At 32.9% G+C, this 144,179-nt stretch overlaps 8 protein-coding genes and 1 long non-coding RNA gene across 11 annotated transcripts in view; 4 read left to right on the top strand and 5 right to left on the bottom strand.

The window, feature by feature from the left end:
- The window catches only part of LOC122593602, a 9,022-nt gene extending 7,385 nt beyond the window's left edge, over positions 1–1,637 (bottom strand). The window contains exon 1 of the long non-coding RNA XR_006322848.1: positions 1,403–1,637. This is a non-coding gene — a long non-coding RNA (uncharacterized LOC122593602). The remainder of the gene's footprint in view (positions 1–1,402) is intronic.
- Positions 1,638–6,496: 4,859 nt separating this feature from the next.
- Positions 6,497–9,392, top strand: LOC122592946 (auxin efflux carrier component 2). Its single transcript, XM_043765280.1, has 6 exons — positions 6,497–7,863; positions 7,949–8,204; positions 8,296–8,381; positions 8,522–8,679; positions 8,770–8,846; positions 9,091–9,392. Exons 1-6 carry the CDS (start codon positions 6,597–6,599, stop codon positions 9,155–9,157), a joined length of 1,911 nt encoding a protein of 636 aa, XP_043621215.1. The 5' UTR covers positions 6,497–6,596; the 3' UTR covers positions 9,158–9,392.
- A 21,223-nt stretch (positions 9,393–30,615) lies between these two features.
- Positions 30,616–36,056, bottom strand: LOC122592674 (nucleotide-sugar uncharacterized transporter 1). The gene is made up of 7 exons (XM_043764958.1): positions 35,763–36,056; positions 33,559–33,692; positions 33,243–33,451; positions 33,058–33,151; positions 32,323–32,489; positions 31,744–31,914; positions 30,616–31,659 (listed from the first exon to the last, which is right to left on the bottom strand). The coding sequence occupies exons 1-7, from the start codon at positions 35,851–35,853 to the stop codon at positions 31,380–31,382; spliced, it is 1,146 nt and encodes a 381-aa protein (XP_043620893.1). The 5' UTR covers positions 35,854–36,056; the 3' UTR covers positions 30,616–31,379.
- A 28,126-nt stretch (positions 36,057–64,182) lies between these two features.
- LOC122591353 (lipoyl synthase, chloroplastic) lies at positions 64,183–69,234 on the top strand. 2 transcript variants are annotated; one of them, XM_043763618.1, is made up of 7 exons: positions 64,183–64,299; positions 64,932–65,428; positions 67,522–67,685; positions 67,866–67,956; positions 68,035–68,192; positions 68,627–68,798; positions 68,893–69,234. In XM_043763618.1, exons 2-7 carry the CDS (start codon positions 65,018–65,020, stop codon positions 69,076–69,078), a joined length of 1,182 nt encoding a protein of 393 aa, XP_043619553.1. In that variant the 5' UTR covers positions 64,183–64,299; positions 64,932–65,017; the 3' UTR covers positions 69,079–69,234. The 2 variants fall into 2 exon arrangements, with proteins under 2 accessions (XP_043619553.1, XP_043619552.1); XM_043763617.1 differs by having other exon boundaries at positions 64,925–65,428.
- A 7,680-nt stretch (positions 69,235–76,914) lies between these two features.
- Positions 76,915–77,549, top strand: LOC122591404. Its single transcript, XM_043763676.1, has 2 exons — positions 76,915–77,478; positions 77,541–77,549. Exons 1-2 carry the CDS (start codon positions 76,915–76,917, stop codon positions 77,547–77,549), a joined length of 573 nt encoding a protein of 190 aa, XP_043619611.1.
- A 4,835-nt stretch (positions 77,550–82,384) lies between these two features.
- On the bottom strand, positions 82,385–85,541 carry LOC122594133 (plant intracellular Ras-group-related LRR protein 6-like). Its single transcript, XM_043766606.1, has 3 exons — positions 85,257–85,541; positions 84,764–84,933; positions 82,385–83,376 (listed from the first exon to the last, which is right to left on the bottom strand). The coding sequence occupies exons 1-3, from the start codon at positions 85,518–85,520 to the stop codon at positions 82,689–82,691; spliced, it is 1,122 nt and encodes a 373-aa protein (XP_043622541.1). The 5' UTR covers positions 85,521–85,541; the 3' UTR covers positions 82,385–82,688.
- A 4,371-nt stretch (positions 85,542–89,912) lies between these two features.
- LOC122592425 (proteasome subunit alpha type-5) lies at positions 89,913–96,014 on the bottom strand. Its single transcript, XM_043764643.1, has 9 exons — positions 95,878–96,014; positions 95,693–95,774; positions 95,216–95,296; positions 94,594–94,707; positions 94,414–94,515; positions 93,961–94,019; positions 91,649–91,751; positions 91,490–91,555; positions 89,913–90,184 (listed from the first exon to the last, which is right to left on the bottom strand). Exons 1-9 carry the CDS (start codon positions 95,889–95,891, stop codon positions 90,092–90,094), a joined length of 714 nt encoding a protein of 237 aa, XP_043620578.1. The 5' UTR covers positions 95,892–96,014; the 3' UTR covers positions 89,913–90,091.
- A 2,479-nt stretch (positions 96,015–98,493) lies between these two features.
- On the top strand, positions 98,494–101,396 carry LOC122591352 (choline monooxygenase, chloroplastic). Its single transcript, XM_043763616.1, has 10 exons — positions 98,494–98,912; positions 99,280–99,325; positions 99,407–99,542; positions 99,635–99,709; positions 99,819–100,028; positions 100,312–100,407; positions 100,528–100,649; positions 100,734–100,827; positions 100,889–100,939; positions 101,026–101,396. The coding sequence occupies exons 1-10, from the start codon at positions 98,567–98,569 to the stop codon at positions 101,161–101,163; spliced, it is 1,314 nt and encodes a 437-aa protein (XP_043619551.1). The 5' UTR covers positions 98,494–98,566; the 3' UTR covers positions 101,164–101,396.
- A 303-nt stretch (positions 101,397–101,699) lies between these two features.
- Positions 101,700–110,727, bottom strand: LOC122591351 (calcium-transporting ATPase 8, plasma membrane-type-like). Of its 2 annotated transcripts, none has more exons than XM_043763614.1 (35): positions 110,634–110,727; positions 110,043–110,264; positions 108,906–109,022; positions 108,783–108,822; positions 108,573–108,688; positions 108,325–108,456; positions 108,144–108,233; positions 107,961–108,030; positions 107,803–107,873; positions 107,639–107,722; positions 107,465–107,542; positions 107,310–107,381; positions 107,086–107,169; positions 106,876–106,958; positions 106,680–106,788; positions 106,520–106,575; positions 106,384–106,426; positions 106,216–106,299; positions 105,965–106,102; positions 105,817–105,882; positions 105,636–105,734; positions 105,308–105,418; positions 104,996–105,166; positions 104,857–104,916; positions 104,529–104,693; positions 103,791–103,907; positions 103,541–103,639; positions 103,312–103,449; positions 103,130–103,230; positions 102,951–102,996; positions 102,733–102,867; positions 102,537–102,644; positions 102,364–102,455; positions 102,150–102,253; positions 101,700–102,050 (listed from the first exon to the last, which is right to left on the bottom strand). In XM_043763614.1, the coding sequence occupies exons 2-35, from the start codon at positions 110,199–110,201 to the stop codon at positions 102,019–102,021; spliced, it is 3,270 nt and encodes a 1,089-aa protein (XP_043619549.1). In that variant the 5' UTR covers positions 110,202–110,264; positions 110,634–110,727; the 3' UTR covers positions 101,700–102,018. The 2 variants fall into 2 exon arrangements, with proteins under 2 accessions (XP_043619549.1, XP_043619550.1); XM_043763615.1 differs by lacking the exon at positions 110,634–110,727 and adding an exon at positions 110,500–110,514.
- Between the last annotated feature and the right edge of the window lie 33,452 nt (positions 110,728–144,179).

The raw sequence follows: 144,179 nt of genomic DNA, 5'->3' as shown, positions 1-144,179 counted from the left end.
TTATTGGTAGTTGTTATATTTGAGAAAAATGAGATTGGTTAGAGAAAGAGAACCCATGGAATTTGTTGCATATTAGCTAGAAAGAAAGTATGTTGCAGATAAAGTGAATTTTGGGGGAGAGAAGGAAAAAAACACAAATATTGATGATTAATCAACATAATAAAATTTTAATATATCTTAATATATTGACATATTGACCAAAAAATGAAAAGAACCAGGAGAGAAAAGATTTAATAGGTTGAATGTAATGTAAGGTATTGTTTTTACAGATGTTTAAAAGTAGGTAAAATGATGTGAAGGGAGATACAAATTATATATACTATACTATTTCAATAGGATGTGAATAGTAACTCAGTTGCGTGGTGAGTTACTATTCGTCCATGTTAGAACCCGTATCATTATTCGGATTTTTACAAATCGCATCTCATTCGGGTTTTTAATACGAGTTACTTATTGGTTTTTTCCATACGTTTTTTATTTTCGGGTTGGATGTGAATAGTAACTCACCATAACTCGCCCGCATGGCGAGTTACTATTCGTTCATGTTACAACCCGCACCATTATTCGGATTATGCCAAATCGCATCCCGTTTGGGTTTTTTAATACAAGTTATTTCTTGGTTTCTTCCGTAAATTTTTCTTTTCGGGTTTTCAAATAATTATATTGAAAATATTTATTGTTTTTTGTAATAATATTTAGATTTTACAACATTGAATCCTTTTTAGGTTTATAATTATGGGTTACTGCTTAGTTTTTTACTTTTTTTTTTCTCTTTTGGGTTTTCAGATACTATATGAAAACTTTTTTTTTGTGGTATTGTTTTTGAATAAAGATCTATTTCATATGTCAAAGTTTTTAACAAGCACATATAGCGACACATCATCAATAAAAAAACATAATCGTTTTCATATTTCCAAACAATATATTAAAAATTGTATTAACTTTTTTGTGGTATTGTCTTTCAATAAGTATATATTTTATAAACATAAATCATCAAAAACAAAAAGTTATCAAACTAATTGAAACCGCGCAATGCGTAGACGGAAACTATTGTGGTTCCCCCTCATATGAAATGTATATTTGATATGATATTTTTTAACAAACATATCCATGACAAAAGTTGTGGCACATATTCCCCGGATTCGAACCAAAACTGAATTTTGACACAAATTGAACATTCTAGGAGCCAAATCAAGTTACCAAACTATAACACAACATATTTCTAACATAACTAAGCAGAAAAATCAATTCCTTTTCATAACCCACTTCCAAAATCACCAAATCCTCTTTTGAAACCAATAACTCAATTAAAACCAAATCAATCTAACATAGGAACTCTAGATTTAGTTTAGAAACACATATAAAAACATAAATCAAACCTTTAGATGGTAAATTCACTTACCACAACTTCGTTGAATGCTAAATCTGAATTTTGAGTTAAAGGAGAAAGTTTCTTACACTTGAAGATCCAAATTTTTGATATGGTATTAAAAAATGATGATAATGATGTTGATTTTTACGTAAATATAGCTTGAAACCACCATTAATGATGTAAGAATCTAGAGAGAGAGAGAGAGGGGGAGGGGGGGAGATGAGAGGGTGTGTATTTACTCTTGAATTTAGTGAGAGAGATAGAGATAGATAAGAGATAAGAGTGAAAGAATGGATGGATGAGATGAGAGAAAGATTGGGAGGGGATAGGGTTGGGTAAATAGATATGGATCATGGGTATAAGTCAACTTATGGACAACCCAATGATAAATCCAGGGGCGGATCTACATTGATCTAAGGGGTAGCCCGGGTTACGGGTCCGCTAAATTCATATAGTTTAAATTTTTTTAAAAATGATGTATTTTTTATTGGTGCTAAATTCATGTAGTTAAAATTTTTCAAAATATGGGATACCGGTCTTGTAACCAACTTTAAACTTTTGAAACATTTTTTTATCAATAAAACTTATAAAGATGTATCTGTAAATCTAAATAATAAAGAAAAACTACTAAAAATGCCAAAAATTCTTAACATACATTAAAAATAGCCAAAAATTTGTTAAAAATGCTAAAAATCGTAACAATTTAGTTGTTATCGTTACTTTATGCCTATACAAGTTTAGTGGAAAAAAATTGTGCAATATCGTCTAACATAGTACAATTAAACATAGTGAATCGGCCTCGTCTAGGATATTGAACACAAAATTAACCACAATTGAACTTGTATATATATTACAAATTAAAATGGTTAGTCAAATTGTACGTATAGTTAACGGGTCAAAACGTTACAAACGACTTCGATTGGATTACCTTGAATCTGGTTTGGATATTGGGTGAAATCGTGGACTACTAATTAGTTGTTAGGAAAACAAAATATATAATCCAAATCAAATAACTCTGTTAACCCAAAACCTGACACTTATACATGTCTTGCATTTGACATTTCAACATGCTAAAGATATATAATAATCATAACTCGTTTCATTTAATTTTTCGCATCTATATAGATCGACTTAACCGGCTCTAATAATGCCATTTGCTTTAAAATAATATCAATGATTATAGAACCAAATCGCTTTACGTTTCTTGAGCTTATTTCAGGCTCTTCTTAATTAACGATCTATTATATCAAACTAAAACACTAAATTTCTTGTGCAAGTAGTTCCCCACATGGATTAGGGGTGTGTGGCGATGTCTGCTCCAGTGGATACACTGTTTCTTTTTTAATCTCCAAATTGTTTATCTCGTGTGATCCTGTCCTTAATGATAACGTTAACTTGGTTTATATATAACTTGTAATAATTAATATTTTTATAATATAATATTATAGTGGGTTTTGTTAATGACACTTATTTTTAATACTGACGTGTTAGTTGGTTAATGATTATTAAAATTGTAAAGTTTGTACTGATAAGAAAAACATGAGAGGGTTTGGTGTTTATACAAATTTTGTCTTAAATTTTATAAAACTATGAAAACCGGTGAACCCAACTCTGGGCTTGTCCACCTTACTGAAAGTTGATGTCTTCAACATCGGTCATAGCCAAAATATTGATTCAACAATTATTCATACACTCTCAGAATTTGAACACATGCATTTAGACCGGTGTTGTAGACACCGACCTTCAATGCAAACTGCAGCCACGTATTGAAGACCGGTGTTATAGACGTCAGACTTCGATGATTTGGACAAGCCCAATACCTACAACACGTATCGGTTTTCGTAGTTTTACAAGTTTTTTTTTTTTAAGATGTACAAAAACCATATACGTACCTTCAAAATATTTGTACCAGTATAAATATTTTATTAAAATTTATAACTTTGTTATGCGAAAACTCAGGGGTAGTTTTTCATATATAAAATATTATTTCTTATGCAGGTATAAATCTAGTAATGATAATTTTTATAATTGTCATTATTATTTTCCTTTCATATATATATATATATATATATATAATTTCTTTTTCTATGTGAAACTTAAAGTTAAAGGAATATATATACATTTTTAAACTATTATATATGTGAATGGTATGATTAGCTCAATGATTAAGAAAATCATCCTATATTTAAAAGTTTTTTTATTCAAGCTTTAGGATAAACATTGGATGTCTTTATTGAGGGCTTGGTTTGAATATTCTTAAGTTCAAGTATGAGGATCATGGTTTATCCCTGTTAATCGTCTTGTTTTCGGACGAATTAATAAGGGGTTTTCCTTTATTGAGTATTTGAAATATAAAATTCTATTTCGAAATAGCTCTATAGCACGAACCCAGTTAAGACAATGTATATTAGACTTTTCAAAAACATTTAACTTTAATTGTAAAAAAACAAAAAAAAATTAAATAATTTAATGGTTAAAATGTAAAACACTAAAATGTTAAGAAGATAGGATATGATAGGTTATGATGGTATTAAAAATAATTTAGATAATTATAATTATAATTATATGGGGGACAATCAAATAAGAACGGTGAGAACACCTTAAAAACATCATTTTGATGCATTAAAAGTCTATAAAACTAACATAGTGCAGAACTAATTATCTTTATTTAAGTGTTTAACAACAATTTGAATTATCAAAATCGAAAAAATCACGTTTTTTGTTGGATGCATCATTTTGATGATTATACATCCAAGATGGATGCACAAAACAAAAAACATGATTATTTCGATTTTGACGGATGAATGTGTTGTTAAACACTTAAATAAAGATAATTAGTTCTGCACTATGTTAGTTTTATGGACTTTCAATGCATCAAAATGATGTTTTTAAGATGTTCTTACCGTTCTTATTTTAAAACTGTTTTCACTGGAGTGTTACCTATAATTATATTATCATTACTTATAGTTATATTTTAATATAGATTCCAGTAAGATTATTTATGTATTCAACGTTCTTTTTGTCAGCGCAAACGCGTATAACATGCAGTTTCTGCATGGCTGTCCACATGACCAATTTGCTATCCATTTTCTTATCACACACTAATATACGAACACTAGATAATCAATCAAATATATATAAAGTATATATATATAAATATATATATAGGGTAATACTCCGGTAAGAACAGTTTTAAATTAAGAACGGTGAGAATACTTAAAAAACATCATTTTGATGCATTAAAAGTCCATAAAACTAACATAGTGCATAACTAATTATCATTATCTAAGTGTTTAATAACACATTGATCCGTCAAAATCGAAAAAATCACATTTTTTGGTGGATGCATTATTTTGAAGAATATGCATCCAAGATGGATGCACAAAACAAAAAACATGATTTTCTTGATTTTAACGAATCAATGTGTTGTTATACACTTAAATAATGATAATTAGTTATGCACTATGTTAGTTTTATGGACTTTTAATGCATCAAAATGATGTTTTTTAAGTGTTCTCATCGTTCTTATTTTAAAACTGTTCTTATTTGATTGTCCCCTATATATATCATATATATATATATATAGATATATCTTTGTGAATTGTGAACGTATATATACTTACCTTAGAACATTTAGATTTAGACTTGCAAACATGTATAAGGCTGTAGGGGGCCGTTTTTTTTTTAATTATTAAGTGCTAAATGTATTAAGTAATTGAATGTATAAATAATGTCTGAATGTATTAAGTAAAAAATAGGTAATTGACGGTTATTTTTGTGTATTAAATCCAAAAAAGAACATGAAATTTGACTGAATGCATTAGGTTCTTAATTATTAAGTATATTAAGTAAAAAAAGAACGGGACCTAGATCTGGATTAAAATTTATAGATATTTATAGTTATATTTATAATAACTATATCCGGATTAAAATTCGATGAAATGACTTAGTTGTTAGTTGTTTCATAATCATCTGAAAAATGAACAATTTGCATAAGAGTTTTACACTTTTTCTCTTTCACCCAAATGGATGAAGAATTATAAGAAGGCAAATGAATGTTAGTGTACTATACTTAGCAATAGAATGTTGATAACCATTTTCATATCAACGTATAAGATCTCAAGTGTGTCTATAAATAAAGGTTCACGCACAGTTGGTGAAGACTAAAACTTCATGTCAATTCATCTAATTAGTGTTCGATTTCTTGAGCTAGCCATTACAATAGATAAATAAAGTCGATCATAAGCAACAGTTAAAGTTCGTTCTTCATTCGTGTTACCTATCAGTATATATATTGTAATAGTTAGAATCTTAGTCAATGAAGATTCCCTTAACAGGCTACTCTTGTCATAACATAAAGAATTGTAATAATAGAGTTAGTTACTAACTCACAAAAGTGTAACTTTAACGATTTTTTTCAACAGACATATAGACAAATTTATGCTTTAGTATATTTGTGTTAATTTACTTTCTCATTAGCTAATCATTCCGGGTACTAACTAAAATTTTAAAATAAATAAAAGTAAAAATAAGTATTCGTAATTTTTGTAATTGATATATTATAACTTAGTTTGGAGATAATATATTGGCTAACATAATTTATATGTATGAGTATTAATTGCATTAGTAAAACATTAAAAAAAAATTACAATCAAAAAGTAGGAATTAAAAATAAGTATTTAGTATTTTATCTTTAAAAATATTATAATATTAAATATGACATATAACATCATAAATAAAATAAAACCTTTTTGATAAAAACTATAGACATATCACATAATATTTTTTCTAAAAATAGTTTTAAAAAAAAATTCTTCTTTATACTATATAATAAAGATTACATTTAAACATAACTTGTGCAAGTTATTGGAGCTACAAATAACAACAACAATTAATAATAAATATAAATAATACTAATAATAATAACGCCTTCAATTCATCCTGTTTATGAATTATATTTTTAATTATCAAATCTTTCAATTATAAATAATAAATAATGGTGATAGAAGATTCCCATCGGCAAGCTTCATTAATTACTCTTTTTCATTCATAAGTTCCAATACATAAGGATCTATATCCAACCATCCCTTTTTAATGCATTCTCTTCTCTTTGTAGCTTCCTTTTCAATTCCCTTCTCTTCCCACCAATATTAATCTCTTAATTTGTGTGTTGCTAGCTGTGGCTGTGTGACTCTTTCGTGTACATGTTGCACAAACATCGATCATGATCACCGGAAAGGACATTTACGATGTTCTAGCAGCCATTGTGCCTCTATATGTGGCCATGATGCTAGCTTATGGTTCGGTCCGGTGGTGGAAAATCTTCACCCCGGACCAATGCTCTGGCATTAACCGTTTTGTTGCGGTTTTTGCCGTTCCACTTCTTTCTTTCCATTTCATTTCTTCTAATAATCCTTATGAGATGAACTATCATTTTATTGCAGCGGATTCTCTTCAAAAAGTTGTTATATTGTTCACTTTGTTCATATGGCAATGGCTTAGTAAGAATGGAAGTCTTGAGTGGATGATCACTTTGTTTTCACTTTCTACGCTCCCAAATACTTTGGTTATGGGCATTCCATTGCTCAAGGCCATGTATGGAGATTTCTCTGGAAATCTTATGGTGCAAATCGTGGTGTTGCAGAGCGTGATCTGGTACACGCTCATGCTATTCATGTTTGAGTATAGAGGAGCAAAGCTCCTCATAACCGAGCAGTTTCCTGAAACTGCTGGTTCCATCACATCTTTCCATGTGGAGTCTGATGTCGTCTCCTTAAACGGTCGTGAGCCTTTACAAACTGACGCCGAGATAGGAGACGACGGGAAGCTACATGTCGTGGTGAGGAGGTCTTCAACCGCCTCATCACGATCTGTTGTTTCTTCTTACAACAAGTCTCATAATATTACTGGCATGACTCCCAGGGCCTCAAACCTGACCGGAGTAGAGATCTACTCCGTTCAGTCTTCCAGAGGCCCTACACCTAGAGCTTCCAGCTTTAACCAATCAGATTTTTATGCCATGTTTAGTAAAGCTGGAAGCCCTAAACACGGGTACACTAGTAGTTTTGGAGGTGGAGATGTTTTCTCGATGCAATCATCAAAGGGGCCAACACCAAGGACATCGAATTTCGAAGAAGAGATGTTGAAGATAGGAAAGAAAAGAACAGGAGGGAGGAGTATGAGTGGGGAGTTATTCAATAATAACAACAATACTAATAACAATAATGGTCTGGTTTGTTCTTACCCACCTCCAATTCCAAACCCAACCTTTTCTTTGGGCTCAACTAGTGGCGCCAATAGCGTCGGCCCTAAAAAGAAAGATGGTGGTGGTAGCGGCGGTGCACCGCCACCCAGCAATAATAAAGAGCTTCACATGTTTGTATGGAGCTCAAGTGCATCTCCTGTTTCTGAAGGGAACATGAAACATGCGGTTAATAAGGCTGCTGCTGAGTTTGGTGCAATTGATCCTTCTAGAGCTATTCCCACACCAGGTTAATAATAAATTTCAACTTTTTAACAAATTTTTTTCATGTAATTAAGATTATACATATATAAATCCTAGGACTACGTTGACAGAAAATTTGAGCCCAATGACAAAAACATACGGAGAACAAAAGGAAATCGACATTGACGAACCAAAGCTACAAATAAACGGATCACCATTCAAGAAAGTACTAGGAAACGAAGAATCATCCGAAAACAAAAACCATCGAATGCCACCGGCTAGTGTCATGACAAGGCTCATTCTAATAATGGTTTGGCGAAAACTTATTCGAAACCCCAACACGTATTCGAGCCTTTTGGGTCTCATTTGGTCTCTAGTTTCATTCAGGTTCGATCCCAACTAGTTAATTTCATCATCAATAATAAGTTTGTATTATATATGTATCAATAATTGTTTTGTGTTTTCTCTGCATATACAGGTGGGACATTAAGATGCCAACTATAGTAAGTGGATCAATATCAATTTTATCAGACGCAGGACTAGGAATGGCCATGTTCAGTCTAGGTAATAATAATAGTTTAAAGTTGCATATATTATTTTATAGCTTGTACATATAATTAATGAGTCATAAGAGTTATAAATAATAATTGTTCCTTGTTCATTGAATAATAATAATGTTGTCTATATATGTATAATGTATACAGGGTTATTCATGGCGTTACAACCAAAAATAATAGCATGTGGACAACGTGTAGCAACATTTTCAATGGCAGTTAGGTTCTTAACTGGCCCTGCTGTCATGGCTGCTACTTCCATCGCTATCGGTCTTCGTGGTGTTCTCCTTCATGTCGCTATCGTTCAGGTATGTATAAATATGTCACTGGATCGATGATTAGAACCATCGCGATTAAAACAGCTGCAAACGTTACTAATTATTAGTTTTGAAACGCAGGCGGCTTTGCCTCAAGGGATAGTACCATTTGTGTTTGCAAAGGAGTACAATGTTCATGCAGATATCCTAAGTACCGCGTAAGTTATCTACTTTATATATAACTTTTTATGCATTTCGTTCAGTATAAATATGTTCACAATAAAAAAATTATTTCGTTAGAAGACATTTTTATCATTCTAGACACAAAATTTGCACAATATAACAAAAATTAAGCAAAAATTTGTGTTCAAATGGATATTGAGCATATTGTAGATGAGAGGAATTTGATTTTATGTTTAGAATTACATACTTACCTTGAGATATATCTTAAATATTTTGCAGGGTTATTTTTGGAATGTTGATAGCATTACCTATAACAATTGGTTACTATGTGCTGCTTGGAGTGTAAGAATATTGAAAGTCAACGATTGGTTGTAAATCCAAGATTAGATCGGTCAACGATGTATGATTCAACGTACGACCTACATACAACCACATGCAGCTTACGTGCCACGAAATTAATTATAGTATTTTTTATTTTTCTTTCTTTTTTTCCCAGTTTAGATTATTTTATTTTTCTTTTTTTTATGAAGGAAATAGTATATGTAGATCTTAATATAAAACAAATGATAATTTTAGAGTTATATTTCAAGTTAATTTTCAGTTTCGTAGATTTAGCTTTTATTAAGTTTCACTAAAGATATCTTCAGATTTTTGTTTGTAGCAGAGATATCTCTACATATGACTCAGACTCTTTTCGATCAATATAATAGTAACGAGATCATTTACTCGTCACTTCGTCAGTTTTATTATATCAGCATCACAACAGCAATTGACAAGCAAATTAACATACGCCTAAGTAGGTCTAATTGTCTAAGTCTTATATATAAATTGGAATTGTAATTCAAATTAAAAGAAAAGGGCAAAAGTTATGTACACTGCACATATTCATGGACTAATGGGCAACTGTTTTCACAAGATTGACCAAGGTATTTGAAAAAATGTGGAATGTGGGAAACTGAAGTGTGATATATATACACTTCTAGTTTATACAAGTAATGAATCATGTAATTAACTTACCCGTCTAATTAGAACATCTCTAACTATGGCTTGATGAAAGATTTTTTATGTCAAAAAGTCATTAAAAACCTTTTTACCATTACAACCAATAAAGTTTCTTTTCAAATAATTTGACAAATTAAGATGACTTATTGTATAAAATATGCATTTTAAAATCATCTCAAATATACTTTCCATCCATCTTTTCATTTTATTACATTATAATAGATTATTTTAGGTGTATTATTTGAAGAAATTTAATATAAATACAAATATATTGATAGAAGCTTAAGAGTGAGATTATTAATAAAGAATAATATGTCAATTGGGAAGATGTTGGGTCCTTGAGCATTAGCTCAATGGTTGAAAGACCATCCTTCCATACATGAGGTCTTGTGTTCAAGCTTTGGGAGGACATAAGGAAGTCCCTTTATGAGGGTTTGGCTTGGGTTTACTCAGGTTCAAGTCTGAAGGGGCAGGGTTTACTCCTATTAATCGTCGTGCTTTCGGGCGGATTAGTAGGGGGTTTTCCCCCATCGGGTATATTTGAAATAGGCATTTCTACTTCAAGAGAGCTCTTTAGCGCGAATCCGATTAAGACAACGTATACTAGACCTCTCATTGTCGAATCACGACACAAAGTTTTCAGCGAAATTCACGTTTAAAAAAAAAATTGGAAAGATGCTAACAAACTAGTCGATCACATTAACTACACTTAATTATAGCGGGTAAACTATATAGTAATAATTAGAGAAGTAGTTCTTGTACGAACGTTAAAAAAAAAAAAAAAAAAAAGGAAATAAAAAAAGGGGGGTTCTTGTACGTAATATCTTTCAGTATTTATTCCCGATCAGGTAATTTAATGCAACAATTTTGAATCACGGATGAGAATAATACCTGTAAACATGCTACTACCTCAGATGAATAAAGAAGAATTTTGTTATACAAAGTGCGACTTTAATTGCCTAAGGGTTGTTACTACACGTTAATTAAATGTTTAATTAACCTTCCAATATTCAATGTATCCTTTCAAATTTTTTTTATCTTTTTATTTTTCAAATAAATTTATTCAAATATATATAGTAGTTTAATTTACATAGAAAGGGCTACAAGTTTGGGCGTCACTCATTTTTATATAGCAAAACTAAAACATTTAAAAACTACATTCACCGATCGTGACGTCATAGCATTACTATGCATGATCCTTGGACCCTTTCAAGTAGTTCGACGGCCCTAGGTGCAAGAAACCTAGAGGTATCAAATGTGAAGGGTATAAACACGTGTTGGTTGTCAAGGCATGCCTTCTCGTATTTCGCCACTTTGTATGAAGCAGCTTTTAAACCAGCAAGACCGGCAGTGAAGCTGCACCCCAAGTCCACAAGAGGAGAGGCTTTTGTTAAATCCACACATGAATGTTTTCTTCCGGTCCAACCATAGACCGAAATATCAGTGGGTCTGAGAGTAAATCTCCATTCAAACGAGTCTTGTTTATATCTTGAAATGAGTATCCACTAAAGTGACACGTGGAATATCAAAGAAATTATGAGATAATTTCAAGAGGATGAAATGGAGGTAGCAAGTTTTACCTATCTAGAGGTCCCTAATTTAATATTCTCTCCGTCCCAATTTAAATTTCCAAATTTTGACTGTCAAAGTCTTTTTCTCGCAACTTTGACCATTAATATTATTGCTTGTGTTTTATTATATTTGGCGAAAATTATATCATTATAAAATATTGAAGCTTAATCGATTCATATATATTACATCAAATATTACATAATATAAATAGAATTCCTAGACGGTCAAAGTTAACCATGAAAGGCCAAAAATGTCAAACAATGATATTTAAATTGGGACGGAGAGAGTGTGATTCAAACATTAACGTTTAATTACAATCAATAGTTAACCTAAAATAACTAACTATTGCCTAATTTAAAAAATAAATAAAAAATAACTAAATATGAACAACTTATGTTGCCTCGTGCAAAAGATAATTAACATAGTCATCAAAGAATAGTTTATGGAACATCATTCTATATATACGTACGATTGTACGAGACGTTGAAGCCTATCTGACATATTCATCAATTAGGGGTTGATATTGTATGGGGAGTAAATTATACTTTTCGTCCCTGAAGTTGACATGTTTTTCACTTTTGATTCTTAAACTTTAAAAATTATAATTTTGACCCTAAAGTTGGTCAATTTTTTTAATAATCGTCCTTTGGCCTTACGGCGTTAAAAAATGGCCGTTAACGTACGCACGTGCTAGACACGTGAGGGCACTAATGTCATTTCACCTTACACCGATGGACGAAAAGTGAAAAAATAGCTACTTGAAGGACGAAAAGTGAAAAAATAGCTACTTGAATGACGAAAAGTAAAAAAATAGCTACTTGAGGGACGAAAAATGAAAATCATATAAATAAATTTATTCTTCCATTCTTTCTTTTCTGATCATCTTTTCCGATGAAATTTTTCGACTAGACATTTATTTTCCCTTAACCCCCAAGCCTCTCCAATCACCACCACCTAATAACCACCACCAACAGCCTCGCTACCAGCCATCGCCGTCTGTAACCAGCACCAGCCACCGCCGTCTATAACCACCACGAGTAATTGCCACCCATAGCCACCGCCGCCTATAATTACCACCAGCCACCGCCACTACAATCAACACCAGCCACCACCGCCTACAATCTCCACCAGCCTCCACCGCCTACAATCACCACCAGTCACCACCGCTTACAATTACCACCAAACACCGCCATCTACAGTTACCTCCAACCACTGCCGTCTACATTCACCACCAACCAACCGCCGCCACCTAGAATCACCACCATCCACAGTCTTCCTTTCAATTAAAATCAAAATTTAGATAAGGAAAAAAAAAATGACTGACATGTTTGAACTATAATTTATTTGATTGGTTGTGTTTTGAATGTCATGAATTTGAGTAAATGATTTTGTTTGTGCTATAGATTTGGATTCAAATTCGGAAAATTCCATCGGTAAAAATGATCGGAAAAGAAAGAATGGAAGAATAAGTTTATTTGTATGATTTTCATTTTTCGTCCCTTAAGTTGCTATTTTTTCACTTTTCGTCCCTCAAGTAACTATTTTTTCACTTTTCGTCCCTCGGTGTAAGGTGAAATGACATTAGTGCCCTCACGTGTCTAGCACGTGCGTACGTTAACGGTTATTTTTTAACGCTGTAAGGCCAAAGGACGGTTATTGAAAAAATTGGCCAACTTTAGGGTCAAAATTGTAATTTTTAAAGTTTAGGGATCAAAAGTGAAAAACGTGCCAACTTTAGGGACGAAAAGTGTAATTTACTCTTGTATGGGTGGTAGGTAAGTGGTGATTGTTCATTACTCAGTGAAATATCGTCTGCATCACTTTTCACGTATTGAGGTGGTGAGTAATTGAGTGGTTCTATATTTACTCCAACCACGAGTGGTAGTTAAGTCTTCTCTTTTTTTTACTTTCATCTTTTTTATCTTTTTATTTTTGTCTTTTTGATTGTCTTATCTTGTAAGGGATAGTGTGGTGTAATAGTGGGTTATCAATAAAATTTGACTGAGTGGTGAATGAATGGTAGAATTGAGGTGACATAACAAGATTGATTAGAGGTAAGTAGTGAGTGAGAAGTTGAGAAATAGGATGTCAACACACTTTATATTCTATGGATGGATTGTTTACTGCACAAACTACCTTCCATCATATATTTTTATTGGAAATGATTAATTCTTCTAACCAAATAGTCTAATAATCCTTTTAATTATGAGATGATGACATGTGGAAAAATCAGGTGGCAAGATTAGGAAAGAAAATTAGCAGATACCACATGGTACCTTCTTAATGTTTTAAAAAAATTATTAGGTTATTTGGTTATGAGAATTTATTATTTTACATTTTTATATCCAAAAGGATTCTAAATATATATAACTAGACCCAGATCCTAGATCCCTATTTTTAGTTTTGCTTTCATTGAGATCTTCAATTTCAGGTTTTGTCTACATGACATGAAAGTCAAAAGCAGACAAATTTGACTTGACAACATTACAAAAATCTTCTTTTTCTAGTTCTCATTGAATAATCAAGTAAGGGTAATTGTGTCGAGAAATAACTACATATAGAGAGTGATCAAAAATGAAACATTAGGGGGAGGGAGCGTAGGGTTCAACCTTTATATATCTCTTTAAATACCCAATCAAATTACTCCACTTTATTTTAATCTTTCAATCTTTTATTTAGCTTTTTTTTAGTGGCAACCGAAACTCCCAACTTTTTCATTACATTTTAATAATTTATCCTTAACATTATAAATTTTACATAACTAACCCCTTTTTAATTTATATCTTTTATTAATAACAAAATACATTACATAACACTTAAAACACATTACATATTAAAAGTAAAATATTATATAGTTAAAAAAAAAGTTTATATTATGCCAAAAATAAAAGTTGAAAAAAAAAAAATTATGCTAAAATTTCACTTTTTTACAAAATTAAGAAGCTAAAAGGTTGGGGAAAAAAAAACAAAAAAAATGTGCACAGCTAAGGAAAAAAAAAGAGCAGTTTTCTAGACTTGTCACTTTACATCCTTGGAGCATGTAAATTTACACTGCAGGTCCCCAATGGTCATATGACCATTTGAAATATTTTCACTTAGGCCCCTATCTCCTTCATCTCCCTGCGAGTTGAAAGCTCGCCCATATAAGCTCGCGCCCATCTCGCTCACATGGCAGCCGAAGCTCGCTTTTCTCGCCCAACCCTTCCCCATCTCGCGAGCCAGCTTGCCGTCGACTCCCTCCCCCCTTATCTGTTATCAGTTTATCACGTAATTTTATTTTTCTTCTAACACCCACTAGTTTTTCAATACGATCGGCCTAAACTCATTTTAGTCAGTGTCAATAAAAAAGTTTAAAATTTTATCCTACTTGGTTATAAATTGTGCAAAATCGAACCAAATTGTGCATTTTGTATTAAGAATTAAGACTTAGCAAACCAAGTTGTATTGTAGAGCTCCGAAAACTAAATGGGTATGTGTAAAACTAACCATAATTTATTTGAGGAATGATAAATTTACAACAAGTTTTTTCATTCTAAAACAATACACGTTTTATACAATTGTATACTGTGTAGTATAATATATACAATTTTTTGTACGTATATGGCAAAAATTTGGTCTTGGTAGGTATATCATTACCCATTTTATTTGGTCTTGGTAGGACAACGTTGGTCAAGAGGATTCCAACTATATGAGACAGGCTGGAAAAATAAGTATAGTTTCCAACACGTTCAAATATATGAACAAAACATTTTATAAATAACGACTATAGTTCAAAAAAAGTATTTTTTATTTATAAATAACGATTAAAAACAAAGATTTTGCATCAGTGCCGTAAATAGAAAGGGATCCGGGAGAGGGGTCAGGTTCGCACATGGGTGGAGCTAGTAGGGGGACTGGGTGAAGCATAACCACTCCCAATATATAAATGTATGATTTCTAGCCATAACAGTTTTAAGTAAAACTTTTACATTTGGTTTATAAAAGTAAATCGTCACAATAAAATTCTATTTACTACTATTTTATTAAATGATTATGTCTTTCACATTATATTGTATACAACGATCGGGAAAGAAATACGGTTGAACTCCCTCAACGTGAAATCCTGACTCCGCCTCTGGGTTCGCATCTCCTTGACGGCTCATGTGGTCATGAGTCATGTGCTATGCTATCTTCACATTAAGCATTCATCCTTTCACATATAGTATTCTTTGATTATATTACAATTATTACATTACATTACAATCTCATGGAGCTAATAAACAATTAATGTCACCATTTACATGGTACCGTCCTATTGGTTCATTTTATATCATACAACACTATTTGCATTTGGTCATATCAGATTTCGTTTAGATTTTTTCTTTCGGTTTTTAGTTTGTTACACAGTTTTGTAATTTTGTGTTCTCAATTAATATATTGACAACTTTTATTCAACATGTTCTATATCCTTTCTTTTTAATTTTTGGTTTTTTTGCATAAACTAAATGTATATATTTAAAATTGTAAACTTTTCGATTGGTTTATCCTATGACCCACATTACTATTTCGATTTTGTCATATTAAATTTCGTTTTAGTTTTTTACAGTTTTATACTTTTATTGCCTTTTTTTCTCAGATAATATATTCAAAATTTTTATTCAACATTTTATTTTTTCTTCGTTTTTGATCTTTGATTTACTTGGATAAATTATGTGTATGTGTTTGACATTGCACATTTTTTGACGTGATTGTGGTGCTCCTTAAATATATATCTATTTCACATACCAAAATATTTATGTTCATCTCATTAAACCCGCATCATTATGCGGATTAGGCTATATTGTATCTTATTCGGGTTATTTGATAGTTTCTTGCACATTTTTTTTGTTCATTTAAGTCTTAGCTAATATATCGAATATTTTTATTCAGTTCTTTAACTAGATTTTAGGCCCGTGTCTAATACACGGGACTTACGACGTTATCAATATTGGATGTTAATTTATTATCGTTTAACATTAAATATACGATTTTGAGTGATAAAAAATTGATCTATATATCAACACTTTGAACTTTCTATTGAAATATTTTTAAAAAATATGTTTATCGAATTTGTTTAATTTTAAAATTTTAAGATATTTACATTAAATTTTATTTATTTTTAATTAATTAATTATATGTCTATATAATACTAGATATATATTAATTATTATTTTATTGGATAAATATTAGTAAAATTTTATTGGATTTATATTAAACTATTATTATTTATTTAATATATTAAAATTTTTGGGTAAAAAGTGTAAATTTGTGATGGAAAATAAAAAAATGTAAATTAAAGTCAACATTGAAACAAAGGTCAACTTTAAGCAATCAAGAGCTGTTTATTAGAGCAACTATGCTTTAGTATAATAAAAAATGTTTTATTTTATTTTTTATTTTTATTCTCATATATTTTGGTTAATTAATTTATATACATGTACATATTATGTATATTTTCGACTTTTTTTTTATATGTAAAAGTGTACGTGGCTGGCCATTATAATCTTGCTTTTGGATACTTGGATTGATTGATGGTTACACTTCACAATCTTTGACTTGCATTTTTACTCGCAGCTGAACTGTGGGACAATGCATTTAATATTCACATATTGAAAGGGTCGCTATTTATAAACAAGTTTGTCCTTGTAAAACAAAACACGAGTATTACTGATGTCTAAGTTAATAGCTTCAGAAAAATAAAAATAAAAAGAATTATATATATGTCAATATGTGTGATTATAATAGTAGAATGACCAAAATATAATTTTTTTTTAGTAGCAAAAATGCAAAATCATATGTGTTACCCTCGAAATTGATAATGTATGACACTAATTATAAAATTCGACAAAATCAACCTTGTCTCTTTCAAATTGGATATTTCACGTTGGTAGATGTATTTAAATCTAACTAAAGACACGTGAACTAAATATATAACTCTAGTTATTCCATTTCATGCATATGCAAGTGATGACATATTTGTCTCTTTCACGTGTGAATCTATCTTCGTAACTGTAAAATTAAAAGTTACAAATAGACACTAGAGTATGACATTTTCTATATATTCTAAGTTCAATTTATTTTTCTTATCAGCTACTATACATACGAACTTCATTGCCCTTCCGATTTTACGAAGTTCCAACATGTACGTAGGTAGTATCGTGATTTCTTTTTTCCCCTTTTAATTCTCGATCGGTGCAATTATCAATCAATATTCGACCATGCAAAATTATTAATATCATAAATAATAATAATAATAATAATAATAATGATAATAATAATAATATATAAATAAATAGATAAAGGGCCAATGAACATGCATATGTTCCTTAGAACTGACTTTAATTTCCACATGGACAGCTAGCTAAGAATTAGTAGAAAACCAACAATATGATACTAACAAATAAAGTTTACTAAAAGAATACTGTAATCTATATTTATATCTTTACTTCTCTATTACATTATAAAGTATTTGTTCCTTTCAAATTTTTTCAGCTTTTCAACAATGTACACTTATTATGCATATATCTATTTACATCTCAACCATCGATGCGTGTATTTTTGTGCATATTTTATTGAATTGTTTTGCTCGTAAAAATCACCCAAACTTTAAATTTATAAAACAAGGATATACTAATAATTATAGTACACACACGAGCAGTGTACCCCGTCGCGTATAGTATAGATAGTAGTAAGTCCAGGATCGTCCAAGAGAAGTAGTTTAGTAGTTAATAACAATATTAAATCTAGTCTAAAAAGAAAGTGTAAAACTAGGGGGTTTGTGACCGAGTTGTCACATTGCTTATCAAACTAAAAGTGATCTTTTGAAAGATTTTAATTGACTGAAAAGTAAATTTTTGATGTAAGATGAGCGAAAGATAAATCTTAAGGTCATTACAACCTAAAAATAGTTTTTAACTATTTTTGTCGAAAAGAGTTTTTTGATTTTTGTAACCAGAAATGCTTTCAACCCCCAGTTTATAATCACACTGTCACTATCCGATTGATAAACTAATAAGTTAAAGTGAGATTCTAACCTTGAAATGGTAAATTAAGGACAATTAACTTCTACTCAAAATGAGATCCCAGCGGCTTCTCCACGTAACCTTTGTGATCTACCCAATTAATTTGAAAGTAATTCCAACAACTAAAACTAAATCTTCGTGAATTTTAACTAAATTGATGAGACTTTTCGCACAATAATGAAACCAAATTTATTATTAACTTCTAAAAGTAACTTCAACGAACAATCTTCTCACAATTATAACTGAATGAACTAAACTGTAACTTGAGAATAACTACAGAGTTCAACGTAGCCAACTTGATTTTACAAACTACAACTAATGAATTATAGTAACAATAACATTTGGTGATGTTGTTGTGCTCAAGATACAACTAAATGGTGTGGAGAACCTTCTCCTGAGCACACCTCAAATGATCTTCTTGCAAGTGTTATTTATAGCCTAAATCGTCAAATGTTTGCAATGAATTCTCTGGCGTTTGGTCTAGGACTACAGTAGTGAATAGTGAAGCTCTGCACCAAATAGTATCAGGAACGTGTTTATTGAAATGTGAAATTTTCAATTCATAGCTGTATATATTAATTCAATGGGGCCGAGGTGATTAATGTCGATTTCATGTTTTATCTTTATGCTTCAAACTTCCAAAAGGTGATCATGGTGGCTAATTCATCGAAAATGATCAACATGAACCTTGTAGATAATAATCTTCTGAATCCGTGGAAAGTTGAATCGTCTTGATCGGAGTCTGAATGAATAAACTATGGCCAAAACAATGCAACGACATTTTTATTCTCTTTTTAGTGCATTTCCCCATCAATTTCCAATGCAACCTACAAAAACACTTATACAAGTAATAAGTAACTAAAATACATTAATTTACATTCAAATGGGTCATATTTATACGTTAAATGACACAAAAACGCTCAATTAAATATGTATAATTTGAGCGTTATCAACCATTCATTTTTCTCTCTCCTCAAATCTCAACCACTATTTTTTCTCTCTCCTCCATAAATCATTTTATTACTTTAATTCATTCAAAATCTTTTATCTCAAAAACCGTATATCGATAAATTATAAAAATTATATGGGTGTTCTTAAAATTTCATAATCTTTCATTAGAGATGTAATTTGATATACTTTTGACGAATTTTTAAATCCAAGGTCGCAGTCCGTACGGCTAAGGCATTTGACTATCACACTCTATGACCTATCACTTCCTATGACCTATCACCTCCATCATCTTACCGCTGCAACGCGCGACTAATTTCTCTCGTTATATTATAAAGCAAATCCACTTTTGAACTTTCAACTTTTCAACATTCAACATTAATACTAAATCTCAACCACTCATTATTTTCTCTCGCCTCAAATCTCAACCACTCAATTTTTTTTCTCATCCATAAATCATTTTATTCCTCTAATTCATTCAAAATCTTTTATCTCAAAAACCATATATCGATAGATTATAAAAATTATATGGGTGTTCTTAAAATTTTATGCTCTTTCATTAGATATGTCATTCGATATACTTTCGATGAATTTTTAAAGCGGAGCCTGGACGGCTAAGGCATTTGGCTATCACACCCTATGACATATCATTTCCTATTATCTATTATACTCTAAGACCTATCTACCCCACCATCTAACTGTGACAATGCACGGATACTTTTTATCGTTTGAAATTAAAACATAATCTAGTCTAAATGTTTAAAAAAAAACATAATCTAGTCTAGACATATACTACTCGAAAGAAACTACACGTTTGTATGTCTGCATATAAATATGAGTAATTGATTTTAGGGTTTTATTAGTGACAGCTCTTAGGTTGTCAGTAAAAACTAATTGGGTGTATTAAAATTTGTACCTTGCTGTTAGAAAAATCAGGAGGCGGTTTTTAATATATAATATACAAGTTTGTCATTATCATTTTCCATATTATAATCTCATATAAAAAAAAACATAATCTAGTCTAGACATTTACTGCATGTACTTTTCTGTGTAATTGATTTTATAATCTCATTTGGAAATGAGAAAATTTTGTATTTATCTTTCATATTGTCAGATGTTGTATTGTAAATTATTTTTCTTAAATTCAAGTAGATTTTGTATTAGATATTATCAAACAAATGAAATATTTATTATTTGAGATGCCAATTTTAAGGATATATATGAAATTAATTTACACATCTTTATAATAAATAAAAAAACATAAAGTCATTATTTTATAGAAATAGCTTCTTTGTAAACTTCAAGTTTTTCCTTACAAATTATTTTTTTTCATTTAGTTAATTGATAAAGTCATATATTTCAACTATTCAAAAACTAGCCATAGATAATGTAAATTTGTTAAATCCATCATTTGAGTTTTTCATTATTTGATATTTTCTAGTTTACCTACTATGGTAAAATGAATATGATCCTCACCAAACAAACTTAAGGCTTTAGTTCATCCGAAAGTGATCGCTAAAGGGTGCACCATAGACACATGCAGTTCATAGTAATCAAGTGACCCTAATAACCAAGGGGACAAAGGAAACCTAAGATTACCACCGGAAAAAGGAGCGGTGTACATATCGAAAAGCCAGGGGGTGCATCAAGAATTGATTCCAATCGGCCCGGAACCTTAATTTCAGGATAATCAGGGCGGCATAAACACTGACGAAACCAGGCGAGATAGCCCTCCGTCGTGTCAGAATAAATGGTGTTGATGATACCAAAATGGTTGGGATCCATAAAATGCTGCTAAGAAAAAAGAGGGAGAGAAGAAAACGATGCTTGATCAAAGAGGAGAGCGAGAAACGAGGAAGGGAATAGTGAAAGACGATAACCCTTGGTAAAAAAAATAATAAAATAAATAGGGGATAAGACGGATGGTTTGAAAAAACGGCGCACAAATAACCCTAGTTGTCGATTAAGTCTCCCCCTGGGATATGCGCGTCCGTATTAAACCATCGAAGGGACAGTTACGCGGCAAGGTGTAATGACAATATCACCCTCCGATATAAGGACTCGGAAGGAACAATTTATAGAACTAACAAATTCAGGAGTCCTCGACGAAGCCTCGAAGGTATGATTGTAGAATTCATTTTCTTTTTTGAAGTCTAATGCGATGTTTTACAGATAAAACCTCCCATCAGACTGGGGGGCTTGATGATATACCCATACGGAGCTCTAGCTCCGTATCCGGAACACAAGCAGAAGCCAAAGTTATCTTCGTACAGGTAAAGCCATAACGGAGCTCTGCCTCCGCTCAACAGAGTTACCCCGGAGCTCTAAAAGGTAACAAATACCCAGCTCCGAAGAAATACGCAACAAAACATCTCTCCCGGAATTAACCTATAAAATATATCGAGGCTCCGATATACTCGGACATAATTAGGTAACAAGATTACCACAAATCTCTTCAAGAAGGAAACAAGATATTCACAAAGGAGAAAGAGATTTACCCTAATTCTCTTTCCCTACTCTCCAAGTTATTTACCCTCTATATAAATAGAGGAGGAAGCCTTACGGCACAATCATCATATTTACTCATAATACATCGAATCCCTAAATCTTAAAGTCGAACCTAAGTCGACTTATAAACCCTCACAACCTATTCGACCTCCGAATAAACCCTAAGTCGAACGAATCGACTTGGACACAAAACCACCCGGCGTAAAGCGGTCTCTCCGACCCTCTGACCGTAAGGGAATCGCCGATAAACACCCACAACCCAACTCACACCTCCGGTTGAGTCATAGTGCGATTATTTGATCAAACAATTTGGCGCCATCCGTGGGACCCTTTGTCCTCAAAACCGAACCTAGCCACGATCAAAATAAAAGCATTATGTCGAACCCAGATTCTCTGTCGACAAAACACAGGTCGAAGATCGCTCACGGTGAAGATGGTGATCAGGATCTCGCCGTTGAGATCGCAAGTCCCTCTGGCGACCAGGGGGATGACGAAGAAAGAGACCAACACCCGCCCCCGAGGAGAAAAGGACACCAATAAAAGGAACATGGTCCCAAGAGTAGGAGAAGGCACTGCAAAAACCCCTGATTATACAGATCAGGATAGTCCTCTACCTTGGGCACAGGAACTTTCAAAAGAAAACAGGACCCGAGACCCGACTCGAAGGACCGACTCAGCAAATAGGTCCCAAGGCCAGCGGTCCCCCACAAAGGTCCCGGGGGAAAAGACCAAGTCTCAAGACAGATACGGAGATAGCTCCGAAGCAGCAAAACGAACGAGAGTAGTATACCCGACCTAAATAGCTCACCCGCCACACCAAGGGACCCTGATGGGTACTATGGCCATTAGTGCGACACATCCATATCAATCGACATACCCATCGTACTATCACGGAGGGTGCTTCTACCCAAACGAGGCAACGCAAGCCCAGCTCCCGGGAATGCTACCCTTAGCTGGAGGTTGCCCGATGCAAATACAAGGATCATGGTACTACCCGTATGTGTTTGCGGCACCACAGTATCCCCAGGTAGACCCCTCGGTTGAAACCAAGAAGGGTGAGGCCACTCCAGCAAAGTCAGGGCCTAAGTACAAGGGGTCGTGCGCGCAGTTTGCGAAAAAGCTACGCCAGCATGTGCCGCCAGTAAGGTTATTGGATGCCCACAAGCTTCCCTGGTACGATGGCACTTCCGAGGTCAATACCTTCCTCTAGAAAATTGATGACATAGCTCAGCTCGAAGGATGGAATGATGCAGAAGTTTGCCATGTTATACTTCACCTTCTATGTGGAAAAGTCAGGGAATGGCTGGAGAAGCTACTGGAGGAAAGTATAAACGATGCTGAAAGCTTTAAAACATAGCTGATGCAAGAATTTAGTTCCCACCTTCGGGCACACGAAATACAACAAGAGGAGGATGAAGAGATAGAAGATTTTCTACAACGGTATAGAGATAAGACACAAAACCTAGTGCGTCTATCCGAGCAGGGGAGGATATCTGGGGCCATACATGGGCTCCGGTCGAAAGGGCTGATACGACATCTGTGCCTCAGCAAACCAGCCAGCTATTCAGACTTAGTCAGCAAATGTCATGACTGGAAAAGCGCAGAAGATATAGCAGCAAAGGCTATGGTTAAATGGAAAACCATCACGAAGAAAAATACAAAGAAGACAGAGGTTGGTGAGGATGCACAGGTGGAAGAATCATCCCCCGTTTACAGAATCAATGGCTATAAAAGAACAATCGCCAACCTCCGCAAAACTTCGTCGGAAACCCTATCTACGGAGGAGATAGCAAAGACGTTCGTAAGGCCGATACCGCTATCAGGAAAAGGAGCAAGAAATCTCGACAAATTCTGTTGCTTCCATAACGGATATGGTCATAGCACAGATTATTGTAGAAAATTATTAAGACAGATAGAAGACGCCGCCGGAGAAAATAGGCTGTCGCATCTGGTCAAAAGAACTAGGCCGAGCTTCGATGAACCGGAGCCAGAAGAACACCGAAGAAGGATATTGTCTAGCACATTGATCAAAGAAGGGCTGAAGCACTACCACTTCGGTGATCTGGATGGACAAGGCTCGGTGGACCCGGTACTAATAAGGGTCAATATAGGCATTGTGTGCCTAAAAAATACACAGGTAGATACAGGAAGTGGACGCGACATAATCCACGAAAGAAGCTTCCTCCGACTGCCAAAGAGGCTGCGAGAAACTATACTACTGCTAAAGGACGATGTGGTAGGATTCGCCAGTGAACGAACTCGCCCATTGGGACAGATATGGTTGGATGCTACCATCGGAGGATTCCCATGGCGCAGGACTGCGAGAATCTTGGCAGTTGTACTAAGAGCAAATTTACCCTACGACATGCTATTAGGCAGGGAAGGGTTGAGGAAGTTCGAAATGATAGTGTCCACAATACACGGGTGCGTACAATACAAATTCCGCGGAGGGATGCAGATGATAATTTCCCTACTTACCAACAACACAAAGGGAAAAACCTCCGTACCCCTGTATAAACGCACCCGAAGAGTTATCAAGAAAGGCCCAAGGGGACGAATGGGGCCCGCCACAGACGAAGGATCCTTCGAGGCGGAAAGCACAGAAAGCTCCGGAGAAACGGAGGACGAAGACAATGTCAGGCAAAAGACTTCGGGAGGCATCAAAACCGGTTGGAGCACGATCTCCTCCCGGGATAAGCCAAATTAAACGAAGCAAACAGGAAGCATAAAAGTAGTAGCTAGGAAAATACAAATTTGTTTTTTGTAACAATCCTCCTGCCATGTAGTTACAAGCTCCCGAATAAATAAAAACGATCGCAATATTATTCTAAATGCGCATAAAGTTTTAATCTTTGAATTTTTAAGGGGACGCCTATAAGACTTTTCAAAACCCTCATGAGGTAATAACCCATGAGACTAATGCATAAGTTACTCATTCCTTATGATTGAAGTACATAAGCGTTAGTGTGTGAGACATTCCCATAAAAAAGGAATGCAAGTATGAGGAAAATCATTCCCATATTAGACGGAGCAATGCGGAGAAGAAGAAAAATGAAGGTCCTTCAAAATATATATATTGAAGTTTACATTCCTTGGGGCCTAATGCTATACAAATCAGAAATAGAGGCATCGGGATTGGAAGCTATCTGCTGAATATAAGGGTAAGTCATATTCCTTAGCGCATCTTCAGCATTTATGATCCTTGCCTCTCTGCCAGCGAACCTCTCTCTATCACCTCCGAGCGTGATTATCCCATTGCGCTCTAGACGAAGAGCGAAAGCAGCTTGAGCATCAGCCCGATTAGCCTCCACCAACTCGTCAAGGCTCTGATCAAACTCAGGACTCCCCATCAGCATTCGGAAAACATGAGGAATGACGCCAGAAATCATTTGCCGGTTAGCATTTTTGGCATCCTCGAGCTCCGATTCCAACCTGCTGATCATGGAAGCAGGACCTTCGGAAACCAGAGAGGCGATGCGAGCATGAGCAGCATCAAGGTTCTGAGTAGCCTGGGACAATGCATCCTGCGACTCAGAAAGTTCCCTACGCAGGGACGCATCTGATGTCGAAGCACCAGCAGAAGATCGAGCAGCCCTCAGGGAAATCAACTCCGACCTACTTCTCTCCAAGCTCTCCTCCAGATAGCGCATCCTGGCAGCAGCAGCAGCAGAACTTACCATGCCAGCAGTTAACAAAGCATGATCAACAACCCCAACAAACCGTTGAGCAGGCATAGTATCCAACATAGCCCTCAGATGGCTAGGAACCATCATATTCAGACTTTGTCGGCAAAGTTGAGGGTCAGGCAAGTCATTAAGAAGGGAGATACCTACGAAACAACAACAAAGGAATTAAAATGCAGACAGAAAGCAGTAACCACAAAACACCTTATAAAAAGGAGTACCTGCTGCAGAAGGTGCCTGAACAACAGTTGTAGTTGCACCAGTCTCATCAACAACGGTTGCACCAACAACAGTTGTAGTTGCACCAGTCTCATCAACTGGTTCCTTCCCAGGTCTCCGTCCAGGGTTAGAAGTCTCAGCTATACACACATAAAGGCAACATGTCAAAAAGAAGAAATAAGATAAATGAGGAAGAAGAAAGGCTAGAGTTACATACCTTCATCACCACCAACAGACAGGGGAACGATGGTTGCGTCAGTCTCATCCCTTACAGGTGAATCTAAGATGATCACGGGGGTCTCACCACCTACAACACCTCTTACAGCAGAAGGTCCCTCACTAATCCTTCGCCTTTTTGGAGATGGCAACTACACACCCCCAAACGAAGGTCCCTCATCATCAGAAGTAGCTAAGGGCCTCCTGCCAACCACCATCCCTCGGGGATTCATGATAACAACATCCCTAAGGGTCAACTCTGCAAATAGTATAAAGCCATTAGAAATAACAAAAAGACGAAAGTAGAGAAAACAAAAACGACAGAGACAGTACCTTCGCAGCACCAGATCAGGACAGGCATATCAGGAGAACCTTCCCATGATAATGTAATCCCGGAGAGATACAAGTTTACATCGGGGTACGCAATCAATGTGAAGGGGAGACAAGCACTTGGCGGATCAAATCATTGTCTAAAGAACGCCGGGCCAGATCATTATCTCCAAAAGACACCCTCGACACTAACCTACTTCTATCCAATATACCCCTAAACATTGGATGAACATACTCCTCACTAAAAAACAAAAACCTAGGCCTCCAATTCAGCATGTCAGAATCCCCTATATAAAAAAATAGCATACCGGGTCTCTCCTCTACCATAACCCACCTGTCACGAATACCAAACTTGAAGAAATACCCAAACAAACTTATTCGAGGCTCTAGATCGAACGCTCAACAAACAAAAATAAATGACACTATCACAGTGATCGCTAAAGGGTGCACCATAGACACATGCTGTTCATAGTAATCAAGTAACCTTAATAACCAAGGGGATAAAGGAAACCTAAGATTACCACCAGAAAAGAGAGCGGTGTACATACCTAAGATTACCAGAGACACTATCACAGTCCTAGACTGCGTCGCAGTCAATCCTTTGACTTCTGCTGACTTTGACTGGTCTTTTGGCTGTACACGGTCCAATTGCGTCGCAGTCTTAGGCTACTGCGAAGCAGTTTTTTCCTCGGCAAGAATAACTGCGTCACAGCCTTCTAATGCGTCGCAGTATGCGTTGACTTTCGTTGACCAACTTTGACTTGCTTCTAACCTTTACTTACGTGCCTCGTAAAACGTCCGTAAGCACTCATTTTACTCTAGAAACCCCGTTTTCTTCAAATTAACGCTTAGGTACCTGTTAACACCCTGAAACACTAACAAACACCATAAATGTACCAAATATATACGAAAAACGATTCTTAAACCATATGGAAACAACTAATTAAGCCGTGGGAAATGGGTATAATATATGGCATATCACATCGTATGACTCATACGGGGCAATTCGATGGGTATCCAATTGTGTTACCGGGGCTAGAATTCTTTCCATTACCATTTTTTATATATAATATGTCATTAGATAAATTATACTTATATTAATTTTTTTTTTGTTAAGTGAATTTTACCTCAGACGCGTATGATGTGTGCTAATCGCACAATGAAAGGGTCCCGCACTAAGCGGATCTTAAATAGTCTTTCTCACCATACCACCTCCTTTATTGGAAAATACCGTCGAGGAGAACCTACCAAGGCTCGAACTCAAGACCTTGGAGTAAACTCCCCGAGGCCCCGCATAGCAGGTTTAGTGAAACACCCATGGCCACTTGGGTTTAACCGAGTGGTTATACTTATATTAATTAATTTAAAAAGGAAAGAAAGACATAGTGTTAGTCAAGAGGAGGCAAGCAGCATCTCATCATTGAATATAACAATGAGATGAGTTGAGGTTATGTCTCCGAGTCTCTCTTTTCATAAGTTCCAATAGACCAATATGTAAGTAGGGGGTTTAAATACAATAAATGCGATACATGAAAACCATACTTTAGTTTATTATATATGAAATTTGTGTGTGAAACAAGCATACATTTGCAATCATGCATCCATACAAATTAACGACGACGTACAATTTAATTGGATCTCCGATCTCTAGCTAAGGCAATCTCACAGAGCTAGATTATATCCAAATACCAAAAAAGTTACAATATCCAAACATCTAATTCAACATATACCAAATCATTCACTTTATATCAACTCTTCTTTCAGTTTGGCTCTTGTGACCCTTCAATTTCTTACATGTAACCTCTTTTGGGAGTTTTTTCTCATACATTGAAAGTATATATTAAAGTTAATCCTATGTTTTGACCGGCTATTATTAATTTTGCTCTTACTTTTAAAGTACCCCAAATATATATTCTTAAAACATCAATGTTATGGATTGAATCTTGAACATATCCATCTTTAAACAGCAAAAACTTTTACCATGCATTCAGCTATAGCTGAAATGGAGGGCTAAATTTGCTCTTACTACTAAACTACTCCTAATATATTCTCAGAAACATCAATGTCATGGATTGAACTCTGAACTTTATTAAAATAAAAAAAAAGGCAAAAGTTTTTACCGTTTCAGCTTCTCACATTATGTATATGCGTATTTGATATTTTGATGACATCTTTATAAAGTAATTGGTATATTGTGTTATAAAGTAATTGGTATATTGTGCTAACAATCATATAACTTGTCATGTGATATATACTACAAATAACTCACCCCTATGTATATATATATACGGAATAATTATAATTATATCGATGTCACATCACCATGTATATGGAGTCGAATAAATGCAACAGGAATCTCTATACTAAATAAAAGACAATTGTTTTTTAAAAATATTTTTAGAAAAATTGTGATGTGACAAGTCTACATTTTTTTTAAAAGTCTTTATTTTAATTATGATGTCATAAATATATTACAATATTTTTAATTAAAAATATCTCACTAAATACTTATTTAAAGTTCCTAATCTTTTATTACAAACAAAGAAATTTTTTTAATAATTATTATGTTATTCAATTCATCATCTCCATATCCATATCGATTTATAATATATTAATGACAAAAACTACATGCATATTTTATAGTTTTATAATTTTAATTTAAACGTCCGGGTTGAACCCGGGTAAATTCGCTAGTAACTTAATAAACTTAAATAAAATACTTAAAATATGATACATATACCAGTATACTACAAATATTTGATTACACTTTATACTTGGAATAACTTGGTGAACCTTTTTCAACAAAAAGAATGTGAACAAAATGCAAGTTTATTTAATAATAAAGTTCAAATATGACTTTTTGATTTTATCTTTCTTTGTGTCCACATGTAAAGCCATAAAGGTATGGTAAGTTATTGGATTAAATTGATACATAAATATGATACAAATTTTTTTTAAAAAAAAATCAGTTTTGTTTATGAAATATACATTTTCAAGCCAGTTGTTACATCCTCTGACTCATTCAGAAGATGCCAAGAGAGTATCATAAATATAATCAGTGTGCATGAACACATTGGAACTATACATCCTGTGTATGTTCATGAATACGAATATCTTACATTTGTGCTTACATTATATAATAGTAATAATACTTAATCTTTACTATATAATAGACGATCTTTTAATACATGGTTAACCTAGAATGTTAAAGGTGGAAGGTTTTGCCTCAGTCTGAAGGTATCAATTAAAATCTAGGTATTAGTGTTTATCTACTAACTTGATAAGAACTAACTACCGTTAATAAATTAACATTTGTCGTTTATTAAGAAAACTGCCTAGTTGATATTTTAGAAAACAAAATTAATTCATTTTACTCGAACCTATAGTGTTGTCAGCAGTCTTATAGCAACATCATTATCGACAGAGTATGGAGAAGATAAAATATACCCTTATTCAATAATAGAACGTGTTTTCAGAATGACCTACTAAATGTATACCACGACAATATATGTTTGCTTGTGATGAAAAGGTTTGAAAATCAATTAACATTTTTCTAAAACTTCTTTGCCCTATTAAACGTGGCTTTCTTGACTACAAGTCTTATCAATGACAAAAAAAAAAAAAAAGTACAAGATAAGGAACACTATTCTTTTTTCTCTATAGCATTCAATCATTAATTGGTTTCATGTTCTTTTACTCACAAGTGAATGCTTCTTTCTGTATAAGTAAATGTGGACAACTTTGTATTGTGCATACTCCGACATGTCAAGTACATTTGTACGTATGGTTGACATGTCAAGTACATTTGCATGTTCACTGTGTTTTTTAAGTTAAATTTGGACACAACGACACATCTTTTCATATACAAACTCCAAACTCAAAAGAAATTTATCATGAAAAACCTTGTGTCTTTATTTTTGGAAGCATTTTACTAACATAAAGATTTGAACTCAAGACCTCAAGGTCTCAGGTTTCACCATATACCAACCTATCTGTTGATGGTTCGTGTATACTCAAGATGCTAAACCAGATATAAAACTATCAAGTCAGGTCTCAAGTCTCAACTGACAAGTGACAATTACATTTGAGGTTTTGAACTGTATTTATCAGACCGGACATTGCTCAAAAGAACCAAGCCCAATCTGTTCTGAATTCAAAAAGAGAGCCCAGCCCAATAAAAAGTAGAAGTTGTCTAGACTCTATTCTGTAGATAACTAAACTGAATTAAAATGCAAAATTCACAATTTGAAAAACATAACTAATTAAGTAATTATCAGCGATGCATATTGGATAAAAAACCGCTCACAACCATTGCCTATAGTTTGTTTAATAACAAATATAACTATTCTTGTCTTTAATATAAACACAATGTATAAAAAAATCAGTGAAAAAAAAAAACAAAAACAAAAACTCAGACAGTGAGCCTTGAGCCAGGGTTAATCAAAGTTTTGGCCAAGTCACACCTTAACGGATCCTGGTATGGATAATGTCAGGCGTTAGTACCTTGCATACGCAATTTTGGCTGTTGTGGGTCCAAAGTGCACTTGAACTCATACCGACTCAACTATAAGTATAACAAGTATACACTTGCGCCTTATCTTGACCCGCGCTTCTACAACTTGTATGCACTTGTGACTTGTGTATGTTTTGAACTACATAGTTCAAATAACGACACAATCAACGAATCAAAAACTCTAGAAATCTAAGACTTCCAAGAGACAAAGACCAGGTGGTTAAAACCACATATATTAACACCAAGTGACTCGTTTGCCAAAGTATTTGACAAGCTAGTTCGTTCCGTAAACTACCCATGGGCTTTCCACCACTTAACTCATTTGCGCTGAAGGGTTACCCCGGTAAGACGCCAGAGTTCAAGCCAAACAACTGGTGATGCGCAACAACTAATTAGCGATACCTAAGCAAGTTATCCTAAAACCATCTAAAACACCTGGAAGAAGTTGAAAAAGCTACCAAATAGCCCCCCTTTAAACGAATGAAATCAAACAATTAAGGGTATTAATTATCTTTATGTGTATGTTGTGTGGGATCGTTAGACAGCTTCGTCTCCATTGTTGCCATTATCATGGGTGTCACCATTTTCTTTGCCAAGCTTAGACTTTGGTAAAGATGATTGTCTGGATGATGTTTTTGTCAGCTGCAGTTGTGGCTTTAAGTTTAGGTGAGTGTAGAAAGACATGCCTGCAAGAGCCACGACTGCACCACAGATGCTAGTTGATCCTGGGTTTGAACCGAACATGATGAAACCTCCAAGAAGAATCACACAAGTCTTGAACTGTCCAAGAACAACATGAGTTGTTGCTGATGTCTCCCTGTTGAACATATATAGGCCTTAAACACATTTTCTTACAAGTAATAGAACTATGGAAGTGTTAAATGACAGGTCTGCTACTTACCCAAGAGCCAGAGCACCAGACCACTGAAGCAAGAAACCTAGGACAGCAGAGGCCCCGATGATTGAAGAATTATAAAAGCTCCAATCAAAGGAAAGAACACCAGGTGGATCAAGTGAGGGCATCATCGTCACTAGGAAAAAAACAGTGATAGGTGTGGTTTTCCACATTAATCTGCACACAATCGTCGAAATTTACAAACTATACTCTTATAAGTGAAAAATAAAATCTCATGATCACATGAATATGAAAATTTATTCGTAAATTTCACAAGGGTGTACAGGTAAATCTTCCATTGAATTCCAACTGACATTTTCATATTAAATTAATCAATTTCCAACTTTAGAACCCACTTTTTTGACTCCAGATAAAACTTTCATTGAAAAATTGAATTTGAGTAAAAGAAAAATTGAAAGAAATTGGAATTGATTTTGTGGTTATACTCATGTCAATTTTGAACTTGGCAGTAGAAAGTTTGACATTTAAAGTTAACAGAAATGACTAAATAGGATCTAACCAGGGTAAAACCCTTGTACCCAAAAGGAATGGCTAAATAGAAGGAAATGAAATTAAGCAACATACGCCAATGCATTCCAGCTCTCCTGCTGTTGAAGGTTTGACCACAGTATCTTATTGGTTGCACTGGGTATTATCCATGCCACTGCTATACATGCACCAAAGAAATGGAACTGCAAGTCGGTCACAGTAGCAACCGCAACACCAATGGACACTACAGTAAGTGCAAGCACCTGAAGTATTTGAGTATAATGGGTTACAAGAAATTCATCTGAATGAAATTATATCTCACATTCAAAAAGAAAGATAAACTTTTGACTTTCTACATTTAAAGAAAATATATATTTCTATTGATAGTTTAGAAGGTGTTTAGCATTGTGGATTAAGAGTGATTATGCCAATATAGAACTATCAGAATAAGATAATCAGCTGTTACAAAAGGTGGCAGAAGACAGCGTTGCGTTTGCTTTGGCCGTTTGAAGTTTAACTTTTAATTGGTTGTTGAGTATCTGACAAAATCTGATTTTAATAGACAATCAAAAAATTCGAATAAATTTTCTTGCGTTTACTCCAAAACTAATTATTTAACCACTAAATAATAGAATCATTTTCACAATACCACACACTAAAAAGTTCTTATCAGTGATTTGAATAGGCAAAAATTAGATAATCACTTTAAAGACGGAATCCTAAACACCATCGTAATAGAAGTTGTTACCAAAACACCCTTTTAATAATCGTATCAAATTTAATAATATAAAGTAGTTCATTCACAGCAATATTTCATACAAGACTTGTTACCTTTCGGAAGGATATTTTTTTGCGGTAGAGCATGAATTCTGCTAAAACAATTGCCGGGGTCACTGCAATCTTAGCCATCTGATAGAAACCAACACTAGAAGAATATTTCTTTAATTAAAATATTAATAGATAAGACAAAAGACCAATGGACTTTTATTACAAGGTTTAAAAGCAATTTCACTGACCTATTGAACTTTAAACTGACATTAGCCAGACCAGTAGAGAGGGACATAACTATACCAAGACCAAGCAATGATGAAAACTTGGTTGTCTTTGAAGAAGGGGGTGGAGGAAGGAGAGATAAAGCTTTTAAGAGGGCCATAAATAACCAGCTAAAAATGTAGTGGATAAAAGTGAGAAAGATCGGATAATTGAATCCAACTTTGACAAGTACCTGAAACGGGAAGGGTTATAAATGTAAGTAAACAAAAGTGTTATCATCAAACATGACATATGACACTAATATGGCATATGAAAAAGAGAAAAATGATGTAAACTCACCAATTTATTCATCAAGATAATACTAACGGACGCAACAAAGTTGAATGTAAGAGCAAGAGTAGGTCCCAACAAAGATTGGTGTTGACGTCGTAACTTGCTAAATAAAGAAGCCCGTAGTTCCTCCATCGCTCTTCCTGGGTAATTAAAAGAAAGTCAATAAAAGCTGTTTTGCTCTATTAGCTAAATTGGAATTTATTACTAACTCAAACTTTCATGTCCATCCAACGAGTTTGACTAAGTACGAACTTTGGGAAAGTTGAAGAAACCATAAATGTTTGGAACTTTGGATTGAGCATGCAGTTCAGTAGTTTAAGTCAAAATACTATGGTCATACTTTAAAGCATATGTAGGTCACCAACTATAAAGCCTTTAATTCTTTATTATCCACATGTGTATGTGTGTCTGCAAGAGTTTATATACAGGTTTAGTCTAATTGCAGGTGCTCAGCAAACATATAGGCAAAAGAAACTATGCACACACACTCTTAATTCTATTGCAAAATAATATATAATACTCAGACTACCGAAACTAGATTCAGCTATGAATATGATCAACATCTCCTTTACATTTTATAGCACCAAAATATGTAAGCTGTAAAGATACATGTGGCAACCGAATTTTAAAAAGGTAAAAACTTGCACCGAAGATTTTGTTCTTTATCTATGAAAAATGACACTATTATGATGTAAGAATAGCCAATTTCAGTTTATCCTATTCTAGCAATGTTTAAAGCCAAAATTACTACTTGCCCACTATTATCGCTGTACGATATCGATCTTTTCCAAGGATATCCTTATTTTGTAATCACTAAGAGTGATTTAGCCATCATAGGAAAAGTCCTAGTATTATATCGACATGTGTGTCCCGTCAACAGATTAGGTACAAAATATTAGCCACATAACCATCATTTACATGGTATTTTTAAATCCAATTTACTTGTATAATTTAGCTGCAACAATTCACAAGCCATAAATAAACAATAAAGCATCACCAATCCTTCGTTTTTTCATATTGGTAATGATATAGCCATCTAATTTTTCGCAAATATCATGAATAAACAACCATCAACGACTGCATAAAAGACCTAGATTAGCTTCTTGACACACATTGACTGATCAATAGATGCCACCGATACTAAACACAAGAAGCAATGAAAATATTCAGTTGTGCTAGCATCAAGGGAACAAGAATAATGTAGACAGTCTCGAAAAACTTTTAGTCTAACAAATGTACGTAAGCAATTATCCAAGCATCATACTAATCCAAACGCCCACTTACGTTAGCTGTTTGTTCTCTTGTTCATATTCATATTCATAACAGAAACAAGCAATGATTATGTTACTATTGAACATTCAAAGAACCTTTGCACAAGAGCAAAATCGAATCAACTTCATCAACACAAAAAATATTCCAAATTTAAATAACGTATTCACGTCAAAAATAAACTCCATATTATTTAATGCGTTACAAACAACTCATACCATTAAAAACATGTGTTGTCGTTTAAGTAACACAAAAAAAGCATATTTCTTTATACAACTCAATATCCAATATCCAAAACTAGAAACAAATACTAGCTTTACACAAACTTCATTCCCTTTACAAACCCTATTAATTACTCCACAAACATCAAAAGAAATTTCGCATAGCACGTCCATTCAACACTAATTAAAGTAAAATAACTACCACCAAGATGGCCTGATAGCCAAACGTGCTGATGTCCTCGCAAGAGGTCTCATTTTCGTATCTCCAAAGATAAAAAATTTCAGGGTAGCCAGGGAAATAGTTCGAAAATAGTTACAGGGGCGCCCTGGTTAGGCCGCGTACATCAAAACTCGCCTTCCCCATTAACCTAAAACAAAAAACCTACTCCACGTACTCGTTTTATTCAATAAAATGTCACATTATTGAACCTAAAACTTCATATTACTCCATTAAGTATTCATAAACCTACTTAAGTAGAATGTATGTAATATTATTGAAGCAAATAAATTGGATTAAACTTAAAAACTTTCACATTACTCCATTAATTAGATCATCACCCATATAAAGAAACTTTATAATTAGCCTAAAAAACTAACACTATTCCATTAATTACTCAAAACCCACTTGAAGAAAAAACTACACAAATATATATATATATATATATGGACATACAAATAAATTATAGAAATAAAAAAAAAAAGTGTAAAAGGGAATTAAACCTCGTTCACCAGCATCACTATCTTTGCGTTTGAGAATTTTTCTGACATCTTTTCTTGTGAGGAAACTCAACATTGCTTTACTGCCCAGCATTCTTTTCTTTTTACTAATAAAAATATATAATTGATTAATTTAAATATATATAAATTAGGAATGATTGGTTGGGCAGTGAAAGAAGAATGGTGAATTCATGTGAAAAAAGTGGTGCATTGTTGATCTTATGATGACACACATATGACAAAGAAAATAATAATAATTAATAGAATTAGGGAGTAATTAAGTGTGTGTGTGTGTGTTTGATTTAAACTTTTAATAAAAATAATTATAAAAGAAAAGAATTGAAGAAGAAGAAGAAGAAGAAAAGGAAAGAGAGTGATTGAGTGAAGTTGAAAGGCGGAGGAAATCACGCGAAAACCACCGACAGAAACGCAAATTGAAATTTAGGAATTTTCACCGGTTGAGAGAAACATTTTTTTTTTTTTTAATATACTATGCTATGTGTGTGTGATTGTCACTCTATGTGTCTTTTTGTGCACATCTACTATATCTATATCTATTATTTCGGCATGCTGATTATAGTATGGATGGCTGTCAACCAAATGATGGGATACTTGTTACTCGATACAGATTGTGTAGGTAAATTATTTATTTTCTTTGTTAAACGAGGGGCTGCATATAGCCATATAGAAAATGATTAATACTCCTAATAAAATAGTCTAAAAATTCTTCTAACACTAATATGTGATATCTATTAATTTTCTTTTATAATCTTGTCCCTTGATTTTTTTACATGTCATCATCTAACGGTTAAGAAGATTTTTAGACGATTTTGTTAGTAGGATTAATCATTCTCTAGCCATATATATTGTTTGATCATCCTTAATTTTTTGATGAAAATCATGGTTTAAGATTTAAACTTGATATATTAATATTAATTTCCGATTTTGATCTAAGGGCAGGGATGGAGTCAAAATGTTTTTTGTGAGGGGGCAAATTTAAAAGTCGCTTATTATATTTTTTTAGAGCCATCTCTGCGGAATATTTTTTTAAACAAATGGGCCCTAACCCGAGAATAGAAAAAATAGACCCCTAAAAGAATCTCGTTAATGTCAGGTCTAGTCAAATTATCAACAATCTGTGTTGAGAAGGCCTAGTTTAACATAGGTGAGTGCCGCTATGGGAACGTTCATCTTTAACATGTATATTGGTCTTTGCAATTTCAAAACATGTGATGACGAAGGAGTTGCGTTATATTAAACAACATAAAATAAGTTCATCGAAATTAACGATATACAATCTAGCATATACATATTTTTCTACATGACTATTGTGATTACTATTATATAATAATTTTAAAAGAAAATAACAACTTCACATACAGCCATAATCAATGTATAATAAATTTACCCAAAGAAAGAAAACACTTTCTTGGACATCTCTTTTTATAATTTATTGAAAATCAAAATAACTCAAGATTTTTATTTTAACTATAACGGATTTATCTCAAAACTAATGTTTCCAACATAAATGGCGTACTTCCAAGAAAGAGGCTTATGACAACGACAGTGACATTCGTATGCATTTTCTATTAATTTATAATTTTTAGAAACAAAATTACAAATATATCTTTAGAAAAATTACATTATACCAAAATTGGAATGGGGGCAGTTGCCCACACTGCCCCCATTGTAGAACCGTCCCTGTCTAAGGGTTAAAATCACAGCAATTTTACTTATAAAGTTGCTCTTAACTTTAATAATGGTTTATGCATAAGCCATCAAGTCCCTCCGGATAATGATAAAAACCTAATTTACATGCCTAAAATTTACCTAACTATAAGATGATGACATGTAAAAAATCAAGCAATAAGATTGGGAAAGAGACTTAGTTAAATTTATGTGTCAAATTTTTAAGGTTTTAGGTTGAAATTTAGACATATGAGTTACGTTGATTAATCATTTTTCGATTCCTAATAAACATAGAAATAACCTAGCATGGTACCGTGCAATGCTGCGGTATTCGTGGTGTTGAAATTGTATAAAAGGTTAAATAGGTGAGACCGTTAATCACGAGTAGATACTAGAGGAAAGTCACGACCCATAAGTAAATAGTTTAGGCTCACCTAAATAACAGCCAGGCCATTTTGATTAGTATTTGTTTTTTTACAGCCATTAGCGGTATATATGTAACTCTACAATAATATATAATGTTAGAAAATTCTAATAACTAAAACCATAAGAGAAGTAGCAAAGAGATTAAGAAGACAAATTTGAGATCATAAGTTTTGTTGTCGTCATTACAATTTCGCCCAAATTTAGTAGTCACTGAAGTAACCAAAAAAAAAAAGCAACTAGTGTTATATATAAAAATATATATCCAAGTGTATACCGATGTACCCTTGTACTTACTACTTAGTCTATATATAGGAGGCCAGAAGGGTATTAACCCTAATTCTTGTAACCTACATTCTTTACTCTAATATATTTCTCTCTTCCCCTTCTCTTGCCTCCAACCTCTATTCTCTTGATCTATCTATTATATTATATGTTGATTATTGTAGGAATGGTTATCGATCCAAAATCAATATTTATAACTAGTGAGTATATCTATTGTTAAAAATGTCCTAACTACGTACTCTAGCTCCAAGCATAAAATTGGTGGAGAAAAGTTAGGGTATTATATATATAATCTTTAGTTATAGCTATAATTATCTATCTACTGTGGCGATCTAATCAAGTTTTTGGCAACGATGAGTATGTCTCGTGTAATTTTTAAATTGTAGGTATGACCAGTGTAGTTTTGAACAAACCTCAGCTATGAATTTTTGTAATTTACCCATAAAATAATAATAACTTTGATTAGGGGTGAAGATCTAATAGGTGGGGAACGTATAGTTTTGAGAATTGACGAATAGGAACAACCATTGAGATTGAGGTACTACTTTGATTTTTGATTTTTTTTTTCTTTGTTGATTTTGCATGAAGATTATCAATTAACCATAAAAAAAATTTTTAAAAAAAATACGTTTTGAATTAATTATATATATATATATATGGCTACCACTACAAAGAGAAAAAAAATAAAAATTGTTTCTAATCCAAACCATTAAAAATAAACCAACAAATGAATCTCCACCATTAAAATTAATAGTCAACTTTGATATTTAATTATGGTAAATTTTTTTAATTAACTAGCTAATACCTATTTAAAAGTCAACATATTAGTCTAACTTCATGTTCAACTTAGTTTTACAGTATTTGGGTATAGTTTTCAAGTTCCCACGTTAAATTAAATTACATGTATATCTTCATTTAGTTTAGTGTAGTGGGCATAATTAGTCTTAAGGAGTTTGTATTTCCCTTATATTGTACGTAGTAATGGAGTTTATGTCTTTATGAAATGGCCGTAAACTAACTTTGTCTACTCTCATTCGATACGAATATATGCTATAAATGCCGTTGATTTTAGATACATATAATACAGATATTTGGTTTATGTATTAACTTTGGACCACAAATGCACAATTGAATTTATATAATATTGCTCTAGAAGCTAAAAGAAAAAAAATAAGCTACACGTGTCAAATTAGTCAATTCAGCACACTTTATTTTACATAGTTTTGAAAAGTGTCAAATTTGTTGAATCATTCACACTTAAAAATGTGTGCAAATAAGCTACACGAAAAAGTACGAAAAAAATTTAAAAGTTTCATATGAAGAAAAATGTTAACATTAATGAGCGTGGAGTGTTATATATGCAAATATATTGAGTAGATTAGTTCTCGCCTCTTTTACTCCTCAATCACTTGTGAATATATTTGGAAATCATTGTACTATATTGAGGGTCGTCACATGCATACATATATGGATATATATACACGATAAATTATTCCCCCTATGTATCTTTTTTAATATTTTTCTATACATTATTCATCTATTATTGATTGTGGATGGTTGATTGTTGTATTGTTGATCTAAAGATCAAAGTTAATAACATGTACAAATTTTATACTTTATGCACTTATAAGTAAAGATCATTTCTCCGTGAGACTTGTGTAGAAATCATTCGTAAAGAAATGATTTTTCAGTACGTATAAATAATTTTAATATTCAAGTATTCAAACATGACCTAACTTATTATGATGGGTTTGTTTCTGGGTCATTTGAGTTGACATCAAATGGGTTTGTTTTAAGTCAAACGGGTTGTTTTTGGGTCAAGTGACTTGACGAGTCAACATATCAAATGGGTTGGTTTTGGGTCAATTAAGTCAATAAGGTTGATGAGGTTGGTTTTGGTTTGGGTCAGGTCAATCAATTACTTGACCTAAAACCATCAATTGTGTTGGCGGATTGATTTGGGGTCAAGATCACTTATTATTAACTTTAAAAAGTTATTCGGGATGTCGGGTTGAAAACTCAACCCAAACTCGATGCGAAAAAAACTAAGTTAATGGGTAGAAAGTTTTAGACGGTTTGGCTTTCAGGGTCGATCGGGTTTCAGTGTGTGATACATATATATTTTTAAACTAAAAGTAAATACAGGGTAGCAGTGCAATGCGACATTGGTGATTGTTGGCAGCGGTGGCATAGTGACAGATGGTGGCAGTGACAATAGCGGCGTTAGTCATGAGCAGGGGTTAAAACCCGGCCTAAGTCGTGCAAACCCGACGCCCGACAATGCAATAAAATTCAATCCATCGTTTTCTTATCGGATATATGTATTTGTTTAAAATAACTGTTATTAACCTAATATTAATAACATACGTGCCCATCAAGTTTCGATATTTTTTTATAATTTTATTTGTCTTTTATTCATATAGGGGTGTTAATAAATTCGGGTTCAGATTGACGAGTTAAAAATATCCAGCTTGATAAATTTTAGGTCGGAAAACTAACTTGAACCTATTAACAAGATAATCCAAAACTAACTCACCAACCTAAAATAATCAGGTTGGCAAGTTGGTGGACGAGTTTAGGGTTGATAGGTTAAACGGGTGCTGGGTTGGGAGGTTAACGGATTAATTTTAAGTTTTGATATTTTTTATAATATTTTTTTATGTCTTTTATTTGTATAGGGGTATTAATAAGGTCGGGTTCAGGTTGACAAGTTGAAAATATCTAGCCTGATAAATTTTGGGTCAAAAACCTGATCCGAACCTCTAACCAGATAACCCAAACTAACTCATCAATCTGAAATAATCAAGTTGACGGGTTGGTGGATGGATTTAGGGTTGATAGGGTTAGCGTTTTATGTTACACGTTAATAATAAAAGTTGGATATTTGCACTTTTGTCAATTTATTTTATCTTTGTATATAAAGTTCAACATGTTTCGTAAATGATGACCTTGGCTTGTACCAAGTCTAAAACCAATTGGATTTATTTCTAACCCGGTCAACGACCGGGTATAGATCTAGTTATGTTTAGTAAAGTTACAAAAGTTGTTACCAATAAAAATAACATTAAAGTGATCTTAAAACAAAATCAATCTAATATAATTTACCAATTTTATCGTAATTGTTAAAGCATAAAATTTAAATCTTGATCATATATCGTTGTTTGAACTATTATTTATATGTATGTTGTTTGATCGATCGTAAGTATTTACTAATGCGCCGTGTAGTTCTTTTTATTAATAAGTTGTCTTTAAATACGACTTTTTTATTCCTACAACGACTGTGTATATGACTAAAGTAATCCGCCAAGGCACAATATTTTTAGATACGACAAGGCTTATACACAATAGGGAAAAGAACTTTTATTTTCGTTGTAGGAGTATTAATTTTTATGAAAACTTGAAAACAGGATTGATCGATAATGCAAACTTGTACTTCTCATGGCATGATTTTGATCATGACATTATTAATGGAAGTTATTAGTATTTTACGATATTTTTGTTTAGTATTATAAGAGTTATCTTCGAAATTCGATAGACATATATTAACCTTTGTTATGTTGTCATCATTATCATTATATCAAGAAAGGTTATATATTTACCTTGTAAATATAATATATTACTCTTATTTAATAAGATACCGATCTTGCTCGTTAAATTGAAATATGTATCTATCATATATATTTCAAACGCAGTATATATTCTACTATTTGTGCATGTTGTACTTGTTTTAAAAGTTTCTTACCGTTTAGATGAAGATTATATGTTTCATATTTGTTGCACGCATAACATTATATATTGCGATACAATAATCATTAAAAAAATTTCTCTAAAAAAAATAATCTAGCTATTTGACTAAACTAAATATCTTATAGCAATATAGCAGATCATTACTTTCACAAGGTAATTAAAGGTCTATTTGCATCACAACTAATAGAAAATTTATATGAGTAAAATTAGAATGTATAACTTCCCGATTCGGGTTTTACAGTTACACCGCAAGAACGGAACTTCGAATAACATTGATTGTCCATTGACAATAGAAAATAACGTTAGCTTATATGAGTAAAGTTTATATATCAGAATTTTTCTACAACATGTCGATCATAAGCTTGATGATATATATACTCCTATATATCACAACAAAATGGTTTATTAATTAACCCTATAAACTTGGATATGATTTTTAGCTTGATATATTTAATTAGATGATTGTCTTGTATGTTTGCGAGTTAGTATTACTCATACAGATCAATTCTTTGTCTAATACTATATAGTTGTACTGTATGATATCTACCCCTTGTATAATTTGACTTGATAATCTCGACATAATAAAAAGGTTCTTTTTTTCATTTAGACTTTAATCGCTAAATCACTTATTATATCTCTGTTGTAAGAAATAAAGTAACTCCCAATGCCGTCTTCTACGGGTTTTGGGTCCCAATACCGTCTTCGACGGTGTATGGGGGATGTTGATATGTAGACAGCCTTACCCCTACCAAAGGTAGAGAGACTGCTTCCAGGTTCTACCATAGGTAGAAAAGGATCTCCAGCCTTACTGGGCATGAGGATCAAACCCATGACCTATGTTTCCAGATGCATGAGCTCCAACCACTGATCCAACCCAATTGGTTATTATATCTCTGTTATAGCATATGATAAAATATACCTTGGGATTTATAATTGTGCCCTCTTTTTGAGTAAATGAACTAAGCTATGTAGCTTTGTCAATTTATATGGAGATAAAACAAGACGATTAAAGATAGATATTTGACGATATTTGAGAACTTCTGCAACATAAATAATGCTTTTATTGCATTGGAATAAATTAGATATAGTGAAGATTGATTAGATATTTTATATGCATTTGATTGATTGTGAAATTGCAAAAATTATCTTTGTCGGCCGATTTATTTTGGTAAAAGGTTTCCTTGCTTGATTTTATATCATCTTAAAAGAACAAGCATTATATCGAGACATTTGTTATATTAAGGGCTCTACGAGAGATAATATAAACTTAAATTGATGTTTTGGTTGCGGCCAAGAAAATAACGAGCTTTTAGTGAAATATAATTAAGTTCGTCTGAAGTGAATATAGTGTGTTAATGCGAAAGATTTTAGTGCCACGTAGTCTAGGTGAGTTTTATGGTGTTTTTTTTTATATGACATGTCAATAAAGAAAAATGCACGTAACAAAAGATTGCAAAGCATGTCATATATGTTTAAGTTATTCATGTGATTTATTTCTCTTGCAATGAGATATCATATTATTTTTGGACAATACATTTTAAGAGTGTTTTGAGACACTAAATTTTTTGATATTATGGTTTATACATAGACACATATATATATGTTCATACATTATATTTTATGGACCTTGATTATTTGATTAATGACATGATTAAAATGATAAGACAAGATGTTACTAGCTATGAATGGCAATATGCAAAAGATAAATGTGTCATTAAAAGAGATACCTTTTGGTCATTAAATGTTGAATTATGAATAAAATAACGATATATGTGAAGGTCGCTAAAATATGCGGGGTACATGAAATATAAAAGATATATCTTAGTTGACTTGGATTTTTGAGTTCCACATATATGTGTATGTTATGTTTGTACGTAATTTTGTCATTTTGTTGTTACAAACATTTTTCTTTTGTTTAATATAGCTAGAGGCTGATATCAATATTACATTGAATTGTGTGAAAACTCAAAAAAGTTTATATCATTTGAAGGAGAATTAAAACTTCACAGTACCGATGTACTATATTCTCATATATGATATAAAATGTCAAGTGCAATTAAAGCACATGTGGTCATAAACTAGAGGTTTATGAATCAAGATTACATGATTGATTGACATGACTGGAAGGACCATCCCGAGTCAATGATTGATGCGAAATGAACGGAAAAATCAAGAGATTCTTAAAGTGATTATTTGAATTGAGATCATTTGCTCTATAAGAAACTATATGTTAAGAACGATAAGGATTGATTCCTTTTATTTTGATGGAACATATGCAAAAGAGATGTAAGTATATAATACATCATCCAAAAGACCATTTAGTGTTTAAATCGATGCATCGTCTAAATGGGTCATTAAAGTCGCAACATAAAGTTTGCGTGATTGATTGCTCATCTTATAAGATTGCAAGCAGGTTCCATATCTGGCTATTATTGACAATAATGATTAATATTATAATGATCATTGGATTTTTGTTTTGTTGAACTACTTATTAAGTATCTTACCACTGACATTTGAGAGCAAATGAATGACATATAATTTGGGGCCATGTTATTTAACATGCAATAGTATGAACTCGCATCATGCCAATAGTGTTCATCCCCATTGAAATTGGTTTATGGTCAGAAACCATGTATGTCTCATATAAGAGTTTTTGTTTTGTTGTGTGATATATAACAAAGTTGCTCCACCACAACGCACAAATATGAGACCTCAAAAAATGTTGGAAATAATGTTGGGAAAATAGACGTGCCTTGGAAGTGTGTAGGCTTATGCTTTGATTCAGTTCGAAATGTCTAATAAAACTAGACATTAGTATGGCTGTTTTGGGTATGAGTTGGAACATGAAAGAGGTGTACGTATTCAATAAAGTCATCATTGGAATATTTGTTTATGGCTTAAGTTTTTCATTGACATGATTTAGTTTTCCCAACATTAGGGGGAGATGTTCCCAACATTAGGGAAAGATGGAAAATAGTTGTTGAAATGAGTAAGAATAAATTATCAAAGATCCTCACATCAATTAAAATAAACTTAAAGTTTGTGGGATATTTCATTTACATGATTTAGTAAATGCCAGCAATATAAACTAGAAAAAAAAAAGTTGTTTATGCTCCTATTGGTATAAGTTTATGAATATTTGAAAGTAGTAGAAAAGTTAATTCCAAATAATAAGCCTCGAAAAAAAAGGAGCATAAATTTAAGATGGTCATATTTCGAGGTAGAAAGACATGGAGGTTTTGATAAACCCCGGATACCTGGAAATAAAGAGAACTCAATGAGTTGTGACATGTCTAGAGAATTGTGGAATCGAAAAATAGATAAAAACGACATCGAGATTGATTGAGTATGATATCACTAAGAGTATGTATAATGGTGAGGATCTTGAAAGCATGCATGCACATAAGTGATAAGATATGGATGATTGACCAAAGATGAAAAGACGCAGGACATGAAGTCCAAGCACTTGAAAGTGCGTAAATTATATGATGATGATCTATGTTCGGATATTGAATAAGAAAATTGAAAATATGGCACATAGATTGTTGAACAGATCTTGCATTGATTATGGACAAAGAATGTCATATGGTGGAAGCAACTATTGATCTATTGAAAGTCTGGCAGAATAAGATATTTGATTTGCGTTTAAAGAATACGAAAAGAGCTCATTTGGCATCAAGATTTAATAAGAGATATAAAATGCATGAAACATGTTTCGTGATTTGAAAAGCTTAAAAACCTATGTAAAATTGGTATGTGATAGAATCGCCTTAGTGCGTATTTATTGAAATGTGCCATAGAAATTACTATGTTTGCTCATGAAACTCTATAAATAAATTTGGATTTAAATATGATATGAGTTTCAATGGAACTCCGAGAGAGTGTCCAATACAAATTGAATTATTAGAAAATGAATATGAGATAAAAGACAAAGACTATCTTGATTACGAATTGAGTATGTTAAGAACAATATCATTGAGCATCATAATAGCTAAAAGAGGAAGCTATATTTTGTGGACAAGTGATACTCATGGCTATGATGTTGAAAGAACCCCTCAGTTTTCAAAGATAATGATCATAATGAATTGGTTCAAAAGTTTCGATAAAACATTGATAGTTATCAATTGCTCATGTATGAAATCATGCATCATTTAAATTTAAGTTTTTGATAGAGTTAGCTTATGAAGTATGCGTATGTACTTACATAAAATGTACGATGCATGTTGAAATCCTAGATTGGATATGTGAACCATATTTGAAAAAATCAACATATATCAAGTTGGTTCATGAGATAATCAAATTTGTTTGGCGAAACACTTAGTATGATAAAACTGATGTTGGTTTGGGATATTGATTTTGTCAATCAACTAATTTAAGTGATGTGATCATGAGGGGGAGAAAATACGCATTGCACTTCTTTTCCCTTGCCATGGTTTTATCCCAAGTGATTTTCCAGGTAAGGTTTTTAATGAGGGAATATCCCTGAGCGTATCCAAGGAATTATGCACTCTTTTTCCTTCATTAGATCTTTGTCCCATTGGGTTTTATCTAATAAGGTTTTAACGAGGCATAATTTTTCAAATGGACATTCAAAAGGGAATGTCATTCAACATATGCGATGAATATGGTGTATTTCTTCATGGAACGAAGCTTTGACAATTTTGTATGAAGATAATGCGGTTTGTATTGCTCAACTTAAAGGATACATTAAAGATTTGTTTACTAAGCACTTCCAGCTTCATCGTTCAAGAAGTTAATTCATGGTATCGGATTGCAACAACTCAAGGATCTCAAGTGATGTGGTCATCAGGGGAAGACAATACGTGTTGCACTCTTTTTTTCTTCGTTATGGTTTTGTCCCACTGAGTTTTCCTGACAAGGTTTTTAATGAGGCAACAAATCAAAACGTATTGTTTAATAAAACATCCAAGAGGAAGTGTTGTAAATATAATATTATTGTATGGATGTTTTGAAGATTTCATTTCCTAATTTACCATGTCTTGGAGCCTACTACAAGATTATTGTACATATATTCCTTCTATGTTAATGAATAAAGACAAGCATAAACTATGAGAGAGAAACTATGTTTGTTTTTTTATTCACACTAGAATAAGTTTCTTTCATTATTTTTCAATCTCATCCATTATTCTACTTTTTGTGAGGGATATAAAGTGGGGAAAGAGAATGCTAAAATGGGCCATTTATTCCATTCTTCTCATGCAACAAACAAGGGAAATATAAAGTGGTGGATTTCTTTTAATAAACTTTTTATATACCTAAAATATAACTAAACAAAAAATATTAACTAATGAGACTTTTCTATTAGTTAATAAATGGTTAGATTAGTTTCTTTTAATATATATAAAGAAGAGAAAATAGTTATAATAATGATAAATATATCTAAATTTTCAACTTATAACTTAATATTACTTATTATTTAGTTATTTGTTTATTTAGTAACTTAACTAAAATTGGTTGAAGATTTTAAATGGACACAAATTATATATGTATATATTGCTGGTAGAGCAGAGAGAAAAAAATAAAGTTGAACTTTTGATCTGGACCATTGAAATTAGTTTTACAAATCAATCTGAGCTCTTGAAATTAAAAATCTAGATATGGTAACTAATTAATTATACTAAATGTGTAGTTTATATATATATATATGATAACATGTTTAAGATTTATTTCGTCTTTTTCCTATCTCATTTGGCAACGTTTTAATGATTTTTTTTCTTCTCATTTTTAACCCATTTTCAAACATGTCGCTTTTTATAATAATAAAAACTAGCTTAATATTCGATGAGTGACCAGGTTAAACGAATAATTATGTAACTTACAATATACGAAAGTTGCATTGGGGTTAATTTATCATTATGAGTTAGAAAATATAATTTAAAATATTAAATTCAACAAAAAAATAAAAACATTTTTAAATTGGTTGGAATAAAAATGTCGTTATTTCCAACCATTTTTAAAACGGGTTGTCAATGTCATTACACAACCATTCATTTCTATTCAGTTTTCACGTACTCTTTATTTTCATTCATTTACTCTCAACCATATGATGGTTGTTCTCGACGGGAAGGTCTCGTCAGAGATGGTGGCTGACGGGATGGGAAGGTTGATGTAGATCTTGATAATTAGAAAAAGTTGAGAATGCCACATCTTAGCTATAAAATACCATCATGAGCATAATGATATCAAAAGTGTATTTGTCTTTTTGTTTGTTTAGGTGAAAAAAAAAAAGAGGATGGTGAATCTAACTATGATTAGTGGTAATATTTTGTTATTCAAATGGAAGAGGTAAAACGTATAAATGTAATACAAATTATTAAGAGTTTATATTTGAACAACAAGAAAAACTAAAAAAATGATTTTCTAATTAATTAAAAAATCATAAAGTGATTTATTTAGGGGGGGGGGATATATTATTACTTCAATTTTTAATTAATGTATATAATACGTAAAAGTGTTTTTCTTAAGAAAAGTGAACAAGATAGCCGTGAAACCTAAATTTTAAAAGATTTTTAGAGGTTATCAAGATAACTCACCCTACGATATATAATAATGTTTTAAATCATGTGGCCTATATATATTTTTCTTTTATTTAGATAAAATACAATGTAACGTTTATAAGTATACTTAACCTGATGTTTTAGTCATCTATAATGTACTTTAAAAGTTTATAGCAAGTTATTATATAATTTAAAATTTTGTATGAAAGAGTAAATAACTTTATATAGAACAACAATTAAAATAAATATAAGTATAATTATCTCTGGTTCGAGTTAATGGGTTCGGAATGTCGGTATATAATTATAATTATAATTTAAAATTTCTCAACCAAAACCTGTAACTCTGTCAGTTCGTTAACAGAAACCCAAACACCAACCAACAAAACTAAAGTTTACGAGTTAAATGGTTTGGTGGGTTAATTTCAGGTGATATGGTTGGTGGTTGGCAGATTGATTTCAAGTAAATGGGTTGTGAGTTGTCTGATCAAATGAGTTGATGAGTCGATTTATTTTAATTTTTTATATAATTTAAAAATATTTTTGGGTTGACGGGTTGATCTATTAATCCAAAAGGTCAACCCGACCACGACCCAAAAACTCAAGTTGACAGATTACTGGGTCGAGATTTCACAACCCTAACCCAGTTTTTCCAGGTTAGTTTCAAGTCGAATTTCATGTAAGGTCGTGTACATATATAATCGACTTCATATATGTTATACCCAAAAAAATACAAGATTTTTTATCTTAACATATGTCCGTTTTCATAATAAACTTCAATATAATATACTATAAGACATATATTTTTCGCAATGTGTGATATATTACTAATAAATTTAGTTGGTAACCCGATCACTGACCAGGTATTAAATTTACTATCTTAACCGTAAATTAAGGTGATATAATTACAAATTGCAAAATTTTTATCACACAAAATTCTTTTATTAACATATTAATGTTGGATAGATCAAATATGTAGCTGAACATGTTAAAATGTTATTTTTTTTTCTTCACAAAAAATTATCAATTATATGTTATAATCAATTTTAATATATATATATATATATATATATATCGGGAAGCCTTATTTTGAGAACCCATTTTTTTGTAAGAACCTTGAGAACTCTTAAATTATATATAAGATCACATGTTTTTTTTGTTCATTCACATGTGAAACGTTATAAAAATACATGTTGTAGAAGAAAGTTTTTTTCAAAACCTCATATATACCCATTTGTTAACATGTGAACGAAAATGTGAACATATTCATTCACAAGTTCACAAAATGCTATTTTGAAGGATTTTTAAAAAAGTTTCTTCTACAATATACTTTTTTATATCATTTCACATGTGAATGAACAAAAAAAACATGTGAACAAATATATCATTTAAGAGTTTTCATGGTTCTTACAAAAAAATGGTTCTCAAAAAAAGGAAACTCTCTCTCTCTCTCTCTCTCTATATATATATATATATATATATAGGGGATGAAAATATAAGATTGTCGGTTATCTAAACTTAAATGTGGAACACTCACATATTGTTTTTTTAATCCATAAAAATCATGGGGGCCTATGCATTTATTCATTTAACAAGAAATAATAAAATATTAGTATGTGAAAGGTTCCACACCGAAGCTTAGGTGCCAGACATCCTTATATTCCCTTTCCCATATATATATATATATATATATATATATGATGGTTTTTTAGTGAGAACACCGTTAAAATGTAAACAGCGTGAGAATATTCAAACTCTACATTTTGATGCATTATAAGTCCATAAAACTAACAAAGTGAATAACTAATTATCATTATTTTGATCCGTCAAAACTGACAAAATTACCTTTTTAATTAGATCAAGTGGCCACCTGGGTCTCTCTTTGGGGGTTCTAGGAGAGGGGATGTTGGCTTGGATTACAAGGATCGAATCTTAATTCTCCATGGTTTCGGATATTTACCGCTTTAGACGCATGCAGGTCGTGTTATCACACCCTTGGTCTCCAGGGGGGCCTTTGGGTTCCAAAGTCTAACATACTGTCCGCTTTGATGTCATTCCTAGAGTTCGAACCATTAACCAACTAACACATTGTTTAAAAATAAAGAAATAAAAAATTATGCATCCAAGCTGGATGCACAAAACAAAAAACGTGAATTCTCGATTTTGATGAATCAATGTGTTGTTAAACACGTTGATAATGATAACTAGTTATTACGACTTTTAATGCATCAAAATGAAGTTTTTAAGTGTTCACACCATGTTCTTATTTTAATGCAGGATGTGTGGGATTGACACCCTATATAGGTTTTGGTTAAAATAAAGTAAAACAAATAAAATAATATGTTTCTCTCAACTGAAAATCACTGTGGATCGTAAAATTTATCGTGCATACGTGCATCAATTTTATCATGATCCAATAATCAAGATATTGTCTTATTTTTTCATTTTAATACTTGTTAGTTTTACACAACCAATTAGATAACATGTTTTTATAGTCATTCACACATAAAATGTTATAAGAATGTATGTTGTAAAAGAAATAATTTCTCAAAAACTTCAAAATAATATTTTGTGAACTTATGAACAAATTTGTTCACGTTTTCAATCACGTGTGAATAAACGACTATACATAAGGTTTTGAAAGAATTTTGTTTTCTACAATACATATATTTATAATGTTTTACATCTAAATGAACTTTTAAAACATGTGATCCAATAAGAGTTTCCATAATTCTTGAAAAAAAAAAAAGTTTTTTCAAAAAAAGTACTTTCTTCTTAATTTCAATTTAACTATTCTTAAAAGTAGACAATAAGCTTAAGATAAATTAAGGTGATATTAAATTATTTTTGAATAAACAAAAAGTAACATACATGAAACAGGTGATCATAAATCTTGTATTTTACTTGTCGAAAGATATCCAAAGAGTAAATAAAGATAAAGCCATAAAGGAGTTCAACAAATGTAATGGTCACGGAAAAAATTTGTTGGCAATATATATAAGTTTGACCTGCAAATGACACTTGGAATATTGTCAGTTTCCATTCAACGAACAGAATATGTTTTTTGGCTTTGGTCACATTTCAATGCACTAATTAAAACCAATATTCTTATTTTTATTGTTTAAAAATTATTGGACATTTTTCTGAAAGAATTTCTTTACCTTAAACTGTTTATGTATATTTTTTTCTAAATAAACAAGAGTGGATATGGTTTTTACTATATTGTTTAAAATTGTTACTGTGTATTTTTGAGACATTTTGTCAACTATATTAAAGAAAATGATCTGTACATCATTAAATTTTAATTGCACATCACTAAAATCAAAGGCGGATGTATGTAGGGGGTAGGGTTGGTCAAGGCCCACCCCCACTCCCCCATATTATACTTAGTCTTGCATAATGTTTGTGGCTTGTGTGAACTTGTAAAGGTTTGTTAAGAAAAAGTTACAGAAGGAAGATAAGGTTTTTATGAGGAAGATGATGTAGATTTTCTATTTTTATAATATTGGTCCCTTATTAGTATTGCTATACACATTTTAACCCTTGATGTATAGTATATTCATAATTTAACCCCTTAAATATTTTGCCATAGGCTTATTTTACAAGAAAGTAAGTATCGTATAAATGTATAATACTATTATTCTGTCGGTGTAGATTTTAAATGTGAAGTTTTGAGCTTTATATATTTTATTTTTTCTTGTAACTCCATTTTGGATTTATTTTATATATATGTTTCCTTACATTATATAATGACTAGAATATTTTCCCTAAGATGATAAAAATAAAGATATTTTAATTAAATATATTAAAAAAAATCTTTTAATCAATTAATATAAAGCTTCAACTTTAACTAAAACATCTTATAACTTAACCAAACAATTTATGACTAATTATAAGTTACTCTTTCTCAATAATATATATAGATAAACGAATATAACATAAAAAGATAATTGAAGTGTTGGCTTCAATACATGAATTTTGGCCCGTAAAATTTATCGTTATTAATTTGGTCACCCCTCTTGTAGATTCCTGACTTCGCCACTGACTAAAATACTCCAAAAATGTTGTACAGTACAATTATATTATGCGTATTTGGTGGTTTATTGTTAAAAATCAGTATTTTGAATCACCGTTCATATATATAGATTTAAGAATAAGTTGCGAGAAGATGAAATTATAATCTAGTCATTACTTACACGTTTTCAAATAAATAGTAGCTTTTTATTATGTTTTTGGGGTGATAAGTGTATTGGTTCTCTAAACAGGTGTTGATAACATATTTTTACTATTAAAATGTAACCATGTGAGTGTTTATCTATAGAATTACTTGTGCATTAGTTCATCGTCCAAGAATGCATGGTACTTTATGAAATGTTCATCCGATACTGGACGGATTTGTGTGCAATTTCAAGGTTGGTCCTAAGGGATTTTGGATTTAGAACGTGCTTGAAGAAAAGTCCACAAACAAAGAACAATGAATTCGACTTGAAGACTTATAACCAAAATATGCTTCTACCTAACGTTTTAATCACTCAATCAGGAATATAATAATTAAATATTAAAAGTATAGACACTATATAAAATATAATTTTTACATATATGTATATATAAAAGTTAAAAATTGGGTCCTTGAAAAATTGAACTCGTGCGGTCGTCCACTTGTCCTAAGTCTAATGACCCCATGGCATCGTTCATCGTTCATATGTGAAAGAGTTCATCGTGTAGGGTTTTAGGTAACCAAGTGTATTAGTGTTGAAGGGTACTAGAGGTGAGCTCGATTGGAGAGAATATCGGACATCTATTGTACGAATATAATATGATTAAGAACATATGCCTATGTTTATTAGCGTTCCCTTGATAGACAGTTCCTAGAGTCAATGTATTCCACCCATTGCTGGGATTGAATTATGTGCATGTACCAAGTATTTATATATGAGTAATTGAGTATGAGTATTATGTGTTTGTTCATTTTCATTTGAAAATCTTTGTGTAATACTCATGTGCATTTGTTCATCGTGTACCTCTTCATACTTTCGCAATAGGTGGAGTGTGACAACATTTGATGACCAACTTAATATATATACTTTTTTTCTATAACTTACTAAGATTATGTCTTTTACTTTTAGTTACGACTATTAAAATCTGATTTATTTAATGATTAAAGTTCTTGATTTTGTTTTAAATTACTCGCGAATATTAAGAGATCCAACATATATCGTTTTCACATCGTCCGTGGTAGAGACATAGTTAAACTCATTGAAAAGAAAAACCTCCTAGCCAAAACTTGAACTCAATATTTTTAACTTTTTAAGAATCAAGTAGAATCTCTCCTTGACTCGCCCTAAGATACAGTGGTACACCAACATCCAACCCATTTAGTCATTTAATTGTTTATAACTTACTCTACTCGCGTGTGTTGAATAACTAATTTTTCGATTACTTTCAAAGGCAAAACATTAATTTGTCAATTGAGATTTATAACCCACATTTCTTTTAGTCTTTTCCACCATCCCCGATAATAATATGCGACGGAGGACGGACGGACCAATATCAACCATTAGATAATGTTTAACATCTTGAAAATTATAAGAATTATTTAACTTAGTGGATATTATGTAGAGATATCTCTATCTCTATCTTTTCTATATGTAATAAAACAAGATTGTCTCTTATAAATATTCTTAGAAAGTTTTTGATGTGACAAATACATATTTCATCTTAAAAATCTTTTTATTTAATTATGATGTCATATATAAATAAGATATAAATAGCTCTTTACATGTTTAATATAAATATTAATCATTAATTTAAAGAATAAAAATTATCTCTTATATAATATTACAATTTTTTTTAGACCGTGTGTTAGTTTGTTAGTTGCTCGAACCCTAGTTGTAACATCCAAGCGGGCAGTATGCTAGCGGTTGGAACCCGAAGGCACCCCTAAAGACCAAAAGTGCGATAACACGACCCGCACACGTCAAATAGAATGTCTTTTTCTATTTAGTTGATTTAGTAACTATATAATTATTGTGTTAGCTGAATTATTAGATTTATTTCAAGTTATAATGTTTTAAGAACAAACATTAAATAACTTTTTAAATATATTTTACGGTATAATTTTAAAATTTTAATTAACATGCCCAGGTTGAACCCGAGTTGATTAACTTGTATGTATACGAGAGTAAGTACCCGCGCGTCGCAGCGGTGAGATGGTGGGGGTGATAAGTCATAGAGTGTGATATCCAAATGCCTTAACAGTATGGGTTCCGTTTTCGAATTTAAAAATTCATCAAAAGTATATCGAATGACATTTCTAATGAAAGAGCATGAAATTTTAAGAACACCCATATAATTTTTATAATTTATCGATGTACGGTTTTTGAGATAAAAGATTTTGAATGAATAAATGATTTATGGAGGAAAAGGAAAAAAAATATTGGTTGAGATTTTAGGAGAGAGAAAGGGTAATATAGTTATTTTAGGTAAATATAGAATTGATAGAGGGACATTTTGGGAATGTAAATGTTGAAACTTAAAATTTAGACAAAGACTTTTTGCTTTATAATATAGTATAGATATTAGGGACTATACTTGTAATTAATTTATAATTTGTATTTACCCAAGTATATAAATATGGTGCTTGTATTAATTTTATATCTCAGATCAATGAATATAACCCTAACTTTTTATATGCGCCTTCGATTCTATATGACCTTTGTACTCTATATGGACTTTCTATACGTAGGGTTGTTCTCTCTTTTCTTTCAAATCCGCAATGGTTTTTAATCCTTTCTCGATCAGATCCATGACACTTCGGATCCTTTCTCAATTAGATCCGTGACGGTGACTGATTCGTTTTCATTAGTATTCATTGTTATTCACCACCCCTGTTCTTGGTGATTTTCACGCCATTGTTCAGTCCACGAAATTGACAAGTTTGTTTTCATTGTTATTCACCACCCTTGTTCTTGGTGATTTTCACGCCATTGTTTTCGGTGTTTCATCATTCTTGTTCATCAATTTTTTGGTGATTTCTACACTATTATTTTCGGTGTTTCATTGTTCTTGATCACGTGTTTTTGGTCATGTTCGTTTATTTGATCTATTCTCAGTCAATTTCATCACCCTTTCTTTATATTTTCCGTTTCAGTTTGCTCAATTGTTCTATTGAGTGGAGAAATACTAGAAATTAAGTTTCCCGAAGTCTCAAATCCATATTAGAAAATATAGAAAATATTTTCTAATGAGTGGCTCTTTATATGATGTTGTAGAATCCCATATTAGAAAATATATAAAAGATGATGTGGTGGTGTAACTTAAGTTACAACGTGCTGAGGTGGCTCATGAGTGATGGGAAAATCCCTTGGCTCGAATGGTGCTCTGTTGTATTCAGGCCATCCCATAGTTTCTCTCTCCAGAATTGAAGGGACTTCAGTTTGATCATCGGGATTAACACAAGGGTCAATCACAGTTGGTGAGTCAGGAGGTGATTCCTCATCATCTAGGGGTTGTTCTAGATCGCTAAGGCCCAAACCATAATCATTATCATTCATTTCCATGTCAGGAACCATTTGGTCGACGCTATCGTCTGAAATCCACCCATTGTGATTTAGCTCTAGATTTATTCTCTCACTGGATTCCGAAATCCATCCATTGTTATTGGCCATTTCTGTATTAACAAAATACTAAGGCATGAAAAATCTAAGGCATGATTGAACTAAGGCTTTTATAAACTAAGGCATGAAAATGTATATTCTAAGCATGTATGAGCACATTGTCACAAAACAGTTATAGACTAAGTTCATTAATGCAACCTAATAGTTCATATATGAGGCCCACTAATGCAACCTAGTTTACTATAACCTGTGGCTCTGATACCAATCTGTCACACCCTCAAAATATTTTATTTTGCGGAAACGGAAGGTGTGAACAAATAGGAAATCACAATACAAATTATAATAAACGACCTCTATAATGAGACGTTTTTAGAAAATTTCATATATAATAGCCATAGGTTCTAACAAAAGATGAGTACACATCAAGTACAATTGAGATTCTTTAAAAACATGAGAATATTAACAAACTAAAGACATCTCGAAATGTTTTCTCCTAATATAAGTTGTGACTCCAAAAGCATGCATCACGTTTATGCATCAAATATCTCATGTACCTGAGAATACACGTTTAAATTACGTCAACATAAAGTTGGTGAGTTCACAGTTTTTATAATAAGAATTTATCTTTGGATCACAAGATTTATATAAGATGTCTCATGCATTACGAATATCAATAAAACATGGTTATTCAAACCAAAAATATTTATTACATGCTTATACCTTGGAAACTGAATACTTTAACAGCATACGATTCACTTATATATAATAATAATACCCCTCTTGTGAGGCTAAAATGCTCAACACAATCACGATATATTTCGAATATTAATTATCCATTACAAGTGTTAGTGCGACTAACCTGGATAGGGGTGTCAACCCAATAGTACTATTTATAATATTCGCGTTGTAAATTTTAATCGGTCCAAGTTCCATATAGGGGATTTCGAGCCAGAGCATTATAACAAAAATATAAGCATGGATCATTTTAAACAATTGTGATCATAAAAACAAAACAGTTGTGTATTCTCAGTCCCAAAAATAGTAAATAGGGATCCATGAAACTCACCTTAGATCGGTGATTGATTAGTGATGTAATAAGGTTGTAGATAACGATGATGGCGACGAGCAAATTATCCTAATAGAAAATACGATTTGATTTATAGTCTAGGTTTAAACTTAGGAATGTTATTTATCAATACGCTTGTCAACGTAAGAAACTTTGGGTTCTTTTAAAAATATTTATTTTTGAAATATTTATAAATGATTTCTCATTTTATTTTTATAAAAATCTTTCATAAGCTTTTGTTAAAAATACAATTTATATACATATAACAGAGAGATACTTTAAATAGTAGGACTATAATTAATATAAAAATGTATTAATTATAGGATGAAGAGATACCTTAAATGACAAGAAAAACCAATATTATATTTCAAGTTGTGTTAGGGTTGAAGTGGGTCGTGTAGTATCCCGACGGTGAACCAAGTTGCGTTTAGAATGCGAATAGCAAACCGTTTGCGAACTACAATCCGCTTCGTTGGTATACCCCAGAGATGCCCAAGGCCAATGGCAATCACGTTTAGAAATATAGTATGGTTAAAAAGGCTATCAAGGATATATTCTATCCATAAATCCGACAATTCGAGAAAACGAAAACAATTCACAGATGGTGAATAGCGATTATATGAATATTCATTTTGATTATACTTGATTGGAAGTATAAAAGAGATTTATTTAAAAGTATAAAGGCCATGCATTTCTATAAAATTTCCAACAATTCAATATGCGTATAAAATAAGTTGACAAGCATTTCAATATATAACATGTAGGTATATAATCAAGTAAATATTTAAAGAGTGTATTGAACAAGGTTTAGGGAAAACTTACAATGATAGAAGGCTTTATAAATATTAAGATCAAAATAAGGACGTAACGAAGAACACTAATGATTATCGATGAAGATGGCAAGAACTTGGATATGCAAACTTGATAATAACCTTAATAGCCCGATTTTTAATTCGCCATTATAACAACCCAAAACATGAAGATCATAAGCGAATTCCCGATAACAACCTTACTAGTCGATTCCTTTGCAAACTACCCTTACTTTCCTAAGAACTACTATGAATTCAAGAGACTTATTATTAGTAAAAGCGAGAGGGATGATTATAGAGTTGTGGAATACTAAAATGAGGGAGAAAGAATTATGGGAGGTGTGATTTAGAATGAAGGCTTAAGGTTGCTATTTATAGTAAAAGTTTTGAAATTGAAATGGTTGATGTGGTGGTGATGGCCATGGGTTTTGGGGGAGAAAGAAGGGAAGATCAAACTTGATCACCAAGGTTGGTGATGTGTAAGAATGTGGTGGTGGTGAAGGAAGGAGGTGATGTGGTAAAACTTGGAGGTTAAGTTTGTAATAGTAAAAGGAGATGTGGCTAGTTACTAGCCATGGTAACTTTTATGAAAGACTTTGATTTATATAAATTGTATGAATTTTATATATATAATACATATTTACAAGCTATTTTTATAAAGTATTAGGAGATTTATTTAGTTAGAAATAATAGTGTAAGTGATGATATAAAGTCTTGATAAAAACTAGTTAGTTTTCTATCTTTATAACCTCTAATATTATTTACTATAATTATTTATATTTTTCTGAATTTTTTCGAGAGTGATAAATTATAAGTTAAAAATCATAATTGAGTGGAGAAATACTAGAAATTAAGTTTCCCGAAGTCTCAAGTCCATACGAGAAAAGCTTATACTAAAAGTAGACGTTTTATGAATTTTCGGTAATTTTGAACTTTTTATTTACTAATCGCCCATCATCAAGATTTTTAAACTTGTCAAGATAGTTCGTTTAATATAGTTCGTTTAGTATTTTGATTAATCACATAATCAATAAGAAAGCTTAGCACATACTCATACACCTAATCATGCCTTATCTTAGCCTAAAATGTCATAATTAATATAATCGAACCCTAATTGCATATAACTAGGTTAAATTAATAAATTGAAAATTTGACGGATGTCACATATAATATTTCTGTTCTTGACAATTATTATTCTCAACGGTTTATTTTCTTCTTTCTTGATTACCCGTTTTTTGGATTATTTCATACTTTGTTGCTCACTATCCAGTTATCAGCTTCACATATCATAAGACATCAAGCCATGGATGGATTATTCAAGCTTTCATTATACACTTGCTAAAAGAACTTATAAACAAGATGTCATCGTCGGATCGGTTTCTTCAGTTTTTTGTCCATGTTGGAAATGTCACACTACCCTACTCCAATTTTATTTTAGTTGATAGTTCATTTTAATTGATAATTTATATTAACCTGGATTTATAAATAGCGGAAGGGTATATGAGGCTGTTAAGCACCTAAGTTGGGTGAAAATTCCCTCACATACCTTTTTTTAAACCATAAAAATCATGGGGCTAAACATTTATTCAAAATATTAAAATATTTATATGTGAAGGGTTTTCACCCAAATTAGGTGCATAAGAGCCCTATACTCACTTCTCTCTTATAAATATGACGATGATATAAAATTTATATTTAAGATCAACGAATATATAATTTTTCCACTTTCACGTCCTACCTTATATATCAACTTCTTCATTTTGAAGACAACACTTATACTAAACAAAAGTCAAATTTAAAAAAAAGGGATGATTTTTGCTACTATATATGGCGGAAAAGTAAAGGTTATGTTGTCACACACCTAAGTTAGGTGAAATGTCTCTCACATGTTAATTTTTTAATCCATAAATGTATAATGAATAAATAATGGGGCCCTCATGTTTTTTATGGTTTAAAAATTTAGCATGTGAGAAAAATTTCACTCAACTTAGGTGTTTAACAGCACCACCTTCTCTTTCCTATATATGCAAAATGTGAAAAGCAAAAAATTACTTGGATCTCTGTGAAGAAAATGATGTGGCATGGTGATCGACGTCGAAGTATCAATCAAAAATAAATCTAAATACCTTATACTAGATAGGGTAAGTGGATATCGTTCCCACGAGGAGCGTCTGTGGTTATAGTCAAGTTTTAACAGTTATCGTTTGGTTTTGAAAATAAAAAGAAAAAATAATTTTAATTAACTAAATTATTAGACTCAAAGATAACAAAACAAGACAAAATTAAAAATAGAACTTGTAACCAATAATAAAAAGTGCATCCCTCCCGAATCCCAAAAGTCGCATTAATTTACTTAACAAACTTTACCGAATATTTATTTTAAATTACATAGACATAATTTTATTACTTGACATGAACAGTTTTGGGCACAACCTATGTTAATTAGATGACCTGTCTTAATCCCTAAACTAGGTGGACTCCGCACAAATCATTAACTCACAATAAATTATCTTACGAAAATCGAAATCAAATAATAGTGAATAAATACTCAATCAGTCATATGAATTATAATCCAAAAAGAACAATGTTTGCGCGACTGAAAGTAAGGTTCATTAAATAAAATTAACTAAAAATTGTTAATCGGGAGAGATTGCAAAAACCTTAGTCGAACATCGTCATCTTCAAATCACCAACAATTGATAAAGAAAAGCTTTGTTGCATGGTGACTTCGAATAAGCTTGTGTTCGTAATCACTCTGTCTTGTTCGACTTTTTCTTTGATTCGTCAATTCGTCCGCAGCCAAAACTATACGTATCGACCAAATCCCCTAGAATTAATTGCACACGTCGGCCAAATATAATATTGTGTGGTGTCTCTATATCCCTTGAAATTACTGTGCCGAATAAATCCCTAAAATTAATTCCCGCCGAAGAGATTATGCGATATCTCTCACGCTTACAAAAGAATATGAGAAAATTACATTTTTGGTTCCTTAAGTTGGCTGGATTTTCAGTTATTGCCCTTAAGAAAATTAATTACAGAAAAAACCTTGAAGTTGGTCAATTTTTTACTTTTCACTCCGTGACTGACAACCGTCTATTAGGTTCGTTAAGTGAGGCGCATATTCTTCATTTCACCATGATCCTTTCTTCTTTTTCCAAACTCAAACACAAACCCATATTTTGAAAATCACGGTGACTGGAAAACGAAATTTCAACTGAAAAACACACATCGAGCACACACATACACTCGGAAACACACACAAACTCACACTTGAAACACACAAATCTGAGATTGGAATTAAGGATTTTTGGATTCGGAATTGCTTGGATCGGTATTGTTTTTGGCTAAATTTGGTTGGATTCGAAGTGCAATTGCTTTATATTGTCTTTATTTTCGATTCAAACAAGTTTTTCCTGCGAAGTCTAGACCATAATTATTTTGGCTAGGATTTGTGTGCGATTGATTTCTGAGTCGATCGCAACATGTTTCGTGTTCTGATTCGAAGAAACATAAGATTAATCTAGATTTTAAATTTTGCGGCATGATTTTCAAATTTTCGGTCACTATAATTTCAGTTGACATTTCGTTTTCTGCAAAACCTGACGAATTTGAGTTTGTGTTTGAGTTTGGAAGAAGGAGAAGAATAATGGATCATTATGAAATGACGAATCTACCACTCACTTAACGGACCTAATAGACGTCTGTCACAGAGTAAAAAGTAAAAAAATTAACCAACTTCAGGGTTTTATTTGTAATTAATTTACTTAAGGGCAATAACTGAAAATCCTGCCAACTTAAGGGACCGAAAATGTAATTTTCTCAAAGAATATATATAGCCTTTTATTTTTTATCTTTGTCCTCACGTGAATTATGGCAAAAACATTAATTCCAAAATTAAGATGGGCCTCCTTGTCTTGAATGATCCATAATAAAGGAAAGCTAAAGAATTGGGCTACTGACTAGAGTACGGCCCACATAAAAGAAGATCCACTCCAAAGTCTTCAAATAGTACGTGACTTTGTGTTCTGCACACTATTAAGGCTACCTTGACTTGAATGATCAAATTCAACAACCACATGACTTGATCATTTGTTCCATGCCATGTTTATAATGATGTCATCTCACTTAATCATCATTTTAGACCATAATTTATCCTTTTAGCTCAAACCTGAAATTCACAAAACATATACCAAAGTAAGTCTACTATAAAAAAAAAAATCTATATAATCATCTTTTAGACCATTTAATATACATCCAATTATGACTTATCACATGGGCACATATACGTCATTTCATACAAACAAAGCATTCAACGCTAGCAATAGAAATTGACTTAAAATCCAAGACAAGTTGAGGACGGGACTGTGGGAGGTAAATATATATTTTACTTTAAATGTAATTAGATCATTGGCAAAACACTATAGTATTCTTCTATCACAAGTGGAACCACTCGATCATATCTACTAAGCAATATACGGATTGAGATCCTCTAAAGTTAAAACCCAACTTAATAGGTAAAGTTAGCATTTGAACCATTGGATTAAAATCAAAGGTCAAAATTCAAAATTCATATTGGAATCTTGACCTTTGATTTTAATCCAAAGGTCAAGATGTTCTTAACTTCATCTATGAAGTTGAAAACAACTTTAGAGAATCTTTATCCGCAATATAATGCCTATATGATAATTCCGGAAGAAACTCAATATGATCCCTAACTTTTATCCTCACTAGGTAATATATCCATACTAAGACAATAAATTTAAGAAGACCATTTTTATGAGATTCAAAGTCAAGAATTAAGCTTTTATCCCACTACTAAAATATCATTACGTTACAATTGGAGGGAGTATGAAGTAAGAACCCAGCCATGTTAGCCCAAGATATCTAATTCAATAGTAAATATGTACCTAGTTTTTAAGCCCAAAATAAAATGAACCCAGCCCATAAGTTAAAAAGAACCCACATCTTTGATATTTTGGAAAGTATATACAAATATTGTGAGAATTTTTTTTATAGACGATGAAAAACCCATCTATAAATGAGAACTTCAATTTCACATAAATCACTAAATAATTATAACAACTTCAATTCTTTGGTCAATTTGAATTATGTATTTAAAAATTGGAAAAACTTTAAGAATGGTTTACTTTCTAAAATGTGTAAATATTTAGTAGAGAAAGAAAAAAAAAATCTCTTTACATTAAAAATAATGTTATTTTCAGATGTTTCTGCTATTGTTAACGACGTATTTTATAGTCATTAAAATGTAGTTTGTTACAAATTTATAGTTGCTCGAGTATTCTTTATTAAGACTGTTATTTTGTCTATTAAAAATGTTCTTTAGTCCTGTTTAACTATCTTTATTTTGCTAAAAAGTTTCGCTTTACATGTTTTTATTGTAGTTTTCATTGTTTTTTTTTTTTTTGGTCGTTAACGATCTTTTTAACGATATTTTGACAACTATTTTGCTACTGATTAGTTGATCTAAAAATTATGTTTGATAAATGTTTCTTGAGTGTGATAGTTCAATTATTTTTAGAGAATTTTTTTGCCGCCACTCTCTCAAATTCCTGGATCCGTCACTAAACACATCGGAGGTTAATTAATCAATAATGATGATGCAACAAGTATGTTTTGCAAATTCAGAAAGACAATCACAACCGCCTTTTCTTTGGATGTATATATGCTAGCAAAGTAGCAAGAGTGGTCAAAAACGAAATGCTTCACAAATATGAAGAGGTTCGAACGAAGTTACCTATGGTTACGGATTTTAAATATATACTTGAACGAAGTGACTGATATGGAAACTACATCTTATTCGTAATTAATAATAAGCAGTTAAGCGTCTTTTCATGAAAAATCCTTGTAATATTTATTTTTCCCAAAGACCGTTCTTTATTAAGGTCGGGAGGCTATCTTTTATCTCTTTATTAAGGTCGGGAGGCTATCTTTTATCTCGCTCCCATAATATTTTTGAAAAATTATCTTTTATGGTGTTAATTTTAAGATTTGTGACCTTTAACCCTTTAAATGTCAGCCTTATCATAAATAGTTACATCTTTGATTACAAAATAATTTTAAAAAATACAATTTTACTATACATAGTTTCTGACATTAATTTGCAATGTTCTTTGTCAATTTATAAGTTTCAGCCCTCTAGCAAAAAGTTATTAATGGGTCTGATTTGTATGTATACGAAGTTTGTTGAGCGACTCAACGATAAAAGCAGGGGATCAGTAGGGTTTTCGAATCGCGACACGAAGTTAAAAAAAAACAAAAAAAAACTCAACGATAAAAGCAATAACATTCTCCTTGTTATAATCGCCTTCCTTCCTTTCTTCCTTCCTTCCGTCCCAAGGAATTTCGGAAAATTTGACATTGAACCAGGTATTATCGATTCATTTCTAATCAGTGATTTGATTTGATATAATATTTAAAATCAGTCTCAATCATCATATTCACATAAAATCTCCATTGCTTATTTGACAATTAAATTTGATTAATAGTTGATTTGTGTTTGAGGATATATATATATATATATTCATGATATGTATGTATGGTTTATTTAGCTGAATTGAGGGAGATTGATAGATAAGTATTTGACTAGAAATTCTGATTGCACACAATGTGTTTGAGGTAATGCCTCAATGAAAAGATGCATATGTATATCTGTGAAACTGTTTGCATAACTCTTTCTTGGCTATTATTGTTTGATCAGAATATGCTAGTTGTTCATAGGTAGTTGTTCATAGCGATAATTTTGCGAGCTTAGCGTCCTCGAATCATTTGCGTTTGCTAAGCTGGGTATTAACTGTGTAGTAATTCTCAGTTGGCTCGGTATTGGTATCACTTATTTGAGTGTTTAGTTCAGCTCATTAGCCTCGGTGTTCGATTCAAGATTTATGCTCATGCTCGTTCTTTCTAATCACTACTTAATCAGTAGTTGTTTCCTTTTTACTTGCTCATTTCTTAGTTGCTCAGTAGTGATTAACTCAGTCTTTAACTTGTTTAGCTTGCAGGTTCAGTCGACTCGGTGACTCTAACTTGAAATCATAATAACCCAACTCTCAAAAATCTTCCCCATTTCCTCCAAATCAAATCAATCATGCTAATTCAACAATTCAAGTCACCAAATTTCTTGATCTTCACTTCAAATGCCACAACACCTTTTCACAATCACAACAACAAGAATAACATGTTACATTTTTCAATGAGAAACAACAATAATGATACTATAATTACATCTAATATCGATGTTTCGTTGAAAACCAACAATAATAATAATCTTGATGATGAAAACCCAAATCCATCCTTGTTAATGTCATCTTCATCTAAAACGACGCCGTATCCAGGTGGTATGGGTCCGTTTACTGGTAGAGATCCGAATGTTAAGAAACCCGGTTGGCTTAGACAAAAAGCCCCACAAGGCGAAAAGTATCAGCAAGTTAAAGAATCCTTGTCTAGATTGAAATTGAACACTGTTTGTGAAGAAGCTCAATGTCCTAATATTGGGGAGGTACCCTTTTTTATTTAATTTTTTTTATATTTTATTTGATTTAATTTGATGGTATTTTGAGATATTTTGTTATTGATGTGAGTGAAATTGGTGAGAAGTTATTAGCTTTTTCATGCAGTTGAATGATTTCGAGGGTGTGTGGGAGTGTGTATAGCTTATTGCGCTTTCTGAAAACCGAAATGTAGTGTGGAGTGTTTGGGTGGGTATTAGGTGTATTCCGGGTTATTTTAAAGGGGAAATAAGGTACTTTCTAGTTGGCTGAGAATGTTTTCTTTTGTAGGTAGTAACTTTTAAGCCATAAGCACTTGAAAATATGTTGATTCTGTTGGGTGACAATTAGTGTTAGTGTTTTCGCATCACTTGACCCCTATGTTATCAATTTCGGTGGTATACCGGTTTTCGGTGGTGGGACATAATTTTGGTATTGAATTTCGGTTTTGATATCGTTTCCGAAATTTTCGGTGGTATTGACCGAAATTTGACCGAAATTTCCGAAATTTCCGAAATTTGACCGAAATTTTTGAAATTTCGGTGAATTCTTTTTCAGCACTTCCAGGTTTTATCTTTTACTCTTATATATGTATATATATAAATATATATACACTAGCACAGTGCCCGCGCGATGCGGCGGCGGCCGTGACTGCGATGGTGTGATGGTTGAGCGACTTTTGGTGGTGGAGCGGCGTTGAGTTGTGTATATAATTGATGTAAAGGTTAATGGACATATTTTAAGTTATAAAAGGATTGATAGTGTAATTTAATCATTAATGTTAAGGGGATTGTGTATGTAAAAGCATTTTAAGGAGTGCTAAGTGAAAATATTACATATTTTCAACATTACCAAAAATAAAGAGGGCTATTCTTTTTATAATATAGTATAGATAATATTAGAATTACCGAAATACCACCGAAAAAAACGATATTTCGTATACCAGTCCGTGGCCGAAACACCGAAATTTATGTCCTTGACTACTTAGCTTGACCCAATAGCCTAACTTGAAAACGTGTAACTGAATAATCTAAATGGGTCAAATGAGTTTCAGGTTGAATGGGTTGGCTGTTGATTTTAGTATTTGGTTATCTCTTTAAAGAGATTGAGAGGTAGGAGACTGGTTGGTCAGGTCAACTTGAACCCGACTTGTTTATTAGTTGGGTTGGCCATGTTTAGCCCCAAACAGTCTATATGGGTTCGTGTCTTGTTTCTATTTGTGTACATGTCTTCTTTCATGTCATATAATGAACTTTGGCCCTAGTGTTTAATGGCACTTGAGACACTTGCTTTTAGTTTACTTGATTTCGTTCCACAAAATTCCATTTTCTAGTCAATATTAAATGGTATTTTAGACTTGTGCTATTGATTTGTTTTTAAAGGTTCCATTTTTATGTCATCGTTCAATGGTATTCGAAATATTTGTCATTGGTTTTAGGTGAAGTTGTTTTTCAACATATATTGCTATTTGATCTATATCTATTGATCTATTGTGGTTAGTAAGATCGGTAAATTAGGTGAAGGTAAGCTAACTATCATGGATGTTGAACACTTGCAAACCAACCATGGGTTTTGCAGTAATTCAATAAATAGGATAGATAAAAAGACAAAAGTACACCACCATGAAAAATTTAGGCCATTTTAATAGGTTGGCTTCTAATGTAGTACATATATGATAGTATCATGTGTTCTTACACCACTGGAGTCAATGAGGAAGTGAGAAACAACCTTTATGATAAAAATCGTTGGTGAAGGATTATCAGTTGGTTGGTCCACCTTTTAAGTGAGCCTCTTGATGAGCAGTGAGCTTGATTTACCTCTTCCATGATGGTCCTCGGCTATCTGGTGAGAGCCACTTGGAGTTTCCAGAAAATCAACCATGTGGAAACTACAAATATGATAGTTATAAAACTGAAACTATTTCTAATTCATTCATATGATTTTGTGGAACAAGGCTTCCTATTTGTGTTTTCATTGGTATTTGTGATTTGCGATATTTGTCTTCATTTAAAACCATGTGTCATCTTGAATTTTATAAAATGTTCAAGTACTTTTAAGTATGTCATTCTTGTCAATTTCAATTAATTTTGTACGTTTATTGTAGTGTTGGAATGGAGGTGGAGACGGCATTGCAACTGCTACCATCATGCTTCTTGGTGATACTTGCACCAGAGGATGTCGATTTTGTGCTGTCAAAACTAGTAAAAACCCTGCACCACCAGATCCTATGGAACCGCAAAACACTGCTGAAGCCATTGTTAGTTGGGGGTAACTCCTAATAACTGTTTAATCCATATTGACCTTTTTATTCTTTCTTAAAATATATATTATGGTTGTTCATATCATCTGCCATGTACACATAGGTATATCATCTGCCAAGTACACATAGGTGATTTTAGCTGGGATCTTTTTTATAGAATAAAGAAAGTTTTGCTCTTATACTTGCAGTGTAGATTACATTGTTTTAACGAGTGTGGACCGGGATGATTTACCAGATGGTGGGAGTGGTCATTTTACTGAAACTGTCAAAGCAATGAAGGTACATAAATTAATAAATTGTCATTGTTTTCGTTTAGAGTATGTAAACTATTTAAAAGTTATGATCATGTTTTGGCAGATAAGCAGGCCTGAGATAATGGTGGAATGCTTGACTTCTGATTTTCGGGGTGATTTAGAAGCTGTATCAATGTTAGCGAACTCAGGATTAGATGTTTTTGCGCACAATATTGAAACAGTTAAACGACTACAACGAATCGTGAGAGATCCACGAGCTGGGTAAGTAAATAAACTTCTTGGTGTGCAACATCAATGATCAATGCTAGTTTAGACAATTGTTAAATGATAATGTGTACAAAGGCCAAATAAGATATCACACAACCAAAGTATTAATTCTGTTTCGCTTATGCCATTTCCGTTCAAAAACTAGTCAGACATTTATTAAATGACACAAGTTTCCCAATTCTTCTAAGAACAAATCACAAACATTTTCTTACACTATAACATGTTGACACGTCATCAGGGGTGTTTATGGGTTTTTGAATTTTTGAGGGCATTTTCATTATATGGCAAGTTACTGGCAGAAATTAGTTTAGAAAAAACATGTAATCCTATACCGTAGCCTTTGAATTAGGGTGGTAATAATGAGTAGCCTTTATTTATGTTTTTCCTGTAGATTATTGTTAATATATGTCAAATTTTGGTTTGTGTAGGTATGAACAGAGTTTATCGGTCCTGAAACATGCTAAAGCTAGTAAGGAAGGAATGATTACGAAAACTTCGATAATGTTGGGACTTGGAGAATCTGATGATGAACTAAAGGAAGCCATGGCAGATCTACGTGCCATTGATGTCGACATTCTGACTCTAGGACAATATTTGCAGGCGAGTTTTTTTTCTGATTTTCTCTTAAATCTTTTGATTGCTGAAGTGCAAAAGATAATTTATAAATATTAAATATTGAAATTTGTATGTGCAGCCAACACCACTGCACCTTACTGTAAAAGAATATGTCACACCTGAGAAGTTTGCCTTTTGGAAAGAGTATGGTGAGTCCATTGGGTTTCGTTATGTAGCAAGTGGACCTTTGGTTCGATCCTCATATAGGGCAGGCGAACTATTCGTTCAAACCATGGTGAAAGAGAGGACCAAAAGTAGCGTGTGATTTGTGTTAAGCAACAATATATGCTTCTTTTTATAATCATTCTTTTACAGGGACAAATTTATATTTGAATTAAGAATTTTGTTTATAATTAAAATTGTCGATGATTAGATTACAATCATTTGATTTATGGTATGATCCTTTTTTCTTTTGTAACAATATAGCTTAGTATATGATGGATATATGGTACTTAAACAAAGTGAATAGCATACCCAACTACCACTAAACAAAGTGAATAGCATACCCAACTACCACTAATGTGGTCTAATAGTCGGATGTCTTCACGATGTTTTTAAGTTTAATTTGGACGATGTTTCAGGCTTGAACTTCACTAGGTATTGCATAGTCTTGGGCATATCGTGGTTCACAGGTGAATTGCATCAATGCTTTCAAGATTTCCCTTATAATTTATACACTTTCCCACTTTATTGTTTTATTTATTCATTTTGATTATTTTTGAATACATTAGCTATATCTGAAAGTGCACGTGCACGGTCTCTTTTTTTTTACCCCTATTCTATCGAAGTTATTTTTATAATGTTTTAATACATTAATTTAAGTATTTAAATACTTGAATACTTAGTTCAAGTTGTGTGTATTATTAGTTAAAATAATAATGAGGTGTAATGGATGAATATTACAAACCTATTTTTCTAAAATGCTTACATATTTTTTAGGACGGCATAAAAAAAAATACTTACATATCTTTTTAATTATATTGATTGATAATAAATAATATTATATGTTTTACAAAGAAAATAATTGATAGGTAATAAATATCTTTATTGTTTTTTTAACCAATCTCAATCTTAATCTTAATGGTATATTATCTTAATTTTAATATATACTAAAAGGCGTTGACCTAACCCCAATTAACAAGTCACAATTCTTAATTTCTCAAAATTAATTAAATCAACACGTCAAAATTAATTTACAATTTTTGATTTTTTATCACCAATTTACACTTTTAACTTAATTTAAAAAAAATTAATACTTTATTGCATAACGTCTGTCTAATAACAAAATATAGCTAAAAGTTATGGCGGTTATATATTTATATCAATAGTTTATTTTATATTATTAACTGTAATCAAATTAATTGTAATATTGTTATTATTAGCAATTGTAATCATATTATAATTAGGATAATCATTATTGTATCTAATAATTAAAATTAAATTATATTTATGTAACATCTCAAACGTTTTGTGTTTGATTATTTGACCTTCCGTTGGATAGTATTAGGTTCGATAGGTTATGTGTCCTATATGTGATTATGATTAAATGCTTATATGTTTAATGTGAAATGATTAATGTGATGTTTAGTAAAAACTAACCAGAGTAAAGTTATGTAATTAAGTGCTTGATAGGGTGTTAAGACTCCCGGTAAGTGAATTAAGCTAAGACCGTTAAGTTTAGAAGTTGAGGGGTCATAAGTGTAAGATTAGGAGGGGATGGCCAGGGATTAAAGGGCAATTAGGCATCCCTAATTGTCACAAAAACATCTGCCATCATACGTGAGAAACCCTCCAGCCGATCACTCTCCCTCTCCAAGCAAAGATTCATCGTTTCGTGTCGTTTTGATCAAGGATTGTTTAGATCTTGGGTCCCCGACGTCAAGTGTAGATAATATAGATGATTTCTCTTTGACTTTTGATCATATGATTCAATTTTATGGATTTAATTTTGTTCTTAGGGTTTGGAGAATGGATAGGGGTTGTTGATAATCATTTGTGGTTAATTAATCGAGTTTTGATATTAGGAATGGTTGTTTAATGTGACCTAATGATCCATTTTTGTTAACAACTCGTTCATGGAGCAATTGATGGTGCCAAATCATCAATTAGGGCTTAAAAGAGTCTTCTTTTTGGTGTAAAACCCGTTTTTGGAAAAAATGATAAAAAGAGACTAACTACCTGAGGTAATAGTCTAGAAATAGACAAAAGTTGAGAATAGACAAAAAGAGACTAACTACCTGAGGTGATAGTCTAGAAATGGACAAAAGTTGAGAATAGACAAAAAGAGGCTACGTACCTGGGATGATAGTCTCGAAGTAGACAAAAAGAGACAACTTACCAGGGACAATAGTAAAAAAAAGAGACTATTATCTGGAATTAATGATGGTAATTAAAGGGTATGTGACACGTATTTAGACTGTAGGTCAGTTTAGTCTCGTTATACTCATAAATCGGTCCTATGTTGATTATAGGTAGTCAGGAATACTTGCAAAGCTCGGTAACTTACGTTATCATTTGTTGTACGTTTCTACGAGATAAGATACACTACTTTGACACGTTGAAGGTTCAACAAAAACATGGTTTTCATATTTTAACTTCCCTAATAATATCTTGTTTGCTTATGGGTATTCGGGGTTACACAGGAGGTGATATGGGCTTTGTAATTGACCATTGAAGCCTGAAATGCAGTCCCAAAGATATGTGATGTGTGTTATGTTATGAAATGATACGTAAAAAAATGTGACACATATATGTTGATGACTTTTGAAAGGTGCATAATTTAATGGCTTGTTCATCTAGTTCACTAGACTCTTTAAGTTGCCATGTCACGTGCACGTTTAAGGGCCCAAACGTAAAGATGTATATGTGATATTTGTTTAGGTAGTGTAAACACCTAAACTATATGTGATGTGAAATCGAGCTCGTAAATTAGATGTGAAGTGTTAAGCTTAACCTGTACTTGCCCGTACTCGACGGGTGCGTAGATGTGGTTGCTCTAGTGGCTCCTTGCAACATGGTCTAAGATGTGAAGAGTAATTCGGGAGGTCTGACCCGCCCCACTTGTCATGTACGTACGGATTACTCCTGGATTGACTTGCCATTCCTTAAGGACATTGATGAACAGCCGTAACGTTTATTCATCTAATCGGGTGTGACTTATGTCACCACCACCAAAATGTTTAGATGTGAAATGTGAAGATGCTAAAGATGTATAGGCGCATTTAGGAAGAACTACCTTATATGAAAGATATTGAATGCAATAATGTGATGTTGTGAGATGATATGTGTCTTAATGATGTAATTCGACTTTTATATAATGTCTTAATTGGACAAACATTTTATAAATGAGGTGTTATCTTAGTTAGCTAACACTTGTTTCTTGAAATGTGTTATTCCTTCAGGTTTAGCAAGTTTTTGATGGATGATGAATAAAGAGCGAGGCATGGGTAGATTGCTTGATGATGACCATAGTTTATCCATAAAGGCTGCTCGTTTTAGACTTTTGATTTATGTTAAAGTTTTTGTTAATTGTTAAGACGTGTGATCAGTTGTTTTATGTTGGGCAACCGATGGATTTCCATTTAGACTTGTTTCTATGATATGGCAAGTAACACCATTTAATGAATAAACCAAACTGAATTTATTGGTTTGGACTTTTAGATGTTTGTTCCGCTCTTTTTGACACCGTTAAGTGAAATTTTTTGGAAATCCTTATTTTTAAATGATGTGTGTTATAAGTTGGTATCAAAGAAATGGTTTAAGTGAACCAAGAACTATAGGTATTACCATAGGAATTGGACTTAAAACAGATAGAAGACAAGTAGGGCTTAAGCAGGTATGCTTAGCCATTGAAATGAAACGTTTTAGGACGGGTTGGGAGTGAGTGATAGAGTAGGTTACAGCTTGATTGTGTATGTGAATTGCTGAAATTTGACGTTACATAGCCTTATTCTCTTTATTCTCACTTTAACTCTTGCTAACCGTCGCCGTTGCATTGTAGACAACATGGTTAACACTCATGCTAACAGTCAACATGAGAGAGCTACTTCTAGCAATGATCTAGCCGGTCAGAATGGGGCTGGAAATGGTGTTAATCAAAGGCCTCCTCGAGGGCCACTACCGGGTGCACAACTCACAAGGTCAGAAATTGATCGGGCAAATCCGATGATTGAGCAAATTCCTACCCGAGCTGAAATGCATGAAGAATTGAGGGCTATTCGAGCTCTTTTGTTGAGGAATGAAGAAGAGTTGGCTTAAATGAGAGCTGAAAGGGAAGCTAGCTTGCATCGGAATGAGCATACTGATGGAAATTATTCCAACCGCTCAAACCGTGCTGAGCCATCTGTTGTAAGGTCGTTGGTTGCTCCTGAGAATGTGGTTGCTAATGTGAATGGTGTCGAAAATGTAGTGGAACTTCGTGTTATGGTTCTTCCTCGTATCCATAACTTTAAATACGAGAGCTTTAAGAAGCGTGGTGCCAAAGAGTTTGATGGTACACTTGATGAAGTGGGTGCCATGGAATGGCTGGCTGATATTGAAGTGGTTCTTGCTTCATGCTACTGTTCGGATAATATGAAGGTGTTATGTGCTACTCGTGTGTTAACGAAGAATGCTCGCAACTGGTGGAGATCTGCTACTGTTTCATTGACTCCCGAGGTACTAGCTGCTATGCCTTGGGATACATTCAGGGAAAAGTTTTTGGAGGAATATGTGGGCACTCGTGAGCTGAGGTTGATAGAGAAGGAATTTAGAGCTTTGATCGCTAAGCCTGGTGCCATAGGTGAGTATGCCCGCTCATTTACGGAAAAGCTCCAGTTCGTAGGTTGTATGGTACCTAGAGAGATAGACCAGATTGAAGCTTACTGTGATGGTCTTCCTGCCAGCTATCGTGGCCTTTGTAGGAAACATACTACATTGTCTGCTGCTATTAAGGAGTCTAAGAGGTTGGATGATGATTTCAAGTCTGAAAAAGTGGTTGATAAAGCTGATGATTAGAAGTCCGGATTCAAGAGAAGGTTCAATGGGTCTTCGAATACTAATAAGAAGTTTAAAAGTGGTTCTTCCTCGAATGGGGATAAGGATAAGAAGAAGAATAGTACATGGTGTTCATCATGCAATTCATATCATGATGGTCCATGTTCCGACAGACCAAGAGGTGCGATAAGTGTGATAACACAGGTCACGCCACAACTGTTTGTAAAGACAAGAATCACTATTATAAGTGTAAAGAAACGGGTCATTTGATTGCCGATTGTCCTCAAATGAAGAATGATGGAAAGAAGGTGGTTGCCCCAAAGCCAAAAGTTCATGCCCTTCAGATGGCAGTGGAAGCTGCTAAGGACAACGATGAGGTAGTAAGCGATACTTTCTTATTAATTCAAAACCTGCTTCTGTTCTTTTTGATTCGGGTGCAAATAGGTCTTTTGTGTCTACCTTGTTTGCTCCTAAGCTTGAGAGAGTTACTACCCCCCCTCCCTTGATTGTTCTATAGAGGTTGAAATTGCTAACGGTACTATTAGTGACATCCGTGTGAGTTATGATGATTGTTCTATATAGATTGAGGGTCATTCCTTCCAGGTCCAGTTATTACCTGCTACTCTTGCTAGTTTTGTTATAGTGATAGGCATGGACTGGTTATCTCAAAATGATTCTACCATTATATGTTCTCAAAAGATCATGCGTTTCTCCACTCCAGATGGTAAGGTCATTTCTGTTTATGGAGATAAGAAGAAAGGGAGCATAAAGATCATTAATTTGATGAAGGCTCTCAACTACATTCGGCATTATAAGAATCACTTCCTTGCTTATGTTATCGATACACGAAAGGAGAAGTCATCCATTGCTAATGTTGATGTAGTTTCTGAATTTTCTGATGTCTTTCCGGATAATCTTCCCGGTATTCCTCCCGACCGAGAGGTCACTTTTCAGATTGATCTTGTACCCGGTGCTACTCAAGTTGCAAAAGCACCCTATCGTTTAGCTCCTACTGAAATGAAAGAGTTAATGTCTCAGCTTCAATAGCTACTTGAAAAAGGTTTCATACAACCAAGTTCCTCACCTTGGGGAGCTCCGGCTCTCTTTGTCAAAAAGAAAGATGGCTCTATGCGCATGTGCATAGACTACCGTGAGCTGAACAAGCGAACGGTTAAGAATAAGTATCATCTCCCGCGCATTGATGACCTCTTTGATCAGCTCCATGGTGCTTCCTACTTCTCTAAGATCGATTTACGGTCCGGTTATTATCAATTAAAAGTCAAAAAGGAAGATGTAGCCAAGACAACTTTTTGCACACGTTATGGGCATTATGAGTTTCTTGTCATGCCATTTGGGTTGGCAAATACTCCTGCCGCTTTTATGGATTCTAGAAGGTTATGTCTCTCATTCTTAGATCATTTTGTGATTGTCTTTATTGATGATATTCTGATTTATTCTAAGTCTAAAGAAGAACACCGGGAGACTTAAGAGCCGTTCTTGAGGTTCTTAGGGAGAAGAAGTTATATCAAAGTTCTCCAAGTCTGAATTCTGGCTTCAAGAAGTTCAATTTCTCGGGCATGTCATCTCTTCTGAAGGTATTAAAGTTGATCCCACAAAGATTGAAGTTGTCTCTAAATGGGAATAACCAAAGACACCTACGGAAATCAAGAGTTTTCTTGGTTTAGCAGGCTACTACCGAAGGTTCATTCAAAATTTCTCTCGTATAGCTAAGCCTATGACCGAATTGACAAAGAAAGGGGTGAAGTTTGTGTGGGCTGAAGCACAAGAGAAAGCTTTTTAAACATTAAAGACCAAGTTATGTGAAGCTCCAATCCTTGCCTTACTCGAAGGTACCGATGATCTTGTTGTTTATAGTGATGCTTCTATTTCAGGTTTGGGTTGTGTACTTATTCAAAGGGGCAAAGTTATTGCTTATGCTTTACGTTAGTTGAAGCCTCATGAAAAGAACTACCCGATCCATGATCTAGAATTGGTTGTTGTAGTGTTTGCTTTGAAGCTATGGAGGCATTACTTATATGGCACTAAGTGTACCTTGTATACCGATCATAAAAGTTTGCAATATGTGTTCTCACAAAAGGAAATGAATGTAAGACAAAGGAGATGGATGGAACTTTTGAAAGATTATGATTGTGAAATTAAGTATCATCCCGGTAAAGCTAATGTGGTGGCGGATGCATTGAGTAGAAAAGTGCATAAATTTGCTTGTAGATTGATGAGCATGGTTGTTCAAGCTAAATCGGGGTTACTTGATCGCATCAAGGAAGCTCAAGTGAAGGCTTGGATGAAGGATAACATTGACAAGGAAGGTATTGGAAAGAAGAAACGCCTTCCCATGGAAACAAACAGCCGTGGTTTCCGGACATATAAGGGTCGAATTTGGGTACCATTGCTCGATGGTAACCGAGAATTGATCCTTGAAGAAGCTCATAGGTCAAGATATTCAGTTCACCCTGGTGTTACAAAGATGTATGCATATTTGAAACCCATTTATTGGTGGCCGGACATTAAGGGAGAAGTTGCACATTTTGTTGAAAGATGCTTGACTTGTGCACGTGTAAAAGCTGATCACAAAAAGCCCAATGGATTGTTGCATCAATTGGAGATTCCATAATGGAAATGGGATCATATTACTATGGATTTTGTGACCAAGTTACCAAGAACTCCAAAGGGAAATGATATGGTGTGGGTTATTGTGGATAGGTTGACGAAGAGTGCTCATTTCTTTGCAACACGACAAGATGTACCATTGACAAAGATGGCGAAGATGTACATAGATGAAATCGTTTCAAAGCATGGTGTTCCTTTGTCTATTGCTTCCCATCGAGACACGAGGTATGTATCTAGCTTTTGGAAAAGTCTTCAACGGGGGTTAGGTACTAGAGTAAACTTGAGCACCGCCTATCATCCTCAAACTGATGGGCAAAGTGAAAGAACGATTCAAACGTTGGAAGATATGTTGAGGGCTTGTGTATTAGAGTATGGTGGGGCATGGGATGATCATTTAAAGTTGATTGAGTTTTCTTATAATAACAGCTATCATGCAAGTATTGGAATGCCACCTTTTGAAATGCTTTATAGTAGAAGGTGTAGGACTCCAAGTTGTTAGATGGAGCCCGGCGAAAAGAAAATTACAGGTCCCGAAATTATAGAGATCACAGCTGACAAAGTTGACATCGCTAAAGAAGCACTTCGTGTAGCTAGAGAACGACAGAAAACTTATGCCGACAAGAAAAGAAGGTCGGATGAGTTTGAAGTTGGTGATATGGTGATGCTGAAAGTTTCCCCATGGAAAGGAGTTATTCGATTTGGAAAGGTTCTGAAACGTATCAAAGATGTGGCGTATCAACTGGAATTCCCTCCAGAATTAGATGGAATTCATAATACATTTCATGTCTCTTACTTGAGAAAGTGTTTAGCAGAGGAATCTAGTGTTATTCCTATTGAAGATGTGAGAATTGATCCGAGGAAAAGAATGATTGAGGAACCGATAGCCATACTTGGGAGGAAGCAAAAGAAACTACGCCGGAAAATGATTGACCTTGTGTTGATCAAATGGAAGCATAACCATGGTGAAAGTCTAACATGGGAAACCGAATCAGTGATGAAGGAGAAGTATCCAGAGTTGTTCCTTTCTGATGAGATTCTGGGACAGAATCCTCTTAAGGGGGAGGTAATTGTAACATCCCAAACGTTTTGTGTTTGACTATTTGACCTTCCGTTGGATAACATTAGGTTCGTTAGGTTATGTGTCTAATATGTGATTAGATGATTAAATGCTTATATGTTTAATGTGAAATGATTAATGTGATGTTTAATAAAAACTAATCAGAATAAAGTTATGTAATTAAGTGCTTGATATGGTGTTAAGACTCCCTGTAAGTGAATTAAGCTAAGACCGTTAAGTTTAGAAGTTGAGGGGTCCTAAGTGTAAGATTAGGAGGGGATGGCCAGGGATTAAAGGGCAATTAGGCAGCCCTAATTGTCACAAAAAAATCTGCCATCATACGTGAGAAACCTTCCAGCCGATCACCCTCCCTCTCCAAGCAAATATTCAATCATTTCGTGCCGTTTTGATCAAGGGCTGTTTAGATCTTGAGTCCCTTACGTCAAGTGCAGGTAATATAGATGATTTCCCTTTGATTTGTGATCATATGATTCAATTTTATGGATTTAATTCAATTCTTAGCGTTTAGAGAATGGATGGGGGTTGTTGATAATCATTTGTGGTTAATTAATCGAGTTTCGATATTAGGAATGGTTGTTTAGTGTGACCTAATGATCCATTTTTGTTAACAACTCATTCATGGAGCAATTGATGGTGCCAAATTATCAATTAGGTCTTAAAAAAGTCTTCTTTTTGGTGTAAAACTTGTTTTTGGAAAAAATGACAAAAAGAGACTAACTACCTGGGGTAATAGTCTAGAAATAGACAAAAGTTGAGAATAGACAAAAAGAGACTAACTACCTGAGGTAATAGTCTAGAAATGGACAAAAGTTGAGAATAGACAAAAAGAGGCTACGTACCTGGGATAATAGTCTCGAAGTAGACAAAAAGAGACAACTTACCAGGGGTAATAGTAAAAAAAAGAGACTACTATCTGGAATGATGGTAATTAAAGGGTATGTGACACGTATTTAGACTGTAGGTCAGTTTAGTCTCGTTATACTCATAAATCGGTCCTATGTTGATTATAGGTAGTCAGGAATACTTGCAAAGCTTGGTAACTTACGTTATCATTTGTTGTACGTTTCTACGAGATAAGATACACTACTTTGACATGCTGAGGGTTCAACAAAAACATGGTTTTCATATTTTAACTTCCCTAATAATATCTTGTTTGCTTATGGGTATTCGGGGTTACACAGGAGGTGATATGGGCTTTGTAATTGACCATTGAAGCCTGAAATGCAGTCCCAAAGATATGTGATGTGATGTTATGTTAGGAAATGATGTGACACCTGTTGATGACTTTTGAAAGGTGCATAATTGAATGGCTTGTTCATTTAGTTCACTAGACTCTTTAAGTTGCCATGTCACGTGCATGTTTAAGGGCCCAAACGTAAAGATGTACATGTGATATTTGTTTAGGTAGTGTAAACACCTAAACAATATGTGATGTGAAATCGAGCTCGTAAATTAGATGTGAAGTGTTAAGCTTAACCCGTACTTGCCCGGCGGGTGCGTAGATGTGGTTGCTCGGGTGACTCCTTGCAACATGGTCTAAGATGTGAAGAGTAATTCGGGAGGTCTGACCCGCCCCACTTGTCATGTACATACGGATTACTCCTGGATTGGCTTGTCATTCCTTAATGACATTGATGGACAGCCGTAAGGTTTATTCATCTAGTCGGGGGTGACTTATGTCACCACCACCAAGATGTTTAGATGTGAAATGTGAAGATGCTAAAGATTTATAAGCACATTTAGGAAGAACTACCTTATATGAAAGATGTTGAATGCAATGATGTGATGTTGTGAGATGATATGTGCCTTAATGATGTAATTCGACTTTTATATAATGTCTTAATTGGACAAATGTTTTATAAATGAGGTGTTATCTTACTTAGTTAATTCGTTAGCTAACACTTGTTTCTTGAAATGTGTTGTTCCTTCAGGTTTAGCAAGTTTTTGATGGATGATGAATAAAGAGCGAGGCATGGGTAGATTGCTTGATAATGACCATAGTTTACCTATAGAGGCTGCTCGTTTTAGACTTTTGATTTATGTTAAGGTTTTTGAGAATTGTTAAGACTTGTGATCGGTTGTTTTATGTTGGGCAACCGATGGATTTCCATTTAGACTTGTTTCTTTGATATGGTAAGTAACACCATTTAATGAATAAACCAAACTGAATTTATTGGTTTAGACTTTTAGATGTTTGTTCCTTTCTTTTTTTTTTTTACACCGTTAGGTGAAAATTTTTAGAAATCCTTATTTTTAAATGTTGGGTGTTACAATTTAGGATACAGATTCTTTTTATATTAACTGAAACCTACAAATATAATCTCAACAGACAAAATTATTAAAACCCCACATATGAGTCTAAAATCTAGTTTTGACTATGTGAATGTATAGAAAATTATTTTGTGTTTTTTAATTAGCCTCTATTTCAATTCAAACTTATGTATAAGTTGATTAAGAAGTCAAAGTAGATACGTAAGTCGATGTTTTTCAAACCATGCATAGTTAATTAATTAATAACAAAGATTACCCACGTGAAATTGGTTCAAAGTAAATCTCTCACGCATGTTAAAAAAAAACCAATGAACAGATTTCAAGTGTGTTTATAACCAAATCATTTTTATCTAAAATAATGTATTAGTTACTGCCAAACTAATATATAAATGAAAATGGAGTTCAAAAGACAGTGAAAGGTTTATATGTTATGTAAAAAGTTGAATGCTCTAAAAAATCACTTGTTTCAATTTATCCGCTACTTAACCCGCCCAACCACCTTCCGATTCTGTCATGTACAACATATTTACGACATTAAGCATTTATGCTTCTGCCTTAAAAATGGAAGTTTTTGAATTTTTTTTGGCCGTATCAAATTACAATAATGGCTTGATGATTAAAAAAAAGGAAAAAAGACATTTTTAAAAAATAAAAAAAAATTTAGATGAAGTGGCCACCTGGCCCCTATTTAGAAGTTTTAGCCTTTACGTAGCAAATGTTACCTTGGAGACCAGAGATTGAATTTTAATTCCCTATAGTTTCAGGCATTTATGTCTTCGGACGTGAATAAACATTTAAAGATGCTAAATTTAAAAATAAATGCTTACAACTTTAATTTAAACTAGTAAGGTGCGGGACTCCAATTATCATGTTGATACAGTTTTGTTATGCTAGTTTACTTGCGTTGAACTAACCTAATAATTCAAAAGATAAAAGTGTGAAAAACCAAGAAATAACTTGAAGAAAAACCAAGAAATAACTTGAAGAAACAAATAATGTTTGTGCGTAAAAACTAAAAAAACCGAATCAAAAAGTTTGCAAAGTCTAATAAACACTTTAAGTTTGTGAAATAAAATAAAACAAAACAAAACAAATGTTGAGTAAAAGTTTTCAATATATTAGTTGAGAACACAAAAGCAAAAGAAACTATGAAAAATATCGAAAGAAAAAAACTCCAAACGGAATACAATATGGCAAAATCTGAATAGTGTTGTAGGGTATAAGATGAACCAATAAAAGAGAACACAAATAAAAGCAAAAAAATTGTGCAAGAAACCAAGAAAACCAAAAAGAAAAAAACTCGAACGGTTGCCGATATGACAAAATTTGAGTAGAAACGTGAGATGTAGGTGGACCAATAGAACAGTGTCACGTGACGGTGACACTGTTCATTAGCCTCACGATTAATAACACAAAAGCAAAAAAACTATAAAAATACAGAAAGAAAAACTCCAAACGGGATACGATATGACGAAATCTAAATAGTGATGCGGGGTATAAAATGAACCAATAGAAAAGAGCACCAAAGGAAAAAAAAATTGTGCAAGAAATCAAAGAAAACCAAAAAAATAAACTCGAACGGAATTTGATATAGCAAAATGCAAATAAAAACGCGGGTATAGGTGAACCAATAGAACAATGCCACATGGCGGTGACATTGTTCATTGGCCTCACCTTTAATGATATGATAATGGATGTAAGAGACGAATTCACGAATATGTATACAAGTTACCTTAAGAGTGTTTCTATGATCAATAGGGTTGCAACTGAGTCGAACTTTTATCCAGCAGCTTGAGCTCGAGTTTATTTTCGATCGGGTTGATCTATTATCGAGCTTGATAATTTTTTATCCTCGTCCGAAATTCAAGCTCAAGGTGCTTATCGCGTCGAGCTCAAATACTTATCGAACTTTTCAAACTTGTAGATAAGTAGATTATATATCTATATCTATATTTCTATACTACGTATTATATAAAAATTATAGTCTCATATAAAAAGTTTAGAAAAATAAGACATGCGAACTGACCAACTACCCTTAATGAATTAAGTCACCATTAACTCTTAATATTAAATTATATCACACGTTTATATATTATAAAATATCTCTAATATCTTATAAATCAAATATTTTACATAAATTACATACACCATTTGATGACGCCACCACCATCACCATCCGTTGTCGTCATCACATCGCCGGATTACATTGGTACCGTGTTAGTATTTATATCTATCCATGTTAGTATTAACATTTAAATAATGGATCAACTTCAGAGTAGTGGTGGAGTTATATGGTGGTTAAGGGTGACCATGACAACCATACAATATCCATTCTCTAATTCTATTTTTATATATTTATTTAAATTAAAAGTAATTGGTAACCATGAACTGGTGTAATTTAATTTTATAATTTAATTTTTACCGTTATTAATATTATGAAAACTGTTCGATAAACTCATGTGGCCGACAAACTTGGCCATATAAACCTTCTGTATAATTGCACATAGTGAAAGCATTTACAAAAAGTTTAAGATTGATTTTTTAGAATTCGATGATATATATCTCAAAATATAAATTATTTTATATTTTATATATAACATGTATAAATCATAGAGTATCCTTTATTCAATTCATAAACATTTTGATAAACCAATACCATATCATGTATCAAAATTTATATAGGTATAATATATTATACATATCATCACATTTTTCCAAATAAAACTAGGAAAAGAAAGTACACCCCATACGCCATAACATATATATATGTGCATGTACGTATAGTGGTACATAGATGCACAAATACTTCTTTACATATACAGTACGTCCGGTGACAGCCTAATTAATTAAGTCCCTAACAATTAAACAAAGTCTTTTTGATCAGTACTTATTTTACAAAACCACCACACGTACGCTATCAATTTTCATCTAGTAAAATGCTGCTTCTTCGGTGATGAGAAAAGGCGACGAGGCGAAAACATGCCCATATACCTTGGAGAAGCAAGCCCATCAATCGTCCTATAATTCGACATCAAGTACCCCTCTCTTCCGGGTGTACTACTACCCATTCGAGCCCCATAATTAAACGTCCCGTATTTCTTCAATTTCCCGATCCACGTCTGTTTTTTAGGCGAATTTTTATGCCCTCCATTCATTTTCTCACTTAAGTATTCCTTAACCGATTGCACGCCTTTTTCGACTACTTCAGGTGGTGGACAAACCAAAGGGTTTCCTTCAACACTTAGTTTCTTTAGCCTTTTTAGGCACCCCATCGAGTCGGGCAATTTGGTAATTTTGTTGTAACTTATGTCTAGTTCCACAAGGGAAATAAGTAAGCCAATAGAGTATGGAAGTGTTTCAAGAAACTGAAAGTTTTGGCTTATGTTGAAAACCTCGAGATTGATGAGGTTTTCGAGGTCGTCTGGGAGAGAACGAAGACGGTTGAGACGCGCGTCGAGGTGACGGAGATTTGTGAGGTGGCCGGTTGATGATGGAAGGAAGATGAGTTTGTTGGAGTTGACTGAAAGTTTTTTGAGGTTGACTAGCTCAAATCCGATGGTTTCTGGTAGTGTAGTTAGCTGGTTGAAATTTGCATTTAGCTCTTCAAGTGCTCTGTAAATTTTACAAGACAAAAATTAATTATATTAACCTTAAGATTTATTTATAAAAAATACTTGCACCAAATATTGAATTGAGTGTATATATAGAGTTTTCTTTATTTTTGAGAAAAAAAATTTTAAGAACCACAAGATCAACCACTCTTGATTAATGTGCTGGATCATATATTTTTATAGTTTATTCATATATGAAATGTTATATATCACAGAAAAATATATTTTTAAAACTTTTAAAATAACCTTCTGTGAATGAATTTGTTAACATGTGAACATTTTAAGTAAAAAAAACCTGAATAAATTCATTCATAAATTCATAAGTTTTGAAAACTAAATTTATGCACACATTGAATATGGGGAATGTAAAAATTAAAATTAGGCAAAGGTTTATATGAACATTAAATATCTTGATGTCATCAAGTTGAATATTTTACTTTCTTTGGTTATTGTTAGTTAACATGTAATGCAATATAAGATCGTCTCAGCATTTTAAAAATATAAAATGTAACAACCTCTACATGAAAGTCAAATCTTGTGATATCGTTGTAATAAACAATAATTGTTAATTAATAATTGGAAAAGAGAAGTGATAAGGATGTCATAATATTGTTTTCACTGGTCAAAACAGCTAGTTAATATTCTATTTATTTGAAAATAAGAAAAGATATTTCTATAATAGTTTGAAAATACATGTTTAATTCAAATCCATTATCTTTTAATTTCTATGAACAAGTCTAAAGCTTACTACCACCACCTTTTCCGTGATAAATTTATGGTACTTCCTTATAAGATGATGATAATTAAGTATTGTGCAAAATTTAATGAAATATTTGTAAATAAATATGTTGATACACCTTATGTATATATTTGCCTATTTGGTTATATTCTACATTATACATATACACAGATATATTAGATTTCTATATATACATACCTATACCCATATATGATAAAAAAAAAATAATAATAATAAAAAAATTCTAGATCGCTAGAGCTTCTTTTAAAATTCTTAAGCTAATTAATTGGTGATAAGTATTTTACTTCAGAAAAGTTGACTTGACTTAATTAAAGAATGTATACCAAGTACGGAAAACTCATAATGTTATTAGAAGTTTATTTACTATAAAGTTCATGCATAAAAAATAATAAATTCATGGTTATGCAATTTATAAGCAGTTAATTAAATTAAATCTATATGTATCTTTTTATGTTGTTCACAAAAAATTTCACCATTAAAATACAAATACTCGTAATAAAGAGAATAGTTTGTGTATAATTAACTAAGTTTTAATTACAACCTATGTCAAAAATAAAATAAAACAATAACAACAAATTTAATATCATGATAAACAATATATGAATTAGTTAAATTGAAAAATAAAAACCTGCAATTTTCAATGGTCTTGGGGAAGAATTCAAGATGATTTCCGGAGACATTGAGAGTCTTAAGCTTTGACAAACATCCTATCGAATTTGGTAACGATTTTAGTTGATTCGAATGTGCATCCAACACCACCAAATTCAGGAGTCTCGCGGCTAATGACTCTGGTATCACCTGCATGTAGATTATTTACACAAACTTATAAATGATATTTCAAGATATATGCATGTACGTATTTGGTGTTATTTCCTGGTTTATTGAATTTTTCATGAAGTCAAGAATTGAATCTCATATTTTTTTTAAGCTTATAAATTTACCAACAAGACTTGATGAAGTTATGAGTAATTAATAAACATGCTAAAGTTGATCAATTAATCTATGAGCATAAAAAAAAAAGTCTATTAGCTTTTCAAAAAATTGACAACCAAGAAAATATAAGTTAATCCATACGCCCAAAAACGTTATAAGAAAATTGTAAAAAGTATAATAATATATACCTCAAGATTGTTGTTTGAGATGTCCAATACATGAACGATGGCTAGATTAAAATTAGAAGATATTGGAAGGGTGTCTAAAGACAAAGCACTTAAATCCATAACTTCTTGCATTTCTTGTGTTTTTTGAGACATTGGAGATGGAGGAGAAGAGGAGGAAGAAGGTGGTGATGATGAATTAGGCCTTATATGATGGTTTCCAAAATGATTTCTTCTTGATTTTGAAGAATCAACTTTCATCATCATCATTTGCCCACCATTCATCATTGTTTTTTTTTTAGTATTATCTTAACCAATATATGACATATATATTGATGATATATTGAAATAATAACATTACATTACATATACGTATACATATGTGTGTGTGTATATATAGTGCAACAAATTCCGTGCACAATTAAATTTTGGCTTGATGTGTTTGATTGTATGGGTTTGAATTGAAGGAGAAAAATGAAAGGGAAATGGAGAAATTGTTGTAATAGAAATATTGAAAAAGAAATGATTGACTTTTGTGTTGTAGAAAATGAAAAAGATATGGAGAAAGAGATGTACGGAGGATAAGGATTTAGTAGGTGGAGAAGTACAATAGGCCGTATTTTACGTAACTTACTATTTGACCCTTTTACACTTCCAATCACATTACTAAAAAGTCAATTGAAATTAATATACCCAACCCTTCTAAAAACAAGCATAACACAATAGGCTAGTAAATGTTACAACATGTTAGAATTAAAAAGTGTTTGGTGCAAATTTTGATATGTTAAGAGGCTGATATGTATAACGGATTGGTATATGATGTAATTTGATATTGAAATATTTTGATAAATTTTGATGTGAACAAAATATTTTTAGAAATAGAGACATGAGTTTTTTTAATATAAGTATCTTCAGGAATTAAAGTTAGATTTATAAGAATTATACCATTATAAAAAGAAAAAGATTGATATATAATTTGTATTTCTAGTATTGCATCTTTGTAATTGAACCCTTTTCACACATAATAATATTTTCAACTTTCCTACAAACTTATATTCTTTGAACCTTTCTATCATTAACTACTTATCAATCACATCGATTAAGACAACAATTTAGATGAACGTATTCAAGAATGGGTATTTTAGCCTTTTCAATGTTTACATTATTCAACATTTGGGAGTTTTTTTTTTTTTTTTTTTTTTTTTTTTTTTTTTTTTTTTTTTTTTTTGATATATCTTAAAATTAATATTTTAAATGTTCAAAATATCTTTCTTACATATTACATTATCTATCTCTCTATCATTAAAATACTTACATTATCTTTTTTTTTTCTATAGTATCACCTAAAATACATATATTAATATAAACCCCCATATCTAGCCACGCCACCATGATCATGTTGTAATTCTATTTCCTCCCACCAGGCCCGGTGATGAGCCAGCGCAAGCTGCGCAGTACTACAGCAGGGTACCATTTTTTAATTAATTTTTTGTGGGCACCAATTTTTGTTTAACCCTCCATATATATTGGCTCAGATTACAATGATAAAGAATGTGCTACACGTTTCGTTACACTGCTACCACTTTTGAAGTGACTAAATTTTTTTTATTTTATATATAGATTAATTAATTCATTTACTTTATTATAATGTATATACAAAATACTTATATTTAAAATTAGGTAAATAGGTCTTATACAAAGCATAAATATCACTACATTTTACTATATAAATTTAAGAACTTTGTTAAGATTGCTTTAATATGTCTATACATAAGTTTTAATACTCGTAAGATATATAAAGTTTTTATATTATATGATTGATTTTATTTATTTTTTAGTAAATAATATTTGAACATGCTTAATCACATAAGTTTATTTCTCCAAGTATAATCTAATTGCAAAAAACGTTTATCACAACATATTATCTTTTTATTATATGATGGATTTTTTTATGTTTAGAGGGCCCAATATATATTATTGGGCAGGGCATCTAAAATCGACGGGGCGGGCCTGCCTCCCACCCCTACACCCCTCAACCTACTTTTGGAATTAGTTAGCAAAAGTTAATCGATTAAATTATCCTAAATGAACCCCTTCTTTGGTAAAAGTTAGATATGAAATAATTATTTTACTTTTAATAAGTTAATTTACACCACTAGTCTCTTATCTTTTAAAATATTTGTACTACCATATTTAGATCAAGTGTCCTTTAATCAATTACTTAAACCACCCGCCACCATCACCATTATCGGTTGACCCCACCATCGCACTGTCGTCTCCGCTACCGTTGACGCATTGCGACAACGACTAGTGGTAGTGACGACGGTAACGGCAGCGACAAGTAATATAGGTTTTTGTTGTAAAGATAATTGTTGTAGAAATGGTAGTGTATTATTTAAGATGAGGTTTATAATTTGTAAATTGTTTCATTATTTTTTTTAGGACATCATTCAAGGAGATAAATGGAGTTTTAATAAGTCAAAGATATTTTAGTTTTCTGTGTTATTTGTTTTTAAAATAGAGAGGGAGAATGTGAGTAAAGAGGAGGAAAATACATAGAAATATGAGGATGAAAACAAAACCCATCTGGCCATCCCCATCCATGGCTTTGGAATTCTATGTGTATGATGTCCAACGTTTCGAAATAATACACACCAATCAAACAAAGTTAATGAAACCCATTTTCATTTCTCAATCTTAAAACCTATTACCAAGGTTGTAGAACTCGGGGATCGGGATCAGGATCGGATCGGCGAGGTGAGGAGACGGGAGATTTTAAAAAATCGGGGAGATATCAGATCGGGTGAATAGTGAATAATAATAATAATTTATGGAAATATATTTAATAAAAGTTTAAGTATATATTAAAAACTCATAGATCTTAAACTTTTGTATAACTTTTTTAAAAATATAAATAGAATAAATATAAATTTATGATATATCATGAGAATATAGATTTTTTTTTTTTAAAAAAAAAAGAAAAAAAAAACTTTTTTTGACTTTGACCCGATATTTGACCGATATTCCGATATTTGACCCGATCCAACGAGTTTTCCAACGTTGACCAACGTTGACCCAATATTTGACCGATCCTAGCCATCCCGTCTCCTGGAGTGGCCGATTCCGATATCCGATCCGATATCTCGGCCGAGATTTACAACACTGCCTATTACCCAAACAACCCTTAAAAGTTAGTATATCTATACTACTTTATAAAACAAAAACTCTCATCTCCCTCCTTAATTTTAAGAACTTGAAATGACACATTCACCCTTCATTTTAATACATCTTTATATCTATTTTATGGACTGTGACTAAAATGCCCTTAAACAAATTCAACATCTATCTCTCCCTCATGCTGAAACACATAACAAAAACCCTAATTCAAAATTCGTCCCCCTCTTCCCCTTTTCATATCCCACGCAACAATTCTTCACATCTCCGGCCGCAATGAAATTACTTTTACGTTGATAACCACACCATCATCGTCGCCGTTACCGCAACTGCATTGCGCGGGCACTAATCTAGTATTTTTACAATCAGTAAGGCCACTTTTTTTTACAAAGAAATTTAAGTTTAGGGATGTACGGATAAAGATGCCTAATTATGGAACAAAACTAAGAAATAGATATATAGTCATATTGATGAAACATATACAGATCTATCTTAGCATGTTAGCTTATATTAGTACCTTAAATGTGCTCCAATTGTTATTAAAAAAAAAGGACGTTCTTATGCATATATAACACCAGAGACTAGACCACCTCCTCTCATCTTTCATTTTCAAAGTCTTAAATTTCCTTTTTGAGAATAACTACACTTTATGTCATCCTCTCATTTTCACGGTTAGTCATTGGGTCTATGGCAATGAGGTTCCCACCCCCCTATATTTCATGTGGCTATTTGTTTCATCTTGCATAATTATTTTTTTTTTTTAGTACTTGCTCGCTAATTATAACATATTGTATTACACACTTGTACAATTAGCTCGTAGTTTGATTGCTTGAAATTTGTAGAACTATGGTCTTTTGTTACAACCATCACTAAAGTGGTCTAGTGTTTTGGCGTTTAGATGCTGCCTTTATAAGAGAACTCAAGTTTAGACCTTGCTAGCCTGCTACGTAAATGTTTTGGTGGTGGCCAAAGGGTTAACAAAAAGTCACAAGAGCACTTCTTAGCCAACATACATCCAACTGATCCAAGACAAAAAGTTCACCTCATTGAAAGGCCTAAACACAGAAATATCACTTACAAAGTTTTGTGTTCACAGATAGTTAATGCAGTATCATACTAGATTTATAAAAATATCATACTGTTTTACAGCAGTAAGTATGAGAAACAGAATATTAATCGAAGTATATAAAATAATGACGATTTCAAGCTAAATAATCATAATCCCTAATTGTTATCCCATACTGTTGTCCAGCTGAAAAATTAATTGAAGATGTCAAACAAAAACTAGTATTCAGAAACCCCCAAAAAAACATCCAATATCTAAAGTAGTGCATTCTATTTCTATGACAGTGAACTGCAAATCCTTCAATGCCAGACAAAGTAGGAGCACATAGTAAAATGGAAGGATATATGCATGCATCATAATAGATTATTTTTGTACCAAAAGAAATCCGTATAAGGATGATTGCACATGTCAAGAAGAAAAAACTTAATTTTGTAAAAACATTTTCCAACAAGTTCTAGGTCTGAATCTTTAATTCCATGATTTGGTCCGACATAAAAAAGTGTTCAAATGCGGTACTCAGAAAGGAAACAAAATAGAATCTTAGGAACTTAGTACAAGATACATGCTGAAAACCAAACCAAATGGAAACCGTCTACAATTTGTCAATAGGATCCCCATTTCATAGTCGACCGATAACAGCTTCAACCTCCTCCGGGGTATACAAGTGATAAGTAGGAGCAACCTTCGCAATATCCACATTATTGGGAGTAACCTGAACTCAAAATAAGTGTATTGTAAGATGTACTAGCTTACAAACCACAATCAATTTGCGTATGAAGCAATTATAACAAGAGTCATTTTTGTTAAGAGATACACAAACCAATTCTTGAATAAAGTTCAATAAATCATAAAGCATGATTGCTCCTAACTATCGGATTATTCTAAGCATAGGTATTACAGTTCTTTGTTCTCTCCCGGTGCGTTAAGTAAGAAATGCATTCTAAAAAAAATACTCTCTAGCTTAGATATGTCAAAAAAAAGAGAGAAGGTTTAATTAAATCCCATGCTTTCATGGTCCCTGTCTCTGCCCTAAAACTAGCCAACAAATAGGTCTATTCCGCGCTTTCTAGGTGCGCATCTCCATTGATTAAAAAAGGACTTGATAAATAATTTCATAACAAACAACCATTTGTATGAACTCCATGGACTTGTTGGGCCAAAAGGTGATGGATACCATGCAAAATAAATATATAGAAAAGAACTAAAAAAGATGACCATGACACTTGATAGCAACGTTATTACAGGCTCCATGTGCACTAAGATGCAAGGGGTCCCCCGGGCCTATGCCCAAGACAAAGAACTAGGTAAGGGCCTCATAAATGCGAGGCACATCATATTTTATCGATGCAAGTGTTAAGACTATATAATCATAACTTAGAAAGGTATTACAGAACATAAAGTATCAAACTTAGTCCATTCCAATCCTTGTAATAATGTAATATTAAACATACTTAAACTCTTTACTCTATATTAGACATCACACACAGTATAATTCCATATCATGGCATCTGGTATAAGCTAAGTATGAACTACGTAGATAAAAAAATTATATTAGCTCATCAATCAAGATTAATAAACTCCAAGTCATTATCAAGTATATTATGATATTCCCTTTTACTCCTCTTAGTAATTGATGTCATAATACTTGAAAGATAAGACACCAGAACTTAAGATTGATATCTCTATAAAGAAGATCATAAAAAGACTAATATAGTCCAAAAGAACCAAAGGTTGGTTCAGGTGGTTGTATTGCCTATATTTCTTTTTACCGCATTGCGACTTTATTTGGAAGTGGCGCAGGTTGTAATCGTATTGCCTATATTTCCTTCTACCGCATTGCAACTTTTTTTTATAAGTTAGAATGATGAGTTTACATGGGTTTCTTAACAGTGTCTTGTATCTACATAAAAAAAGGCCCACGGTTTGAGCTGGTGGGCATGCAAGCCTAGCCGCACTTTTGAAAACCATGGTTGACAGGCTTTAGAGCTCACAACCTTTGGAAAATAGAAAAACTGACCTTTTCTTCCATGACTTGTTTCAAGATAGAAAGAGCGATTGTTTCAGCTTCTTTTAGTGTCAAGTCCTGCAAAAATCCATATGATACGAGCAAATCAAGTAATCTAACATGTGGGTCAATGAAATTGAAAACGATAAAAGTAAATGAGCTCTATGAGACCTTATTATATTGCTCCTGCAGAGAGCTGTCAGCACCTTCCGAGCCTGAACCTATAGCTTTTCCATTGCACTGCCAGAATGTGCCTGATGGATCCGTATAGTATCTGTACATGTAACAGACTTATTATTTATCCTGACAAACCCTAGGGTTCCTACAGATCTAAGATAATGTAAACTTATAACAACCTATATAAACAACAATCCCTATGTATAGATTCACAATAGCTGGCTTATATCGATCTGAAATACTATATGTGTGAGTGTGTAATATATATACTTAATTGAAGTAGTACATTTGTGTATATAGATGATATGATATAATAGATTAAATTGCCTTAAAATTACAATTGAATTGTGATTGGAGTACAGATATAAGGATTTTGTATTTCAGATCTGCTTTTTTGCAAAGAATGAGTTGATTATGAGTTGAAATTTCTTTGTTTGAGTGAGAGTGTAGTGTCTATATGGCGTAAGTTAGTATGTGAGCGGGTGGGTGGGCTACATGCTAAGGTTTGGGTTATTCGGGTTTTAACTTCACTAAAACTCTACCAAACATCAAACCAAATTGGGTTAGGGTTGCTCGGGTATGAATTGGGTGTGGGTAATACCCATATAAACCGAATTAGGCTGCTAAATTTTGTTCCAAAGGCATTATGTATGTATATTTCAACTAATAAATATGTACGAGTACATGGCAATAAAATGGTTATCTATTAAGTTGTGTTTGGTTTGTGGGAAAAAGAATGAAAGAATCACTTTCATTCTTAATGAAATTGTTAGGTTCAGTGCTTTGGGATTACAATTGGATATCTAGCCCATTAATCAGTGTTGTCAAAGGCGTACGCCTAGGGGAGGGCGAGGCCCACATAGGCTAGGCCCAAGGCCCATAATGTGAAAGGCGCAACAATGAGAAAGGAAACCGGTTTTAAGGATATAAAACCCTACAAAAGAAAGGAAACCAGTTTTAAAGTATATAGAAACCTGTTTTAAGGATATAGATTTGATTATGGGGTTGTGAAAACTGGCTTATATTCTTTTCAGGTCAATAGAAAATATAAAAACAAGTTTATATATCAAAACTCGTTTCTATATCAAAACAGGTTTCTATCAAAACAAAAACAGGTTTTCATATCAAAACAGGTTTTAACATGAACAATATGGTTTGAAGTTTTTTGTTTTCAATTTATGAACAATTTGTGTTGAACTTTTTGGTTGAAAGCATTAATGGGTTATATTAAATGGTATTGTTAATTTAAATGGCATTTGGTTTGTCTTTTACTTAGTGCGCTTTTTTTTCCAGTCCCGCGCTATTTTTGCGCCTCTCGGCTTCGCCCCATTTGGGGTCTTTGCGCTTTGAATTCGCCTTCGCTTTTGACAACTATGCCATCAATATAAGCACATACTAAACCCACCAAAGGTGGTGGGTTTCAAAACTCATTCCCATTCCTACTCTAAAACCAAACCTGATTTCAAACATGATACCAAAATAAAGAAGTCACAAAAATGTGTTGAGATCAAGACAAAACAAAACTTTAGGAAATGGGAGGGACAGGGAGGACTCGTAGTCTTAAGCACACTAAAAAGAGAGAAGAAACTTAAAAAATGGAAGCTGTTGCAATTGTTATTCCAATTAATCTTGTTCCAATATATTTCAAAAAAAAGGAAGTGGTTTGCATCTCTCAAAGTGAACACTAATGATTCCAAAAGCTTTTTGAGAACAACTTTATAACAAAAAACATAAGTTTTCCTTTGTTACAAATTCTAAGAGGGAGAGTTTTTCCTTCATATATGAAAAGATACCACGTGACCTCATGAAGTTTAAACAAACAAAAAATTTTGGGTTATTCCGGCCCTCGAATTGAAATTGAACAATCTAGATACCGACCCAATCTAAAGCATATGGGTTCAGGTTATTATTCGGGTCCACCGGCAAACCGATAACAAGATCTGTAAAAGCTTGTTCGGGTTTTTAGTTGGGTCAAGGTTAAAAGGCCACCCATATTTCACATGACTACTAAAAATGACCATATAGTTTAGCATTAAGTAAATGAAAGAGCTACTCAAATTGATAAAAAAAAGTGAACATACAGATTCCGATATTACTGATGTGCCTTACGCAAGTACTATAAAGCACTGATAGACGCAATGAGCATATAAGGCATAAACTTTAGAAAATTTCTTTTGCAGTTCTTTGTTTTAGTTATTAGTAACATGTAATATTAGTTTATATGCAAGTAATATATATACAAAAACAAATTAACAACAATCTAATTGATAATGAAGAAACAAGTCAGAAAGTATGTCGGTACTTACAGGCTGGGACCATTTTCATCATGGCCAGCAATAAGAAGAGATACCCCAAAAGGTCGAGACTGCAAAAACAAGGAAAATTTAAGATATTTGTTGAAGAGTCTCACAAACATAAGGTGAAGCTATCCCTAATAACAGAAACCCTGAATCCACAACTTAACACAGCTACAGATGCCATCGGGTGGTCAATCAACACAATTACGCCTACCAGAACAGAAATATACCTCTACAGTAGTCCTCTATTAAGAAAACACCTATGTCCTATTTTTGTACCAAAGCAGTTCAACCAAATAAATATACATACAGAGAGATGCTACCAGAGAAGATTATCGACATTCAAATACTCAATCATACTAATTATGTTAAAAGGAAAATAAATAGAACATGCACTCGCAGTAAAAGCAACAGCAAAGATGGTTCGCAGGGAAAGTAAGCATAGAGATAAAGTTTACTAACCATAGATTCTTCATCTCCTTCACCAAATCGCAGTGCCAAATCACAAAGGGCTTGGGTAGTGGACTCTACCGTCATTGGTTCACCGTAGGAAAACCTATGATTCTAGATTACAAACAAAACATTAATATCAATGTGATACTCATTCATAGTAAATTAAACATTCATTGATAATAAAGTCACCTGTGTTTCAACTCGCGCATGCTCAACAAGTGTTCGGGCATCTGCAATTAATCCACTCATGGCACAGCCAATATGCTCGTCAATTTCCATAATTTTTTCAACACTACTAGGCTCCTGAAACAGCATTTAACATGTGATTAGAAGTTTATGATACAAAAGTATAAAACTATTTAGCGTCATAATCTCGATTTCCGAGTTAGTGTGGCCACCATTAGGTATCGCTTGAGTATGCGCAAGTTACTTTTTGTACAGAGAGGGAAGGAGAGGAAAGAAAACAAAAAAACCGCATTCTTGAGTTTTTTGGGAAGAAAGGGAAAAGGAAGTTTAGGGCTTTTTAGTTTGAGACTTTTCCATCCAAATACAAATCGACTGAGAGAGAAAACACTCCATGTTTTTGTATAGTTACAAACCTATCCCTCTAACACTCCTCTCGCACTCCATAAACCTCTTCTATCCACGGAAAACAACAGCATCACTGTCTACTTCCACAACCCCACACAATACTCAAAACATGAAAAATCTCAAAACATACTAAAAAATATACTGAAGAATATATATATATACTGAAGAATATATATATATACTGAAGAATATATATATATATATATAACACTGGAATTACCAAGAGTGGTGAGGTGATACGCTTTTCAACGGCAAGAACAACCCCTTCCTTGGTCTTCAAACCGATGGCAGTGGAACCTAACTGTAATCACGATATGAATCAAATATACGTAAGAAACGCAGAAACAACAACCATTAGGGCCACAAACACGCAGAATATTAGGCGAGTGGTTCATAAACCATTTGGCAGAAAATTCATTTAAGTTCAGTAACAAAAAAACATAAACAAGATTTCCTGTTCGTTTATTTCATTTGTACGAACGCTGCATATGTATCTGTCTAATTCATTCACTCATATGTTTACATTCAATAAGTTGTTCATTTACATATTTATTTATTTTTTTGTTCCTTTATGTGTTTTGTCATTTGTCAGCTAAAATTAAGCAAACCAACATACTTAACAGAAATTAAATTAATTAAAAAATAAATAAACAAAAGTAGCAAAAAAAAAAAAAAAAAAAAAAGGTAAGACTAATACCTTGATGGCTTCAATGGCATATTCAACCTGAAATAATCTGCCTTCTGGAGAGAAAGTGTTAACACCTCTATCATACTCTGTCCTGCATTCATCATAAATAAATAATTATTATAATTATAGACCAAATAATATATATATATAAAGACGAGTTTCAACTAAAAAAAAGGATTGAATAAAAACAATACCTTGTTAGAAACATGTTGAAGATTGAATAGAGAAAGATCGGTCTACAATTAAATTAGTTCAGAAAGAAATAAATCCAGAAACAAAGAAATAAAAATTTGGGGGTTTTGTTTATTTATAAATCGAAATTTTTGTATTTATTCTTGGGAAGGAAGTTAAGTTAAAGCAGTATATTTGGCTTTGTGTTGGTGGATCGGTTCGGGTTCTGTATCAAAACCCGGCCCAAAAAGAAAGTTGGATTAGCCTTCGTAAATAGGCCTTTTTAGCTATATTATTGTTGGGCTTATGGTTCATTTCTTTTCAAGACATTCAAAAATTCCAAGTTAACAAAAAACTTGAGATATGTTTGAAAGATTTTTATATCTCAATATCAATAATGAATTAACGGATGAATACTAACGGAAAATAAAATAAATTTAAGATTGGCTTGTACCAATAATTGAAGTCACATTCGACGGTTTATGACCATGGATTTGGTCATAGTAGGTTTGCAACTCATTCCAAATCTTTTTGTCATGTGAATGTGATTCGATCCTTATGTTTTCGGAACTCTAATGCAAGATTATGCTCGTTTGAGACTTGAGAGAGTTCATGATTTTTGCATTAGTAACATAAGTCGAGCTACTTTTTTTTTTTACTTTAATTTATAGGCTAATGAAGTAGACCCTCAAATTTATCCCGTTTAAGGTCTTCAAAAACTTCAAACCGGCACTGGCTCTTTCAACCCTCGTTTTTAGGGATCGGGGTTGGCATCTTGCAACCTAAAGGTACTTCCATTTTTTATCCTAGCAGCAAAAAAATCTAGTTGATGACACAATAAGGTTACCAAATCTTGGGTTGATCAACTACAATACTTTATATTTTTAATGTCTAATATCATTCAAGGACCATTCCCAAATTCAATCTGCAAATTGAATCCTTTATTACATTTCCATATCTCCGATAGCAACTTTATTGGAGTAATTATGCAATGCTTAGAAAATCTCACCTCTCTACACAAAATTTAGATTTCAAACAACTTTTTTACCGGATTGGATTCTCAATGATTTGGAGATATCATCTCTTCTGTAAGTTCAATAGATATGGGACACAATGGTTTTCATCGCATCATTCCAAATGTACATTGTGAAAATTTATTTGGGCTTATTTTTTAAATCGAAAAATGCCAATCTCACCCTCAAAATGTCAATTGTTGCACATATTTGAATTACGAAATAACAGTAGCATATTTCCTATGTGGTTAGGAGATTTTTGATGGCTAAAGTGCTAAACAACTTTAACACTTACTTTTCCACAACTATATATGCTTAAAACATAGCCTAAAATGATACACATGAATTTCAGTCACTCAAGAATATTCACCTTTTATTATCATGTCACGTGCATTATTATATTTTAAATATATCTATTACGAGTACTTTTTTGTACTATGTACAATTAATGGATTAACACAATGTCTATTCTTTTAGACATTCAAAATTTTCATACCCCTTTCATACACAATTCTAGTCTCGATTGATGGGGGAATATATATAAGCTTGAAGTTGGTTTGGTCGATGTTGTAATCTTAGCTTCAGTGTAACTCTTAACATTTCGCAACTATTATTACATTTAATAGAATATCTATTAGACTAGACTTGTATAAGTTGATCGTTTGCTTCAAACTTATTCACTTGTTGTTCAATACTTATTTAATTTTTCTACAGGCTAAGTTCTTTCTATTAAGTTTCTTAATTAAAAAAATTCCTTAGGTACGAAAGAATTATAAAGAAACCTTTTATTAATTACATCATGTGACAATCGAATTTGGTATGACAACGAATTATTTTTGTCAGCATTTTAGTTGTATTTTTAAATTTACAAACAAGTAAAAAAAAAAGTCATTAGGTGAAGGTGGGGTTATGAACTAATTATGGATTTGTTGTTGCTTCAATTTACTGGACTAATTTTATGTATGACCGTATGGGTAATTAGTTAATTTGAGAGTTTTTATGGATTTACTTTTGGCCCAAATTAAAATGGGTTTGTAAATGATATTAAGTAGTCACCTTGAGGAACCAATCCATGAAGAAGCAATGTCTTTATTGATAAAGCTGGTTAGGGAGCCCACCAATAATCACCTCTATCATCACATCATCACCGTCCATTGTATTGCGCTGATATCATACTAGTTTATAAAATAAGTAAATGGATCCCGTATTTGTCAATACGAAAGTGTAGGGTGGAGCTAGTAGGGGGACTGAGGGGTGTTTAGCCCCGCCAATCATTCATGTCTTCCATTGCAAGGTTAGTTTATAGCCAACTAATACAAAGGTTTTTTTTAAGTCAGTCACCCCCAATCTATAAATGTATAATTTCTACCCATGACAGTTCAAGTAAAACCTTTACATTTAGTCCATAAAAGTAAATCATCGCAAAAAAAATTCTATTTTACTAACATTTTATGAAATGATTATGTCTTTCATATTATATTATATACAACGATTGGGAAAAAACACGGTTGATCCCTTTAACGTAAAATCCTGGCTCTCCGAAAGTGAATTGTTACCCATTAAATTTACACTTTCATAATGTTGTTTTGTCCATTAAAATAAATTACACATGTCTTTCAACGAAAAAAATATAGTAAAGTATACGCATGTCACATTTTGTAAATGTGATGGAGCAAAGCCATAGTAATTTCCAATCATCATGACAATAACGAAGATGATGATGATGATGAACCCTATCAATCTTAAATTCTCTAACCTTAAAAATCTAGGAAATCTATATCCAAATTCATGCACACATCATCAAAAACAACAAAACACAAAATCATCAAATTCATTGCTCATAACAAAATCCCATGAAGAAACCAATAATCACACTTCACTCCAAACATCACAAGAATTATCATCAGCTAAATCACTTGTCCATGAATTCAACCCCAATATCCCAATTCAAGAAGCCTTGACCCCACCAAGTTCTTGGTACACATCCCCTTCTTTTCTCTCCCTTGAATTCAATCAAGTCTTCTTCAAAGGATGGCAGGCTGTTGGTAATCAGTACATATATATATATATATGTATATTCTCAAATCTACTATATACAGTAACTTGTAGTATGTTTTGATTGGTTTTAAGCTCAATATTGACTGAACATTAAAAGTCAACCCCATGAAATGACTTGTTCTGTGTACCTTGTTATTGACATAAAATGATCATATAATCCATTTTCCAAGAATCCCTTGATGATAATGTTGACATTCAATATAAGAATCTGTAAATATTACTATTTATATATATATAAAAAAAAAAAGGTTGTAAATTATGATTTATGCAAATAAAAGTTGTAAATTTGTGTCAAATGTCGAGGTAAAATTATCGAATATGATATGTTGAAATCTATGTTTGATTGATATTTAGGATGTACAGAACAAGTTAAGGAGGCTAATACTTTCTTTACTGGAAGGTAAATCTAGTATACATTTACATTTATTATATTGGCTTCCTGTTGAATGGTTAAACTTAATTAAATGATATGTATGATCAGATTAGGAAATGTAGAATATGTGGTGTGTCGAGATGAAAAAGGCGAGTTACGTGCATTTCATAATGTATGTCGCCATCATGCATCCTTGCTTGCCTTTGGAAGTGGAAAAGGATCTTGTTTCGTATGCCCTTATCATGTGAGTTAACTTCTGCTACTGTTGCGAATTGTTATTGTTAGTTTGTTTTTTAATAGAACTGATAGAGTTAGCGAAAATGTTAATTTATTCAGGGATGGACATACGGATATGATGGATCACTTTTGAAGGCAACCAGAATAACAGGGATAAAGAACTTCAATGTTAAAGTATGGCTTCTCCTTTTTTGTGATTAAACGATTTCGTAGCTCTTTTTTAATATTTAAAACTTGTGTTATTGTTGGTTATTTATATATTTGAGTTTAATGTTATGTTCAGGAATTCGGGCTTGTTCCATTGAGGGTAGCCATTTGGGGGCCATTTATCCTGCTAGATTTAGAAAGAGAGGCGTTTCCTCAACAACAAGCTGGCGATGCAGTGGGGATGGAGTGGCTTGGCAGCACTTCACAAATACTATGTACCAATGGGGTCGATACTTCTTTAAGCTATCTTTGCAGACGTGAATACACTATCGAGTGTAATTGGAAGGTGCAATTTTAAAGCTCTCTCTTGTAAGCCCATTACCGAGTCACAGTAGAAGGGTTAGGCTGGTGGGTAAGATTTGAGACCTTAATTTCGACATGCCTTAGGGTCTAGATCCACACGTGCTATTGATGACGAAAAGGCATAAAGTGTGTTGGTCCACGTGTTGTCGATATATTGCGGCATTGAGCAGTTACTTACTTACTATTTCATGGACCATTTAGGTCAAATGTGTTGGATATAATGCTTGTTCATCAAAATTAAGTTGACAGTGTACAATGTTCTGCAGGTGTTTTGTGACAATTACTTGGATGGTGGGTATCATGTACCTTTTGCTCATAAAGATCTTGCATCAGGTCTTAAACTCGACTCGTATTACACAAGGGTATGCTTTCTACTTTGTTAATTATCGGGTATTCCACTTGCATTTGGAGTATGTATACTTTCTTTGTATAGCGGAATGTCAAGTAGTTAATGCTAACATTACATTGCTGTTTCTTTTAAGGTATATGAGAAAGTAAGCATACAAGGATGTGATGGGGGTGAAAGTCAGGGTCAGGAAGAATTAAATAGGCTTGGGTCAAAATCTATATATGCTTTCATTTATCCAAACTTCATGGTGAATAGGCAAGTTCAGTGATTTCATCCTGGTCTACACTAATATGGCCGCTCTATCTTAATCATTTAAAGTTTCGTGATGGCTGAACACAGGTATGGACCTTGGATGGACACAAATCTAGTACTTCCGTTGGGACCCCGGCGATGTAAAGTGATTTTTGATTATTTTCTTGATGCTTCTCTAAAGGTAATTTTACTTTAATTCGCCTCCACATATGCATGATGGTATATAACAGCTCCTTTTGTAGGATGACGAGGCTTTTGTGTCTAAGAGTTTACAAGACAGCGAGCGGGTTCAGGTATGAATAGATCCTCTCCAACATTTGTCTGTTTGGCTATGTTATGGCAAATGCCATCTGTAACCTGTGACTTTATATGATGGCAGATGGAAGATATCATGTTGTGTGAATCAGTTCAGAAAGGGTTGGAATCACCGGCCTATGGAAGCGGTCGATATGCTCCTATGGTCGAGAAGGCTATGCATCATTTCCATTGTATACTACATCAAGATCTCATCAAGTGATTTCATGTGTCATGGCACTCAGGAAGGTGAAGCATCCGTTACCAATTTCATTTAGATGCTCTGCCATGCTCACAATACAAGGTGCGGTCTGCTAAAAATGCGAATTTCTTATGTAGTTCATGTAGAATACAATACATGCTAGAGAATTACTACACTTATAAACAGATTGTCACAACGACATGTCGACATGTGAGATATTCAAATGAATAATTGAATAGTCAACTAATTGACAACATGTGTGTAAGGGAATTTATCTGTAAGCGTAACATCTATTGGTTAAAAACTGGTGATATGTTGCAAAATTAAATGGCCCAACGACACAACATTTTCCGTCCAACCTTTCTTAACTTTGTTCACATTTCGTAAAAAATATAGCTTAAAAAAATATTATACACATCATACAACTTTCAACCACCTTCATTTCTTGTGCTAACATGTCTAAATTAATGTAGTTGACCAATTGCTAATTAGAGCTCTAGTGAGCAAAACTTACTGCTTCTTGACCAATGTAGTAACCCTGGTTTGTAAAGGCAATATGAATAAACAAAGGGGGTAATTAACATAAAAAACAAACTATTCCAGCATGTACAGCTTGTTCGGATTAGGCTCACGCAGAAGGAAACACACCAAATAACAAAATGATAACATCAAGCACTAGACCCTCAAACAGTTCACCATCCGAACACAATTCCAGTTAAAACAGATCCAAAAGAGCTTAAATTCTTGACGCAAATCTCAAGAAAGCTCAACCATATTGTTAGATGTATAAGTTGCTGTTACCCGTTAGATTTGACTATGTCCAGAAGACCAAAAACTAAAACAAGACAATTGTACTCATCTACGAACTGCCTGTACTCAAGAATCATCCTCATTTCCTTTAGATGAACCTGTAATAACAAAACATAAAAAATTTCAAGTTATATACATCCATATTGATAATAACATAAACTTCATAACAGAAATTGTTTCAAATCCCAAATATGTACCTCTATCTCTATGTGGTTTGCAACATGCAAAGATCCCAGTAATATATTCACTGAAGGGCTTCTCAGGGACAGGTATCAATTTCCCAACAACCGCCAGGGGCCAACTATAGAGAATGACAAATGAGGATTATTAGGATACATCATGACAATAAAAACTCTTCGGAAAGGTAGAGCACATGTGCTTGTTACAACAGACTTGAAAATACAGACAGACCTGATAATGCCAATTACAATAGAAGCGAGCCATAGTTGCCAGCTCAGCCTTACAGTGGTTGTAAATTTCCCAAGAAACATCACTATTAAAACCTGGAACACACAACTATAAGATAAGTACATCTGTTTGTGAAAGGAGAAAAAAGGAGAGGGAAAAGAGTATTTGAGTCTTACTTGAAGAACCACAGTTAGGGCCACGATTCCCATGAATAGACGATTTTTAGTAACTCCTTTAAAAACATTCATTTCATCAGGCTTCCGAGCATTGAATTCATTGAATATCTGCAAATAATAATAATTAATCACTTGTTAAAATATAGCTGCAAGTGGAAATTTGGGTATCAAATTATCTGAAGTTGGGCACAATTACCTGAGCAAAGACAAAAGCATTGAAAATGAGAGTGTTTTTCTCTTTGATAGCATGTTCATTAGGGTCATGTTGCGAGTGCAAGATTTGTCTGCCTCCGAAATTGAGTACAAGAAGAACCGATACTTGATAAAAAGCCTATAGGTTGCCACACTAATATCATTAATAAACTAAATTCAAGAAACATGACACTGCACTATGGATTTTGAATAAAACTGTACCTGTATCAATAAATTTCTCCACATAATATTTGTAATCAGCGGTTCCCTGAGGAGAAAAGGGAGGAAAATCAGTAACTAAAATAACACACAAACACGGGTATATACATGTAAATAAAATATAAATATAGACCAAACTCAGATCAGTTTATCTATCATAAAGCCAATGCTAAAAATATAACCTGCGGCCAACGGGGTGTCTATCCATCAGGTGGTCGGTCGGTGGTTCAGTGGCCAGTGCAAGTGCACCGAGAGTATCCATTATAAGATTCACCCAAAGAAGCTGAACACGAATATACAAAAGAGATCACTATGGGAACAAGTTGACTATATTATGTCATGAAAAAGATTGAAAAAGACGTACCTGTACTGCATTGAGGGGCACATCACCAGAGGACACTGCTGCCACAACATTAATTACAAGAGCAGCAACATTAACAGTAAGCTGGAATTGAATAAATTTCTGAATGTTTGCATAAACAGATCTTCCCCACCGAACAACCTGTTATTCAGCATACATGAAAACATTACAATTAGGTTACTAATTTTAAACTTCTATTCATTAAAGCAAAAGTCAAAACAAAAGTAAGTACCTTTACAACAGAAGCAAAGTTGTCATCTAAGATGATAATGTCACTACTTTCCTTGGCCACTTCAGTTCCAGCGATTCCCATAGCAAGACCAATATCAGCCTAAAATTGAATGAAACCACTTAGATTATATGTAACAAATTATTATACTTATATAGAGCATGTGAAAAACTATATGTCGCGCACTGCAAAGAAAGAGCTTAATTTGAACACCACATAAGTACATCATTTCTACTAGAGCTGCTAGTCTCACCTCATGTAATGCAGGGGCATCATTAGTTCCGTCTCCAGTAACGGCAACAACATGCCCTGTCTTCCTTAGCGCTTGCACAAGTAGCAGTTTATCATTAGGAGAAGACCGCCCCATCACCTGTTTAATAACCGATGCATGATTATGTCTTTAAACTACACATAAACAATCTTCCCTTTCACAATTTTAAGCCCAAAACACATGTGTAGCTCAATTAGTTAAGCACGATCAGAAACAATAAAGCATTAAAACCAAACGGGTAAAAACGTTTTTGTAAACTTTCGTATGTAAACTGTTTGTAAGTATAGCATTTCTCATACGGCTAATCAATAAACGTATATATTTCATATTTAAATGAAATTATGTGAACTGTTGGAGGTGTTTGTTAAAGAGCCCACTTTATCTATTTAAAAAATAAAAATAAAATAAACTAAATTGAAGCTAGGTAACTCATTGTAGCTCAATTAGGTTGACACAATCAGAAACCTGAAATAGCAACATCTATTCATGTAAAAAAGTGACTACCATAATAATATAGAAAATGATAAAAGAGTTGACTTTCATATATTTTATAAGTTGTTAGATGTGTTTGGTTATGAGTCCACTTAAAGCCAGCTTATAAGTTGTTAAATGTGTTTGGTTACGAGTCCACTGAGTCCCAGCTTAAAAGATTAATGTTGGGTAAGGCAACAATATAGCTCTTAATGCTTTTTGAAATGCTACATATACTAGAATACATACCGATATCCTATCAGCTATATCTAGCCTTTGTGCTTCTGTCATGGCCCGGAACGATTTCCCTTCTATCAGATTTGGCTCAGCAGCGTCGGCATCCGACCCTAGTATTCCACATTCCAATGCAATTGCTTTGGCAGTTTGGAGATTGTCACCAGTAACCATTCTCACCTGTAAGCATTCAAGTAAGTTGGCAACCATTTGCAGTGAAGTACTTCAATCATACGCTTAATGAAACATATACCAAATGCAGGTGCAAACTAGAATGTCCTAATGTTAAATTGAACACCCTGAATTAATAAACAATTTTCTACATATAAATGATGCAGGGTACCTTCACACCAGCCTTCACACACAATTGGACAGCTTCTCTGACACCAGGTCGACAAGGATCCTACATTGCAAACAATTTATCAACATAAAACACAATAGCTTCAACTCCATATATATGTTGTCTTATATCCTGCACATACCTTCAAACCAACTATTGCAAGCAAAACAAGATCAGTCTCGGGCAATTCCCAGTTTGTCAATTCTTCCTCATCTGACGGCACAGATTCCCCTTTCAGTGGTAGGTAGGCAATAGCAACACACCTCAAACTTCCACTAGCCATATCTTCGATTGCTTTTTTATAATATTCTACCTGCAGGTAAAACAAACAATGAACTGTGAATCATGTCCAGCTTAAGATAATTACCCAAATTGACATCTTTTGTTTCTATATATTGCAAATAGCTTGCATGAGTTCCTAATCTGATAAATTCAAGATGATGGTGGTTCATACCTTGGCATCATCTAGGGGAACAAGCTGCTCATTATTGTCCATGTATCTCGTACATGCAGCTAAGACGATTTCAGCAGCCCCTTTCCAGTGTACGTGAACCTCAGAATCAGACTGACAAAATCAAAAACAGGAAAGAACATTTTATGTAAATCATATAGCACAGAATCTATAAACAGAGAGTTCAAATTAATACATTAACTTCTACAAGAAAGCATATTTACAACAAATTGCAAACAAATTATATATCAGCACATTCCCTATGTATTGATACTTCTGATAATGTTTTCACGTGCTGAATGCGGTTATGGAACATCAAGGATGCACTTACCCGTCTCACTGCAACACCGCCTCTTTTTTTCTCTGAGTTGAATGGGAATGCATGAATAATTGAAGACTCTGACCTTACCACTTCAAAATTCATTCCAAGCTGCATATATCACAAACTGATAAGTATGACGCCTTAAACAGAAATACAAAAACCTGTGAAGCATATGAGCGAAGCAACTAACATTAACTCCCCACTGAAGAATTGCCTTCTCAGTTGGTGATCCGGAAATCTCAACATCTTTACCACCCTATAAAACACCAACAATGACAGTTAAACTGTAGTTCCCAAAATAAGTAGAAGATACAAACTAAAAACAAAATATCAACTACCTCGGGCAAAAATACACTCCCGGTTGTATTCTGAGCTACACTTTCAATAAGAAGAGATACAATCCTTGATGGTAACTCTGCAATATTGTTTGGTGGATCAACTTTCTTCCCACAAATATAAGCCTCAACCACAGTCATCTGAGGAAACCACAAAAGATGCGGTAAAAAGTTAAGAGAACATATGCTTCAGGTTAAGCCAAAAAATGAAAAATATGAAGCATAAAGTTATCAATGGAAGCTTAATATCTCACCAAATTCAATGTTAAGGTTCCAGTTTTATCACTACAGATTGTGGTTGCGGAACCCATTGTTTCACAAGCAGATAGCCTCCTAACCTGCACTTGCAAAATTACCAACATCAAACCATTTACACATTAAACAATCCCATGGGTATCTCAAGGAAAAACTCTCGAACTTACCAATGCTTTGTCCGCCATCATTTTCCGCATCGAGTATGCAAGTCTGTTATTCCGATGATTGACAGATTAAACATTTGAAACTTAAAACCAAAATAATCGACTACAAAAAGTACAATTGGCCATAAACAAATCTTACGTCAAGGTGACAGCTAATGGAAGTCCTTCTGGCACCGCAACCACAACAATAGTGACCTATACATTCTCAACAATTAGTGTCACCAAAAGAAAACAAAATACACTTCTAACAGATCAAGATCATTTTCGAAGTTTAAGATATAGATGCAGAAAATACATACGGCGACAGTAAAAATTTTGATTGCACCATCAACAGCATCTCCAACGCTAGTTTTGCCAGCAATAAATTCTACTCTTCCTTCTTCATCCTTTGTATGCCCAGTGAAAAACCTAACAAGCAAAAATTACCATCTCAGAGATTAAAACAGGGAAGAATGAAACGTAAAAAAACTAGTGTCGGCATGAAACTTTGAATACCTTATGAGCAGGATGGCAAGAACAGATACGGCTACCACAAGCCCAACAATTCCAATAAAGGTCGCAACTCCATTCAGGCGAACCTAGCCAAATACGTAGTCAATACATTATAACTGAATAAAGTGCTTTTAAACCATTTGCTTACTTATATAACTTTGAAATGAATGTTTTCTTCCAATAAAAAGGATGGGATATATGTTGGGTAATAACCTGTAATGGTGTTTCTTCACCGTTGTCTTCTGAGATGCTAGCCATCAGCAACCCCCATTCTGTTCTTATTCCCACACTAGTTACCTATAAATGTTGACATAAACAATATAACTAACAGGAGGAAAACAATCATAATTTAAGTCCATACAGAAAAGAATGAATCCACTCAAATAATGTCAACATGTATCATTAAAATAACAACATATAGACCGAATCTTTCATACCAGCATAGTACCATAGCCATCAGCAACCTTGCATCCAGACATTAAAAATGGTGATTTGTGATCTTTATGCACCTGTTCAACCATCAAAAATATATGTTACTACCCACTAACAAACATATATAAAAGAACAATTAACATAATTCCGTGGAGCTCACAATTTTACTCTCCCCGGTCATACTTGATTCATCAATAGAAAGAGAGTGACCCGAAATTAGAACCCCGTCAGCTGGAACCTATTGTATAAGTAAAAACGAAAAGAGTAAAGAAAGTGAATAACGGAAATCACGAACGATATAATACTAAAAGGAAATGTGATACATATATCTAACCTGATCACCAATTTTCAGAGGTATGACATCCCCCACAACGATATCAAATATTGAAATGAACACCCTTCGTCCACCCCTTACAACCTATTCATGTCACCATCATTTGTCAGAATGATGAATATAGAAAATTTGTTAAAAGTACAGATACACTGTTGGAAACCTACCTCCAATTGTATATTCTGCTTCTCCTCATTTAGGTTTTGAAATTGCAGTGATTGTTTATAGTCACTAACAGCTACAGAACCAAACACAAATTTTTCAGACACAAGTTTTTGCTTATGACATGAACAAAGACAATATCAACATGCATTAAATGAAGTACCTGTAACAACTATGACAATTATAACAGCCAGAGCTATGCTTCCCCCATCATACCATCCTTCTTTGATACCCTGCAAGACATAGTACATGTTAGAAAATAAAAACATGTAATCTTACTGGAAAACAAGGGTAAATGCAGTAACCGACAATGACTAATTGTAGAAAACAATATTGATTCACTAACCTCGGTTTTTATCCCAAGTGCCAAAGAAGCAGCAGCAGCAACCATCAAAATAATTAAGGTGGTATCACGGCAAGCATCCAACAGAAATCTCTATATAACACATAGCATGTGGATATCGAATTAATACATATTCAAAGACCAAATAGTTTCTACGTAGCTGAAAAAGGTAATGAACAAGTACCCAAAAGCTGCGTCCCTTTTTCCGAGGGTAAGTGTTTGACCCAAACACATTTTTCCTATCTAGTATATTTGATTCGTCATCATTAATTCCTTTATCGGGATTCGTCTTCAACTTTTCTGCTAACCCATTGATCTGTTTATTTTCCAAGAAGAGAAACAACAAGGTCATAAATGGGATGATATGCTATAAAAGCAAAACTTGAATGGAAGTTTATTGTGTGATAATATATACATATAGCTTAAGTTTACCCCTCCAAAGGTTTGCAAGGCAGAAAAATCATGGTCGCTTGTCATCGAAGCAAGTTGTTCTGGGCTAACATCATAAGCACCTGTAGGAATAGGAGATGGGGGTGCTTTCGGAGTTCCTGTTGCAACAAGGGCATTAAAAGGGTCGCTCCAATAACATTGTCAGAAAGGTAAATTACACTATATATTACTATATTAGATAACGAAAATTACCATCAGGTTTTTCTCCAGCAACTTGGAAAAGGTAGGCTGCCTGAAAAACAGAAGTGTTGGGTCATCATAATTTTTTAAGTTACATTAGATTAAGTACTCCAAATAATGATGAGATATACTTACTCGTACAACTTGTACTTGAGTTCTGATCTTTGCTAGTGCTTGTCTCTTCTCTTCCTCCTTCTTTAAATCCAAGGTGTATCGAAAACGACGGGAAGCATTCAACACAAGTGCCGCTTGCTTTATCAACACCAATTAGATGTATATAAGCATATATTTAACATAAAAAAAAGTAAAAAACATAAGACCCGACCAAAATATATTTATATTAATCAAGAGAACATCAACTTAGCATTATTGTTTGTTTGATGCCAACAAAATCCTTTCTGTTCATTAACGTAAGATGTATCGAAATAGCAAACCAATTGTCTCCACGCACCACAAGTCGCAAAAGCATCATTAACATAATAAAGAAACCTATCATGCAGAACTTATCATACATGGTAAATCTTACAACAAACCATTATAACCAACATTAATTGTCATTAAGCATAGATAGATATAATTTAATGCGACGTTGGCAATATACCTGATCACCTCACTACAATACTACATCATATCAGTTGGCCGTGTTTCCTAAAGAGACAAATGTAAAGTTACAAAAACGGCGTTTGGATTTTGGCTAGATAACCAACACTACGTTTAAAGCTCGTCTCGTATAACAAGATATGATTATAGGTACTGTAGCAAAAATACTTTTAGAATTAACTTAAACGACAGAACAGCAATAAACACAACCTACGGAAAAAACCACACCGTTCAGGTTACCAGACGAATTTATGTCCATCAATCAACATACACGTATGTATTCAAAGCTTGTCAGCGTACTTAAATCGTTCATATAACAGGACTTGTTAAGAATAGGTACTGTAGCATAACTTTTGTTACGTTCGATTAAACCACATATAGGTAACAACCACGGTCTAAAGAGACGCCAAAACGCCGATTTATCACCAGCAATCAACATACATAATTACATATACAATTATACATACATACATATATATCAGATAAAATTGAGCATGATATATGCTTAACTGATTACACAAGTTATATTAAATAGACTAAACACAGATATAAATATATACAATAATAATCATAAATACATGATGAATACAATAATATATTGTAACTTTTGAATAAAAAAAACTTGAAAAAAAAGCAATGTGAAAAAAAATAGAGATAGATATAGATATTTACCCTCCATCTCTTAAGTCTATCAACAGATGCACTTTTAGTTCGAACAATGTCAAAAGGATCCTTATTCGAGCCATCATATTCAAGAAAACCGCCGTTACTTCCGCCACCGGACTCTATATCCTTCCGGTGTCTCCGGTACGGCGAACCGCCGCTGCTCATCGCCGTCGCAGGAAAGATGACACACACCTCACACCGCCTCAATTTTCCGTTATGTTACACACACTGTAAAAAATAAAAAAAATAAAAAATAAAAATACATACAGAATTTTACTAATATAACTCGTGTTCTGTTTCCTCTATTTAACCTAAACAAAAAGTTAAAAAAGTTTTTAAAAAATCAAAAAAATACAGAATATACACACACTCACACACACACACACACATATATATACAGATATATGTATGTATATGTTTGATTCCAGTGGTTTACTATGCGAGCATTAATCGTAGAAATTACCTAGCAAGTGCCGGAAAGCAAGGAATAAGGAATGCATATATGTATATATATATATATATGTATATATGTAGAGATATTAGATATAGATACAAATACTTTCAAGTTTAATTTGAGTTTATAGAGAAAAAGGAAACCTGAGAAAGAAAGAGAGAGAATTTTATCAACAGTAAAAATTTGGGATATTTGTTTGTCGACGCATTATATAAACAGAGAGAAGTTTGAGGGGGGCACAGCTAGACAGATATGCTTAAGAAAGAAATTTCGTCGTAGTTTCCTTTCAGTTTCAATAAAACGGTTTTCGCTTTAACAGACTGATAAAATGATTGTATTAAGGTATTTAAATAGAATCTTTAATATAACTAAAAGAGAGGGTTGGGGGTATATTTGGCAACCTTAATTCACCTCCTTGAGTCTAATTCTTCCTCCTTATTAATCCTCTAATTTTTTTAATATTAATCTAAATTAATTTACACTTTAACCCCAATCTAATACAATTAATTTACACTTTTTAGTTTCTCATCACCAATTTACACTTTAACCCAATTTAAAATAATTAATTTACACTTTAACCCAATTTAAAATAATTAACTTACACTTTTTGATTTTTCATCACCAATTTACACTTTAACCTAATTTATATTTAATTATACTTTTATATATATAGTTTACACTTTTAGAATATAAGAAACTGTAAATTTTTTATTTAACTAAAGTTGAAAAAAAAAGGTAAACTGGAATCAATATTTATATGGAGTTAATTTTCGTATGTTTCTTCGTTGAGCGGATAATTTTTGGAGTATTTTGACCGATGGAGTAGCTATTCAGCTAGCAAATTTTCAAGTTGATTTTGGTATATCTATTTAATATATTTGAAATCCAATTTTTTAGCTTTGATTAATATTTTTTGAGACTACCCGTTCATTGGACGAGCCTGACCACTAGTTAGTATATATAAAGATAAAAGACTGTATTAGAATTTGAATTTTTTATTAGAAAGATAAATAAAGATAAAGATTCTTTATTTAAATATGAGAATTGGGAAGAAAACAAACACCTAAGCTTAGATTTTCTTTTGTGTGGTCTTTAATTAATTTACAAATTTTCAGTTTCTTATTAAACGCCAATTTTTGAAATTATTAAAAACGACTATTAGTGTATTATATCCGATTATATTCTCCAATACCAAATCATCAATTCAGGATAAACCTAACTTATAAAACTTTATAAAATTTAAAAACTAAGACTTTATAATCAAGGAGTTTCATATTACTTTCAAAAAGTGAGTTGGTGTAAAACTTATCATTTGAAGTACGAGTATATACTATGATCAATAAGGCATGTACAAATTATGTGCCTAAAACTTAAGAGTGAAAAAGATATTAGAGCTCTCCCTATAGAGACGTTGTTAGACGTCTTTACTTCATTTGGTCGCCGACGTTATAAGCATGCCACTTCTTAGGAGTGGCGTCGAGGCAGGACTTCTTCCTGCATAATTCGTCGACGCGGGTAGTGCGTCATCATTTGTGAGTGTTTGACGAATAGAAATAATAATTTTAAAAAAACGATTAGGTACGTTTTACCGGTACATATCTTCTAACTAATGTAAAACAATTTAAATTATTGTTTACTATCTTCATTTTATATAATAGCATTGTACCCGCGCGATGCGGCGGTGGTCGTGACGGCGACGGTGTGGTGGTAGAGGCGAGTGTTGGTGGTGGATGCGACGTTGAGTGTCGTAGATAATTCATATAAAAGTAATTGATTTAAAAGGTTAATGAAGATATTTTAGAAAAATAAAGGATTGATAGTGTAATTTAATTATTAATCTTAAGAAAATAATGTATGTGAAAATATTTTAAAAGGTTGTAGCCTTGTAAGTAAAAACATTACATAGGATGGCATTTTAAACATTTCCCCATGTAACTTTTAACATGGAGTATTTTCTTTAATATAGAGTATAGATAAACTATATGTATCTCCTAACTTCAATTCAACAAATATTCATGCATTCAATGATCCATTCCAAATTGTGTATAGTAAAGGTGATCAAAATGAAATAAATTATTGGTTGTTGTTATTGACATTAATTAACATAAATTGTATTTTATTGGATAAAACCAATCAAGTGGCATAATAATTTAAAAGAATAGGTTTTAGGTAAAATAAAATAAATATTAATGTAAAACAAATAAAACAATAAGTTTTCTGCATCCTAAAAATCATCAGGCATTAATTGTTATGTGAATCTACGTACATCAATGTAACCATGATCTAAAGGTCAAGATCTTGTTCTATTTGTTTTACTTTAATACTTATTTTATAATATCCAACCCTTATATATATATATATAAAATAGGGAAAAGGGAATATAAGGTTGTCTGACATCTAAGCTTAGGTGTGGAACCCATCACATACTAATATTTTATTATTTCTTGTTTAATTAATAAATGCATAGCCCCCATGATTTTTATGGATTGAAAAAACAATATGTGAGTGTTCCACACCTAATCTTAGATACTCGACAGCCTTATATTCTCATCCTCCATATATATATATATATATTATGAATGGGAATATATGGCCATTAGATACTTAAATTTAAGTGTAGAACCCTTACATTTTGATATATTAATCTACAAAATATATAGGTAGTCAATCATTTATCAATTATATAATAAATATTATGTGAGGGACTGAGGGGTTTTATACCTAAGCTTAAGTATCTAACAGCCATATATTAACTTTTCTCATACATACATACATACATACATACATACACACAATTATACAATAAATATTATGTGAGGGACTGAGGGGTTCTATACCTAAGCTTAAGTATCTAACAGCCATATATTCACTTTTTCACACATACATACATACACATACATACATACATATATATAGGGTAAAGTTATTTTGACAAACTTTTTTTTTGTGAGAACCTTTGAGAACTTTTCAAATCAAGCCTAACCGATGATTGTTCTTTACATGAAAATTGTTTTTTGACTGTTTTCTGAATAACTTATGTGTAATTTTGAAGTTTATAATTGTGTGGAGACATGGATTATCATCCGTTATACAATTATGTGGAGATTTGGATTCTTGATCACATGTGCACGAATATTGTTATGATCACATGTAATCATAGCAATATTCGTGCACATGTGATCAAGAATCTAAATCTCCACATAATTCTATAACGGATGATATTCCATCCCTCTACACAATTATAAACTTCAAAATTATACATAAGTTATTCAGAAAACAATCAAAAAACAATTTTCATGTAAAGAATAATCATCGGTTGGGCTTGATTTGAAAAGTCGTCAAAGCTTCTCGCAAAAAAAAAGGTTTTCAAAATAACTTTTCACTATATATATATATATATATATGGAAAGTAGTATTTGATATTAGGGTTTAAGGTATCTAAATATAATGAAATATACATGAATGTGTATGTTGTGTAATAAACTACTCACGTGTTTATTTTATGTACTGAACTTTCAAATCCTCATTATTGAATATATCCGACCAATAAAAAACTTGCAAACTGACAATGTGGCATTTGACGTGACAATTCTCACCTATACTTGAATACATCCAATAATCGGGATTGGAAAGTTTATTTCGTATAATAAACACCCAGATAATTTATTACACAATATAAACATTTGTGTATAGTTTACTACATTTTAAGATTTTAAACTTTTGATACATAGGAAACTTAATAAGTATAAGTTAACTTAAGTTAGTAAAATATTTAATAAATAAAAAATGACATGCATAGATCATATAATATAACACATGTTCAAAAACACATTTTTCTTTTCAATGATAAATTTAGGCATAACAACATATTTCATATAACTACCTATAATTATAACTAACTATAATTACAAGAAAAACTCGTTCTTAAAAAAATGTCTTAGCCATTTCTCAATCCAATTTTAGTTATATTGATAGGTAGGTATGTTTTGTAAGTATTTTTTTCTATTTTAAAAAATTAAATATAATGACAAATATACTATTGCACTAAGTAATTATTTTTTATTTATTAGACTAGAAACAATCCGTTTAACGTGGCGATAAATGATTCTAAACAGACACAAATCTTAAAATAGAAATTTTTGATATTAAATAATTTGAGGGGGTGTTTAGTTGGGGAACTACTCCTTATTTTTCATTTTTGTTTTTCAAGAAAAAATGAAAAACGTAAACGAGATCAAATCATAGTTTTCCAAAAAATATATTTCAAGAAAACAAAAAAACATTTTATTCTAATTTTCATTTTCTGTTTTACAAATTTAAAAAACTTCAAATTATATTAACTCTTTCCCTCCTACCTCGTCTTTGCCCCTGTTACCCGTTGGCCATGCCCTCGTCCTCAACCCCCCCCCCCCCTACCCCCTAATATGGAAAATAAAAATATAATTTTCAAGTTTTGAGCGTGTTTTTTAAAATTTTCATTTGTTACTTTTTCTATTTAAAAAATAAATAAATAAATGAAAAACTAAAAAACATATTTCACAATTAAACGCACCTTAAGATTCTTTAGAAGTGGCTCGACCTTTGTTCGTTGAGAGTTTTTCCTCGTGTCTTGGGTCACTGTAATTGGCATGAGGTTTTTTCACTCCTTTTGTAGTTCTCGCAGTTAATGTTTCGGGAAGAGTCTAGAATTATTGTATTGCTTTTTCTAGATTATAATTGTACTTGTACCCTATTGCAACTAGTGCCTTGCTAGTTGTTTATTATAATAATATTTTCTGTCGTTATTAAAAAAAGAATGTTAAGATATAGAGTAGAATTGCCCACTCTAAAGAAACAAGTCATATATCTGCGCAATGTGTCGGCGATGGTGATAGCGGCGCTTGGTGGCGGCGATGGGTAGTGGCAGTGGTGTCAGAAACCATGGCGGTGATGGGTGGTGGGGGCGGCAATGGTGCTTTGTGTAAAAGTAATTGATGTTAAAAAGAGATAATGTAGTTATATTAAAGATTGGGAAATTTAATGTAAAATATTTCATTAAGGTTATTATAACTATATTAATTAAAGATATTTAATTTAATGAATAAAGGAGAGAGATATGTTGGGTATATCCATTTATCCTTTGAGATTTTGGGAATGGTCCGTTTTATTTATACCTATATATATAAAGATTATAACTTATGTTGAAAATTTAAGAATTTTGAGACATACGAAATAACAATTTTACCTTTAATGAATTAATTTACTCCACAAGTCAATAATCTTTTAAAACATCTCTACTAACCTTTATATCTTACATTTATATCAATATACACCACTCGCCGCCGCTATCATCACCAATGGTCGCCGCCATCACCCCCGGTCACTGTCACCACTAGACTGCCACCACCGACACCGTCACATTACGCGAGCATCGTGCTAGTAAGGTATTATAGATATATATTATCAAACTATCATTTTTTTGGAACGATATGTTTGTTGGTTATTGCTTCGAACCATAGCTGTGACATTCAAGCGAATAGTATACTAGCAGTTAGAACCCGAAGGCACCCTAGAGAGTAGAGACCAAGGGTGCGATAACACAATCTGCACGCTTCCGAAAAAATAAATGTCCTAAACCATGAAGAATTGAGATTCGATCACTGGTTTCCAAACCAACATCTTCTTCCCTTAGAAACCCAAAATTGATAAACTTTTCTTTTACTCCTCTGTCCCATATTAAATGTCCAATTTTGACTTGTTAAGTCTTCTGCTTTAAACTTTGACCGTAAAAATATTTGTCTATATTATATAACACTTCATATAAAATATATAGGCGGATTGAGTTTTCAATATAGTTTTCATTGATATAACTTTCATCAACTATTATATAACACAAACAAAGATATTTATGGTCAAACTTGCTAGCAAAAGACTTGATAAGTTAAAATTGGACATTTAATATGGGACAGAGAGGGAATTAAATATGATAGATGAAGATCTAAACGATTTTTGATCTACATCGTAAACTCAAAATATAATACATCTAAACGAGTACTAATGATATGATTTATTACCTCACATGAATTATACTCAAGACACCAGTGCTTTCTTAAATGGGAACTTTGGGAAGGTTATTTCTTTTTCTGATTTTTTTGCGTGAAGGTGACGATACACGTTTTGGTCTCATTTAGTCATTTTATTAATTATTTTATGGTTTTGTTAAACGTAATTATTAGGATTGCAGTTAAGATACATTGTACATTTATCATAAAATTCAAAGGTGAATTTTTAATATGGAAGAGACAAACTTTTTATGCACGTTAAATGCAACTCCAAGAGTTGCGTTTAACATTTTTTTTTATTTAATTAGTAATTATTTTATATGATAAATAATTAAACTAAACTAATACTATAAAGAAGAAACATGGATTTGAAGAAATTAAAAGGAGATTGGAGAGGTTGGCACGTATTTTGAACTATTGAAGTATGGATTTGGAATAAAGGGAGACATTCTAACCATGACAGGTGTAAATCGGTGGCACCACTGAACAGGCTAACTTTTTTTTATTATTTTATTTTTTCGAACTAGATTTAAATCTCGAGTCAAGGCAATATCAAAGGTAAAACTATGTCGATGTTATTAATCTACTAGCGTTGTACCCGCGCGATGCAACGGGGAATAAGAAAGAAACGTCGTTGGTTTGATGGTGGTTTATGGGGCGGCGGCGATGAAAATAAAAATAAAAAAGCCGGCGGCAGTGGATGGTGGTTTTTAGGGCGGTGGTGGATGGTGTTTATGGGGGGAGAAAATCAGAGAAAGGGTGAGGGAGAGAAAATCGGAAATCGGATGAACGTATGTGTGTGTAATGAGCGTGATGGAGAAAAAATAGGAGAGTGTAAATTAGGAGGGCATAAAAGACATTTTAAAGGTAGAGGTGTTAAAAAAGGATGAAATAGTTTGCTTATTAATGGAGTATAGATAATTCTATAGTTCTATATATAAAAATTATATGTATCCATATTAAACTTTTAGATATACATATGACCAATATATTACTTTTACGTATTATATCATTTACCACTTAATTCTCATATAATTTTTACATTCGTAATCACCATCACCATCACAATCATTATCACTTATCACCATTACTACTATTGCTGTTAGGCGGATACATCACCATATTTGATGAATGATTAGATTAATAAAAGCATATGGCCATATGGATGACCTTATAAACGACATGATAGTCAGCATTGTCCCTATCACATCTAACCATATTCATATTACGATTAACACTTCTCAGATAGTAATAGTTTTCTATATCAAACTCCAAAAGTTTGTTATTCAGACGGTGTGAGAACAACGATATACTTCTATGGTTATGGATGATCATTATTATACCACTTGTAGTCCTGTACTGTTATGAATCATCATTTATATATCTTTTAATTTTTTACTTTTACAAATTACTAAATAAAATATAATAAAATAAAGTAAAATTTTGTTTCACATATTTACTTTCTATATCTTTTCAGTTAATTTCAATTTTCTTACCCCTTATCTTTGAGGGATGATTCCTTCAAATTACCCTAACATTACTCATATTAGGGTAATCTTGACCCTTGTATGAAAATTAAGGGTCAAAATTCAAATATGATATTTGAATCTTGACACTTGATTCTCATTCAAGGGTCAAAATTCCAACTTGACTCAAGTTAGAAAATTAGCTTGGGGAAATCCTCTCCCCTTATCTTTCTCCCGGGTTGCGACATCATAATCCTATTTAATTGTCTACAACAATACGTATTTTACGTGATTGTACACCGTGCAATATTATATGTATGTTTGTTGTATATAGCTGATGAAAGTTGTGAAGATATTGTTACCTCTTTCTCATCTGCCTATTAAGGTCTCTCCTAACCGTGACCTCTTCCCTGCCCCTTCTTCATCGCCACATCAGGGTCATGTCACATTTTCCTTACTTTTTCCACCCCATAACACCTCTTCTTAACTTCTTCATCATTTATTCCTCACTATTTTATTAATTTCAATTAAACATAAAACTAAAATAAACATAAACAAATTGAAAATACCTATTTTACATTAAAAAATATATATATTACATTACTAAAAAAAATCACATTAAAAAAAAACCTACATTTCTTTTTCTAATTAGTTTATAATGAAATTAATTCCAAATTTATTAAATTTATTTCTTTTTGATTTTTTTTTTTGAATAAACATGATTCGATTCGAGTGATAAAACATCATCGATCGTCCTGTGGAACCTGTAAAAGCATTAAACATGATTGATATTGATTTCAGGTTCCCAAAACAAGATGATTAAGTAATAATAGGATAAAGATTCGGCTGACATTATGCACGAATTTGATGAGTAAGACACACAAATTTAACGAGGGATTTAGGTGTGTTATGTGTGATTCTTCATTAACCTTAAATTAGAGTTAAAGATTCTCTATTTATAATGAGAGTATTTACACATTCAACCCTTCTGGTGTTTAATGTGTGTAACATTAGTTTTCATAGTTCCAATTATCTAATGGGAAAACCTATAGCATGTCTTTAAGAGTAAATACACCCAATATATATTTACTAGAGATAGGGATTTCAATTAACGTCAATCATCATATCAGGAATAATAAATGATCAGTGACGATCACACTAACGTGGTTCCAACGTTTTTTTCTCTCTCCCTATGCATATTTCCAGATTACTTTTTCCTTGACCACCGATTCAATACAAATACTACACAATATCCCTTTATCGCTCTATGAATAATATATTAAGGTATTGTTTGTTTGAAACTTAATAAACTCAATCATGACTTAATTAAAACTACTTAATCAATTAAGTAATCAAAAGTGTTTGTTTTTTTTATTTAATAAACAAATTAAAAATAATTGTATTGACTTAATCTATACAAACATTATTTATTTATTCCATCATTTTTTTCAATTTAGCCACTTAATAAATAAAAAAACAAACCGGCCTAAGTATATAATAAAGTTCATCAAAACACACCTTTCATATAAAACAAGTTTTAAAAAAATTACAGAACCAATTGAATAAAATTTTCATATATACATAATACACCCATGGCTCGTCTTCATGTTTTCTTCTTGGCGACAAGTTACCTTGACACATTAGTGACACCTAGTTGCCAATGGTATTACCGTGTGATACACGGGTGACATTCTCGTGAAACTCCCGTTGGGAGAGACCTAAGATCCGTACATACAAATGCGCACACATAGATGCACAAAAATGGGAATGTCATATCAATTTATTGTCACGGGCTCGCGGCTGCCACTATGCAATTATCACTTGCTAGTATATTTGAAACTGGGCTTAAGTGGAGGAGTTCAAAAAAGAAAAAAGAAAAGTAGTATATTTATTTATTTTTTTTTATTTTTTTTGAACATTCCAATTTTGTTAATCATAAAGATCATACCAGCAAGGAGCTGGATAATACAAGTAAAACATGGAGTAAACACAATCATGCTAACAGGCGAAGGAGTTCCATTTTGACCATTCTAACACGGGTTTACTAGATATATTGCATAGCCAGCTATAACTCATGGTCTTGATCTCCTTGGTGGCGGAGCGGACTGATGGAGCCTTGTTGTTGAAGATGCATTCATTCCACGTTTTCCATATGATCCAAGAGTATGCAAGAATGATGAGATTGATATATTTGGATTTGTTGGGGGCAACTATGGGGTCCTTGTGTAGCTCAAATAGTTCTTTGAACGTGCTTGGTTTTGGCAATGGTAGTTTGCACCACGAGATCAGGAAGGTCCATACAGAATCTGCAAATGTACAATCTAGGAAGAGATGATGTGAGGATTCATTACATGCTTTGCAAAGTGAGCAGGTAGTTGTTGGGACCGTGATCTTTCGTTGGGTTAGTTGATCATTGGTTGGTAGTCGGTTCATCTCCAGTTTCCAGCCTAATATGTTGGTTTTTAATGGAGCGAGGCGGTTCCAAGGGAAGACCCAATGGTGTGGGCCATATGTGGTAGCATTGAGGTAGTGTTTCATGGACCTTGTTGTGAAAGTTCCTGTTGGATCGCCATCCCATTTCCAGCTGTCCTTGTTACATGTAAGGATGAGACTTTGTATCCGTGACAACATCTCTTAGAGTTGGTATAGTTCAGAAAGGGTTGCCGGTGGTGATATCCAGTTCCATTCCCAATTGGAGAAGAAGCCATTACCTGTGCAGCGGTCTTTGATCAAGCAATCTTTTTGTCGTTCAAGTTTAAATAGGTCTGGGAAGGTGCCGCAGAGCGGTTCATTCCCAACCCATTTGTCTACCCATAGCCTAATTATTGATCCATCTCTTACTTGTCCTGAAAAAAGATTATGCAAAGTAATATCAAAGGAGTTAAGGTGGGAATTTAGCTTGGCAATGTTGAGCCAAGTTCCCACCAAGCTGTTCTTACAGGGAATCGGTGAGCATTTCCGTTTAGTGTAGTGAATAGCAGTTATGCATCGAACCCAAAGGCTGTGGGGTTCATTCCTAAACTGCCACCACCATTTCGACAGTAAAGCTAAATTTTTGATGTGTAGGTTACCCAACCCGAGCCCCCCGATTTAGAAGGAGCAGTAACACGATGCAAAGAGACCCAAGGGATCTTTTTGCTCGTGTTTGAATCACCCCAAAAGAAAATTTTCCGGATTTTTTCTAGCTTCTTAAGAACACATACCGAGGCCTTAAACAACGAGAAATAGTAAGTTGGAAGACTATCAAGCACCGAACGGATAAGTGTGATTCTACCCCCAATTGAGAGAGTAGCAGCTTTCCAATTTGATAACCGGTTTTCGAATATTTGAATAACAGGTGACCAATTGTTAATTCGGTTCATGTTGGCCCCAACGGTAAGGCCAAGATAGATGATGGGGAATTGGCCATTTTGGCAATTAAGAGTATTGGTGAAGAGATCAATTTTGGGCTGTTTCAGACCAATACCATAAAAACATGATTTGTGAAGGTTAATTTTCAAACCAGAGGCAAGATAGAAGCACCTCATTATTCTCAAAATGTTGGCTAGGTGGGTTTGGGACCATGATCCAATTAAGATTGCATCGTTAGTATATAGAAGATGAGTGATGGTTGGCCCACCATTAGGAAGTTGGATACCTGAAATAAGGCCTACTTTGGAGGCCTGTTGGATGACACTGGTAAAGGCTTCCATGGCGATAATGAAGATGAATGGGGACAGGGGTCACCCTGTGGTACACCACGCTCACTGTTGAACTCGTCTGTTGGAGATCCATTGATAAGGATTGCGGCGCGGGTGGAAGTAATGATACCTCTCATCCATTTGAGCTATCTTCCCGGGAATCCCATTTGACGCATGATGGAGATAATAAAAACTAGAACGCATGATGGGAATCCCAACTCAGTGAATCAAAGGCTTTCTCGAAATCAATTTTGAAGTAGAAGGCTTCCCTTTTGCATTTCTTTAGCCATGTGATGATTTCATTTAGCATGAGCGGACCATCGAGAATATTCCTGTCTGCAAGGAAAGCGGATTGGGTTGGGGAGATGATTTTGTTGATGACCCTTTTGAGGCGGTTGGCTAAAACTTTGGAGATAACTTTTTTGATACATCCAATAAGGGTGATGGGGCGGAAATCGTTGAGTGATTTGGCTGAGGATGTTTTTGGAATTAGGGTGATAAAGGAGGAGCTACAACCATGGCTAATTGTACATGTATGATGGAACTCTAGTAGAATACAGAGAAAGTCCATCTTCAATAAATCCCAGAACTTTTTAATAAAGCCAAGGTTGAATCCATCGGGCCCTGGTGCCTTTTCGCTGTCGCAGTCCCAAACCGCCTGAGTAATTTCGGCCAGGGTGAAAGGGTTAATCAAGAATGATGCGTCCTCCTGAGAGAGGCATTTAAGGCCTTTTTACATTCGATATTGGGCCTGCGTTTCATGGGCTCAGCGAATTTCCTTTGAAAAAATAGCAAAGCTTCATAACTGAAGGAGGATCGACATGCCAGATTCCATCTATTTCTAAACCATTGATTTTGTTTCAAGCAATGCGACTGTTGATATAGCCATGGACTTTTCATCACCATGCTTGATCCAGTTTGCCCTGGACTTTTGATGAAGGTCCATAGATTTGGCTTGTTCGTAACTTAGCAGCATCTCCTTTGTTTCTGCCCATTTGGCCAAGTCGTCATCCGAGTAATTGCGGTGATCAATAATCTCATCGAGGTCATTTAGCTGATCGATCAAGGCTGAGTTTTGCTGTTCTTCTTGGTTGGCAGTGGATCGTAACCAGTCCTTTAGGTTTTGTTTCAGTTTTTTGAATTTTGATTGGAGGATTTGGTCCGGTTTACCATGATGGGTATAAGAGGTTAAGCTATTGGCAACAATTTCTTCTGATCCAAGCTTTTTGTGCGGAGAATTGACAATCGAAAGGGGATGGGTCCGAAATCTGTGATGGATGTTGTGAGAACTAAAGGGCGGTGATCCGATAGTGAATGGGGGAGGGCTGTAAATGCAGCCATGGGCCACAAATTCATGAGGTTTGGAGACGCAACGATGCGATCGACTTTGCTTTTTTTAATGCCATTGTCGGTGACATATGTAAAAAGTTTACCTTGCATTGTGTATTCAAGGAGCCCATTCTGGTGGATGAAGTTGTTGAAGGCATTGGCACAAGATGCGATAAACTGGGAGTTTTTTTTGCTCATCAGGGTATCTTACAGCATTAAAATCCCCTAACAGAATCCATAGGCCATGGTTGTTAGAGATGAGCATAGAGATTTCGGCCCAAAGGTTTGATTTGGCGTTGAGGTCGTGGGGGGGGGGGGATATACATTCAGTATGTTACACTGGGTGTCGATGCCATTAATATAGCCAGTGGTGAGAAGGAGATGTTGGGTTTTGTGAGTATTTGTTAGAGTGAAAAAGGCTGGATCCCAAAGACTAAGTAATCCACCTGAACGACCCTCAAATCCTGAAGAGGGAACGAAGTCGTAAGCAAAATTGGGGTTACCCCAAAATTTTTATGGAAAGATACTCTAGTCGTTAGGTCTTTATGTTTCTTACAGGCATTTGAATTGGATGTGGTGGTTTGTTTTCAATTGATTGACCCAACGAGCTTTTGCAGGGTCTTTGATCCCACAAATATTTAGAGTTAGGAAATTCATTGGCCCTGATTTGAAGCACGATGTGTAATGACCAGTTCGTTAACCTCATTTTCAAAACCTTTTAGATCGACACCAACAAGGTCACTAACGTCCATGGTTTTGGAAACTTCCTCATTTTGTGTTGGTGATGTGTTGATACCTGGATAATTTCTGGGTGATCTGGTTGTGTTTGGTTATCAATGGGTGGTGTGGATTGATGAGTTTCTGGAGTTATAGGTATGGGGTGGGTTTGGAGATCATTTTCATGGGCTGTTACTATTGGAGGGGGGTCCTCGTTGTTAAAAAGGTTCAAAAAAGGTATAGGATGGGGTGGTAGGCGAGACATCAGCTTAGAGTTTTAGGATGTCGAAAAGACTTTTGTTGAAGAAAGAAGGGGGTTGGATTTTTTCTGGTGGTTTAGAGGAGAGGGCGGATTTAGGTTTAGTTGCATGGGAATTGAATGTTGGAAAGGTGGTGATGAGTGACGTGGCCTCTTCTGTGATGAGCATGGGGGTGGGATATGATTGATGTTTTAGTGACAAATAAATTTTTAATAACAAGGCTTATTAACTCATGTGGACCAATAAAATAAAGAGAGAGATTGAATAAAAATTTTTATTGGTGTTCATTGATGATACATAAGTTAGTAAACTTTGTTAGTAAATTTTGTTTGTCACTATAACATTACTCATAAAACAAACTGTTCTTTTTTGTTCAACTTTCGGTCTTTAAAAAATCTAAATTATCATTCTTTATTCATTAATCTAAATATCTTCATCTAATATATTTATAATACCCTTAATGAAATTATATAAAACATACATTCCTCAAATTTTAAAATAACTACAATACCCTTATTTATATCAATTATTTTTTCTTCCAGGGTTGGCGTCTGTCCAAGAGCAACGAACATTGGCTTACAATACCACAGTAACAGTGTACAACTATGGTGATCATGAATTTGATTAAGAAGCAAAAAAGGGGAAACGAAATTAGGATTTAATTTGGGGGAAAAGAAGGCGGGAAAGGGAAGAGAGGATAAATGATCTTGAGGGGAAATATGTTATATATATATATATATATATATAATGAATTGGTAGGGTGGCAGTAAATACTATTTTATCCTCACATGTTAGTCACGTAATGGCGTTAACAGGAAAAATTAACGTCGTATGTGCGTGGTACCAAAAGTGGGGAAAAAAAAAGCCAACTTGAGGTATGAAAACTGTAATTTCTTGACTTGGAGACTAAAAGTGTAAAAATTGTCAACTTGAGGTACCAAAAGTGTAATTTTCTCTTATAATAATTAATAGAGAGTATAAATATAAAATGAATAATAGTGTTAGAATTGTGAAAATATATGATATTATTATCATCTCTATATTTATATTATATTATAAAGCAAATCATTTTCAACATTCAGTAATATATTCATCAAAACATATTACATCAATAATCTAACACTACTCGTCGCGCCTCCACCAGCCCACCACCACCAATCACCTCTGTCACCGCCCCTAGTAGCGCAACCGGCACCGCCATTACATCGCCACTATCTTTGCGCGCCACCACAACCCGTCAACGCTATCACCACCTCCGCCATTATACCGTCACATCACACGAGTATAACTTTATAAGTTATAATTGAAAAGGTCTGTATACCACGAGAGTATTAATTATTGATATGTTTGAAAACTAAAGCAATATGTAGCGAATGGGTTAGTAGCCCAATGTCATTCCAAACCTTCAATGAAGGTTTGTTTTTTCGATGTTGTGCCATTTGGCGATCTATCCGGGAGTTGTCCTGGTGAACTACGACGGTGACATCTTATCTGGTGAGTGTAGAGACCACATATCTAACCAAAAAACAAACTTTAAAACATATGTAACGATCGTCAAAAGAATAATCCCTACATTATATAAATCTTACTTCAAAATTTGTTAGTTATTGCCTATGTGGCATGCTTAAAAATGCAAGAAAGCCCAAAAATCATTACAATATTGCTCCTTGGAAGGTCTACGGATTAGTTACTTTTATAAGAAGTTCAAATTTTCGAAAACGGATTAGTTATGGTTTCAAGAAGTTCAAATTTTCAAAAATTTAAATGTGTAACCGTTCGTGTATTGCTTGTGGCGGTTACTTCCTTGCATGTCTATGTCTATATAAGGCCACTTCCATTCAGTTATAAGACATTTCAAAACATAAACACATAACAGATCAATTTTAGCATGGCTTCACTAAACCATATTTCAATTAGAAATTTGCGTCCAAATAATAAGCCATGTACGATAACGGTTAGAATTTTGCGGCTATGGAAGCAACCTCTAAATGGAGATATTAATAACATAGGTAGTATTGAGATGATCCTGATGGACGAACATGTAAGTATTCATTGTTTGTGAATTTTTCTTTTTTAATTAGATTACTTTTTAACATAACTTTCTTTCGAATTTATAACTAGCTTTTTAACATTCTAATGTATAAACATTTTCATTTTGACAGTTTGATAAAGTGGTAGTTGTTGTTGCAACAATCGGTTTTATTCCAACCAACCAGTTATGGTATTCAATGGAATGTGTGAACTGTTCTCAAGGAGTTAAGTTGACCGATCTCTACATGGATGAAGTCGTCATTATTGATGCTTTAAGGGACAACAAAATGTGGGTTTGTTGTTCATGTAACAAGGAAGGAGCTCTCATTAATCCTAGGTATATATTTATATTTCATATTAAAACTCTATAATCATTAAGTTGTGTGGTAAAATTGTATCTCTGTTTTTTTTTTTGTAGGTTTAATGTGCAAGTTAGGATTGTAGATGCCACTGGTGCTATTGGAGTTAAAATGAATGATCAACAAATTTCAAATCTTATACAAAGAACAGCCTATCAAATTTGTGATGAAAATTATGAGGTATATTTGGTTTATTTTAGTGCTAAATAAGACTTTTCTATGCATTTTAAGTCATTAATTTTTTTTAAAATGGTCATTAGTTGTAATAGGAGTACATTTACTTCGCTACATGCATGCTTGAACTGGTGTTAAAGAAATTATTTAAGATTATAGCGCATCTACGTGAGTCTATATATCAAAATGGGGGAAAATTCATAATACCTATCACATCCAGGTAACCAACATAATCCTTCTTATATGCGCCTACTATGGGCAATCAATTTTATAATTTCTCCCCGGCGTGCAATGTACGCGTTTTAAGCCCTCGTGTATCATTAATAAATCCCAAGGTATATCTAGCATTGTTCTTCTTTAAATTAATCAACTCATAAGAATATTTTTATTATGTCCAACTGAGTTATATTTATTCATTGATACAATCTTAAGATAAGGTTTAAGAAAGATTATTTAGGGTTGTCCGTGCATCGCACGGGGTCTAAGCACTAGTATAATTATAAAAGTGTCATGGAAGCTAAGACACGGGTATATTACCTAGTATACTCGGTTATAACACTTCTACTATATAACAAACTCGATAACTCTATGCGTAAATAAGTTTCTAACAATTTTGTGTCGGTTGATCAAGACACACCTTGTCAATAGAGACATAACATACATACGTCATAATCACTTTTAAATATCCAAACATAAACTATGTCGATATATAGCACAAAAATGAATGTCGACAGAAAAGAAAATTTAATACGAGTAATAATAATTATTTCATCATAAATGACGAACAATGAAATAAGCAATCCGACAACAGGAACTTTTTCAACTGCCGCACCCAGGGAAAGGTTTAATACTTTAATCTGTAGAACAATATAACAAAATTCCTTGGCAAGAATTAAAAGAAGTCGGCAAATGAATATCTTTTCATTTTCAATATATTCTTACGCGTTAATAAGATGCAAATATAATCCTAGACGTTAGCTACTTACATTAATAGATTTAATTATATATAAGGTTTTGCTAAATGAAGCTTGCATTAATTAGTTATACACTTATCATAAAAGTTAGAGTGGACTTTTGATATGAAAATGTACAATCTTTTTTATACACGTTAAGTGGAGCCATAAGGGCTTTATTTAGCATTTTCTTAATATAATTTAGTAAATTTAGTAACTATTTATTATTTAACTTAAGTCGACACTTATCAATCATGCATAGCTGTATTTCTCATTATAGTTTAATGGTTGAGCACCAGTTTTAGGAGGTCTCGAGTTTGAGACATGAGAATGACATTTAAAAAAATGTCACAATAAAGTCATCAAGTGCAACATGTTTGAGTCCTGCATAGGGGGTAAAGTTTTATCCTAATTAAATGTCATGCCTTCAGACAGTTTAGTTGAGAGTTTCTCCTCTTACTAAGTATTGAGGGTGAGAGAGTTCTCTAGCGCGTGATCCTCTGTTGCGAGTAAATGATCCAGACCTTTCAAAAAAATAAAAATAAATCAATCATGCGTATCAGCGTATGTATCAACTCAACTTAAAAGAAAATCAATCATATATATGCATCTCTATCGAGTCTATTGACATATTAGAAATTAATTAAGTTTACACCCAGAACTTGATTATTTAGCTTTAAGAATGACGAGAGTAAGTATCCGTACGTTGCAGCGGTAAGATGGTGGGGTGATAGGTCATAGAGTGTGATAGCCAAATGGCTTAGCCGTACGGGCTCTGCCCTTAGATTTAAAAATTCGTCGAAAGTATATCGAATGACATCTCTAATGAAAGAGCATGAAATTTTTAAAAATACCAATATAAGATTTATGACTTATGAAGCAGAGAAAAAAAAAATGATTGGTTGAAATTTGAGGAGAGAGAAAAGGTAATATAGTTATTTTGGATAAATATATATTATATAGGGGGTATTTTGGAGAGGTAACTGTTGAAACTTAAATTTAGACAATAACTTTTTGCTTTATAATATATTATAAATATGATAATTACGAGTATATTATTTGAGTGAATCAAACTAGCTAAAAAGATAGCTGCTATTTCCAATTTTCAAGCAAGAAATCTTTGATTCGAAGCAAAGGTAAGAATATTGAAAAGAAATAATTGACAAGTGTGGCTAATTTGATCATCATACAAGTATGTTTTACCTGTGAGATCAAAAGTAAAATAGATAGAAAAATGAGCCTTCACTTTGTCAATATCAAACTTTTAAACGTATTTTCAAGCTATCAAGTTAGTCATATATTATTTAAAAAAAGTGGCGAATATTTCCATTATGGTAAAAAAAGTTTTATTCGTATAATTCGTTGCTATTCAAAAATGGAAAATTACTAAAGAAAAAAGCAGGAAAACGAATATGATTCTATTACTTGTTATTAATAATTAAAAAGCGAAGTATAATTAAGCTTTCTTGAGGATATCAAATCTTTTAACATTCTTTTAACATGTTAATTGAGGGCAAATGTGTTAGTTAAATTTCTTTAATAATTATATTTTATGTGAGGATATTTAACTTTGTACAGAAATAAATGTGGTCATGTGGACGTTTACTCCTTGATGTAATGTGTACGCGTTTGTTTTTCTGAATCACAATCAAATTCAACAAAATATTTCCAAAAAAAAAAAAAAGATGTTAAAAATTAAAACTTCAACAAATTTGTCGTTAAAAGAGTAGATATGATTTCTTTATATGTAGATTATGTTCAGCCAATGCTTTTTTAATGTGAAAATACTCTTCTTACAAGTGTGATGCTTTTTACACGTTAATATACCCCATTGTTTTCTTCAATTCGATCTCATTCCATTCTGCATTCACATAGCATAAAGTTACCATATTATAACTTCTAGTTTTTAAATTTAATGGTGAATAAATGGGTACGATTCTTAAAATTCCATCATATGATTTAGTAACAGGATAGCTGTTTAAAAAATTGATGTAATTTTTGTTTTAGTCCTTCGGGCTTATAAATTTTTTTTTTTTTTTAATATTTCATTTCAAGTTGTTGAAACTATCATATATGTCTATCTAACCCACTGGCGGAACCAGGACTAAAAGGGACAACACAATTTTTTTTTATCGTTGTCTTTTTATTGACATAAAATAATGATATCGATTAAATTGTTACGATTTTGGCGATTTATTTTAGAATTTTTGGCTATTTTTATACATTTTTAATAGTTTTTTTTTTTTTTTACAATTTGCTAGTTTTCATTTATCATTACTTGCACAAGTAGGTCTTTATATTAGGATAATCTTTTGAAAGTTTAGTTACCGTTACATGGACGGGTATCTTATATTTGTTTGACCCGTATCACCAATAAAGAATACTTCATTTTTCAAAAAAAATTACACTATGTGGATCTAGCATACTCGTAGCCCGGGCTTCCCCTAGCTTGGGTGTAGTTCCGCCTATGATCCAGCCATATCGTCATCAAAACATTGTCGCTTCGATAACAAAAAGAAAGACCTAGTATGAACACGTTTTATAATTTTAATAACTTTTTTTTTGTCAAGTAAATTTTACCTCAGACGCGTATGATGTGTGTTAATCGCACAATGAAAGGGTCCCGCATTAAGCGGATCTTAAATAGCCTTTCTCACCATACCACCTCCTTTATTAGAAAATACCGTCGAGGAGAACCTACCAATGCTCGAACTCGAGACCTTGGAGTAAACTCTCCCGAGGCCCCGCATAGCAGGTTTAGTGAAACACCTGTTTTATAATTTTAATAACTAATAAGAGATATTTCAAACGTATGATAATATAGAACAAATATATATATATATATATATATATATATATATATATATATGAGGTTTTTTACCCGCACGATGTGCGGTAATTTAAAATTGATGTATTATCACAAACTTAGTTCGTAAAAGTATTCATGAGTATTAAATTAGACACCATACAAAGATGGTATATAACCGTATAACATACCAATACTAATAGGTGACGCCTAAATGGAGTTTCTAAGGTTGACTTGGGGGAGGATAATGTTCGTGGATATATACAACACAATGGTTGTCTGCTTCAACTACCACTAAACTAACATTTCACAATTTGTAAAACCACGAACGTTTTTCTTTCAGTTTTTAGGTAGATTGCTTATAATATATTAGTTGTTTGATTTAAGGTGGTGGATAAATGACCATAACTTATGAGTCTTTGAATGGGTTATGCCAAAATTATATACACAATCAAATGTTTTAAGCAAATATTATCAAGGATATTCATGAATTTTACATTATATATGGACAAATTAAATAATTTATTAATTTGATAATCCTATAAAATTGTAACACCCCAAGATTTTAAGGTAAAAGAAATTAACCCCTTTTTATAGCTTTGGCATTAAATTAATTTCCTAGTATTTTATTTTTAGTTATGGGGTTAATTTAGTTGGAACTTTAGCGGATAGCGGGTATAATACCCACATTTTTAGAGATGGGTCGTGGCACCCATAGAAAATGTCAGCCACATCTCCTTTTTCCACCTTTACACTTCATTTTGTTCTTCCAAAAATTTCTTCATGCAACCTTCTTCTATTCCTTTCAAAATCAAGGATTAATTCTTCAATTCAAAGGAAAGGTTATCCATAATAATCATTATCATCATCAATTTCTATCAAGTAAATTTAAAAGCTAGGGTTTGGGTGGTGAAGGGTGGTGGCCGAAAATTGAGAAGAAAAAGGGAAGGATTTGTGGATTTAAAATCTCAAGTAATTGTCTTCCATTGTTAAGGTAATTAATTTCCCCAATCTAGCTTTGTCAATTCTCTTGAAAATTAGGGTTCATGAGTGAACCAATTTGGGGGTTTTACTAGAAAAATGATTTATGGTTAATTTTTCCCCAATTCCTTAGTTAACCTAGTTGTCATTGAGTTATATGATATGTTTGATTATGAAAATAATGAGTGCATGTGATAAATTTGAGTTCTTGAGAAAAGATGAGTTTTGACTAGTCATGGAATTGTTGATGAAAATGTTAGATTGAACTACCAAGTGTGTTTGTTAAAGAAAATGAAGCTCAATGACAAATGGGTTGGGTTTTGGGTTTAGAAAGGCTAGTGATTGAGTATGACTAGGTTGAACTAGTTAAGTTGTGAATGTAAGCTTATGCATTTTATGTGATGATCATAAGTTGAAGCTTGTTGTGCATAATCGTTTTAGCTTTATTTTCCAAGTTGCAGAGGAAGTGAGTATTCTTGCATACCTTTATGTATACGTTGGGCCAATTACCATGAGATGTGAATGTTCCAAGCATGGTAATTGGTTCGGCGTTAAGCCCATGTGGGGCATTGTTTATGAGGCCTAAGAACCTCCGGGGCCTAAGAATCCCGATAGTTGATGTAACATGAGGCCTAAGAACCTCCGGGGCCTAAGAATCCCGATAGATATGATTTGTTATGATTGTTTGGCTTATATGGATCCATATATGTGTTGTTAGTGTGCAAGGTGAACATGTAAATGTGACATGACGATGCCATAGGTTACATGTGAAAGTCCTTGTACTTTGCCCTCCTTCGTATCCATAGATGTATGCAAGTATATTCACTAAGCCTTTGCTTATATTTTAGTTGTTTACCCTTTTTATAGGTAGTTCCGGAAGAGGGAACTAGGATTGTTGATTTGAAAGTGTTGATTTAGAGCTTGAAGTGGTTGAAGTAAAGATTTGCAAGATTTGAAGGTATTTAGGTCATTCATGGATGAATGACAAGCTTTTGGGTTTAGAGGCTTAGTTATCCCTCTCCTTTTGGCTCTTGGTACATTTCGGGTTAATGATCATATTTTGTTATATTATGTAAAAGATCAGGTGTAAAGCTTTTTTTTTTAGAAAAGATGTAAAGTTGCACTTTGGGCGAAAATGGTGTCAAAATGGGTAAGATGACCCATTTACTTGTAGAAACTTGGTTTGTATAAATGGATGGTATGGTGACTTTTGGAAATGTAGTGTTAGTTGATTTATGTCAAAACTAAGTTGCTAATCAGTTGTCAGAAGCTCGGTTTTGAGAAAAAGGGGTCGAAAGTTGTTCAATGTGTCATAAGTACGAAACCTGAAGAGGACGGCCTTTGTGCAGAGGACGGCTCTTGTGGACGGCCTCTGCAGGACACAAGAGCCGTGCTCCTCTGTATTTTTTACACTTTTTTTACCGAGGCTTCGTTTGATCTTTTCGGGACCTGAAACTCATACAATAGACTTATATTAACATTCTAAGAAGGTTCAATTTGTCATTTTTCAAATTTGAGAACTTTGAATTTTGGCGAAAATTGGCCGTATTTTTCTAAGTATAATTTAACTAATTTGCGTTTCTTTTCTTTTATGTTCATACCTTTGGGATTAAATTGAGTTGAGGCGTTTCAAAAATCATAAATAATACATCCTATATAAATTATTATTATTATTACTTATTCCGCTTGTTTGAGCATGAAAAGTTAAGCTCCATCACAAAAGGGGTTTAACCACGAAAATCATCAAAATCTCCTCAATAAGAGTGCAAACCTACTAAGTTCTTAACAAACCTAAGGTGGAAGATGATTTTCCCAAAGAGATGTTTTGATCTTTGGAGGATATGAATATGTATGATTTTATGTTTATGAATGATTGATGATAAAAGTGTATGAATATATTGATGATGCTGTATATTCTCTGCTGTTGCAGAGAATGTTATAAATATGTGTGTGTGATAAATTGATTGTGAATGGAATGTATCTTGTAGAATGATCTGACAACGATGATTATGAGTATTTATAGGCTACCGCATTAGGGTTTTCCTCGTACGTGGGCTGTACTGGGCCGTTGGCCCAAATTCCAAGGTACGAGGTCGAACATTCAAGAATTATTACTTGTCAGTCAACCCTTAGTCATCCAAAATTCAAGCTATCAATTTAAATATAATTATATTTAAGTTGATGTTAATAAAAAAAAAATAATAAAGCCTTGGGCCAAATTTAATGGAAACCAACGAGGTCTTAAGCCCCTTCTTGACTAGCCCTCGACTTTAGGATCAGATCCGAATACACTTCTAAGCCTTGGCATCGGATCTCCTAGGCTTTTAGGATCCGTTCCTTTTCTTTACACATGTATGTATATAGTCGGATCCTCTCTTGTCCTTTTCTGTTAGGTTCCGATTATATATATATATATATATACACATATATATGTTAATTAGGATCGGTTCTTTATTCTCCCTTGTCTGGTAGGTTCAGATTTTATATACATATATATGTTTAGGATCCGACTATATATAAGTCTGTCTAGGATCGGACTACATACAAGTCAGTCTAGGATCGGGCTACATACAAGTCAGTCTAGGATCCGACTATACATATTTGGTTCCTCCCCTCTTGCTTAGGATCCGACAGAAGACATATAAATACATATCTAAATATATCTAAATATATATCTGACTTCTGATTCTTAGGATCCGACTTCTTAGTCCCACATTGAGAGCCGATCCTAAAGGATTCGAAATCCTAGCCTTCCTTTCCTGATCCTAGTTTAGACACTTTGTCCTTTCCTAGGCTTAGACACTTAGTCTTTTCCTAGCTTAGACACTTAGTCTTTTCCTAGGCTTAGACACTTTGTCCTTTCCTAGGCTTAGACACTTAGTCTTTTCCTAGCTTAGACACTTTGTCCTTTCCTAGGCTTAGACACTTAGTCTTTTCCTAGGCTTAGACACTTAGTCTTTTCCTAGCTTAGACACTTAGTCTTTTCCTAGGCTTAGACACTTAGTCTTTTCTTAGGCTTAGACACTTAGTCTTTTCCTTCCTTGGTAAGCCTAGGCATGGGGTCCACCTCCAACCTCAAAGCTTTTCCTCCTTGTCTTTTACTTAAGCCTTGGCTGGGGCCCCACTCCTTGCTTCCAGACTTAGACTTTGTCTATCCTTCATTCTCTTAGACTTTGTCTAAACTTCTTTCCTTTTTTATATAAGCTTAGGCGCGGTGCTATTTTCATCCTTCTTGCTAAGCTTAGGCGTGGGGTCCATTTCCAACCTCAAGCCTCGACAGCCGATCTTTAACATATAAATGAATATATATATATATATATATATATATATATATATATATATATATATTAACTAGACTTAGACTTTATCCTTCCTTGGAGGCCTAGGCTGGGACCCATGGCTTCCTCTCCTTTGCTTAAAGTTATATGTCTTTCCTTTCTTACTTGTCTAGCCTTCCACTCTAAGGTTGGAAGCCTTTCCTTCCTTACTTGTCTAGCCTTGGAAGCCTTTTCTTCCTTACTTTGTCTAAGCTTCCAAGCCTTCCTCCTTAGACTTTGTGTAAGCTTCCAAGTCTTCTCTCCTTAGACTTTGTCTAAGCTTCCAAGCCTTCCTCCTTAGACTTTCTCTAAGCTTCCAAGCCTTCCCTCCTTAGTCTATGTCTTGCAAACCTCACTTTTTTTTGTATTTTTGTGAAGGCTCGACATATTTGATTTTATATAATTAGGGATTTATTTTGGTGATAACTCACCATAATCATCACCGCTCCATATTAAATGTTCAAGTTTGATTTTTGAATTTTCTGTCTAAAGCTTTGACCGTGAATATTTTTTTGTGTGTATTATATAATCATTGGTGGAATTTATATTAATGAAAATACATTTAAAACTCAATGCATTTATATATATTACATCAAGTATTATATAATACAACTATAAATTTTTTGCAAGTCAAACTTGTATATTTAAATAAGATGAAAGGAATAATAATTATGAATTTCTATTTTAAAATGAGATTTTATAGAATTGATTATTAAGGTTGTCACCAAACATTCGTAATGATGTACTTTTTTTTTACTATACAATTTGTCAAATATATTTACCATATTTATTTCTAGTGGATCTAATTTTTTCATATAGTTTTTATTTACATACGTAATTTATTTTTTAAAAATTGTATGTATATAGTTTTAATTTAAAATTTAGTATTTTATTTAGTTTAAGGTAAATATAGTAAAAACAATATGGAGATGCCACGCATGACAAAATCCTATGTGGCGATATTTAAAGCTAGCTTTAGGTTGGAAGAAAGCTTTAGAAGGCCATGATTCCAACTGTTTTAATATATATATATATATATATATATATATGGATAAAGATTTTACTTTAGTCAACTTTTTTTCTTTAATCTTAAAAAAATCAACTCATACAAATATTATATGTAAGACCAAGGTACTTTTTTTATTCATGTGGTTTTTCGAATAAGCACTTTTCATCATCGACGTTAACTTTTGGCTAAAATCATCCTCGTGGTTTACATTTCATTCCTGCCGTTATAACGTTGTCGTTAACCCATTCACATGAAAGTCACGTGAGAGGCATTTTCGTCTTTTTATAAAATTAAATGCAAAAAGCTTCCCTGCGGTTTGTTGTTTTTGCATTTTTCATCTTTGTCGTTAATAAATCCAGGAGAACTTTTCAAACAAACCAAAACAAACAAAAATTACCGGTAACAATTTAATCCAAACAAAAAAAAACCTATATACCTACATTTGAGAATCTATTCAATCACTTTCAAATGCAAACACGTACATATAATGTTTTAAATACCGGTAGTATTACCTGTAATAGCGGTATCGAAGGTATTCTGGTACAACTATTTCAGGTATTTTTCCGTATTACCGTTCCGGTATATTCAGTATTCTCATTTTTTATTTTTTATTTTTATTTTTAAAATTTTTATTTTTATAATACTTTAATGTTATGTTTTTGTAATTTGTGAACTTTCTTATATTTTGTTATAAAATACCTATTTGATATTATTTTTGAGTGAATTGTAATTATATTTTGACTACTTTCGTTAAGTTGTAGTAAGTTTTATAATATTTTTATAAAAAATAAAATAGATTAAATTAGTCATACCGGCCATTAAGTTAGATGCTCGCATAATAGGTTTTTTATTTGAGTTTGTTTTGGTTTTTGATTAAATTTTTGTTTAGAGGTTTGTTAAATACAAGGATGAAAATGCAAAAAATGACAAACCATAAGGACGAATTTTACACTTAACAATAGGGACAAATCATGAAGATGACGTGAGGGGGTTAACGGATCTAAGGACGAAATGCAAACCATTAAGATGATTTTAGCCAAAAGTTAACGGTGAGAATGAAAAATGTTTATTCAAAAAACCAAAGAGACGAAAAAATAACTTTGCCCAGTATGTAATATTCAAACTAGAGATGCACAAAAAACCCGGTTAACCTAACCGACCCGGAGCAAAACCGGTTAGGAATCGACTCCGTACAAATCGATTATAGGTTATTAATAACCGTCGGTTCCTGATTGATTACCAATTCCAAAACACAAACCAATTATTAACCGATTAACCTATAATCGGTTAATTATCCCAAATAATAACCGGTTAATCGATTTATTTCATCACATATTAACATACATATTATATATAACACTCAATGATTACCATTGCAGTAGCATCACCTGGACAGTACTATAAACCCTTGATTTCGAAATTTAGCAGTAGCAGTAGCAAAAACTAACATGGACAGTTTGATGAGGTAGTCATGATTTTCGGTTTTGTGTTTGTGTTTATTTGTGTTGATTTTATGAAGAGTCGATAAAGAAAGTGATTGATTGGAGAATGAGATTTATTGATTTTATGAAGAGATTATTGATTGTGTTGATTCGTAGATTTGAGGAAAGACAATTGAATCGATGGTGGTGGACTGGTGCCTGCATATTTGAAGAACCCTAAAAACTTAAATCCCCAATTCTTGAAATGTAAAATAAATGAAAGTCGATCGATCCCAGATGGCTTTAGTGGTTGTATTTCTTTTTTTTTATTAAAAAAAAAACAGATTACATATTAATGGGCTGGATGGGTTAATTTTGTTGTTGGGCCATGGTTGGGTCGTTTGGCAGTCTCAAGATTTCAAGTATGTGGGCGGTTAAAAAAAAAACAAATAGGTTAATCGGTATCGGTTAACCGGTTTTTATTAATCTAAACCGATTACATCGGTTCTTGATTTTAGGTTTGAAAACCGGTTATTAACCGGTACCGGTTAACCGCAACCGGTTATTTTTTAAATAACTGGAACCGGTTAACTGCTAATTTGCACCTCTAATTCAAACCTTGATACTCAAAATTAAAAAGTTTACCAATAGGCAATGATCTAAAAAGCAATAAATTAAAAAGCAAGTTTTTATGCTTAATGACGTTGGAATTGTGGTGGTGTTTTTAATTAAGACAACAGAAAATTCATCCTTAGAAGTTAGGATTAACTTTTTTTCTTTTGTTTTTCTAGTTTAAAATTTTCAAATAAAAAGTGGCTATTTAACAAACGATAATGGATGGAATTGTTAAATTGGACCAAGTGTACAATGAGCTAAGAGTTATTGGATGATTGATGCTAAAATATACGAGTACATTTTTGAACCGCACGTGCCATACATAATAAACCTTAGGGACAATTTTGTAATTGACTGGAAGGATAAATTTGTAATGCACTGATGCATCAATGTGCTGCAAGGCCAAAAGCCCAAAACCAACTACCCTATCAGGTATACACAGTGACCGTTTGAAAGTTTTTCAAATGATGAGTCGAAATACAATAGCAATATTTGTATTACAATATCAGTCACTACAAATACAAATACAAATACAAATTATAATTAAAAGGGCACATTGGCAAGATTAAAAACTTTCTAATGCTCTCAAGCTATGAAGCACCGAAACTCCAAACAGGTAGCCGTATCCGTTTTCGAAACTCCATAGAAACGTTTCCGCGTATGAAACACATATGAAACGTTCCCTTGAATTTTCTATAGATACTGAAACGTTTCTTTGAAGTTTTCATACGGTTTCTAATTAATATCAAGGTTTTAATGGACTTTTTTTATTCCCCAAACCCAAACAGGTTATATTATATACAATTTGATCAACATTAAATTTTTTCTATTCTAAAAATTAAAAACTAAACATTCAATGAGTGATCACTGACCAAGTGTAACACCCCACCGTTGGCGGAAACATGAGGTGTCATGAAAAGTACAGCACGACATGGAATTACATAGATACTGCTAAATGAAATAGAATATAATAAACATATTCCCAAAAACATGAGTTCAAAGTCATAACAGTGCTACAATAGCTTATTACAACCAAGTCCATAAAGAAATAATCCAAGGCATGTAGCCTCAAAGTCTGACAATTATTAAGGAGTACTAATCTCCGAAGTCCAGTCTAGCATAGCAATCTTTATCCCTGATTAACCTGAGCACCTGAAAAGTATACTAAAACGTGTCAACACAAAGGTTGGTGAGTTCGTAGGTTTTATGTCAAAAGTCTAATAAAAGAAATAAGTCTTTTGTCGATTTTTTTAAGTCTAAACAAGTAATAGTTCAATATATACTGAGCAGAGTTAAAACATAATAAGTTCAAATGTCTCAATGTCTCAAAGTCTGGCCTTACGGTACCTGCCTTAGTCCAAAGTCTCTAGTCTCAACTCATACAATAAGTACGTCCAAAGCACAACAAACAAACACATAATCACACACAAACAACAAGATCAAAGCACGTCAAATGGCACAAGTAACTCTATACGCACAGGCTCAATATTGAACATAAAACAGAAACCGACAAAACTGTTTGAAAATAAGTATACTTTCCACCCCAAAACTTGTAAAAAGAGGGGCTATGAAACTCACCTGGAAGAAGCACAAGTATAAGTACCCTAAGTCAACGAACAAGAACAGGAACAGTCAGTACACCTGAAACACGCTCAATATCTGTCCAAAAGTCCCACATTGTCCACAAATCACCCAGTAAGCACTTACTTAAATGCACAGGTCCATATCTTATACTAATGTCTTAGAAAATGTCATAATGTCTTGTCAAATGTAATAATATACATAGTAGCCTTTTGTCCTTATAAAATGTCCAAATGAATTAATTCTTTGAATAATGTCATGTTTTAGTGTTTATATCTCGTCAAATTTTCATGTGGATGTCACTATATATTATGTCATGTTCGGAAAGTCGTATGATTTATATTGTCTTTACGAAGTCCTTGTATATATATATATAGTCATAAGTCCAAATTAAATTAATCCTTGTGTATGTATATATTATATGTCCATATAAACTTGAATATTATATAATAATTCGGAATGAATTTAAAAAAATATATATGTCTTATTTAACTTGAATACGAATCTGGATTTTGATTTTTAGTTTGACTTTAACCATAACTCTAATTTTGACTTTACCAATTTTTAAATCAATTTTGACTAAAAGAACCCAAATTAACCAAAACAAGAATCTGACTTTGCCCAAGGTTTGACCGGTGTTGACCGGCGTTGACCGAACCCTAAACCAAGAACACAAGCCTAGATCCGATCGAAAAGTGGAAAAGAACAAGATTTCAAAGTAATACATGTGACTTCAACTCGGATCTAACCAAAAACAACCAAAAAAACACATATTTTCGGATTATAACAAGATTTCGGATCCAAAGGGTTTTAACTCAAAGTTTTCGGATCTAATTCATATGTACATAAATGTAACCGAAAAGTATAGATATAAGTATAGAAATTTCGGATCTAAAAATGATTTCGGATTTAAAGGAAAGAGAAGATTCAAAATCGAAAATACACACACACACACACACACACACACACACACACACACACACATATATATATATATTTATGTATGAATTCGTGTATAAAAAGCCTCATATGTGCGAAATCGATCTTCTTTTATTGATGAATCATCATAGATTCATTCAAACTAACCAAAATCTATAAGAAAAAGAAGGAGATGATGAAGATTGATGAAATTTCATGGTGGTTCGTGGTGGTGGTTCGTGGCTGCCAAAAAGAGAGAGGGAGAAGAGGGGGGGGGGGGGGGGGGAGACGGCCAAGAGAGAAAAGAGAAGAGAGAGAGGAAGGGTTAAATGAGAGGAGGATAGTTAGGGTTAGGAGAAAATAGGTTTTGTTCCTTCCATCCCCTAGTTGACCGAATTTGACCATCTTTGACTCTACCAAAACTCGTTTGACCCGACCATTCTAGAAGACTCGTGACCCGTTAATCTATTTTGTCGTCATATTTAAACGTAACTTTTTAATAGCTTTCTAACGGATATAAACATATCTATATTTATTTATTAAACCTTTTATTGATTTAATTTTTAAGTATTTTACTTAATTTGGCACTTCCACAAGACAACTAGTATTCCTCCTGTTTTCGAGTCCACGTGCAATTTTTCTAAAGTTTAGGTGCTCATAAAGCCCGAATCAAAAATAAATTCACTTATTCCATGATAAAGTCTTAAAGGCTAATGACGTACATAAACCAAACGAACTAAAGTGACCGGAAAGTGTTTCGAGAAGTACGCTTAGATGACGGTTGTCACACCAAGCATGTATTATACAATTATACATATACAATTATATATAATCTCTCAAGTCTCAAGTATTTCTCTATAAAAAATTGATAAAATTTATATTTGTATATTTTTTTTATTGTCATACCCGTATCCTTGATTTTTCAGTTTTGTCGTTCCCCGTTCCCGTATCGTTCTTGTACCCCTTTGTCGTACCCGTTTCGGTGCTACATTACTCAATACTTTTATCTATATCTATACTATATTATAAAGCAAGAAACCTTTAAATTTTTAACATTTAACTTAAAGAGGAAGGGTTATTTGAGAACCTACAAATACAAAAGAATTCAAGAACCATTCTGTACCATATATTCTTTCTCTCTTTCTCTCTCTTCAATTAAATAATAAAATTCACCCAAATCATTCAAAATTCATTATTTCACAAACCGTAAATCGTTAGATGAAACAAAAAAGCATGGTTAGTTTTAAAATTCCGCCCTCTTTCATTAGAGATCTAATTCGATATACTTTTGACGACTTTTTGATTTTCTTTTTTTTCCCCTCTTGTACTTGTGTACCTACACATGTGTAGAATCATTGTTTTCACAAGTAAATTAGTAAATGAACATGTACATAATAATAAAGGTTAAGGGCGGGGCCCGTCAATCCATGGCGGAGCCATGGTGGCCAAGGCCGGAGCCCGTCAGTCCATGGCGGATCCATAGCGGTTAAGGGCGGAACCCGTTAGGTAGATCACCCATCACCAGTCACCCCCTATGACCTATCACCTCCACCAACTTTGGTTGATGAATATCCTTAAGGGCGAAGCCCGCTCCGAAGCATAATTTTTGTTCAATCTACACATATGTAAGTTATGTGTATGTAGTAAAAAGAAAATGAAAATTAAAAAGTCGTTAAAAGTATATCGAATTGGATCTCTAATGAAAAATGACGAATTTTTAAGACTACCCATACTTTTTGTTTCGTCTAACGATTTACGGTTTGCAAGATAAAACATTTTGAATGATTTGGGTGAATTTTATTACTCGTATTTAACTAAAGAGAAAGAAATAAAGAAAGAATGTATGGTCCAGAATGGTTCTTGAGCTCTTTTTTATATGAGTTCTCAAAATAACTCACCTCTTAACTTAAATTTTCAATATTGATTTTAAATATTTTCTCAAAATGTCTCTCTCATCTATTCTATATTTACCTAAAATAACTATAATACATTTTCTTTTTACTCAAATCTCAACCAATCATTTTATTTCTCTCTCCTGCATAAATCATTTTAATCTCCAATTTATTCAAAATACTTTATCTCAAAAATTGTACATCGATAAATTATAAAAATTATATGGGTGTTCTTAAAATTTCATGCTTTTTCATTAGAGATGTCATTCGATATACTTTCGACGAATTTTTAAATCAGAGGCATAACCCGTATGGCTAAGACATTTGATTATCATACTCTATGACATATCAACTCCTATGACATATTACACTCTATGACATATCACACTCAATGACCTAGCTATCAACTCCACCATCTTACCAACGCAACGCACGGATACTTACTCTCGTTTATTAAAATTATAAAGGCACATTGACAAGATTAAAAATTTTTCTAATGCTCTCAAGTCAAAACTCTCATCTTTCCTCTATTTTTGACCCAAATATAACTCAATACTTTTATTTCATCAACGTTTAAACCTTAAATGTCTCCATCACTTTACGACATATGATAGTTTAAAATCTCAAAGATATGTAATAATGTACGCAACATTTTTAAAACATTTTCACAAGTTATGACATTATTATTATTATCATTCTTATTGTTAGTATAGATAAAGTTCCACTTAAACCAAAAGCCAGGTACACGTGGTATGCCTAGGTATACGGTGATAACTTGCGGGTGATGTCTTGATACATCTCTTTCTTCCTTAAAAAACATTTCTATTTGCCACCCCTCTCGTGAACCTAAAATAAGTTCATGTTCTGAGTCAAACATATGATATATGATTTTGTTGGCATTATTTGATTATTATGGACTGAACAAAAAAATAAATAGTTAATTCCTCAAATTAAGGCGTAATTTAACATGGACAATATAGAATCCAGGTCTACATAGGTTGTAAAGACATGACATGTCGTGCATGCACATTGCAAATTAGTCTGGTCATATATCATTATATTGAATTGATTAACATATACATGGGCCATATATAATATGATTATTTTTCTTTAAACTGTCGAAATTTATCTCAAAAATGAAACAAAAAATTAGCTCAATACAAGCTCTCTCCAAAATTACATAGTCAATTGGGGATTTGATACGGTGGCCGAACCAAAATCAAAAAATGACCCATAGCATCATTTTTTGTACAGTAGATTTTTATAGGTTCTATTAATAAAAAAATCTTTTAAAAGTTTAAAGATTGACTAGTACCCCACATTAAATTTACCCGTAACACAAGAAAAAATACATTATTTTTAAAAAAAATTAAGCTATATGAATTTGGCGGGTTTCAAAATTACCCCTAATATATATATGGGGTTCCGTTCCTGATTAATTTGATAGCCAATCATCCCATCTAAAACTTGTTTTGCGATTTCTACAGAGGAACCAATTAAAAGAAATGGAACCAATATAATAAAAACTATCACATAGAAATATAGTAGACGGCCGACTTAAAATCAATTGTATGTGTATTACACTAATATTACAGTAGGGGTGAGCAAAAACCGAACCGAAAACCGAAAAAACCATGATAACCGAAAAAATCGAACCGAAAAAACCAAAAACCATTGGTTTTGGTTTTCTAAAAACCGAAAGTTATGGTTCGGTTTTGGTTTTTAATCAAAAACCGAAGCGAACCAAAAATATATATTGTTTATTTTATTTTATATTTATATCATATTATTATTAATTTTTGGTAAATATGTTACTATATTTGCATTTTTAGGTGTATATAATAATACCATCTATATGTTTTAAGTGAAAATACACAACAAGATTGATTTGTTTTAATAATTGTATAATTAAACAACGCATAAAACATATAAACAGTTATATATAAAACTTGTTTGAAGTTTGTACAACTTACTTTAATGGATTTGTTGTCATTGTTGTAGTGTTATTGTTACTAATATTGTTTTGAAAACTTGTTGAAATTAATTATGGTGTAATTATAGGGTATAAACTTATAAACTTTTCAAGCTCAATTAGGCTCAAACCATAAGTGGTTAAAAACCGACTAAAACCGAAAAACC

This window comes from Erigeron canadensis, chromosome 3 (genome assembly GCF_010389155.1).
Source record: "Erigeron canadensis isolate Cc75 chromosome 3, C_canadensis_v1, whole genome shotgun sequence".
NCBI lineage: Eukaryota > Viridiplantae > Streptophyta > Magnoliopsida > Asterales > Asteraceae > Erigeron > Erigeron canadensis.
This window is presented reverse-complemented; position numbering and strand designations above follow the sequence as displayed.

Bases quoted from the DNA above. Each gene is read 5' to 3' on its own strand.
- LOC122592946 (XM_043765280.1), top strand. From the start codon at position 6,597: ATGATCACCGGAAAGGACATTTACGATGTTCTAGCAGCCATTGTGCCT. The intron at 8,680-8,769 runs GTATGTATAAAT...TTTGAAACGCAG, and splicing joins TTCATGTCGCTATCGTTCAG to GCGGCTTTGCCTCAAGGGAT. The intron at 8,847-9,090 runs GTAAGTTATCTA...AATATTTTGCAG, and splicing joins GCAGATATCCTAAGTACCGC to GGTTATTTTTGGAATGTTGA.
- LOC122591351 (XM_043763614.1), bottom strand. From the start codon at position 110,201: ATGAGCAGCGGCGGTTCGCCGTACCGGAGACACCGGAAGGATATAGAG. The intron at 109,023-110,042 runs GTAAATATCTAT...GTGTTGATAAAG, and splicing joins ATAGACTTAAGAGATGGAGG to CAAGCGGCACTTGTGTTGAA. The intron at 108,823-108,905 runs GTAAGTATATCT...TCTGTTTTTCAG, and splicing joins CTCAAGTACAAGTTGTACGA to GCAGCCTACCTTTTCCAAGT.
- LOC122592425 (XM_043764643.1), bottom strand. The intron at 94,708-95,215 runs GTAATTCCAGTG...ATGCTGTTTCAG, and splicing joins GTATCACCTCACCACTCTTG to GAGCCTAGTAGTGTTGAAAA. The intron at 91,556-91,648 runs GTCTCATAGAGC...GGATTTTTGCAG, and splicing joins TGCAGGAGCAATATAATAAG to GACTTGACACTAAAAGAAGC.
- LOC122591404 (XM_043763676.1), top strand. From the start codon at position 76,915: ATGGAGCCCGGCGAAAAGAAAATTACAGGTCCCGAAATTATAGAGATC.
- LOC122592674 (XM_043764958.1), bottom strand. From the start codon at position 35,853: ATGCTGGGCAGTAAAGCAATGTTGAGTTTCCTCACAAGAAAAGATGTC. The intron at 33,452-33,558 runs GTGAGTTTACAT...TTCCCGTTTCAG, and splicing joins TTATCTTGATGAATAAATTG to GTACTTGTCAAAGTTGGATT. The intron at 33,152-33,242 runs GTCAGTGAAATT...ATATTCTTCTAG, and splicing joins GTCAGTTTAAAGTTCAATAG to TGTTGGTTTCTATCAGATGG.
- LOC122591353 (XM_043763618.1), top strand. From the start codon at position 65,018: ATGCTAATTCAACAATTCAAGTCACCAAATTTCTTGATCTTCACTTCA. The intron at 65,429-67,521 runs GTACCCTTTTTT...CGTTTATTGTAG, and splicing joins AATGTCCTAATATTGGGGAG to TGTTGGAATGGAGGTGGAGA. The intron at 67,957-68,034 runs GTACATAAATTA...ATGTTTTGGCAG, and splicing joins AAACTGTCAAAGCAATGAAG to ATAAGCAGGCCTGAGATAAT.
- LOC122594133 (XM_043766606.1), bottom strand. From the start codon at position 85,520: ATGATGAATGGTGGGCAAATGATGATGATGAAAGTTGATTCTTCAAAA. The intron at 84,934-85,256 runs GTATATATTATT...ATCTACATGCAG, and splicing joins TCTCAAACAACAATCTTGAG to GTGATACCAGAGTCATTAGC. The intron at 83,377-84,763 runs GTTTTTATTTTT...TAAAATTTACAG, and splicing joins AAGACCATTGAAAATTGCAG to AGCACTTGAAGAGCTAAATG.
- LOC122591352 (XM_043763616.1), top strand. From the start codon at position 98,567: ATGACAATAACGAAGATGATGATGATGATGAACCCTATCAATCTTAAA. The intron at 99,543-99,634 runs GTGAGTTAACTT...TAATTTATTCAG, and splicing joins GTTTCGTATGCCCTTATCAT to GGATGGACATACGGATATGA. The intron at 100,029-100,311 runs GTGCAATTTTAA...AATGTTCTGCAG, and splicing joins CTATCGAGTGTAATTGGAAG to GTGTTTTGTGACAATTACTT.